This window comes from Pan paniscus, chromosome X, assembly GCF_029289425.2.
Source record: "Pan paniscus chromosome X, NHGRI_mPanPan1-v2.0_pri, whole genome shotgun sequence".
NCBI classification, from domain to species: Eukaryota; Metazoa; Chordata; class Mammalia; order Primates; family Hominidae; genus Pan; species Pan paniscus.
In genome coordinates, this window is record NC_073272.2 from 129,146,969 (window position 1) to 129,289,981 (window position 143,013).

The following is a 143,013-nucleotide window of genomic DNA, read 5'->3' on the forward strand; positions in this document are numbered from 1 at the left end:
TGGCTCCTTAAAAATAAAAATAAAACTATGGAAGGAAATAGAGTCCATGCCACAGTCAGGCATGTTGATAGGGAACCTGGCATGGACTCTTATTTCACAGAAAGAACTGACCTTTGGCTTCTAATTTGGATTGTCTTTTCCTCAAGGCCTTGCAGAGCACAAGGTTAGACGATGCTCGCCTAGCACCGGTTCCCAATTCTTTCTTGGGCACTATAAGTGGAGCCAAGGAAACAATTTTATTTTCATGCATTTAATTTAATTACCCCACCTTGTTTCCCAAAGACTTTGAGGTGGTTAATGACAATGAAAAAATAATGACAAAATAAAAACAGAGAATTAGGACCAGGGAAAATATTAATAGAAAGTTTTAAATCAAGAGTTAAAGACCTGAAAGGTCATATAAAGTTGCACTACAGGTTTCTAAAAAGAGGCACAGTTGGGATTCAAACCAGCTCAGTCCAATGGACCACCTTCGGAAGGAGCACAGGATCCCCAGATGGACCTATCTATAAGTGTGATCTTGGGCTAGATACACAACTTCCCTGAGCCAATTTCCTCATCTGAATGGTGGACCTAATCAATATTATCTATTTCACAAGCTGTTATGAGGACTCAACGAAATGGTTTCTTTAAGCCATTGAGCTCCACTGGCTAGCAGAGAACATGTGCTTAATAAATGGTAGCTATGAGAATGGATATGAAGTCTCCCATGATGCAATACAAAGAATTTGCCCATAATGGCATGTCATTTAATCCTCGCACCAGCTCAGGCCTTGGGCCCAGGATCACAGAGAAGGGAGAGCAGAGGAAGGAGGGAGTCCTTGGGGAGGCTTCCTACAGAAGGTGGTACCCCAGTCAGAGCTTCTGTAGGATAGGTAGGATATGAGGAGATGGAACTAAAGGTGAAGAATGAGCTGGAAGTGTATGAGGACAGTAAGAAAACCTACTAAAGCAGATGGCCAGGTAGGAAATGAGGTTATAGAGAAGAGGATAGGGCAGGATGGGCTCATGAACTTGCTTGAATCAGGCCAGATGGTGAAGGAATGTGGATGTCATTTGACAGGAAATGGGGAGTCATTGAAGGATTTTGAGCAGGTTGAGCAGGGGAAGGATGTGACATGTTTGAAGGGATGTTTTCAAAGGTGGAGTCTGTCTGCTGCTCTCTGCTGTGTGCAGGCTGTGGTGGGGGTTGGGAGAAACAGGGACTGGCAGACCAGCTGCAGTGATCCAAGGAAGGGACATGATGAGAGCTCAAGCTAAGGCAATGGTGACGGAGAAGATGGGCGGTTCCCAATTTCAGTTAGAGGCACCTGAGAGGGATGATTTGACTTTCTTTCTAGACTCAAAATTCCATGAGGACAGGGACCATGCTCTCCTGGTTCATCACTGTACCCCTAGGACCTAGCAAAGTGCTTGGCACATAGCAGGCGCCCAGCAAGTGTTTTATGAATGAATGAATAAATGAATGAATGCCTCTATGAAGACAGACACTGAATAAGAATGGTTGCTTGCTCAATAACAAGCAATAGTACAAGGAAAACAAAATAGAGATTTTTTTTAAAGAAAACATCACTTTAACTGACTTTCTTTCACCATCCCTGGACTACAGTAACAATGTGGTATAGGAATGCAACTCAGGAGAAATCTAGAGCTGACTGGGAAAGAAGCCCTTTAAAGCAGAACCTGTATCAGCAGTGACGCTCTATAGGAAGCATGCCAACCATATGTCCCCTGGACAGTTCGCACAGTGTAGAAACATCACAATGCAGGTAAATTATAGATAGGAGAAGAAAAATGGCAGTATTTACCTCACAAAAGGATTAACTGAGCTTCCATTTAAGGTAGCAAACTGCCTTTCTAGTGTACTTAATTTGAGACCAGGACTTGACGTACTGAAACTGGGTTCCATCCAAGACAATATAGAGTAATTGTCTATACTGGTAAGAGCCTTGATTTGGGAGTACAGAAACCTAACCTTTGACCTAGGCAAGTAGCAGAATGTGGTGGTTACATTCACAGGCCGTGGAATTGTGCTGCCTGGATTTGCATCCTGGTGCAACACTGACTGGCTGTTTGGCCTTGGGCAAATGGCTTAGCCTTTCTGTGCTTCAGTTTCTTCTTCTGTAAAATGTGATGATACAACACCTGATCCTGCTTCATGAGGTTATTGTGAGGATTAAGTGAGGTAATGCATGGAATGTGTTCAGCAATAGCTAGAAGGTTTCAGTAAATATTGGCTTTCACTCTTAATCCTAACTATATGACCTTAGGCAAGTCACTTCCCCTCTCTGGGCCTTGGTTTCCTCATGAGCCTGAAGCTTCTTTTATTCATACCTTAGGGATGTGGCCCCTACCTGTACTACAAACTCATCATCTATCACACGTAAAAGCATCTCCACCCTCTGGGGTCCCCAGTTGATAACTCTGCCCATAGAAGGACCATTGGGATTCCTAGAAATGAGCAAAGGCCCAAATAGACAAGACTAGGATAGATTCACTTTTCTTAGTATACTTTGTAAAAGTTCCAACTCACTCACTCAGCTCCCACTTCTAAATCTTAGCCTCCTCTTTTCCTCCCAAGCAGCCTTACTTCCTTAATCATCTTCATCCCAGGCCCTAAGGGAAAGGATGCTCAAGAGCACTGCTATCCTCTGGACAGCTCCCCTAGCCAAACCCCCATTTGGATCCCAAGTTTTTCCTTTAGGTTTCTCTTCCCCAACCCCAACTCCAACCCAGGGAACTGCAATCGCACCAACCTCTGCTGCCCTCTGCTGTCTGGTTCCAGATGTGCTGGCTCCAGTTGGGCCAGTTATGTCAGCTTCCAAGGACCTGTCAGTTTTTCCAGGCCCTAGCTGCCACTGTGACCTCAGGAATACAACTCAGATGCCCTCTGCAATATCTGTGCTCTCCCTTAATCTGGACAAATGCACAGTCTTTCCTATTCAGGCTCGACAGCCAAGCCACATCTGGTGTAGTCCATGAGTTCAGAACTGTTATTTTCAGCAAAGAAAGGAAGCTGCTAGAGCCATCCATACTCTCATCTAAGCCCCCTTCTCAAACATTCTGAAATCATTTATTATGCATTTGCTGTGTGCCAGGCACTGTGCAAAATGCTGAGTATGCATTCTTATTGAATCCTGGCATCAACCTTCCCAGTAGGTAAAATTATTATTATTACTTCCATTTTAAAGATGAAGAATCTGAGACTCAGAAAAGTGAATGTCTTACGCAAGGTCACAGAGCCAATGAATGGCAGAGATGGGGCACAAAAACAGATCTACCTAGCCCCAAAGCTGGTGTTCTTAACCACTGGCCATAGTGTGGAGGGTAGCTTGGAGAGGAAGAGAGTGAAAGCAGACTAATCATTTAGGATCTATGGCAATAGTCCAGGGCAGAAAGCAGAGGAAGTGATGATCTTTAGATACATGTAGGAGGTAGACTTGACAAGACATGGTGTCAAGGCAAGGGGGAGGGAGAGGTCTGCAATGACCCTCAGAATTCTGGCTTGGGCAACTGGGTGGACAGGGACATGTTGGGGCATGGGGGAAATGAAGAGATCCATTTTGCACATATGGAGAAAGAGACATCCAGGTAGGGAAGGTCAGTAGGCAATTTTTTTTTTTTTTAATCTTGCTGTGTCGCCAGTCTGGAGTGCAGTGGCGCGATCTCGGCTCACTGCAATCTCCGCCTCCCAGGTTCAAGCAATTATCCTGCCTCAGCCTCCCGAGTAGCTGGGACTACAGGCACACACCACCATGCCCAGCTAATTTTTTGCATTTTTGTAGAGACGGAGTTTCACCATGTTGGCCAGGATGGTCTTGATCTCCTGACCTCGTGATCCGCCTGCCTTGGCCTCCCAAAGTGCTAGGATTACAGGCATGAGCCACTGCGCCCAGCCAGCAATTGGTTTTATGAGTCTAGAGCTCAGGAAAGAGACCTGGGCCAGCACCGACTTGGAGATGGGTGAGAGTGGAGTGTAATTCATCAGAAGAGAAGAGGGCTGAGGCCAGGACATCAATATTTAAGGGGAAGGGAGAATAAAAGAAGTGTAGGAAAAAGACTAAGAAAAAGTAGCCACAGATGTAGGAGAACCAGGAACAATTGTCAAGGAAGTCAAAGAAAAGGAGAGGTTCAATGAGGGAACAGTTCTGCTAAGTCGACTACCACAGAGAAGTCATTAGCCTTAAAATGGCCCTTTAGATTTGGGAAGTAGAAGGCTGTTCTCGTTATCTATTGCCATGTAAAAACAAAACAAAAAACAAACAAACAAACAAAAAACCTTAGTGGCTTAAAGCAACACAAATCATGGTATTATCCTATCATCTCTTATGGTTTCTGTGGGTGAGAAATTTGGGGTGGGCAAGGAATCTGGCTCAGGGTCTCACCTATTGTTGCAGCCAGAGAGGGGCTGGAAGCTAGAACATTGGGTGGCGGGGAGCTGGGGGCTGGCCTGGGGGCTGGCTGGCCTTCTCTCTCTCTCTTCCTGTGGTCTCAGGGCCTCTCCATGCCACTTCTCTGCAGGGGCTACTCTGAGCTTCCTCACAGCCTGGAGGTCTCCGGGGAGTAGACCTGCTTGTATGGCAACTGAAGACCAAGAGAAAGAGTCCCATGTGCTACAGACAGAATGCTCGTGTGCCTCCGAATTCATATGTTGAAACCCTAACCCCCAATGTGATGGTATTTGAAGATGGGGAAGTTTGGGAGGTGATTAGAGGTCATGAGGGTCGAGCCCACCTGGTGGGATTTGTGCACTTATAAGAAGAGACCAGAGAGCCCCGTCTCTGTCTACCCCCTCCCTCCCTCTCTCTCCACCTGTCATATCAGGACATAGCAAGAAGATGGCCATCTGCAAACCAGGAAGAGTGTTCTCACCAGACACCTGATCTGCCAGCACCTTGATCTTGGACTCCTCAGCCTCCAGAACTGTGAAACATAAATGTTCATTGTTCAGGCCACCCCATCTATGGCAATGTGTAACAGCAGCCCAAACTAACTAATACACCATGTTTCTGTACATCAGCAATGAAAAATCCAAAAGGAAATGAAGAAAATAATTCAATTTACAGTAGTACATAAAAGAATAAAATATCTATCAATAAATTTAACCCAGGAAGTGAAAGACTTGTATACAGAAAACTACAAAACATTGCATATAGAAATTAAAGAAGACCTAAATAAATGGAAAGTTCACTTTCACCACCTGCCATTGGTCAAAATACTCATAAAATCCTGCCCAGTTTCAAGGGGAGTGGACAAAGACATCCCCATAACCTGCCATCTCTCAGTAGCGAACACCACAAAGGTCATTAATGCCTCTAGCAAGAGCTCCTTTAGTGGAGTGGTCGGGGCTCAGATCAGACCACTATGGGCGAGGATAGGCATAGACAACTTTACAGAAGGGCATACAATACCTGAATCAATGAAAAGATAAGGTATATTCCAGGATGTTTTTAAAAACTCAGACATTTTCCCCAGATTAATCCAAACATCTAATGCAATATCAATTTGAATCATAACAGGAATTTTTATAGGACTTGATGTGCTGATCCTGAGATCATCTAGAGAAGGAAATATGCAATATGACAGAGAAGTGTTTAAAAAATGGGCAGGAAGTCTTCCACTGCCAGCTATCAAAGCACAACACAAGCTATAGTAATTAAAGCAGTGTAATGTTGGCACCGCGACACAGATCAATGGAACAAAAGAGTCTAGTACAACCCCACGTATATGTGAGACTAAAATATGCACTACATAAGGCATTGAAAATCAATGAAGAAAAGATATACTCGTCAATAAATGGTGTCGGGACAATTAGTTGTCAAATTGGGGGTGGGGGGTTAGGGCACAATATTCTTAAATCTGTACCTCATGTCATATCCAAATACAATTCCCAAATGGATTAATGAGCTAAATACATGTGCACTCACAAAAAAAATATATGAAACTGTGAGAATATATAGGACAGTATTTCCTTGTTAAGTAAGTCACAAGTCCCAGAAATTATAAGAGTATCTTGATAGGTTTTTGGCTACACAAAAAAATTTCAGTCTCTAAAATTAAAAACAAAGTTAAAAGGGAGAAAATACTTGAGGTATATAAATATTTGTCAAACAGATAAATGAAGAATGCACAAAATATATAAAGATCTCATTTTTAAGTTAATAAGAAAAAAACAAACAACCCAATGAGAACATGGGCTAATGAAAGGAACGGGTACTCAAAGATGAAGAAAAAAATAAAAGGCAAATAAAACATAAGGAAGCATAGTCAACCTTTACCAGCCAGCAGGTAAACACAAAGCAGCAAGAGACCAATTTTCACCCATAAAATTGGTAAAACCTTAAACCATTGATGTTATCCAGTGTTGAAGACATTGTGGAAACAGCTATTTTATTGGTAGAAGTGTGATTTGCTACAGCTTTTCTTGGAGGGCAGTTTGGCAGAATCTATTGACATGACAAAATTGTATGCTTTTCTACTTCTAGATATGGATCCTAGAGCAATGCTTCATGTGCATGGATTTTCATGGCCCCTGTTTGTAACAATGCAAAGTCAGAAACAACCTGAAGGTCCATCAGTCATGAAATGCAAGCGGGTAGGGATTTGAGGACAAGGATAAAGGTCTGGAATCTCCCACAAGGGCAACAGAAAATACAGCTGACTCAGGACAGGGAAAAGGATTGCCAAGCAGCACCAAGAGGCCTGCCGAGGTTGGACACCAAAAATTTGGAGTGATCCCAACCAACAGGGTTGGGATATATTCTCCTGTAGAGAAGACAGATGGTTCAAATGCCCTGGGGTTTACTTATTTATTCAACAAAAAGTTATGAATGCCTACTAAGCTCCAGGTAGTGTTCTAGGCCCTGAGATATAACAGTGGACAAAAATAAACAAATAGGTACACAATATAATGTCAGGAAAATACTCTGAAGAGGTAATAATACAGAATAGGAAATAAAGAGTGACAGAGGCACTGTTAAAATAATGAGATCAGGGAAGTCCTCTCTGAAAAGGGGACATCTGAACAGAGGACTGAATGAAGCGAAGGAATGAGCCATGTTGGCATCTGAAAAAAAGAGCATTCCTGTTAGTGGGAATGGTATATGCAATGACCCTGGGATGGGAGCATGCTTTACTTGGGGATGGACATTGGCAGGATACATGGAGTGGAAGCACAAAGGAACAGGAGAGTTAAATGTGCTAGTAAAAGCGAGGTTGGAGTGATGGGTTATGTAGTTTGAGCCAAATAGAGAGGGAAGGGAAACCAAGGGTTGCTGATAAGTGGAGAGGAAGAGCATAGGGCAAGGAACAGGATGTTTTGGTGAAGTCAAAAATCAGGTGCAGTAAGAGTGAAGGAGAGAAGCACAGGAGGGTGTGTTCGGAGAATGGGGGGTTGGAGTTCAGTATGTCAAAGGACAGTGATCCCAAGCAGTGGCAAGACCCAAGATGCTACTTTGGTTGTGGGAGGCTGAGGAGGAGTGGAGGAGAAAGGGCCTTGAGCTGAGGAGCTTTGGACTTGAAGAAGGAGGACATTAGATGGGTCATTGACAGGAACCTTGATATGACTCATGGTAATGGCAGACATGCTGCAGAGAGGCAGCCATGAGCTAGTTGCTGTGGTCCTTTCCACGACTGAGGAAGTGTTGAAAGGCAGATGACAGGACCTGTGACAAAGGCAGTAACAGAACTAATAGGGGAAGTCAACCTCGCCAGGAGGTCAAGGAAAGCTTCCAGACCAAATGACATTTGAGGCAAGACTGGAAGGAAGAGGAGTTCACAGAGCAAAGAGAGGAAGGAAGGGTGGGTATTCTGGGTGAAGAGAAATGAACAAAGACCCTGTTGCTAGAGGAGACACTGTAAGAGGGACTCAAAGAATGGCATATGGCTAGAGTGGATATGGCAAGGAGAGGGGCATAAGATGGCTGAGAAGTAAAGAGATCAGGCTCCTGAAGAGGACAGAAGGTTGGGAGAGTGCCCAAAGACCACCAAATGAAGGGTTGAGTGAAATCAACTAGAACCTTGGTGAGCCCCAGTGGTGCTATCGCCATGCATCCTCATGCAGTGCAAGGCCCCTGAGAGGGCAGCATAGGTTTGTGACATGCCTGGCTGGGCTTTGGACTCAGCCAGGGCTCAGGATCTGACTTAGTCTGTGACCACTGAAGTGAACCAAACTAACTGGCCTACACGGGGCTCTAGCCAGATCCACTGGGTCTCACTAGCAAAGTTCCTGAACCATAATCACTGATAATGTTTGAATATATGTCTCTTTCAAATCTGATGCTGAAATGTAATCCCCAGTGTTGGAGATGGGGCCTGGGTGGAGGTGTTTGGGTCACGGGGCAGATCCCTCATGGTTTAGTGCTGTCCTCATGATAGTCAGTGAGTTCTCAAGTGATCAGGTTGTTTAAAAGTGTGTGGCATCTCCTTCTCCACTCTCTCTGTTGCTCCTGCTCCTGCCATGTGAGATGCCTATTCCCTCTTTGCCTTCTGCCATGACTGTAAGTTTCCTGAGGCCCTCCCAGAAGCAGATGCCAGCACTATGCTTTCCTGTACAGCCCACAGAACTGTAAGCCAATCAAACCTCTTTTCACTATAAATTATTCAGTCTCAGGTATTTATTTATAGCAATCCAAGATTGGCCTAATACAGAAAATTGATACCAAAGAAGTGCAGCATTGCTATAAAGATACCTGAAAATCTGGAAGTGGCTTTGGAACTGGGTAATGGGCAGAAGTTAGAAGAGTTTGGAGGCCTCCAAAAAAAGATAGGAAGATGAGGGAAAGTTTGGAACTTCTTAGACACTAGTGAAATGGTTGTGACCCAAATGCTGTTTGTGATGTAGACGGTGAAGTCCAGGCTGCTGAGGTCTCAGATGGAAATGAGGAACTTATTGGGAACTGGAACAAAGGTCACCTGTATTATACCTTAGCAAAGAACTTGGCTGTATCACATCCATGACCTAGGGATCTGTGGAGTTTTGAACTTCAGATTGATGATTTAGGGTATCTTGTGGAAGAAATTTCTAAGCAGCAAAACATTCAAGAGGTACTAGGCTGATTCTAACAATCTATGCTCAGGTGTGGGAGTAAAGGAATGACTTAATGTTGGAATTTTTATTTAAATGGGAAGCAGAGTGTAAAAGTTTGGAAAATTTGCACCCTCACTATATGATAGAAAAGAAAAGCCCAATTTCAGGGGATGAATTCAAGCAGACTGTGGGGTAACCACTTGCTAGAGATATTTGCATAACTAAAAAAGACATTTCAGAGATCTAAGAAGCAGCCCCTCCCATCACAGGCTCTGAGGCCAAGGAGGTTTCATGGTCCAGGCCTAGGGCCCTGCTGCCCTGAGCAGCCTCTGGACACTGCTTCTCGCATCCTGGCCACTCCAGCTCCAGCCTTGGCTCAAAGGTCCCCAGATACAGCTCAGGTTGCTGCTTCAGAAAGTGTAAGCTGTACCCCTTGGCAGCTTCTGTCTGGCATTAAGCCCGTAGGTGTGCAGAGTGCAAGAGTGAAGGAGGCTTGGCAGCCTCTGCCTAGATTTCAGAAGATGTATAGGAAATCTGGGTGCCCAGGCAGAGCCTGCTACAGGGGCAGAGCCCTCATGGAAAACCTCTGCTAGGACAGTGCAGAGGGGAAACGTGGGGTTGGAGCCCCCATGTACAGTCTCCACTGAGGGCACTGCCTAGTGGGGCTGTGGGAAGGGGGCCCCAGTCCTCCAAACCTCAGAATGGTAGATCCACCAACAGCTCGCACCCTGCACCTGGAAAAGCCACAGGCACTCAACAACTGTGAGAGCAGCTACAGGTGCCGAACCCAGAAAAGCTACAGGGGCAGAACTGCCCAAGGCCTTGGGAGCCCACCCCTTGTGTCAGTGTGGCCTGGATGTGAGACCTGGAGTTGAAGGAGATTATTTTGGAGCTTTGACATTTAAAGACTACCCTGCTGGGTTTCAAACTTGCATGGGGCCTGTAGCCCTTTATTTTGCCCAATTTCTCCCTTTTGGAATGAAAATGTTTACTCAATGCCTATCCCCCCCATAGCATCTTGGAAGTAAATAACTTGTTTTTTATTTTACAGGCTCATAGGTTGAAGGAACTCATTTCCAGATGAGACTTTGGACTTTGGAGTTAATGCTGAAATGAGTTAAGACTTTGGGGGACTATTGAGAAGAGAGGATTATATTTTGCAATGTGAAAAGGACATGAGATTTGAGGGACCAAGGTGGAATGACATGCCCCTGCCAAATCTCATGTTGAATTGTAATCCTCAGTGTTGGAATTGGGGTCTGCGGGGGGATGTTTGAGTCATGGGGGTGGATCTCTCATGGTTTGGTGCTGTCTTTGCATTATCAAGTGAGTTCTCACAAGATCTGGTTGTTAGCCTGACCAACATGGTGAAACCCTATCTCAACTAAAAATACAAAAATTAGCCGGGCATGGTGGCATGCGCCTATAATCCCAGCTACTCAGGAGGCTGAGGCAGGAGAATCGCTTGAACCAGGGAGGCAGAGGTTGCAGTGAGCCAAGATCACGCCATTGCACTCCAGCTTGGGTGACAGAGCGAAACTCCGTCTCAAAAAAAAAAAAAGTGTATGGCACCTTCCTTTCACTCTCTCTCTTGCTCCCAGTCCTGCCATATGAGATGCCTGTTCCCTCTTTGCCTTCTTCCATGATTGTAAGCTTCCTAAGGCCTCCCCAAAAGCAGATGCCAGCACTATGCTTCCTGTACAGCCTGAAGAACTGTGAACCAATTAAACCTCTTTTCTTTATAAATTACTCAATCTCAAGTATTTCTTTATAGCAATGCAAAACGGTCTAACACAATCACCAACAGATTTCACAAGAAGAAGGAGGAGCCATGGGCAGCTGTGAGCTGCTGAAAAGGAGCTGACCACTGGATCCACCAACCACAGCGAAGGACGTCCAACCCTCGCCCTGAGGACAGAAACTCCCTTCTCTGATGCCTGGCTGTCTGGGTGAGGTCTTGGGCCTCATAGCACCAAAGATCAAATGCCATGAAATGAGCTCTTTCCCCCTGCTGTGTGACCACACCCTACACACACACACACACACACACACACACACACACACAGAGGCAGGGTAGCTTTGTGTCAAAGCAGGGCAGATGTGATGGATGAGGCACGCAACAGCACCACAGCAGCCTTCTGGGGCTGGAAAATTGCCCTCCATTCAGAGTATTCCTTTCAGGTTAAGGATGGGGAGGCTAGGCCACACAATGGTGGGGTTTAGCATCAACTCCACAAACTCGTGCTGAGCCCACTCTTTGCTGGGCTCTGTCCTGGATAGGACCTGTTCCAGATCTAAACATTTATAAAAAGCAAGCTCCTGCCCTTGGGGATGGGTGACCTAAGACAGAAGAGTTGTTGAGAAAGAAAAAGGTCAATGTCAGGCTTTGAAAATAGAAGCTCCCATAAAATGTTATGGGAGTCTCCAAGATGAATTTGAGGTGATGAGGGCTTGGTAGACAAGATGAATTTTGAGCTGGACTTTGATGGATGGAGAGAATGTGGACAAGAAGAGATGAATAATGTTAGAGAGGAAGGCCTTGGCCACTAAGCTGAAGAGATTGAATTCTGCCCTGAGGGCAGTGGGAGCCATGGAGGATCTTCAGATTGGGGTGACTGTGAGGTCCAAGGGACAGAGCATGGGCTTTTAAGTTCTCCAGACCCAGGTTTGAGTCCCAGCTCTGCCACAGGTCAGCTTGGACCTGGGCAAAGCCACTTTTTTTCTCCAAGCCTGTCTTCTCTTCTGCTTCTGAGAACCCTGCCTATCTCCCAGCATGAGATGCTGGAACCTGATGGGAGGGTATAACGGGAATTCGGAAGCAGCGATCACATGCTGTGCCCACAAGGCCAAGAGTCCCCAGTCCCTCAGCCTGTGAGGTCACATGAAGAGTTAGATTGGGCATGTGCTAGCTCAAAAGCCTCCTTCCCACCTGCAGAACTGCAGAACCTCAGGTATCATTTCATGATTTCATCCTCAGTAACTTGGGACATCCCCAGGGGATGCTCTGCAGTGCTCATAGCCCCCTTGGGTCTCTGACTTTCCTATTGCCACCGGCTATTCCAGTCCATGGCGCTGTCCACCTGTGCTTCCTCAGGCTGCTTTTCACATTATTGCCGCCAGTCTGCCCCTAGACTGCTGTCCTTCCCTGTGACCACCTCCTGCAATGCCATCTCTGCACCTCTACTGCCAAGATTCACTCCACCTCTCTGATTCCTGGCCTTCCTCCAGGTTCTACCCTTCCCCGGGGCTCCCACAGCAGAGCTGTTTGTATCCCTGGTGCTAGAGTTCCTTGCTTGCTCGTCACTTTATATGCATTTTCTCATTCACACTCATGACATTAGTTGTTATTGTGACCTCAGCTGCGATTCAGGACACCTAGTGGTTGTCACCTGGTGGGAGAACACGTAAGTCAGGAAGGTGTATTCTGATGGAAGTCAAGGAGGCATTGGTGCCCAGAGAGGGCAGGCTCAGGTTGGAAGCCTGGGGTGGCATGAGGGTGCAAAATAAGAGGCACAGACAGGAGGTACTCTAGAGAAGATCACCTCTGATTTCAGAATTTGGCCTTTAGGCTAGCTTTGGACCAAAAAGTAAAACAAGCAGAAGTCCACTGCCTGAGTAGGCCAGAGCGAGACTCCAGTGATGCATGCATCTTCCAAACAACTTTGATGCAAAGACTCGGCCATTCAACCCTCCCCACGTTGAATCATTTCTTTCCACTTCAAGCCTGTTGCCAACTTGGGTTGAAGTCTCTCAACTGATAAGAGTAAAGACAGTGGTTTCGAGATAGGGAGATAAGGAAGGAGCTGATGAAGGCAAGTGAAGTTATCTTTGCCACGAGGGCTAAGGCTGGGACCCAGAGGTATGAAACCAGAGGGCTGAGTATTATGTGGGGACCATCCCTGGGCAGAGTCCAGAAGATGGGGGTGGAATCCCCGTTTAGTTTGTTTGCTTCGGGGGTTGGCCCTTCAGCTCAGCTGATCTTTGCTATAACAACTGCTATTTCAGCAGTGCTGGATGCCAGGGAGAGAAAGAACAAAGTACAGATGAGACTGGCTTTATTTAGTTCTAGTATGTGAATTAACAAACATTTGTAGAACATTTACTCTTGTCTCTGCGAGGCATGTTCTGAGAGCATCACCAACATTAGCCCATTGAATCCTCATAACAACCTTAGAAGCTAGTACTATTATTATGCCAACTCACAGGTGAGGACACTGGGGACTCAGGGAGATAAAGTCACTTGCCCAAGATCACACAGCTAGTGGGTGCCAGAGCTGGGATTGAAACTCAGGCTGATTGGCTCCCAAGTCAGTGTTTCGAGGCTCAGTTCACTGACAGAAAGACAGGACCATGTTTGTCCTCAAAGGCTATCTTCAGGGGTCTTCCCCTGCAAAATCCCATCAGCTCTATCTGCTTGCTTGCCCGCCCTTCAGGATGGCTACTGCAGCAAACAGAGGAGGCAGGAGCCTTTGAGGGGGCATTTTCCAGTGCTCTGGTCTCTGGGAATAATTTCATTACCAGCCCTGGAAGGGGTGGGAGAGAGGAGCCCGGGGAAAAGGCTGCGGGAGCTTCAGCAGTTATTGAATGACAGCATTCTCATGTTCTCCTTGTCCCTGGTCTGTCCTCTGAGGCTGTGGGCTCCTGCCCTCTGCTTTTATTCCTGAGAATGAAGTTCACTGAGCCACCTCACTCATTTTGACTCTGCCCCTTCAGAGACTCCCATGAAGGTCCGTTTTCCCTCTTCAAAATGGCCTATTTTGTCATTCTTGAATGGATTGTTGAAAGTTGCTTTACACTTGATGTGGACATAAGCAGACTGTAAATCCATTAAAAATAGAAACAAAGGGAATGGTGGCCAGGCATGGTGACACGCACCTGTGGTCTCAGCTACTCGGAAGGCTGAGGCTGGAGAATCACTTGAGCCCGGGAGGCTGAGGTTGCAGTGAACCGAGAACATGCCACTGCACTCCACCCTGGGCAACAGAATAAGACCCTGTTTCAAAAATAAAAATAGAAACAAAAGGAATGGGCAGTTTGCCTCTGGGGCCCTCCAGGCTAGGTGAGCATCCATCCTCATTGGGTCTGTTTATCTCTCTAAAGCATTCCTCTCTGGGAAATCGCCTTCCTCGAACCCAAAGAGCAAGGGTTCTGTAGAGCATTTACTAGGAGCTGCCTTGAAGCTGCCCTCTGATTCAGCTGGGTGTGAAGACAAGGCAGGCCTCAGCTTCTCCATTTCCCTCATTGGGAGTTGTGTTGTTTACGAGTGACTCACACTTCAGGGTAACCAAATCCCTGTTCTAGAAGCTACAGCAGAAACAGCATTTCCAGTTCACCAAATTAGTCTTCTCAGAGCGCCCAAACTCCCCTTTCTGTGTCTTCTTCCCTATTCAGTGGCATCCCCCGAACCCTCCAGATAGGGGCATCTTTGGGCTTTCATTTCCTCCCAGGTGTGAGTGGCTCTAACAGCCTCGGTTCCCCAGAGTGCAGGTTCAGAAAATGCAGGGGAATGGGACTCCCCAGATCCCAAGGGAAGAGCTGGCATCACTTCTTCAGAGTGGGCACTCCTGGGGGGACTCATCCCAGCTCAAGAAAGTAACTCTCCAGTCACAACCAACTTTCCCAAGGGGTACAGTGGGACTTGCCAAGCACTACAAGAAGAGAGGACACTGGCTTTTCCAGTCAGCTTGGAGGAAGAGAGGGAGGAAAAAAGGAGGGGGAGGAAGAGGAAAAAGGAGGAGGAGGAGGAAATGGACAAGGAGGAAAAAAGAAAAGGAGGAGGATGAGGAGGGAAAGGGAGGAAGAAGAAGAGGAAGTGGAGGAGCCCAGAAAGGGAGGGGAAGGAGGAAAAAGGAGGAGGAGAAGGAAAACGAGGAGGAAGAAGAGGTGGGGAGGAAAAGGAGCAGCAGCAGGAGGCAAATCTCCATCCCCACAGCAAAAGCAGTGCTGGAGCCAGAGCCCAGAGTGTGGGAGCTAATGGGAATCAGCTTGCTGGAGGGAAGGGGACCGAATTAAGGAATGGCTGGGGCTCTGCCGCTGAGAGGGGGCTGGGAAAAGCAGGCTGATTGAGACCAGCTGTTGTGCCTCTGTCTCTGAGATCTTTGGACTCTGCCCAGGATAGCCTCACACCCTATCCTACACGACTAGGAACTTGCACAGTCCGCCTCGGGCAGCCCAAAGCTCCTCTGCCCACCCTGGCTCCCAGAGCCCTCCAAAACAACAGACCAGAGAAGCACTCTCCACCCAGCAGCCAGACGCCTCCTTCTTGACGCCAGCCCCCACCCTCTGTCTGCTCGAGCCCAGGAAAGGCCTGAAGGAAGAGGCCGGGGAAAGAGCCCTCCCTCTCTCCCTTGTCCCTCCATCCACCCAGCGGCGGCATCTGGAGACCCTATGGCCCGGGCTCACTGGGGCTGCTGCCCCTGGCTGGTCCTCCTCTGTGGTATGTGCACCCTAGCTTCCACTGGAAGGCAGCTCTGACCTCTCCCCTCTGAGCTCAGAAAGGGTTGGAGTGAGGGTTGGGGCCCGAGTCTCTTTTTCTGTTGCTTCCTCTCTCTGACTTGAGGAAGAGACACCTCAGGGCCAGTGTTGGGGGCCCTCATAACTTGGATCGAGTCTGGTTTGGCACCTTTCCATTCCCCCCATTATAGAAAAAAAATATTCTGACACTCGTTAAAACGGTAAGGAAAACTTAATTTAAGACTACCGCATTGCAATAGAGGAGGGAAATGGGGCTCAACTCTGATTACAGAAAAGACTTCCAGGGATCTGTAGCCAAGGAGCAGAGTGAGGGGGTCAGTGGATGGAAAAGTATTAAGAGGAGATAGCAAGGGTAGGGGGATTCTTGCTAAACCGACTGAACAGGATTCTTGCTGACGGCAGGCCAGAGTGATCAGATATCAAGGGTGTCTAAACTGACTTAGCAAGATTCTTGCTAAGACTGGGTGATGCAGGCCTGGCAAGGGCAGGACAGACACAGAAGGCCAAGGTCAAGGCCAAGTGGAGAAGAGGCTTTGGGGGAGCCTAACTAAACTTTGGTCAGGAAGAGAGTCTTTCCTCTTTGTCATTCCTGCGGCACCCTCTCTGTCCTCAACTAGGTGCCCAGCCCAGCGCTCCCACCCTAGCCTTCCTTTCTTTGTTGTCTGTCAGCAGGGCCTGATCAGTCACTCAGTGTCCAGTTCCTGAGCACCTACCCAGTGCCAGGCCTTGTGCCAGGGACCACAGAGTCATTCAGCTGCAGAGCCTGCTCTTGGGAGCCACAGCCCTGGCCTCAGAGAACAGCATATTCTGGTGTCCAGAGAGACATAAGTTGGCTGTGTCCTGATTCTTATGTTAGCATATCAGTGCCAACATTTTGCCAGGGATCTGTTTCTACAGAAATGGGTGTTTGTTTTCTTAAATGAACAGTATGGGTCGCATCTGATCCTTGAGTTTATGAGACCAAGATAAAATCACACAGGACGTTCATGGTGTTGAACCCCAGCCACCCTCCTTGCATCTGTAGCTCAGCCCACTCAAAAGTGTGGCTGGGCGTGGTGGCTCATGCCTGTAATCCCAGCTCTTTGGGAGGCCATGGCAGGTGGATCACTTGAGGTCAGGAGTTCGAGACCAGCCTGGCCAACATGGTGAAACACTGTCTCTACTAAAATTACAAAAATTAGCCAGGCATGGTGGCGCACGCTTGTAATCCCAGTTCCTCGGGGGGCTGAGGCAGGAGAATCGCTTGAACTCAGGAGGCAGAGATTGCAGTGAGCCAAGATTGTGCCACTGCACTCCAGCCTGGGCAAAAGAAGGAGACTCCATCTCAAAAAAAAAAAAAAAAAATGCGGGGGCGGGGGGCGTTGGGCGCAGTGGCTCACGCCTGTAATCCCAACACTTTGGGAGGCCGGGGCGGGTGGATCACCTGAGGTCAGGAGTTCGAGACCAGCCTGGCCAATATAGTGAAACCCCCATCTCTACTAAAAATACAAAAATTAGCTGGGTGTGGTGGGTGCATGCCTGTAGTCCCAGCTACTTGGGAGGCTGAGGCAGGAGAATCGCTTGAACCCGGGAGGCAGAGATTGCAGTGAGCTGAGATCGCCCCACTGCACTCCAGCCTGGGTGACAGAGAGACTCTGTCTCAAAAAAAAAAAAAAAAAAAAAGGAGGGGGGGCGGGGGAGTGTAATGTCTCCCCACACTCAGGGCCCCATTACCATCTAGGGAAATCCCTCCCTAAAAGACAGGGGGGTTAGAGGCAAGGACTATCAGAGACCACTGGGCTTTCAGGGCAGGAAGGGGCTTTGTCTAATTCAAGCCCCTCCTTTCCAGAGGTCCAGAGCCTGGAGAACTTAGTCCAGTGCCTGGCACACAGTAGGCGCTTAGGAGATGGTTGCTCAATGAATATTGGGGGCGGGAGTCACTCTGGAGTCACTCTAAATTGGGGGCAGAGCCCAAACTAGAAACTAGATCTCCATATATTCTGTCCCTTCTGTGGCATCACCTTTTTCAGGCCCACCTCTCATACTTGGCAGAGTGGGAGGACTGAAAGTGCACTCACCTCTTTTGTATTAAGATGGCCTGGGTTCAAATCCCTGTTCTACCACTGACTCCTGGTGGCATAAGTTAGACAAGTTACCAAATCTATCTGGGCCTTGACTTCCTCCTCTGCAGAAAGTGAACAATAATTTCCACCTCATAGTGATGTCACAAATATCAAATGAGATACTGTAGATGAATTGCTGCGTTCAGTATCTGGCACATAATAGGGTGTCTTTAAATACTAATTAATCCGTCTTTCCCCACCATGGCAGACTAGGATTTCTGTCTAATATATTGAAAATGAGCCTGGAATGATAGGCAAAGATTTGGACTGTAAGAAACAGTGCAAGCAGGCCTTGAATTGAAGTCAACCCAATGTATCATACAATTAGATTTATAAAAGGCTAAAATGAAGGTGGGGTGATTATTTAGCGTGATCTTCTAGAGCATTTCAAAGAAAATTTGATAACAAAAATTTAATTTACACACAACTTTTCTACTTCACTAAACCCTGAAAAGACCCAATTAGATTAGAAGAAAAATTGATTTAATGAGCACTAAAACCCATCCAAAAGTGGCAATCACTTGTCTATGAAACAGATTTCTTTGATTGTGACCCAGGGTGCTATCCAATTCAGCCTGATTTCCTATGAAATGTGATTATTTTTATCCTCAAGTAGAGCTGGCCAGCTTCGTGCGTTTCAAAGGATGGAGGCCCCGTGGGGCGGGCTGAGAGGATACTCCTTCCCTCTCTAGGAACTAGCTGGTCCCCAAATGACCCTGGATTTTTCTCCCGGCTTCTAGCTTGTGCCTGGGGCCACCCAAAGCCAGTGGACCTTGGAGGGCAGGATGTGAGAAACTGTTCCACCAACCCCCCTGTGAGTGCCCCCTGCCCCCCGCGCACGGCCCCCCTGGCCCCACGCACCCCCCAAACCCTGCCCCACACACCCCTGCACCGCAGCACCCCCGCCCTGCTCTATCATCTTCTCTATCCCTCATTGGGTCAGTTGGTAGCCCCTCCTCCTACCAGGCTTTCTCCTGATTTCCGGACTCTTGGGCCCCTCCCCCCTCCACTCCCTCCCCTCCACATCAGTGCCCTCCCCTCCCTCCCACTCATTCCCGCAGCAGGTTATCTGCTTCCGTCCTGATCTGGGCCTGGGAAACCCCTCTAGGAGGAGGGAGGAGGGCAGGAGGCCCCTAGCTGGCCTTTGGCTGAGGCCAGGCAGAGGAAAGAAAAGACAAATTCTAGAGTGACAGCAAAAAGAGAAGCACAGAAGGGAAGAGGGAGGAAGACAGAGGTTAGAAGAGCCAACGGAGGCCGAGCACGGTGGCTGACGCCTGTAATCCCAGCACTTTGGGAGACCGAGCCGGTTGGATCACCTGAGGTCAGGAGTTCGAGACCAGCCTGGGCAACATGGTGAAACCCCGTCTCTACTAAAAATAAAAAAATTAGCCAGGCATGGTGGCGGGTGCCTGTAATCCCCGCTACTGAGGAGGCTAAGGCAGAAGAATTGCTTGAACCCAGGAAGCAGAGGTTGCAGTGAGCCAAGATTGTGCCACTGCACTCCAGTCTGGGCGACAGAGCAAGACTCTGTCTCAAAAACAAAACAAAACAAAACAAAAACCAAATAAGAGCCAACGGAAGGGCAAGAGAGGGAGGCCTAGGGTGTGCAGACGAGGAAAAGGCCCAGCAGAAGGGGCTTGGGTAGTCAGCTTCCTAGCTGGAGACCAGAGTGATTCTTTCTACAATCAGAGTAGGGCTAAGGGGTAGGCATGCCAGCAGCACTGTAAGCCATGGGAAAAACGCAGTACATCTGCTAGCAATATTAACTTTATGGGACCCCTGGGGCAGGCAGGTGGGTGGGCAAACCACATTACTTTTATATTAAAACAAACATGGATATATCGTGGAGTAGAAAGCAAAACAGCACAAACGGAAACATGCTTTTCGTTTTAAAGCTAAAATGACCTGTAAAGAAATAGAGAACTGGTCTGGAAAGGGTCTTTCTGGGCAATATCTCAAACTGCTGGGGGCATTCATTCACTCTCCTCTGCCATTTGGGACCAGTGGGTGGCAACCTGAAAAACCCTGCCAAGGGAAGGTTGCCAGATAAAATACAGGACACCCAGTTACATTTGAATTTTAGATAACAAATAAGAATTTAGTACAAGTATGCCCCAAATTGTGCATGTTTTAATATAATACTTACATTAAAACATTACACATTGTTTATTTGAAATGCAAACATAACTAGGTGAGTGTCCTGTATTTTTATTTGCTAATCTGGCAACCCTACCCCCAGGTAGCCAAAGAAGGACTGTCTGCATGGCCTGGCCCAATGCCAGAGCTCAGACCCCTGCAGTTCTCACCCACACCCATATCCCAGACTCAGGTCCCATTACTGTCACAAGGGGTCCCTTTCCAAACTCTCCAACACCTCCATCTCCACCCAGCCCAGGCATCTTAATCTAGACTAAGCAGTAACATCAGTTGCCACCCCATCCCTTCCCAAGCCAGGCCAGCCTAACTTCCCCCAACCCCTGCTTCAGGAGAGGCTGGGGGCTCTTCTGGAGGCCAGGGGCCCAGATGTCATTTTCTCTAAGCAACGTGTGTATCTGTTTGTTTGTGTCTCAATGTCTTCTTGTCATCTGTCAGTACCTTCCAGTTACTGTGGTCAATACCACAATGTCACTCACAGCCCTCCGCCAGCAGATGCAGACCCAGAATCTCTCAGCCTACATCATCCCAGACACAGATGCTCACATGGTAAGAGACAGCTTCTCTCCCCCTTGCCCTCTCTGCTACCCTGGGTCAGAGACCACAAACAGGAGCTGTTAAAACTCAGAAGATGAAGACAGAGAAAGGATCTGATGGGCAAAGGGAGGGAAGTAGAGAGCATGGACACGGTAGTTTTAGGGCAACTGAAAGAATGTATCCCTCTACATAGGCGGGCAGACATTGCCAAACCTCCTTAACCTCAAGAAATTAAACTATAAACAACTTCAGAATCAATTTTCATCAATTCCTAGAAGGCAGATCCAGAATGAATGTTTAGGGTATCCCTGCCCTAGGAGGTTAGAAGGTGGGCTGGAAATTGGGCTGGAAGAACTCCAAGCTACCTTCTGGCCCAGGCCTTCCCATACTCTGTGGAATGGAGTAGCAAAATAATCCAAAATCCTGGGTTAAGGGAGCGCGGGGTTGGTTGTGGAGGGGGGCACCCATCCCACCGTTTCCCCTCACTAGCTCTACCCTCCACACCATCCACCTTTCCAACACCAGCCCATTTGGAAGAGAGGGCATTTTTAGTGTCAATGAGCTTGTTTAAATTAATTTTCCCACATGCTGGGAAGGGCTAAGAACGTTGGGTAAGTATCTGAACTTCCCTGAGCCTCAGTTTCCTCTTCTGCAAAGAGAAATGGGTCTGTAATGAGATCTATCTCCAAGGATTATGAGGATCAAAATATGATAACGTGTAAAGCCCTTTGCAGAAGTTATGATGTTCCCAGTCTACTGTGCTTGACTCAGGAGGGAGAAGGATTAGCTGGAGGGGAAAACCCAAACGAGCCAAAAGACAGGACCCTAGACTGCATAGAATTTGCAGGGCAGGGCAACAAGTCTCCTTTGCAGAACAGTCCAGTGTTACACTGAGTGCAGTGTGAACAGTGGGGGGGCGGGGGAGTTGAACTGCAAAAGATACGGTTGCTCAAAGGAAGGGAAGATATTGAAGGCTGGGAGAGTTACAGAGGGCTTCCTGGAAGAGGCACTTGGTGTGCTTGGGCTTGTAGCTGACAAGGGGTTGGAGCCGACAGACAGAAATAACTGGGATGTGGTTGGGGGCCTTTCATGTGGGATCTGATACCACGAAAAAGGCTAATGATGGTGTTGTTGATTTCCTAGAACGAGTACATCGGCCAACATGACGAGAGGCGTGCGTGGATTACAGGCTTTACAGGGTCTGCAGGTAACAATCATTACCCAGCCCCATTGCTTTTGTTGGTAGATCCAGAGGTGGTCACAGAGGACCTAATGTGGCTAGTGTCTCAGCATCTGGGACCCCAGAACCTACTGTAGAGAAAACCCTTCTACTCTCTCTGTCTCCCTCCACCACCCCAAAACCATCAGATTCCCCAGGGCACATATCTCATAGCCCACCAGCCACTTTCTGTGTAGAAATGAGGCAGAGGCTGCCTTCCTATGCTCATTACCTCTGCTGCAACCAGGCCCAGTCCAGCACTCCCAGGCTCCGTTTCTAAATAGTTGCTACTTCTACCTCTAACCGCTGAGAACCCGCTGATTCCTTTCACATGAGGGCTCATTTGGGGACAAAGTTTTCCTTTGCCAGTTGTTTTACAGACAACATCACTTCACATGGCCGAATGAGACACAAACATAGAAGCCCTTGATGAGATCACAGTGTCTGAAGGGGCCTCGCACCGTGATCCTGGCCCATTGAATGAAATCCAAGCTTCCTTTCCTGATCCTCAAACATTCCTCCTTGGGCTTCAAACTACCCTGCCTCGTGCCTCGTAGGCTCTTTTTCCCTTTGCCAAAGTCTCTGGATTATTCTTGCCCAGCAGTCCTCAGCTGAGCCTCTGGTTTAGCCTCCCTATCAGCCACCGAGTCTTTACGCTGAGCCCCATCTTTCCTGAGAGCGCCTACATGCAGCCAAAAGTTGACCTCACTTCTGCTGAAAGTCCACAAGCAGCCCTCAACACAAAGCAGAGGTGCCTGATTCAGGACACCTTTCTGCCAGCTCCCCCCACAGCTCTTTTTAAGATCTCCTTCCTCACTTCTTTCCAATGGAGGAGAGAATCTCTTTCCAGAGGCCCCTTGTGGCATTCTCAGAGCCAGCACTGCATGGCACATCCATCAGCTAATGCCACGTTCCTCCCCTTCACCCTTACCTGCAAGTTTCTCTGTTCTGCCCCAGGAACTGCAGTGGTGACTATGAAGAAAGCAGCTGTCTGGACCGACAGTCGCTACTGGACTCAGGCTGAGCGGCAGATGGACTGCAACTGGGAGCTCCATAAGGAAGGTAGAAGGGCCGCATGGATTTGTTCCCCAAGTCTTGGGACCTGGACTAGGTTCAGGAAGGTATAGGTGAGAGCGTGCATGTAAGACCATGCTGGGCCTCTATGGGGAGCTTAGGAAATTTGAGGCCATCACTGACTTTCAAGGCTGATCTCAAGGAAGACACACATGGTAGGACCATCAGACAGAACCCCTGGCTGGAGAGCCTGGGGCTGGCCCTGAAGGTGACCTCTGCATTGCTTCCTATCTTTCTTTCAGTTGGCACCACTCCTATTGTCACCTGGCTCCTCACCGAGATTCCCGCTGGAGGGCGTGTGGGTTTTGACCCCTTCCTCTTGTCCATTGGTATGCTCTTCCTTCAGTCCCTGAATTTGTCCATGCTAACGAGGGTGACTCAGCTTCCCTAGGATATAAAGAAATGGACCTTGGTAGAAGGAGGGGCGGTGGGACTATAAAGATAGAGCATTTGAAATTGTAGTTGCAGAATGTTTTGCAATGAGGATGTATTCATGGATTGTGTAATTAAAATACATTTAAAAGAATCAGTACAAATATTTTAAAATTCATGAGTGCAGAGACCCAACCTAGAAGACTCAGTGAATCATTAAAGAGCTAGTGGATGAATAGGCCAGGATGTGCTTGAACCCAGAACCATCCTCTGTGCCCTGGAACCCTGCCAATGATGATGCTGGAATCACATGGTAACCCTCTTCTGGAAGGTAGCTTAGAAGGGTCAAAAGAGTTGGGAGGGCTTCTGAGTTTAAAAAAAAAAAAGGCCCCTGAGAATACAAGTCCCTGAGTTCTGGGGCCTCAGACAGCTGGCAAGCCCATTCCCCCAAAGGGGAGTCCTCATGAATATGTACTGAAAGGCTTGTGCTTTAGAACTGGCTTCTCTGCCAGCCTGTCCAATGGCCTGAACATCACCATTCCTTTTGACTGTGACACTGAAGCCCTGATAAAATAATTAGTGCCCAAGAGAAGGACCACCCACAGCCACTGGCAATGAAAAAGACAAGCTTAGCCAATTTGTGGCAGTCAGTGTTAGAGTAGGCTCAGGGCATTAGGCTTGGAAAGCAGAAAGAGGATGAGAAACATACCCCAGCGTGGGCATACATGCCGGGGGTGGGGGGTGGGCAGGCTGCTGGGGCAGGCTCCGGGCAGCTGGGCTGCAAAGGGAGGCAAAGGGAACCAGGACTAACTTTGCTTGAATCACAATTTTTTCCTGAGGTGTAAATGGGCAAGGGACAAGTGACTCCTTCTTGTCTCTGCAGACACCTGGGAGAGTTATGATCTGGCCCTCCAAGGCTCTAACAGACAGCTGGTGTCCATCACAACCAATCTTGTGGACCTGGTATGGGGATCAGAGAGGCCACCGGTTCCAAATCAACCCATTTATGCCCTGCAGGAGGCATTCACAGGTGATTCAGTAAGCCCAGTTTCCTTCCCAACTTGTAGCAACGCAGGTCCCGGCTGCTATTCCGTAGGTGGCAAACTTCATCATCAGAGGTACCAAAGCAGTGGTTTGCAAACCTTAGCATGCACCTAAGTCACCTGGGATGCTTGTTTAAAATGCAGATTTCAGGGCCCCCTCCCCTTGAGGAGTCTGAATCAAAATGTCCTCCGGCCATATTTAGAAAATGTTGGATTAAAGAATGTTAGGATTTGAAACAAGATGGAGCAGGAAGGGAGGAAAGAAGGGAAACAGAGAAAGATGAGAGAAAATATCCAACCCCTTTCAAGAGAGAAAAAAACATGATATGATTTGCTTGCCTGGTGGCAGAGACTGATCCATAATGAATCATTCAGACCTTTACTTCTGACCCTCTTGTGATGAAGAATTTAGATTTGTGAGATGGCTGGGGTCAGGTGGGCCAGGAGTGGACAGAGGAAGTAAATAACTAAGTTCAGAGTCATTCTGTAGCACAGATTACAGTTCAGGTTTTGCTGGACCAATCAGGAAGGTTAGAAAAATATAACATCAATAACCTTGACCCCGTTGACACTATCTAAATACATCACAAAAGAACAGTATGTTGTAAGATTCCTGTAAGTCGTAACTAAAGTCCTGACCAGGACCAGCCTACTGATTATGAATCAGTGTCTTGGCCACCAACCACTCCTATCTCCCTGGGAATTCTGAATGAGCCAATGAACTTGGATTCCTAGTAACATTGATCAAGCCAAGAGATCCCTTTCCGCATGCAAGTCCACATAATTTCTCACTTAGAAAGGAGCCAATACAGCAGGAGGGAGATTTCAAAATAGCAGCCATGATGAAACAAGTGAAAATTGTGTCCATTTTTCTTTATCTGTTCTGATGTAACTTCCAGAATCATTCTTTCTGCATCTTGACACCATTTTTAAAGAAATTTGTTATCCAAGACTGTTAAATCATAAATAAAACTCATCTTATTCAGATAAAGAAAGTCAAAGTTATGTCGGGAAGGGGAAGGGAAAAAAGAAAAACCTTCCTGGGGCTGGAAGGGTTTTGTCACTTCCCAAAAGTGAGGGGATGCCGAGTCATCACCCGCTGCCAGTCTTCAAGAAAAAGGCACCTGGAGCTTGAGTTTGGAAGCCGAAGAACAGAGTTCAGCTTCAATAAGCTTATAAAGACGAGAGAGACTTTCCAGCCACTTGCAGATTTTAAAGGAGAAAGGAGAGTGCAAAGGGCAGAACATGAAAAGTTCGCTACTCAAACATACCTGTACGCACCAGACCATTGAAATTTGGGTTCATTTGGTTTGTCAGAAAGGTATCATATTCCTGAACCTTGAAAACATAATTGCAAGTGAAAGAAGCCAGTCAGAGAAGGCCACATATTGTACAATTCCATTTGTATGAAATATCCAGCACTGGCAAATCCATAGAGACAGAAAATAGATTAGGGATTTCCTGGGGCTCAGGGGAGGGGGGATAGGGAGTGACTCCTTAGTGAGTACAGGGTTTCCTTTGGGGATGAAGAAAATGTTCTAGAATTAGATCGTGGCGATGGTTGCACAACATTGTGAGTATGCTGAAAGCCACTGAATTGTGCACTTTAAAAAGATTAAAATGATACGTTTTATGTTATGTGTAAAATACACATAACATAAATTATGTGTAAAATATGTAGTAAAATAAACCTACAAAATGTATTGTACCCAAAGCTTTGGTCATTGTTGAATAGTTTTACCTGTTTACATGAAATATTTTTCACGACATTAAGTTATTTATGCTCATATCTGAACCCAACTAGGACCCTTAATGTTTATGGCCTTCAGCCAGCAAATTCCTAGTCCTGCCTAGGGGTAGACTCTTTGAATATCTTGCAGGGGGCAGGGATAGAAGATGAAAGCTAAAGTCATAGAACCCAGATATAAGCATCTGAGAAAGGACGGTGCTGTGACACAGAGTTTAAGGACAGATTTGGAGACTGACAATGTTATCAAGACAGTACGGTGTCTGTACAGATTAAGAGCGTGGGCCATGCAGTCAGACAGACCAGAGTTCAAATCCCAGCTCCACCTCTTGCATCCATGAAACCCTAGACAAGTCACTTTACCTCTCTGAAGCCTCAGTTTCCTTATCTGTAAAATGGGATGGGTAAGAATTAGAACAATGCACATGGAGTGTTTAGCCCAGTACCCGTGGCTTAGTAAATACTGGGGTTACTGCAGAGAAAGTTGAACATGGCCCCAGCCCTACCCCTTTGTCCTTCATCTAGGACTGCTCTCTTGATCTCAGTCTGCATGATTATTTATTAATCAGAAAGATACAAGAGTTACTACATCTCAAGATACCATTCTGTGTGCTTTACAAATATTAATTCATTCCATCCTCATAGCAGCCCTATTGAGGCAGATACTTATTATACTCCATCCCCATTTTACAAATGTGCAAAATGGGACACAGAGGGGTTAGGTAATTTGCCCAAGGTCACCCATCCAGTAATGGCAAAGCCAGGATTTGAGCCCCATCTGGGTCCAGGGCCCATGTCATTAATGAGTACACAAGTAAGAGTTTGTTTGAGGAAAGGGTTTCGCTGCTTTTTAACAGGATGCAAAACTGTTACCCTAAGGCTGACCTTCCAGGAACCGAGTGCCAAAGGCAAGGTCTGTCACTTACACTTTTTTGGGGCTCCTTTGCTTCTAGGGAGCACTTGGCAGGAGAAAGTATCTGGCGTCCGAAGCCAGATGCAGAAGCATCAAAAGGCCCCGACTGCCGTCCTTCTGTCGGCGCTTGAGGAGACGGCCTGTGAGTGTGGATTTGCAGACATGGGTGGGCGCCTGGGTCTCCCCAATGCCCCAAGCCTCCCGGGCCCTGCAGCACAGAGCTAGCTCTTCCCCAAATAACCATGTGCCCACCAATTCTTGAGAACTCCATGGCCACAGCCCGTGGGAACCAAGAAGGGTAAGGGGGCAGGAGCTCATGGCTTCAGAAAAAGGACAAAAGGTAGCCCTGAGCAAGCTGGGACCAGCCCACAGGCCACCAGAGGAACGAACTGACCATGGCAGCAAAATGCTTCTGTCCCACTAAGGGGAGGAGGACCAGGAAATGCCTCCCAACAACTTAGCCACTATCCCAGGGCACTCACACTCCCAGCTTTAGCACCCAGTGGGACTCTACTCTTTCCGACATGGCTCAGGACTTCTTGTCTGATCCCTATGGCTGGGCTTCAGATATTCCAGGGACCCACTGGAACTGTGTGCTGACTGCTAAGTATCTGCATTTTTCTGGGGGGAAAAGATCCATAACTCTCAACAGCATCTCAAAGACGCCCACTCCCCCACCCCCCTCCAAAAAGACTGAGTAACATGCAGAGGTAGATGATGCAAGCATGCTGTTGGTAATCTTTGGGGGCCAAAGGAAACAGTGGGGCAAAAGTGTCAGAAATGCTTGCCTCTGGCCGGGTGCGGTGACTCACGCCTGTAATCCCAGCACTTTGGGAGGCCAAGGTGGGCGGATCACCTGAAGTCAGGAGTTCAAGACCAGCCTGACCAACATGGTGAAACGCTGTCTCTACTAAAAATACAAAAATTAGCTGGGCATGGTGGCAGGCATCTGCAAACCCAGCTACTTGGGAGGCTGAGGCAGGAGACTTGCTTGAACCTGTGAGGTGGAGATTGCAGTGAGATCTTGCCACTGCACTCCAGCCTGGGTGACAGAGCAAGATACTGTCAAAAAAGAAAGAAAAGAAAGAAAGAAAGAAAGAAAGGAAGGAAGGAAGGAAGGAAGGAAGGAAGGAAGGAAGGAAGGAAGGAAAGAAGGAAGGAAAGGAAAATAAAGAGGAAAAGAAAAGCTTGCCTCAGGCAGATCAGCATTAAATATTCCTTGTCAATTCTCTTCCCAGGGCTCTTCAACCTTCGAGCCAGTGACATCCCCTATAACCCCTTCTTCTATTCCTACACGCTGCTCACAGACTCTTCTATTAGGTATGGCTTTTCCTGAGCTTGCTGTTGTGGACTTTCTCCAACTTCCACCCTCTTGATGCCCCACCACTGATCCCGCCTTAATATACAGCCCTCTGGCTGCCCATCAGCTCCGCGCCTGCTGCAGCACGACCCTTTAGAAAACCCCCTGTTGGCTTTTCCTGACTCTTTAAACCTCTGTCCCTGTTGAATCCCAAATCTGGCCTGCTTGGCTCCCTGGGGCTGGCTTCCTTTGACCTCCAGGAACAGAGGGACTGTGACTGCCTCTGGTCCTTTGCATCCTTAGCAGATGCTCAGGACCCTCCTTGTCTTCCCACCCCACCCAGGTTGTTTGCAAACAAGAGTCGCTTTAGCTCCGAAACCTTGAGCTATCTGAACTCCAGTTGCACAGGCCCCATGTGTGTGCAAATCGAGGATTACAGCCAAGTTCGTGACAGCATCCAGGCCTACGCATTGGGAGATGTGAGGATCTGGATCGGGACCAGCTATACCATGTATGGGATCTATGAAGTGATACCCAAGGTGGGTTTGCCAGGCCCCAGCCCAAGCCAGGCACCAATCCCCACTCTAGGCCTGAGAAGTCTTAACCTAAAGTGGGGTGAAGCCCCTCAGCCATTCAGTCACCTAGTCAGCCAACAACTGTGCAGTGAGTTCCCTTCTTGGCCTAACTGGGAAGAGCCAGAAGAGGAAACAGGGATGGCCATCCAGAGAGCTCATAAAATTGTCAGGAGGCTGGAGAGTATACGGCCTGATCTAGCAGAGACTTTGGAGTCAGCCAAACTTGAAAATGAATTCCAGCTCTGTCCCTAACTAGCTGTGCAGTGACTTTGGACAAGCAACTTAGCCAATCTGGGTCTTTTTCTTCACCTATAAAATGGCAATAAGAGTCCTGACCTCGCAGGAGTCGCTCAGTGGAGATTTAAAGGAGATAGTGTATATGACTGACACATGGTAGTGTCCAATAAATGGTAGCTGTCATGATATGTACAGGAAACTTACACTGTCAGGACAGCCTGTCGAGTGACTCAGGCCAGACTCTGATCCATCCCAGAGTGCTGGTGGGATCCGAAGACAGGGAGTTCACTGCCAAGCAAGGCAGTGTCAATCAAGGAAGCCTTCCTGGAAGGAGAGAGGGTTCAGCTGGACGTGGAAAACTAGGAAAGACAGAAAGCACACACAGAGTAGAGAGCATTGCCACGAAACGGTGGCAAATCTCACGTCTGCTGGGTCCTCCTGCCAGTCCTCTGAAAACACCCCTGTGCCATGGAGACCTCCTTTACTGTGCCCCCAGACCTGTGCCCCCAGACCTCCTTTTCTCCTCCCTGCCCCCAACAGGAGAAACTCGTGACAGACACCTACTCCCCAGTGATGATGACCAAGGCAGTGAAGAACAGCAAGGAGCAGACCCTCCTCAAGGCCAGCCACGTAAGTCCACGTTCAGGCAGACATGGCCTTTTGGGAGTATCCAGCCTAATGAGTTAGAAAGGAGAGGCCTCCAGAAGAGCCTGAAGAAGACCCTCAATGAAACAAAGAAGCAAGCTGGGCGCGGTGGCTCACGCCTGTAATCCTAGCACTGTGGGAGGCCAAGGTGAGAGGATTGCTTGAGCTCAGGAGTCCGAGAGCAGCCTGGCCAACATGGTGAAGCCCTGTCTCTACTAAAAATACAAAAATTAGCCAGGCATGGTGGCGATCACCTGTAGTCCCAGCTACTCAGGAGGCTGAGGCACGAGAATCGCTTGAACCTGGGAAGTAGAGGTTGCAATGAGCTGAGATCATGCCACTGCACTCCAGCCTGGGTGAGACTAGGTCAAAAAAAAAAAAAGAAAGAAAGAAAAAGAAATAAAGAAGCAGACACCAAATTATTCCTGGGCGCCCACATGCACCTCATATCCTTGCCCCCAATATAGTACAGTGGTTTAGAGCACAGGCCCTGGAGCTAGGGTGCCTTGAGTTCAAACCACAGCTCTACCCAATTCCTAACTGGGTGACCTTGACCAAGTCATTTTACCTCTCTGGGCCTCAGTTACCCCATCTGTAAAATGAGGATCATAACAGTAATCTTACAGCATATGGTTGTTGTGAGAATTCAATGAATATGTATATTGCTCTGAGCACCACCTAGCACATTCTAAGTGTTAAATAAGTGTTAGCTATAATGATTTCCTCACACTGGCAAGAGGATGGCTCAATTTTTAAAAAAGAATTCTTGTTAAAATTAAGATAAACCACCTCATTTAAAAAAAACTTTGTCTTATAGGAAATTTTAAACACACACAAAGATAGAGAAAATAGCATCATAATCTCCAGTGTCCCTTCATCCAGCTTCAACAATCCTTGACTCATGGCCATTCTTGTCTTGTCTATAACCCCATGTTCATTACCACCACAACCACCCCCTCTGCTGCTGGATTCTTTTAAAAGTAAATCCTAGATAGCGTGTCATTTCTGCCGTCAACACAGAACTCTTTCAAAAACAGGAACACACTATGATCATATATAAACACTAACAAGAATTCTTTGACATCAAATAGCCAGTGTTTTCAAAGCTCCACATCCTGGAGCCGCTATCTGATCTCCATCATCTTGGAGCCTGTGGCTGCAACCAGACCTCACCCGGCTCCTCTGTTTCCCTGCTTCCCCAACTCCAGGTGCGGGACGCTGTGGCTGTGATCCGGTACTTGGTCTGGCTGGAGAAGAACGTGCCCAAAGGCACAGTGGATGAGTTCTCGGGGGCAGAGCTCGTGGACAAGTTCCGAGGGTGAAGAGCCACGGCCGTCCTTTTTGGCTGACTGTCTTTTAGTGTGGCAGTGGGGGCAGGGAGGGGGAATTTGTCCCCTTACTTAGCAGAAAGGAAGATCCTCCTCATATGCGTGCTGGGTGGGGGAGGGCTCTGGAGAACAAGGAGTGACAGGTTCTTGGGTGGTCGGGGAGTTGAGCAGGGGGCGTTGGATGATATTTCCCGCCCCGCTGAAAGCAGGACAACTCGAAGGGCCACAACCCAATAGCGTCCCCTAGTGTCTGCTTCAGGCACGGTCTGAATCTCCCTGGGGGGTGCTGTGGCTCAGACCAGGTCAGCCCCTGGACCACTTGAGAATACCAGGTAGGGAGGAGGATTCCCGAAGGCATGCTTGGCCCAGGTCAGGGCCGGATTGTAGGTTTGAGGTACAGGATGCTCTCCCAGGACTGGGGGAGTTTTCAGATACAGAGAGCTGGGTTTCTTCACTCCTATCCGTAAAATGGAGGTGGAGAGGAAATAATGGGTGTCTACAGTGTGTCCTCTGATCTTCCTCTATAAATGACAGGTCAGGGCTTGAGGAGATGGAACCAGGAGGTGAGGGCTGGGAGAGCCAAATGGTATCCAGTTGAGAGGTAGAGGCAGCCATGACCTTCATTGGATTTGATTAGATATCCTGGGCCCAGCCTAGTCCAGGGGCCCATTCATTGATCATGCCTTGCCTTGTACTTTCCAGAGAAGAACAGTTCTCCTCCGGACCCAGTTTTGAAACCATCTCTGCTAGTGGTCTGAATGCTGCCCTGGCCCACTACAGGTACTTGAGGAAAAAGAATTTTCTAGGGCCCTGTTGGGGGATCCTGTTGTGTGTGTAGAGGAACAGGGTGAGGGGAGGGGGATGTTCTGGGACCTGAGTCCACGTTGAAGGTCCGAGGCCCCTAGCCCTGTGGGGGCTGGGAGAGGAGCTCAGTGTGGAGTAGGGAGTTGCCTTGTAATGAAAAGGCCTGAGCGCTGGAGGCTGGGGGACCTGGAAGGAAGACACCGATGCCATTGGATGCTTTTCCCTGGCTTCCCGTGTGTTGCTTATGTTAGCTAATGCTTAAAGCTCACGAGTTCACATGGAGAGAGGTCTGTTCACTCAGCCTGAACCAGCCAAGGTGGGCCCAAGATACAGGCTAGCCAGGTGTTTGGCCCTATAGAAAACAAACCCCTGCAGGCCTGCCTGATGAAAAGCTGACCAGCTGCCTCCGCCTGGCATGGGCACAGCAGGGAGAGGTCAATGCCCTCCAAGGGAGTGCCTGACATGTCCCAGAATTCCCTCCCCTGGTGTCCCCTGGTGTCTCCCACGCCTTCGGCTGCCTTGCCCCAGCCCCTCCTACCCACTCGGGCTAGAGTGGCAGGGTGGGTGCTCCTCGGCTTTACCACCTCTTGCTCAGCAGCCCCACCCTGGAGGTATCCTCCCTTCCTGTGCTCTGCTTCTTCTCAGGGCCCTCTGCTCTCGGAGGCAGCAGGAAGTTAGAGACAAAGGGCCGGAGGGAGCATCTGGGTAGAGGCCCAGCTCTTTGCCGCTTTACCGCGCATCCTCGTGCAAGCCCCTTGGCCTCCATAGGCCTGCTTCTCCTTATGGAAAAGGAGACAGCTGAGCTGGGGGGTCTCTAGGGCTCTCCCAGCTCTCATATTCTGGGCTTTACCCTCTCTCTCCTCCCTGGGGACCAGGGCCTGGCTCAGCCAGGTGCAGGATTAACAGACGTGTGCTGAGGACAGCAGCAACGGAAGCTGAGTTCTCTTCCAGGGCCCTTTGGGATAGAATGACTTCCTCCAGAGGGACTGGCCTGGAAGCCCAGGCCCCAGAGGTCCTCCCACCAAGGCCTCCCACGTGACCCAGTGCAGGGTTAGGCTGCCCTTCTCAACATTCTCTCCCCTTCTCAGCCCGACCAAGGAGCTGAACCGCAAGCTGTCCTCAGATGAGATGTACCTGCTGGACTCTGGGGGGCAGTACTGGTATGTACCCCTGACCTCACCCTAGCCTGGATGTCTCTGCTCAGATCTCCTGAGCCTGCCAAGAGTCAGCCAAAGCTTTCCCTTCCTGGGCCACGGATTCTTCGTCTGAAAAAGGAGAGATCTGGAATGAGCCCCGAACATCCTTCCCATTTTCACACATGGGGGTCCCTGCACAGTAGGAAATACACAGAGGCTGGAATAGTGGCAGGACCCAGGCAGCACCTCTGTGGGAATTAGGAAAAGACTCCCTTTGCTTAAGTTGCTGTTTTTTGTGGGTTGTTTGTTTGTTTGTTTGTTTCTTGACAGAGTCTCACTCTGTCGCCCAGGTTTGGAGTGCAGTGGCACGATCTTGGCTCACTGCAACCTCTGCATCCCGGGTTCAAGTGATTCTCCTGCCTCAGCCTCCCAAGTAGCTTGGATTACAGGTGTCCACCACCATGCCCAGCTATATATATATATACACACACACACACATATATATACACACACATATATATACACACACATACACACATACACACACACACACACACACACACACACATATATATATATATATATATATATATATATATATATATATGTATTAGTAGAGATGGAGTTTCACCATGTTGGCCAGGCTGGTCTCAAACTCCTGACCTCAGGTGATCCACCTGCCCCAGCCTCCCAAAGTGCTGGGATTACAGACATGAGCCACCATGCCCAGCCTCAAGTAAAATGTTTTCTAAGTCCACGTATTATTACACAGTCTGAGCAACTATACTCAATGTCCCTGCCTGGCTACACAAACACATATACCCTACTCTCATCCACTCGTGCACACCCTGGACACCCCCGCACCACCAACATCATGCAGACTCCTCAGCCCCCTCTTCCCCATGGCACTGTTCAGGGTGGAGGTGGGGGCAGATGAGAGAAGCAACCCTTTAGATGGGCTACCTTTGTACAGTGTACAACCTGAATGCTCAGACCTGACAGCCATGCAGAATAGGCTAACCTGGCCAGGCGTGGTGGCTCACACCTGTAATCCCAGCACTTTGGGAGGCTGAGGCGGGCAGATCACCTGAGGTCAGGAGCTTGAGACCAGCCTGGGCAACATGGTGAAACCCCATCTCTACTAAAAATACAAAAATTTTCCGGGTGTGGTGGAGCATGCTTCCCAAGGGAAGCTGAGGCAGGAGAATTGCTTGAACCCGGGAGGCGGAGGTTGCAGTGAGCCGAGATCGTGACACTGCACTCCAGTCTGAGCAATAAGAGCAAGACTATAAAAGGAAGAAAGAAAGAAAGAAAGAAAAAGAAAGAAAGAAAGAAAGAAAGAAAGAAAGAAAGAAAGAAAGGAAGAAAGAAAGAAAGAAAGAAAGAGGGAGAGAGAGAGAGAGAGAGAAAGAAAGAAAGAAAGAAAGAAAGAAAGAAAGAAAGAAAGAAAGAAAGAAAGAGAGAGAATAGGCTAACCCCATTCCTTCCAAACGTGTGACCAATCATTCACACCAGAGTTGAGCTGAGCTGAGCTGACCTGAAAGATTTTCCCTCCTCATTGAGGAAGGAAGTGTGGGAAGCGTGGGGTGGGACAAAAGAAGGGCCGTACTGAACTGATGGAGGAGCAAGGAGTCCTGTGGAAATGGCGAATGTGCTAACGACAGAGGCTCTTTGCTTGTTCTTAGCACAGCTCTAGGGGATCCAGAGTAGCAGGCGCTCAGCTTAGCAGCCTTTGCTGGTCAGGAGTTTGATGCTGTGTGTACTTGAGATGGCCAATGAGCAAAGGGGAAGTGAATTTGTGGGGGCGTTGCTGGAATGGGGTGTGCTCAGAGTAGGGTGAGGCCGGGGAAATAGTCACCTCACTTCCTCTTCTTTCCTTCTGAAGAAGAAGGTCACCACACCCCATGACCCAAGGAGAAGCCCCAGGGCCCTGGGACCATTTCTCCCCTCTCCCTCACCAAGGCATGATCACAGGGGCCATCTGTGGCAACTGCTGCAGCTGGGAGTTGGGAGTCAGACCTTGGGACTGAGGCTTCACCTAACTGGAACTCAGCAAGTCACTGGGTCAGATCCGTGTTTGCCATGGAGAGGACTGTGTGGAGAGGCAGTGCTTGCTCTAGGCCTGGCTTCACTGAAGTTCAGAGAGGGAAACAGCCGCATGGCCTCAATGGCCTCATCTGTGAACTGGGGATAATGAGGCCTCCTCTGCCATTCTTCCCAGGGAGCAGCAAAAGTGTCCTATAAATGGTCGACAACTATCTGAATATGAGAGTGTTATGATAACATAATCTCTCTGGACCTCAGTTTCCCCAGCTGTAAAAAGGGGACAGTCCCCTTTCTGCCTCCCAGGAAGCCTGGAAGAAGCCTTGCTTTCATAACCAGCTGGACCCAAGGAAACCCAGACCTACAGAACATCCAAAATGAGTGGGATGGGGGAGGAGTGTGTAGGGTGGGGAGTCACACTTGTCAGACAACTTAGTAACTTTTAACTTGATAGGTTTGCAGAGGCCTTTCACACATAGGTGCTGAAGAGGGGATTTTGATTATGGTAGCTGTCTTCTTCCTTTCGCTGTCCACCCATCCCATCCCAGCCCTGCCACTTGTGGAAAGCACACAGAAAGCACATGGCCCCAGTCCCTAGCCCCAGGCATTTGGCATGTTGGTTTTCCTTCTCCATAGGGACGGGACCACAGACATCACCAGAACAGTCCACTGGGGCACCCCCTCTGCCTTCCAGAAGGTAAGCATGGGCCCAGATTTCCCCTCACCACCCTCCTCCAAGGGGGCACCCAAGCAGTCAAGATCCCTTCCATTTCAGAGGCTAAAACTGAAGCTCAGAGAGGTTAAGTAGTTTGCCCAAGGTGACACCATTGGTGCCGGAAAACCCAGTGCTCCCTGCTGCTTCCCCGGGGATATTTCAGGCCACTGACAAGGCCTCAGCCCAAGCTGAGCCTCATCCTATTCTGGTAAATCAGTGCACAAATATTTTTTTGTTGTTGCCTGTGTGCCTGGCCCTGTACTCAGCAGAAAGGAGAAAAAAAGGCATCCCAAGTGGATGAAAACGGCACAAATGAAGCCTCCGCGGTGGAAAGGAGCCAGAGGTGTTCAGGAAACAGCGAGGGCTGGCCAGCTGGGGCAGAGGCGAGGGCATTGTCTCTGTGCACCAGAGGGCCCTGGGGGTGGAGCAGCGAGCTGCCATCATGCTGCATGCAGCAGGCCGACTATGGGGCAGACATTGTGCTGGAAACACAGAGAGGGGAACAAAATGCTGTCCAGGTCTCCAGGAGCTCACAGTTTAGCGGCGGAGTCTGCTGCCTCTGGCTGTCCTGCCCAAAGTGACAAGCCTGTGAACCTGTGTGGTGATGGAGATTGACCACATCGCCTCTGGAAGTGACCAGAAGAGGCCACTGTCAGGCCACCTCCCTCCACTGACAGAGGAAGCCTAAGCTGCCAAGTCAGCAAACCTCAACCCTCATGAAAGGCCTTAAGAAAACTCAGCAGCCGTCACAACCACAGGAATGAGTGTGCTAAACTTCCATGAAGCATGCACGCTGTTGGCAGCACCTTCTGTACATTAGTCTGCCTGCCTCTCCCAACAACCTTAGGAGCTAGGTCCTGTTATCTTCCCATCGCAGATAAGGAAACTGAGGCACACAGCAGTTAAAGTCGCCTGCCCAAAGTCTCAGAGTGAGTGGCTGAGTCAGGATTCAGCCCAGGGAGTCACAGCCTCAGTTCACCGCCACCAAGTGTCTCCTGCAGATATTGTAATGATCCTCATAGACCAGCCAGAGGGAAGCACGTGATGGAGCCCCAGCTTTGGGAAGGCCCTCCTCAGCCTCTGCTGGCCATCTTCCAGAACCCGGGCAGCCACACATAACGATGAGACTCCCCCCACCCTGCCTACACACACCCAGGCCTGGGCCCTGCACCGTGTATCCATAGGCCAAGCAGCTGGAAACTCCTCTGGCTCCTCCTCCCGTCCTCCACATCACCTCTTCCTCTCCCCATCAGGAGGCATACACCCGTGTGCTGATAGGAAATATTGACCTGTCCAGGCTCATCTTTCCCGCTGCTACATCAGGTGGGTTTCAGAAACCAGGCTGGACACAGCCTCAGGCCCTGATTTCACAGGACTCAGACCATCACCCTGGGAGGCTGGTGGGGCAAGGATTTTGTCATCATCCCATCCCTTATGTAGATGAGAAAATCCAGCCTAGAGAGAGAAAGTGACTTGCCCAAGGTCACACAGAAGGTTAGCGGGAGACCCAGGCCTTGAACCTGAGTTTCCTGCCTCTTAATCTAACACTGTTGCTCAGAGGTGGGAGAGATCAGTGGGCCACAGCAATTATGGGAGGATTCTTAGAGGAATTAGGTGTCAAAGTGCAAAGCCCTGACAGATGGGGAGAAATTACAGTAGAGGCATCAATCCAGGTAATGGATACAATGTATGGTAAGCTGGAGATAGTGATGGGCTGGTCTGGCGAGGGAACCACTAACTCCATCCATCAGCCCTTCTCCATCCCAACCCAACATCATTGCATCAGTGCATGCTTAGCGGCCTCTCAGGGGCCCCTCTTCTTAGGCACCACTCTGATAGTGAAGCAAGAAGGGGCAAGGTGGACAGTCTTCAGTAAAGCCATCTGACTGGGGTCAATCTCTCTTCCCTTCCAGGGCGAATGGTGGAGGCCTTTGCCCGCAGAGCCTTGTGGGATGCTGGTCTCAATTATGGTCACGGGACAGGCCACGGCATTGGCAACTTCCTGTGTGTGCATGAGTGTAGGTGTCTCCTCAGCACTCCCCAGGCCACCCCCCTTTTATTATACCCTCTATGAAGGTAGAGAATTTCACAGGTATGGAAATGACAAAGACCCACAAAGATGCCATGATCTACCCAAGGTTACCCAGCCCCACAGGATAAGTGAGGAATGCCAGCAGCAGGCCAGTCCTGCTGGCTGCTTGGCATTCAAGAGGGCACCAGAAAGAGGGTCAAGCCCTAGTGACTAACTTGTATAGACCCCAGAGAAATAAAAGCCAGAGCCAGCTGCATGTGGTGACTCACACCCATAGTCCCACTGCTTTGGGAGGCCAAGGTGGGAGGATCACTTGAGGCCAGGAGTTTGAGATCAGCCTGGGAAACACAGCAAGACCCCGTCTCTACAAAAGAAATGTTTTAAGTATCCAGGTATGGTGGCATGTGCCTGTAGTCCTGGCTACTCGGGAGGCTGAGGTGGGAGGATCCCAGGAGGTCAAGGCTGCAGTGAGCCATGATGGCGCCACTGCACTCCAGCCTGGGCAGCACAGCAAGACCCCTCTCAATACCTAAATAAATAATAAAAGCCAGAGCCAATCTGGTGTGTGCCAGGCCCAGGTAGACAATGATGTGATGGACCTGTGCTCATAGAGATGCTCTGGGATCCTCACTTATCTGCTCTTCCTCGGAAGCTGCTCACTTCCAAGCTGGTGAGTATAGGAGAACTGATACCATGTTTATGTTTTCCTTTCTAGGGCCAGTGGGATTCCAGTCCAACAACATCGCTATGGCCAAGGGCATGTTCACTTCCATTGGTATGGCCCTCAGGCCCCTCTACCTCACCACCCCATCCCAGAGCAGGACTAGCCCAGGACTGCAGTCTAGAGTGTACCAGACTTCAGAGGAGCACAGCAGGCACTAGTACAGCTCGGGACTCACCTCCCCATTCCCACCGCTACGCCCAGCCCCAAATGGCTTGTCCCACCCTAATTCCAGCTCCCCTCAGCCCAGACCCTCTTTTTGCTCTTGGGAGTTGTTTCCCAGCTGTATATTCAGACGAGATCAGGTGCGTTCAGGGTGGTATGGCCGTAGACCCAGCTGTATATTCAGACTCTGGAGTTGCCAAATGCTGGAGTAACAAGACAGTGGCATCCAGGGAGATGGGAGTACCTTCAGGACCCAAGTGGGTTTTTAGGGCTTCCCTGCTGGGCTACAGGGAAGAGAGGGTGAGTCAGAGATGCCCCTGTGGGGGATCTGAGGCCTGACAGGGATGAGTTGCCTCTGCTTAGCCAACAAACATCTAACCAGTTGTGGGGCTGCCAGAGTCAACAGCCAGGGGACAGCCAGGCAGCCAGTCCCTCCAGCCACTCATCAGTAGGTACAGGAAGCCTGGGCTTGGGCCCTCTCCCAGCTTAATGCCACCAGCATCTCTGTGTCTCCCAGAACCTGGTTACTATAAGGATGGAGAATTTGGGATCCGTCTCGAAGACGTGGCTCTCGTGGTAGAAGCAAAGACCAAGGTAAACTGCCACCAGGATGGGCCGGAGGTGTGGGCAGCATGTCAGTGACTTTGGGCTGCATGGGAGGAAAGCGGGGAGGAAGATCAAAGGAGAAGGGCATTTAGTGTGCAGGCATGAATTTATCTGGAGTCTTCCTTAGGAATTCCATAAGTCAGACTTTTCAAACTCGCTTGCACATTTGAATCACCCAGAGAGCTTTCTGGTGCTTTAAATGCCCATGCCCAGGCCCCATTCCAGACCAAGTGAATCAGTATCCCTGCCCTATATCATTGGTTCTCAATGCACATAATAATCACCAGGGGAGCTTGTTAGAAATAAAGATTCTGTATAATAGCAGCCAACAAGATAAAATACCTAGATGTAAACTTAAAAAGGCTAACATGGAGAAACTCTCTACTAAGGGACATAAAAAAGATTTAAGTAAATGGTGCTCTCTGGAGAGAAGCCTCAATATTATGAAGATATCATTACTCTCTAAATTAATCTATAAATTCAAGATAACCTCAATTCCAGTGCTAACTGGATACTTTTGTAACTTCACAAAATGATAGTAAAGTTTATTTGTAAAAATAAACATGCGAAGATAGCTAGGAAAATTCTGAAAAAGAAGAGCAGGGCCAGGTGCAGTGCCTCATGCCTGTAATCCCAGCACTCTGGGAGGCCAAGGCAGGAGGATCGCTTGAGCTCAGGAGTTTGAGAGCAGCCTGGGCAACATGGCAAGACCCCATCTCAACAAAAAATACAAAAAAAAATTAGCTGGGTGTGGTGTCATGCACCTGCAGTCCCAGCTACTCGGGAGGCTGAAGTGGGAGGATGGTCTAAGCCTAGGGAGGTTGAGGCTGCAGTGAGCTGTGACCACGCCACTGCACTCTAGCCTCAGTGACAGAGCAAAACCCAATCTAAAAAAAAAGCAATAAGAAAAGCCAGTCCTCTCAAATTTGAACACAAACTACCATAACTAAAACAGTATGACACTGGAGATGAAATAGATAGCTGTAACAACGAAACAGAACAATCAGTCCAGAAATAAACCCTCTTATTCCCATAAACAACATGGGAATTTAGTTTACAAGAAAGCTGATTTTGCAAAAGAGTAAGAAAAAAATGATTATTCAGCAAATGGACAGGGGGAACAAATGGCTAATCATTTGGGAGGATTAAACTGAATAACCTCCAAAATAAAATTCCAGATGGACCAAAGTTTTAAGGTGAGCAATGAGACCACAAAAGATGTAGAGGAAAACCTATATCAATTCATTTATAATCTCAGGGTGGAAAAGAGTCTTTCTGTGCAAGACCAGAAGCCATGAAGGAAAAGATTAATAACTCTGACTAAATAGAAAATGGAAACAATGTTTATGGAAACAATGCCATAAACAAAGCCAAGAGATGTGTGACAAATATCTCTTGGCTTTGTTTATGGCATTGTGAGAGGGTGAGTTTTCTTATTTTACCATGAGCTTTTTACAAATCCATAAGACAAAAATAGACAAAACAGGAAAAAATAGGGCAAAGGACATGAAAAGGCAATTCACTAAAATTAACACCAAATGGTCCACATGCATGTGGAAAGATGCTCAAGTTCATCCTTAAAGAAATACAAGACCGGGCGTGGTGGCTTACGCCTGTAATCCCAGCACTTTGGAAGGCCGAGGCTGGTGGATCACCTGAGGTCAGGAGTTCGAGACCAGCCTGACCAACATGGAGAAACCCCATATCTACTAAAAATACAAAATTAGCCGGGTGCGGTGGTGCATGCCTGTAATCCCAGCTACTCATGGGGCTGAGGCAGGAGAATCACTTGAACCTGGGAGGCGGAGGCTGCGGTGAGCCAAGATCATGCCATTGTACTCCAACCTGGGCAACAAGAGCAAAACTCTGTCTCAAAAAAAAAAAAAAATACAAATCAGGGCCAGGCATGGTGGCTCACACCTGTAATCCCAACACTTTGGGAGGCAGAAGTCAGCGGATCACTTGAGGTCAGGAGTTCAAGACCAGCCTGGCCAACGTGGTGAAGCCCCATTTCTACTAAAAATACAAAAATTAGCCAGGCGTGGTAGTGTGTGCCTGTAATCTCAGCTACTCAGGAGGCTGAGGCAAGAGAATTGCTTGAACCCGGGAGGTGGAGGTTGCAGTGAGCCAAGATCACACCACTGCACTCCAGCCTGGGCGACAGAGTGAGAATCTGTCTCTAAAAAAAGAAGAAGAAAAAGAAAGAAAAGAGAAGGGAAAAAAAAGTCTCTTTCTTGCTCAGTTTCCTTCCTGAGAACATTTCAGGCACACACAGCGTATGTATCTATCTATGTATATATTTTGAAAATACAAACAAAATGGATTCTACCGTACATACTTTTCTGCACCTTCCTTCCCTGCCCCGCTGCCCCTTACTTAATAGTAAACCTAGGAGAGTGGTCTGCAATAGCGCAGGGAGATCTACCTCATTCTTTTGAAGGGTTGTGGAAGAGCCTATAGTATGTGGATGTCCCATGATTTATTTAACCAACCGTGGATATTGAGGCTGTTTCCAAATTTTTACTATATTTGCCATCAATGCTACAAATCACTGTATAAACATCTTGGTGAGCTTTTGGGACTATATCCAGAAGGTGCATATCTGGCGTAGGGATTTCCAAGACAAAAAGTACAAGCATTTTTAATAGGTAATTTGATAGATATTGTCAAACTGCCCTCCAGAAAGGTTGCACCGATTGTACTTTCTCCAACAGTGTGTGAGAGTGCCCATTTCCTCACATACTCACTAGCACTGAGAATCATCGAAGTCACTAATTTTTCCAATCTGATAGGTGAAACATGGTATTCTATTGTTGTTTTGACTTGTATTTCTTTTTTTCTCTCTTTTTTTTTTTTTTTTTTTTTTGATGGAGTCTCCCTCTTTCTCCCAGGCTGGAGTGCAGTGGCGAGATCTTGGCTCACCGCAACCTCCGCCTCCCAGGTTCAAGTGATTCTCTTGCCTTAGCCTCTTGAGTAGCTGGAATTACAGGCGCACACCACCACGACTGGCTAATTTTTGTATTTTTAGTAGAAACAGGGTTTCACCGTGTTGGCCAGGCTGGTCTTGAACTCCTGACCTCAGGTGACGCACCTGCCTTGGCCTCCCAAAGTTCTGGATTACAGGCATGAGCCACCACACCCAGCCTTGAATTTCTTTAAGGATGAACTTGAGCATCTTTCCACATGTATGTGAACCATTTGGTGTTAATTTTAGTGAATTGCTTTTTCATGTCCTTTGCCTTATTTTTTCCTGTTTTGCCTATTTTTGTCTTATGGATTTGTAAAAGCTCATGGTAAATATGAAAATTCACCCTCTCTCTGTGATATGTGCTATATTTGTCACACAACTCTTGGCTTTGTTTATGGCATTGTTTCCATAAACATTGTTTCCATTTTCTATTTAGTTTAGTCAGAGTTATTAATCTTTTCCTTCATAGCTTCTGGTCTTGCACAGAAAGACTCTTTTCCACCCTGAGATTATAAATGAATTGATATAGGTTTTCCTCTACATCTTTTGTGGTTTCAGCCTCCCGAGTAGCTGGGACTACAGGCACCCACCACCATGCCCAACTAATTTTTGTGTTTTTAGTAGAGAGTAGAGACGGGGTTTCACCATGTTGGTAATGCTGGTCTTGAACTCCTGACCTCAAATGATCCACCCACCTCAGCCTCCCAAAGTGCTGGGATTACAGGCGTAAGCCATCCATTGCACCTGGCCTCTTTTTTTTTTTTTAGAGACAGGGTCTCACTCTGTTGCTGAGGCTGGAGTGCAGTGGCACGATCACAGCCCGCTGCAGCTTCAACCTCCTGGGCTCAGGTGATGCTCCCACCCTTCCACCTCAGCCTCCCAAATAACTAGGACTATAGATGGACACCACCATGCTCAGCTAATTTTTGTGTTTTTTTGTAGAGACTGGTGTATTAGTCTGTTCTCACATTGCTATAAAGATACTACCCAAGACTGGGTAATTTTTAAAGGAAAGAGGTTTAATTGGCTCACAGTTCCCACATGCCTGGGGAGGCCTTGGGAAACTTATAATCATGGCAGAAGGCGAAGGGGAAGCAAGGATCTCGACATGGTGGCAGGAAAGAGAGAGCTAACAAGAGCAGGGAAAACTGTCTTATAAAACCATCAGATCAGCCAGGCGTAGTGGGTCATGCCTGTAATCCCAGCACTTTGGGAAGCTGAGGTGGGTGGTTCACCTGAGCTTAGGAGTTCGAGACCAGCCTAGCCAACATGGTGAAACCTCATCTCTACAAAAAATACAAAAAGTATCTGGGTGTGGTGGTGCCCATCAATAATCCCAGCTACTTGGAAGGCTGAGGTAGAAGGATCACCTGAGCCCAGGAGGTAGAGGCTGCAGAGGGCCGTCATCGCGTCACTGCTCTCCAGCTTGGGTAACAGAGGGAGATCCTATCTCAAAAAAAATAAAATAAAATAATTGAAATTTAGATTTCTGGGCCCTGCCCTAAGGATTCTGCCTCCAGTAGGTTTGGGAGGTGGGCCCTGGAATCTGCATATTTATCATGCTCCCTAAGTGCTGTTGATGTGCGTACTTTGAAAAACACAAACCTAAGTCTAAATTTCCAGAATCAGGAGGGAAGCACCAAAGGTGGAGCACTAAGTGGCAGACAAGGGGGCTGGCCAAGAGAAGGGACTCTAGAAGGCTCAGGCCTAGCCAGGGTGTCCAGGGTTGATGAGGCCCAGCTCCTTGTGTCCTCCGGGTGGAGTGCTCCTTCCTTCCCTTCAGCCCAGTTCCTCCTCCTCCCTCACTGTCCTGCTTACCCGGCTTCTCTTCTGGGCTCCCAGTACCCAGGGAGCTACCTGACCTTTGAAGTGGTATCATTTGTGCCCTATGACCGGAACCTCATCGATGTCAGCCTGCTGTCTCCCGAGCATGTGAGTGCCCCTCAGCATTGCCTTCTCCCTGACCCTGGGCCTTTCCTGCCTCTGCTACCTGCCACCACATCCTCTGTCCCTGCCCCTCCTCCAGGAGGGTCCGCACTGGTGGCACCTGCAGACACACACTGGGGCATTCCTCCCCAGCTCATCAGAGACCCCAGAGCTTCTAGAACTTTCCAGTCAGACCAGCCTGCCCAACCCCAGGTAGTGAATAACTGGAGGAATCTGAGATTGGGCCTCTGAGCTCGGCCACTACAAGGCCTGGAAATATAAGTGATCCCTTCTATTCTTTTGCCTCAGTCTCCTCTTTTGTAAGCTGAGGATAAGAATGCCTGCCCAGCTTACTCCCATTCCCGGGCCTGAAATCTACCCACCCCACCGCCCATGAATATCACCATGACATGAAACAGCCAGCCAGGGGAACTGCCTCTGAAAAGCCCCAGAGAATTCCTGAAGCCTGATGATGGTGGGGGACCTGTGGCCATCTGGACTATGGTGACTGCTGGAGTACCACAACAGGGGACTGGGCGTCACCAAGACTTCACCTCTTGGCAGCTTGGCTTGGAGAGGCTGTCACCCCTTCTATCCTTCACAGCTCCAGTACCTGAATCGCTACTACCAGACCATCCGGGAGAAGGTGGGTCCAGAGCTGCAGAGGCGCCAGCTACTAGAGGAGTTTGAGTGGCTTCAACAGCACACAGAGCCCCTGGCCGCCAGGGCCCCAGACACCGCCTCCTGGGCCTCTGTGTTAGTGGTCTCCACCCTTGCCATCCTTGGCTGGAGTGTCTAGAGGCTCCAGACTCTCCTGTTAACCCTCCATCTAGATGGGGGGCTCCCTTGCTCAGCTCCCCTCACCCTGCACTGAACATACCCCAAGAGCCCCTGCTGGCCCATTGCCTGGAAACCTTTGCATTCATCCTCCTTCTCCAAGACCAGGCCCCAGGAACACAGGGCTTCTTGGCCCCAGACGGCACCTCCCTGCACCCCAGGGTTGTATACCACACCCTGGGCCCCTAATCCCAGGCTCCGAGATAGGAAAGCCAGCTAGTCTCTTCTCTTCTGTGATCTCAGTAGGCCTAACCTATAACCTAGCACAGACTGCTACAGCTGCTCCCCTCCCGCCAAACAAAACCCCAAGAGAGCAATGCCCCTACCACCCAAGGGTGCCATGGTCCCAGGAGAGCCCAAACCTATCACCACCTGTTGGGCATAGCCAGAGCTGTTCCCACCCAGCCAGGGCATGAAACATCAACCCCCCACATGTGAACCCATCATTCCTAAACCCTGGGTAGGCTCCATGCCAAGTAACAGCAGAGGGAGTTAAGCCATAGGAATTTGGCTGTGGAGTAAGAGGGAATGCGGTGAGGCACTCTAGAATATGACCCTACCAGAGGTTGGAGAACAAACTTGGGCAGCCGGAACCCGTCACTATTCTAGACTTCCCTGGCATTCGAGGAGCCCTTTGAACTTTCCAAAGTGCAGCCACAGCTACAATGCTGTTAAATCCTCCCGCATTCTTGGATGCCCCTTCACCTTGTGTGGACAGTGTCTGGTTTCTCCATTTTACAGACAGGAAAACTGAGCTTCAGACAGGGGGTGGGCTTTGCCTAAGGACACACGAATTTGGTTGGGAGTTGATGGGGCCAGATGAGCCAGCATTCCAGCTCTTTCACCCTTCAGCAACATGCAGAGTCCCTGAGCCCACCTCCCAGCCCTCTCCTCATTCTCTGAGCCCACTGTGGTGAGAAGAATTTGCTCCGGCCAAATTGGCCGTTAGCCACCTGGGTCCACATCCTGCTAAGACGTTTAAAACAGCCTAACAAAGACACTTGCCTCTGGGTTTTGCATTGTGTCTGCTGTGTTGCCGGAGACTGCTGTCACCTGTGGCTTTTGTGGTGGGGGAGGAAGAAGAGAGGGTGAGGTAGGGGTGGGGACATGAGGCTCCTAGAAGCTCAGTGGGGGAGCACGTGGGCTTGAGAGTGTGTGTGTGAGCATGCATATGAATATGTGTGCGCATGTGCACAGATGCACGTGCACACCACGCCCAACCAGCCAACCTCCAGCCTGTCTAAAAAGGTATTGTAACCTTGTGGAAGGGACAGAAAGGAGCCCTACACTGGGGAACTTGTCAAATGTAATCCAGAAAAGTTGGGGCTGGCACCTTTGCCAAGCAGCGCACAGTTAGTGGAAGGAAAGAACCAAGGTGCAGGGTGCCAGGCAAAGGCACCAGGCAGAGAAGTCTCCTGGCCTGAAACCATCAGGCCTAGTCTGCTGAGTGTGAGGGTGACCTGTGATGGTTACCATCACCAATGCTTGCATCCAGAGGCTCCAGCCCTGACCAAGCCTTACTGAGTATCCAAAGATGGGCCTCTGTTTGCTAAATAATTTGCTCCCTCACCTGCTCACCCCACAAAGACAGGTACTACTAATAAAATTAAAGTCATCATCACCCTCATCATCATCACCATCATCATCATCATGGCTGCCATTTACTGAGTGTTTATGTGCCACCGTGCAAGAAGCTTTACATGCATTTTCTCATTTAATCCTCACAACCTCTGAGAAGGCCCTTTTCTTATTCCCATTTTACAAGTGCAGGAACTCAGTGAGGCCCATAGAGATTTATCAAGTGGCACAAAGTCACTTTTTTCATTGGGTTAATGAAAAAAAGCCAGATTTAAACCAGTCAGAGGACTCTAGAATCCACTCTCAAGAAAGGGCAAGTCCTGGCCGGGTGTGGTGGCTCACCCCTGTAATCACAGCACTTTGGGAGGCCGAGGTGGGAGGATCACATGAGGCCAGGATTTCGAGAGCAGCCTGGGCAACATGGTGAAACCCCATCTCTACTAAAAATACAAAAATTAGCTGGGTGTGGTGGCGCACACCTATAGTCCCAGCTACTCGGGAGGCTGATGCAGGAGAATCGTTTGAACCCAGGAGGCGGAGGTTGCAGTGAGCTGAGATCGTGCCTCTGCACTCCAGCCTGGGCAACAGAGCGAGACTCCATCTCAAAAAATAATAATAATAATAAAATAAAGAAAAATAAAGGGCAAGTGGTATGGCTTTCATCATTTTACTGACAAGAAAACTGAGGCTCAAGCAGGAGAAGCAGATCCACACCATAATGCCTCCCCAGACCCTGCCAGACCTTTGCCTTTGCACCCTGACACTTGCTCCTGGGGTTCTAGCAGGTCATGGGTGGCAAGACCAGGCACCTGACCAACACCCTCACACAGGCCTTTCGGACCGAGGCAGCTCGTGCTTTTTTCCTCAGTGTGAGACCCAGGACTCCACCTCATCTCTGAATCCCCTTAACTGCCCCTTCCAGCCTACCATTCTGGGAGGAAGAACCCAGCCCTGGAACGTGGCTGGAACGAGGGCTCACAGTCACCCCAGCTCTTCCCTCCCCTGGGACCCAGATGGCCAGACTTGACCATTCCTGCTTTAAGGGATTAACTCTGGGTCAGGCAGGGAAACAGTCAGGGCACATACACCAGGGCTGATACACAGGGACTCTTGTGACATCGTTAGGAATGAAAGATTGTTAGGAACTGTCCCCTTGGGCTCTAGTACTTTGTTTTAATGTTGGAGGATGGGGCTTAGCAAACCTCTCCTCGCCTGCTGATTGCCTGGGGAGCCGGCCATGTGGAAAAGCCCCTTTTCCTAGGAGTTAAGATTCTGGGGTTTGAGTCCCATTTGTGCCAGCTGTGTGGCCTTGGGCAAGTCACTTCTCTCTGGTCTTCAGTTATCCTTTCTGGAATCTCCCATGCTGCCTTCTTGGTGAGGTTACAGCGAGAGGCTCATGAGACCCGGATGTGGCAGCACTCTAAACCAGGAAGCCACACAGACAAGAAATGATATTGCTGTTATTTGCCCAGCACAAGTTCAATTCAGCTTCACCTTTGCAGGTAGGTAAGAAAAAGGTCTGGAACCCAAGTTTTATATATAAATAGCCAAAATTAGAAAGGCTCTAGAGCAAACATCTAATTTACGTCTTTCCAACTATGCTCCCGGGAGCCTGAGATGCCTCAGAAACACCACAGGGGCTGTCGAGGAAAACAGAGCTGCTGCACGAAGTAGCCCTGACGGGCTTCCCGTAAAATTGTACTTGAAGTAGTTGCAGGGCCAGCTTCACGGGTGTAGGACCTGCGCAGTCCCTCAAGACTTTGTGCTTACAAGGGCCCCATGCTTGGTTTAATGCTCGCCTGTCACTGTCTCAAAATTCTTGATAATTTTTAAGCAAGAGGCACCGGGCATTTTCATTTTGCACAAGGCCCGCAAAATTCAAGAGCCAATCCTGAATAGGAGCTCCATGACCAAACACACACACACACACACACACACACACACACACACACACACACACACACAAAACCTGGTGCAGTCCTTTCAGTGTACAGATGGGAAAACTTCAACAGCAACCCAGGAAGAGGAAGGGACTTGTCCAAGGTCACACAGTCCAGTGGGGCCAGAGCAAGGACTAAATCCGCAGCATACTGACTCAGCTCCACAATGGCTCCGCTCTCGCTTTCAGTGTGTGCTTCTGTCACTCCCTTACTGCCTCTAATGACCCACTGAGGCCCAAGGAGATCTGTTGGAGGTCACACAGCTGTGACAACAATGGTGATGGCGGTGTTGAGCCACGTTCCTTCAAGCTTCAAATCTGAATAGAAAAGGGCATAGGTAAGATGATAGGTAGATAGGTACATACACAAATCATCTAAATAGCTCCTTTTGTTTTTTTTGTTTTTTTTTTAGAGAGAGGGTCTTGCTCTGTCACCCAGGCTGGAGAGCAATGGCACCATCATAGCTCACTGTAACCTTGAAATCCTGGGCTCAAGTGCTTCTCCCGCCTCAGCCTCCTGATTAGCTAGGACTACAGGCATGCACCGCCATGCCCGATTAATTTTTTTTTTATTTTTATTTTATAGAGATGATGTCTATGTTGCCTAGGCTGGTCTCAAATTTCTGGCCTCAAGCAATCCTCCTGCCTTGGCCTCCCAAAGTGCTGGGATTACAGGTGTGAGACAATAGTTCATTTTTTAAAATGATAACTAACTCAGCCTTTGCTGGTTTGCCAGTCAGCTGGTTCCAGCTGTGTGTGAGTTGGGACCTCAGAAGGGGCTGGGCTGGCTACTCTTCAGCCAGCTAAACCACGTCAGCAGTGAATTTTACCAACTCACTGGGTGCTTCCTCAAATCAGTGGTTGGGCACTCTTGGCACCAAAAAATATATATATATAGAAATGCGAAAGATTCAGTAGCAACCGTTTCCTCCCTGTCCGTCCCTGCTCCTCATGGCTCGTCACAGCCAGGAGGGGGAGGTGCTCCCCAAACCCCAACCCAGCTAGCCTTTGCCCAGAGGCCAGCCCATCTCTTCACTTCCTTGTTTCTTTGTGAAACAGGAACTGAGCAAGCAGCTTAAGTCGGGTAGGATGGGTGGTTGAGAAAGCCCCAGTGGTCCGTGGCAAGTCCACGAAGCTGAAAAGCTGGTTTCTCTCCCAGCGGGTCCCAGGCAGCTTCAGGCCCTCTTGTTTGTCACATCTCTTGTGTTCTAGAACAACTTGGGGTGAGGGATGCACTCTTGACAAGGTGGAGACATAGGATATGGGCCACAGGGTCACGTAGCAGAGATTCAGATGCGGACCTCAAGAGACATAGAAGCAGGTGCCAGGCCGGGCATGGTGGCTCACGCCTATAATCCCAGCTCTTTAGGAGGCCAAGGTGGGTGGATCACCTGAGGTCAGGGGTTCGAGACCAGCCTGGTTTGGCAACATGGTCGGCAACATGGTGAAACCCTGTCTCTACTAAAAATACAAAAAATTAGCTGGGTGTGGTGGCAGGCGCCTTTAATCCCAGCTACTCGGGAGGCTGAGACAGGAGAATCTGGGAGGCGAAGGTTGCAGTGAGCCGAGATCTTGCCACTGCACTCCAGCCTGGGCCACAGAGTGAGACTCTGTCTCAAAAAAAGAAGAAGAAGAAGAGGAAGATTCCAAGGGGACACTAAGGGAGAAAGCGGCAGCTCCTGACGGTCACCAAGGCCTTCCTGGATTTAGCAAGGGGAGAAACTCCAGGTGGAGTCTGAAGTGAACTGATGTGGAGTCACTCACCAGGTACCCAGCACTTTCCACTAGCTGGGGCACTGGGCTGAGAGCACTCCCTCTATGCATGTCACTTGAGTAGTAACCCTAGTCACACACACCCACAAGAAAGGCCCACATTATCACTGTTACCATCTTCACTAAGGCTCATTGCAGGTGAGGTCACTTGCCCAAGGTTATGCAGCCAGTAGGTGACCATACAACAATCTGAATCCAATCAGGACAACCTGACTCCATTTCTGAGAGGTGTTCTGTTCCTCCTCTTCCCTGGAGCCCTGGACAATTGTCCCCATGGGGGAGGGGCCCACTGATCAGAGAGGTTTGTCCTTGTAACCTTGGGACAGAGATTTATGCAGAGTAGCCCAGCCCCTACTTGTCCCCCATAGAAAGTGCACCCCCCCACCAGTGAGTCATGAGTGTGTTTTAATCTGAGCACCAAAGTCCAGCCTCCTCTTCTGATGGTAATTGACAGAGCTACCAGCAGGTGTTTTTTGTTTTGTTTTGTTTTAAAACCAAGACCTTATCACGAGTTCAGAGTTCCAAAGATCACTGTCTTTCCCTCCCCTCCCATCAGCCCCTGCCACCAGCTGCCCACTCTGTGTGTGTTGTATGTGGGCATGAGGAATGGGCGCAAGAGTCACCTGCCCTTGTCTCCTTGCTTTCCTCTGCCCGCCTTCTCCCTCCTGCAATTTTGCTCTTTCTGCCCTCCCTGCCTAAAATGACCACCATTAAATTTGCTAATGGGCCGGGCTACTAAAGTGGGCTTCACCTTGGAAATGTCCAGGTATTTTCAAGAAACTATGTGGCCTCTGCTTGGATATTTCTTTTTCTTTTCTTTTTTTCTTTTTTTTTTTTTTTTGGTTGTTTTGTTTTGTTTTGTTTTGTTTGAGACGGAGTTTCACTCTTGTTGCCCAGGCTGGAGTGCAGTGGCGTGATCTTGGCTCACAGCAACCTCCACCTCTCAGATTCAAGCGATTCTCCTGCCTCAGCCTCCCAAGTAGCTGGGATTACAGGCATGTGCCACCATGCCCGCCTAATTTTTGTATTTTTAGTAGAGACGGGTTTCACCATGTTAGTCAGGCGGGTCTCAAACTCCTGACCTCTGGTGATCCACTCACCTGGGCTTCCCAAAGTGCTGAGATTACAGGTGTCAGCCACCGTGCCCGGCCTACTTGGATATTTCAAGAGATGGGGAGATCATTACTTACCAGAGCTGAACTAGTGCCATCTGAATAGCCAAAATTTGTTCCTTGGAATATACTAAAACCTTCCATTTATCTGTTCCCCATCATTCATACCACTTGCTTCCCCACCCCAATCACCTAGGCTAAATGTGACAGGAGTTTAGTACTTCACAAGTTGACGACTTCCCTATACTTCACCCCCGCTTAATCGACCCTAGCTATTGCAGCTTTGCACATGTGATGCGACTTCCAGATGTCCTCCCCATCCTGTTCACTCCCCTCTGGGCCTGCTTCAAGGTGGCTCTGTGGCACCTAGTGTGGCACCCAAACCAGCATCAGGTGCCAAGAGAAGGCTGCAAGCCGAGGGCTCCATAATTCTCTCACCTCCCCGTTCAGGAACTCCGCATCGGAGGCACTTCAGCTGAGTGGTTAGTAGTGTGGGCCCTGGCCAAGACCAGACCTGCATTTAACGCTGGGCTCCACTGCTTACTAGCTGTGTGGGCAATTCACTTAACTCCTCTGGGCCTCAGCTTCCTCCCTGGAAAATGGGGATAACAATAGTGCCTGACTTACCAGGTTGTTGTAAAGCCCACTGCCTGCCATGAAGTATAATAATTTTCAGCTAGATGTGGGGATGGGGGGGAATGGAAATAAGAATCTTTGGGGGCCGGGTGCAGTGGCTTACACCTGTAATTGCAGCACTTTGGGAGGTAGAGGCAGGAGGATCACTTGAGGCCAGGAGTTCAAGATCAGCCTGGACAACATAGGCAAAAAAAAAAAAAAAAAAAAATTAGCCAAGAATGGTGGCATGTGCCTGTAGTCCCAACTACCCGGGAGGCTGAGGTGGGAGGATCATGAGCCCCAGGAGTTTGAAGCTGCAGCGAGCTGTGACCACGCCACTGCATTCCAGCCTGGGCAACAGAGGGAGACCCTGTCTCAAATTAATTAATTAATTAATTAAAACTTAAAGAATCTTTTGGGAGGTTTTTCCAGATAGAAGTATCTCTCACTATCCAAACTCTTACTATCTCAAATTAGAAATATATCCATTCAGAGAGTGAGAGATGCTTTTGTACATGGTCTGGATCTCACCTGCCCCAAATATCCCACTCATGATCATCTACTAAATAAGAATTTCTTGGCTGAGTGCAGTGGCTCACACCTGTAATCCCAGCACTTTGGGAGGCCAAGGTGGGCAGATCACGAGGTCAGGAGATCAAGACCATCCTGGCTAACATGGTGAAACCCCGTCTCTACTAAAAATACAAAAAATAAGCCAGGCATGGTGGCATGCGCCTGTAGTCCCAGCTACCCAGGAGGCTGAGGCAGGAGAATAGCTTGAACCCAGGAGGTGAAGGTTGCAGTGAGCCGAGATCGCGTCACTGCACTCCAGCCTAGGCAACAGAGTAAGACTCTCAAAAAAAAATTAAATTAAATTAAATTAAAAAAAATACTTGGAGTGTGCTGGTGTGGGAGCTGCTTTATCTGAATGTGGCCTACGATGATCTTTGTGTCTTTGGTAGTCCTACATCCACCCTCTGAGGGTTCAGGTTGATTTCACTATCAGTGGAACCCCAAAACACACACACACACATACACACCCTGCAATCCTGCAGTATTGGCGCTAAATCAAGGTTCTTCTGCCCCAAATCTATACTTCTGGATACATCTTTATATTAAACTACTCGCCTCCAGGGGTTGTGGTGGGATTAAACATCGTCAAGTGCTTAATGTAGTGCTTGGTAAAGAACAAGTGCTGGGTAAATGTAAGCTTGCCACTCCACCTAGGATGTCAGCTCCCAGGTACAAGGGGCCCTGATGGCTATTTATTTTGTACCTCCTCCCGAGGCCTAGCACAAGGCTGTGCCCACAGCAAGTTCCTAGGTTCTGCCTGCCGGCCCATTATCAAGTTTAAGGTGACCTTGTTCCCTGAACTACTGACTCGTATCACTTCCTTAGCTGAGAGCTCTGCGTACCTCAAACAACATAACCTGTAAAATGCAAATATGTTACCCAGAAGGGAAAATCTATTAAACACATGTTTAAGGGTCATTAGCCAGCAAGGACCTGGCCTATTGGGATTCAGCCAGGCCAATCTGTTGGAAGAGAAAAGCTGGGGGAAGGCAAGTCCCGATGGGGGATCCTGGACACCCCGCCTCCACTGGCCCCGGTCCCCAGGTGGCGGGGAGGAGGTGTTGCTGAACAGAGGAGACAGATCTGAAAAGGAGAACGAAGGAAGCCGTTGAAAACACTTGCTCCCTTCTGTCCTGGGAGCTGGTCACCTCTCCATATTTCTCTCCAAGGCACCCTCACCTCCCCCTCGCTGCCTTTTCCCAAGCCTCGCCAGCCCTGTGCCCTGGTTTGCTGGCCGCCTTTGAAGGTTCTGCGGTTAGTGTGTGATCTTCGGTCGCTGCCGGCGCTGAGCAAACAGGAAGCGGGCACATCCTGCGAGGCGGCCAGGGACGCAGCCGCTGCGCAGGCCCGGAAGATTCTGCGACCTGCTTCCTCCCTCACGGCTCTGGCTCCAGGTGCCCCAGGCCACTACAGCGGCGTCCCCAATCCCAGAACCCTCTGGGGCTGCCCTCCTGCCCCTGGTCACGCAGAGCCCCAAAGGCCCGATGGGTCCCCTACACGGCTGCCAGGCTACTGTATATGCCGAAAAGCCTTAACCAGTTACCGCGCTTGCTAGTGACCCTGGGCCGCCTGGGAGGGACTTTCAGGGTGGAAAACACAGGCCAGTGGGAAGGAGATCTGGGGTGTGGAATCTTTTCATGAGTCTGCCTGGCCGACTGAGTAGGCCAAAGAATGTATGGTTTCAGCTTAGGGAAGAAAGATCTTATCTTCCCTGAGCTCACCCTGAAGGTTGGATGGTCAGAGGGCATAAAGCAGAATCGGAGAGGAAGTCACGAGAACATCTTGGGAACAGGGGTGGACAAGCCTAGTATTTCACAAGTACCACAGAATTGAAAGCCTTAAAAATGCGCATACCTTTGACCCCAGCAATTCCTCTTCTGGATATTTCCCCTACAGAAAAAAAACTATGGATGTGAATATTTGCCATAAGTATGTTCAATGAATAATTTAAAAATTTAAGCCAACCCAAGTTCATCAGCAAGGGCTTGGTGAAATAAGCATGGCACATCCACACAATGGGATGTTCCACAGCCATTATAAATTACGTAGTTGAAGACTATTTCATAGCATGAGACAATCTTGATACTGTGTTCAGCTGGACGTAGTGGCTCACGCCTGTAATCCCAGCACTTTGGGAGGATGAGGCAAAGAGGTCACTTGAGACCAGGAGTTCAAGACCAGCTTGGGCAACATGGTGAAACCCTCTCTCTACAAAAAATACAAAAATTAACCAGGGTGGTGGTACGCACCTACAGTCCCAGCTACTTGGGAGGCAGAGGCACAAGAATTGCTTGAACTCAGGAGGTGGAGGTTGCAGTGAGCCGAGATCACGCCACTGCACTCCAGCCTGGGAGACAGAGTGAGAGACTCCATCTCGAAAAAAAAAAAAAAAAAGATACTGTGTTTAGTGTGAAAAGCAGACACCAATAGTGTGAATTATGACCTTTTTTAATTAAAAAATTTTAAACAGCTTTATTGAGGTATAATGGAGCTACAATAAACTGCACATATTTGAAGTATACAATTTGATACGTTTTGACATATGTATTCCCCCATGAAATCATCACCACAGTCAAGATAGTGAACATATTCATCACTCCTAAAAGCTTCCTGTTACCCTGTGTGATGTCTCCCTTCCCTTCCCTCCCCTCCCCTTCTCCCCAAACCAATTATCTGTTTTCTGAGCAGTATGATTTTTGTAAAAAGAAAAAAAATGTGTATAGACAGAGAGTAGATAGATGCTTAAAACAGTGTAGAGGACAATGATGGGAAATTTTGAAATTTTTTTTGTTTATGTGTTTGTGAAATTGTATGACAAATACAAGTTGCTTTTGTAATACCAAGAAGTTATTAAAGTTATTAAAATCTGCCACAGACAACCCACAAATTGAATATACTGCATAGGTGTTTGATAAATGCCTGTTGGATACTTGCTAGAGGTGTGGAGTTGGCTGTAAGTGCTTTTCAGCTGTGGTGGTGATAAATATACTCATGATGGCTGAGGGGTACTGACTGGAGGGGTGACTGCTCTAATGATGATGGCTTTAGGTGTACTGATGGCTGTAGGAGTGATGGCTGCAGGGCTGATGGCTGCACGGATGTGATGATGGTTGTAGGAGAGATGACTGTAGGGACGATGGTTATAGGGGTGAGAGGGTCATGGGTGCGGTTGGCTGTAATGTCCAGAAGGGTGACAGCTGTAAGGATGATGGCTGGAAGGGTGATAGCAGCAATGGTGATGACTGTAGAGGTGATGGCTGAAGGATGTCAACTGTAGAGGTGATTACCATAGTGACAATGGCTATAGGTGTGCTGATGGCAGCGGGGATGGCTGCAGGCCTGATGGCTGTAGGGGTGATGGCTGTATGGTGATGGCTATTGATAGGAGTGATGGTAGCAGTGGTGATGGTCACAGGGGTGATGGTAATGGTAGTGATGGCAGTGACGACCTTGAAGACGTGAGTTGACCGGGAGCATTGATCCAACAGGCAGCCAGATGGTCCAACTTCTGGTTTCCGGATTCTGGTCAGTGAGATAAAGGGCTTGGGTACGCCATATAATGTAGAGCTGATTGTCCACCTCTAGGAAGATGGAGCAGAAGGACTGATGATGATCGACATGAGACAACAAGGTAGGGACTTTCTCTGACTGTTCAACCCAAGAGCCGTCTGCATCAGAATCTCTGGAGACTGAAGCTTGGACTTCCTTCCTCCCTAGGGGCCGGCAGGGGCTGCAATTGCTGTAAGAGTAGGTCACGTGGCAGGGCTTCCTGTATGCTGCTGCTGCCGGGTGTCCATGGCCCGCACCCCCAAGCTGCCACTGCAGCAGTCAGAGTGGCAGCTGAAGGCTCGGTTCATGCCGTGCCCCCGGGCAGTTCTGGTGAGGCTAAGCAAGAGGCCTCTGCATCTTGACACCTAGGAGAGCAGGGACGGAGTCTCCCAGGGTGGAGGACCATGCTGCGCCGCAAGCCCTCCAATGCCAGTGAGAAGGAGCCCACTCAGAAGAAAAAGGTGAGGAGCATTTTGGGAACTCACATCTTCCTTTCCTCTGCTTGCTCGACCCATCCCTTCCAAGACTCTTGGAAGTGGGAAGAGCCAAAGGCCATATGTTGAGTCTGTAGGTGAGGGCCACTCACCTAGAAGGCAACGGGACAGGGACCCAAAGGTTAACAGAAGTACAGAAGAGATGTTTAAAATTCTGGAGCAACAGAGTTACAGAATAGATCCTTAGAAATCTAGAGTCATGCAATTCAACCCTAGAAGAATGGGAAAAAAGATCTAAAATTAGGGGCCAGAATCTTAGACTAGAATTTGAGAATAACAAAATACAATGCTTAAGCTGAACCCTAAGCCTGTACTTAATTATCTCTCCTCTACGTTGGTCCTGCCGCCACTTCTGCCCCGGCCACGGCCTCTCAGGAGCCATCTCACTCAAAGGGCCCCGCTGGGCCGCCCAGCTTGGAGCCATGATGCTCACAGGACTGCCACCCCCTCCTCCACTTTGGCCATGGCCCAGACCCTGCCCACTTGGCTCAGCTCTGTGGTAGCTCCCAGGCCCTACCCGAGATGGAGCCAACCTGGAGATGGGGGCCTGAGGCCATTCCAGTCTTGGGGGAAAAGGCATCCGGAAGTGCAGTGGGATGCAGGGGGCATACAGGTTCTTCCTGTGTGGGGAATGAGAAATTAAGTTGAGGTGGTGAGTAGGAGTGAAGGCTGAGGAGGGAGGATTTTAAAGGCCAGGAGGAAAAACAGCTGTCATGGATGGCTGAGGTGTTCATCCTCCTGGGGCAGAGACTGGACTGGAAGATTCCTTGAAGGCTGTGCCAGATCTAGGATTTTGTGGTTGAATTTGAGGATTTCCAGATTTCTTTGGTTGGGTTTGAGGATTTCTAGACCTAATTCTTTAATTCAATTGAAGGATTCTCCCAGACAATCAGCAAGTATATCCTACACATCCAATGGGATGCTAGGACAGTCCCAAAGCAGGCCTGAACTAGGTCCAAGAGGCCCAGGCTATCCCCCGCCAATTTTCCCTGGAACTCAGCCCAGGTGCCCTATGGTGGATCCCCCTTGTCAGGGGAGTAGCTCAGAGATGGAGGCCAAGGCAGCTGAAAGACTGAGACTCGGGGCAGTGGGGTGTGCATCCTGCCCCAGCTCTCAGGTCCTGGGGTGGCTGCCACTTCCGGCTGTATTCTCCCCACCCCAGCTGCTTCTCTAAGGTTGCAGTGGTGGTGGGCGGGGGAGGGGGGAGGTTCATGAATCTTCACACGGGCTCTGTCATCCCCGTCCAAACCCTGCAGGGCGCTAGGCCCAGCAGTCCTGCCATTGGCTGCCACTCCTAAGAGAGCAGGGCCACTTCCCCTTGCTCTCTGGCTGGTGGGGGTGGGAAACAGAGATTGCTCTATAGACACTGCTAGGCCTCAAACCACAGGGGCGCTGAGCTGGAGGAAAGTGTGAGAAAGAGCTGACACTTTGACACTGGGACCCTGTGCCACATCAGGAAGACGTACCTAGGGGCACACAGAAGCCAGAAGTCCCCTTTTTCTTTCCCAGCTTCAATTACCCAGATTCTGTGTTCGGCAGGCAAGTGGGCCCCTGGGATTTCCCCAGGTCTCTCCCAGGAGAAGGGGTCCTTTCGGGGAGAGTAGTCCAGGCAAACCCCACCCCAACCCCTGCCAGAGCCGGTGCCAGCCTCCAGAGCTGGGATGAGCTTGCCTCCACACACTCTGCTAGCCCCAGACTATGGAAATGTCCCCCAAAGCCAAGCTTCCAGAAGGTACACAGCATCTTCCCCAGGCCCAGAGGCAGCGGGCTGGCTGAATCACTGCTAGTCCCTTCTTCTCAGAGGCTGAGATGACGTGGTGGAGAGGAAAGCACAAAGGCAAGAGAGGCCTCTTTCTCCTGCCCCTGCTTCTCCTCTTGGGCCTGCCAATGGAGAATGTGCCAGACAGGGGGCAAGAAAGCTGAGCTGGAATCCTACCACGCTCTAGCTGTAGGACCTTGGACAGCTCATTGACTTTCTTTGGGCCTCAGTTTCCTCGCCTCTGAAAAGGGGGATAACTCCTAATCTGCCCCCCTCAAGAGGTTGTACAGATCACCCAAAAGAATAGATGTGAGAGTACCCTGTCACAAGTGTGCACGTGCACACCACACAAGGGGGTGCCTGCTGCAGGCATGGGTGGGGATAGGGAGACACTGCAAAGAAGAATGAGCCATGCCCCCAGTGCTGGCACAGAGAACACAAGACTTAATAGTACTAAGAGCCACCACAGAGTGAGAGTTCATGGGATGCCAGGCACGGTGCTGTGCATCTCTTACCTTGTTCACTCCCCACGACAACCTGGTGAGGTAGGGGCAGATATTGTCATTATCCCTATTTGACACTTGAGGCTCACAGAGGTGAAGCAACTTGCTGAAGGTCACACAGCTGGGAAGCTGCCGAGCAGGGATCCAAGCCAAGATTTGTCTGACTCCAGAGTCTTGACCCCTTCTCTCTCCACTCTCTTGTCCCCTTGTTGATCTCAAAGGCGCTAGAAGAGCCTGATGAGCATAAAAGATTCAACCCATCAGCAGGAGAGCTCCGTGGGGCAGACCCAGATAGCTGTGGAATGAGTGACCTTCCAGCCAGCAGAGCAGAGGAGGGTGCGGGCCCTCTAGAATGGTAGGGCTAGGACATGGCGCCTCCCATGGATCATGAAGGATTGGAGAGGCCCCAGGGTTGGGAGACAGACCTCTTAGCTGCCCTTTGGAGACTTTCACTTCCTTCAAGTTCTTGCTCTGCAAGCCCTTTGATCTGATTTCACCCAAAGGCCAGTGTTGGGGTATAGGAAGTGGAGAGGGATTTTTCCTGGACTTGGTTCCCCTAAGGATGCTCCTACTCTACCACATCCCCACTTTCTCCATGGCTCCCTTCCTACAGCACACCTCTAGTATGACCCCCGCACCCTGCCAGCATGCACTTTGTATTTTCAGTGGCTCCTCACTGCCCACAGGATACATGCCCTTGGCCTGGCGGGCAAGAGCCTTCCATAGCCTTTTCTACTCCCCCACCCACCATCCCATCATCAGGCTCTCAACGTCTCTAACTTTCATTCTTGTTCAAACCCTTCCGAGCTCCACCTGGAGAAATCCTGCCTCCCCTGCACGGCCCAGCTCAGATATACCTCCTCCACAAAGCCCCGCCAGAGCCCTTCCCCCTCTGCACTTCCACCTGCTTTCCTAGGAGCTCTGTTCAAAAACCACCTGCATGCCATCACCACTACACTCAATCCACTGCTAACTTCTACACTGGTGGGGCGGGGCAACAGCATGAGCTCTGAGGTAGCACGAGCACAGCAACATACTTGGGTTTCCAGAGTCATAGACCTGGGTTTGGAGGCTTGCTCTTCCTAAGACCAGCTGCGCCACCCTGCCTAGGGCACTTCATTTCGCATCTTGGTCTCCTCTGCTTCGAGGTGCGAATATGATGAGGGGCTGCGATGAGGCTGGAGTGAGCTGGCACACATGAAGTTCTTGGCAGGACACGGGCATGCGGGAGGAGTTTAGACCCTCATTGCTGGATTCTCACACACACAGAGGTAGGGCCTAGAGCTCACAGGGTGCTCAGTATATGCCTGGTACCCTGAAGGAGCAGAGGGGGTAGCTCAGGAGACCACTGGGGAAAGCCAAGTTTGCTCAGGAAGTAAGGGAAGAGGATGCTGGCTGGGGCAGTGTGGACCTCTGAGAGATTGATCAGGGCATGGTTTCTGCTTGGATGCTGCCTTTTAAGCTGGAATTGAAAAATCTTTCTATAGAAGTATAATATCCATACAGAGAAGTGGATAAATCATAATTGCGCCACCGAATGAGTTTCTATAATGTGAACATCCCCATGTAGACAGCACTTAGATCAAGAAACAACACTCTCAGAAGTCTAGAAGCTTCCCTCATGCCCCTGCCAGTTACTACACGCCCCCTTCCCCCAGGGCAACCGCTATCCTGACTTCCAACAGCACAGGTGAGCTCTGCCAGGCTTTGAACTTACAGGGGGAACCATATCGTGTATATATACTCTTTGGTGGCCAGCCCCTTTACTCAACCATATGTTTGTGACACTCATCCATACTGTTGGGAACAGTTGTACTGTCTCCTACCTGGGTACTATTCTTTTGTGTGACTCTGCCACAATTAATTTATCCATTCTACAGATGATGGGCATTTGCGGGTTTCCCACTTAAATTGGAAGGGGGAGAAACTACGGCTGACAGAGAGAAGGGCAGAGCATTCCAGGTGGGGAAATACCCAGGGTAAGAGGCTGGAGGTGGGGTGTAGGAAAGAGTAAGCATAAACCTACATTCCACAAGGGACTGCCGTGTCAGACAATGTTCCAAGCACTGTAGGCGTACTCGCTCATTTCATCCTCACAACAGCCAGATGAGGTCGGTGCTTTTGTCTTCATTCCACTAACGAGGAAACAGAAACCTAGAGAAGTTAAGAAACATACCCAGTTTACACAATCAGTGGCAGAACCAAGATGGGAACACTTGCCCTGATGTGAAGTGGGCTTCAGAGAGGTTCGATAACTTGCCAGAGGTCACAAATCCAGAGTTGAACTTCTGAGAAAGCTTCCCTCATGCCCCTGCCAGTCACTACATGCCCCCTTTCTCCGACAGTAACCACTATCCTGACTTACAATAGCATAGGTGAGTTCTGCCAGGCTTTGAACTATAATTATACAGGGGGAACCATATGGTGTATATATACTCTTTGGTGGCCCTACATTTCAAATGTATTGTATATTACATTTGAAATATATATTGAAATATATATTGTTGAGTATACTCAATGTATATTTCAAATGTAATATACAATACAATACATATATACAATACAATACATATATACTCAACAATATATATTTCAATATATATTTCAAATGTAATATACAATACATATATACTCAACAATATATTTAGTATATTTCAAATGTAATATACATTTGAAATGTAGCTCTTTCCAAGAGGCCCACACATTCCTCTGAGCCATGAAGTGAAAAGGGGGCCAACAGTGTATGGTACCACCTCCCCCGTCAGGCACGACTCCCAGGAAGTCCTCACTCCAAAGGGAAGCCAGCAGAAAAGCCAGCCAGGCTCAAGAATTTCAACTCAACCCTGAATGGGGGTCACCTCTCTCTGAAAGGCGGTCAAGATACTTGGGGCTGTCCCTGAGGTTGGAGGTAGGCTTGGCAAAATGCCACCCTGGCGGGCCCTGAAACTCGATCACCCAAAGAACATGTGTTTGTCCTTTCCATCTCCCTGGGCTGAGAGTAGCCAACTGGGCCCAAGACCCAGCACCATCTCTATAGTCCTTTGTGATTATCTCCTCCCACTTTGGACTAAAACTGAGACAGAGGGACCCTCGCACAAGGGTCTGGGAGCCAAAGGCCTTTCCTCCCAGCCCCCAGACTGCAGATTAATGACAGGAAAAGGCCTTGGGAAAGAGCTGCAATTAGAGGGCAGGCAGGCAGTGAATTTACTCTTCCCCAACAAAGCCGACTTCCGGCCCCATGCCTGCCCTCCTGCTTGCTTTCCAGCCTCACCAGTCCCTAGGGTTTCAGGGGCGACTCTTAGCCTCCTGGTCTGCAGATCAGGCTGAGGGTTGGTGGAGAGAAGGCCACAATAGGCCCCATCGGCCTATAAATAGCAGCCCAGCCTGCCCTCCTTGGGCCCAGGCCAGCCCGATGCCCACCCTCTCTCCGTTCCCTCTTTTCCATGCAATAAGAGGAGGAAGTTATCCAGGCAGCTGCATCCTAGCCATACAAGAGGAGGAAATAAATGGAAGGTGGAGGAGAGAAGGGGAAAGAAAGGGAGAAAAAGAGGAAGAATAGTGGGAGGGGACAACCAAGAAAGGAAGATGGAGGAGAGGCAGGTGAACCAGAGTGGTCACCCTGTGGTCATGCTTCTCCTCCCCCACACCCACCTATGGCCCCCTTTTCAGCTCCCCAGGGCAACACAGAGGAGGCTTTCTGACAGAGGCTGCAGGCACCCCACCCATCAGGCCCCAATCGTGCTAGCGTCTGCTTGGCCTGACCACTGACCGAGTTTCTCATCAACTACCTTGCTGTGACTTTTAGGAATGTGTGACCCCAACCCCCAATTGCTGACTTGGCTTTGGTCAAGACCCATCAAGAGTACTAAACTGCTACACTGCAGTCCCCAGGAGTTGGGGCCAATTATTTGTGTGTGTGTTGGTGGGGGACAGGTGATATTGCCCCTGCCCTGGGAGTTTGTCACTGGACACACACAACCCCTTTAGTAGGAAAGAGGATGTGAAACCTTCAACGTTGTGTGGGTTTGGGGCTTCAGTTCCTCAAGCCCTTATCTCGGGTATCTGCAGTCTATCCCACTCTATCTGTCTGGCCATCTGTGAACCCTGGTTCCTGTGTGTATCTTCTGGTCTTGACTGTTTATCTTGATACAGGCTCAGCCTTAACTTCTTGTGTCGAGGGCCTGTCCCCCTTACCTGCCTTGCCCTGGTTTCTGGCTGCTACCTTGCATGTGCATGCATATATATTTAAGAAAGCTCACTAGACTGGGCTCGGTGGCTCACGCCTGTAATCCCAGCACTTTGGGAGGCTGAGGCGGCAGATCGCGAGGTCAGGAGATCAAGGCCATCCTGGCTAACATGGTGAAGCCTCGTCTCTACTGAAAATACAAAAAATTAGCCGGGCCTGGTGGCGGGCACCTGTAGTCCCAGCTACTCAGGAGGCTGAGGCAGAAGAATGGCATGAACCTGGGAGGCAGAGCTTGCAGTGAGCAGAGATCTCGCCACTGCACTCCAGCCTGGGTGACAGAGCGAGACTCCATCTCAGAAAAAAAAAAAAAAAAAAAGGCAAGCTCAGCCGGGCATGGTGGCTCACACCTGTAATCCCAGCACTTTGGGAGGCCTAGGTGGGCAGATCACCTGAGGTCAGGAGTTCGAGACCAGCCTGACCAACATGGTGAAACCCCGTCTCCACTAAAAATACAAATAATAATAATAATAATAAAATAAAGCTCATATCCTGAAAAACATCTCATCAACACAGACCACAAACAATAATAGGTCATGCCTAAAAGTCCAAACACTGGCAAACGTCACTATTGCCAGCTCATCACATTAGTGGCTAAGATTAAAAGCTGAGAAGAAAAAGAAAATGGTGTCTTTCTTCTACCAAATTAGCCCCAATCACGTATGTCCTAAATCTGTGGGCCCCTTCTGTGAATAAGCCTCTACTGTGCTTTTCCAGAAAGTGTCATGCCAGGTCTTGCTGGCTTCTAGTCAGATTGTCTTGCTCTTCTTGGGACACAAATTCATCAGGCTGGAGACCCCAGTGTGTTTGTTCCTATCACTGTGACTGGGGACCTGGCTCAGAGTACACCCAGGACATGGAGGCCAGAGCCACGGGTTTTGGGAGGGATTTGCTCAGTTACACACCGGGCGATGTGCTCATGGATGCTGAGGTATGTCTCTAGTAGTAGATACACATTTACTCTGACTCATGTAGTCTTTCACTCCAGGATTCTGGGGACCAAACTTGAGGAACTGGTGGAATTTCAGGCTAAGTCTGAGGCCCGATTGAGGTGTGAAGCTCTTGAGGTCAGGAACTTGGTCTGTGGCCAGGGCTGGGGTGAAGAATGGAATGAAACCAGGTAGCCCCAAGAACATCGAGGTGCTTCACCCATTAGCCTGGGGCTCCCATGGCCATGTGGCTCTGTCAGCTCTGGGCTGTGGGTATTGTGTGGTGGGGGGAGGCGAGTATGTGGGCCCTCGGGCAGCCATTTAGCCCACTGATTGCAACACCCACCCTTTTTCCAGCTCTCCCTTCAGCGCTCCAGCAGCTTCAAGGATTTTGCCAAATCCAAACCCAGCTCCCCCGTGGTGAGCGAGAAGGAGTTTAATCTGGATGATAACGTGAGTTTCAGGGCATCCTTGTGGGATCTGGCTGCAGGCCCTGGGCAGGGGGGTGGGGGTGGGAGGGAGGAGGGTGAAGAGGAGATAGAATTGTTGGGGCGAAGCCCCCTTTAACACAGAGGGTCCACCTCTCCCCACACCAAGCACTCCCCTGCATTCCTTTCAATTACACATTAAATAGCAAACTATTTATAAATTTATAGGGCTAAGGACATGGCTGGGGTTAAGAGGGGAGGGGATGGGGGCCTCTCAGTTCCACCCCCTCCAGCTTCTGCTGTGACCCCAAGGCCTCTTTTGCCTCAAGTCCCGGACCCAGGCAGGACCACCAGGGTCCCTGGATCGCCTCTTTTGTTGTCACAGATTCCAGAAGATGACTCAGGTGTCCCCACCCCAGAAGATGCTGGGAAGAGTGGCAAAAAGCTGGGGAAGAAGTGGAGGGCAGTGATTTCCCGAACCATGAACAGGAAGATGGGCAAGATGATGGTGAAGGCCCTGTCAGAAGAGATGGTGAGGCCTGTGGATATAGGGGAGGGGGTGTCCAGGGGGCCTGGGGACCGCTCTGGCAGAATGTGAGCATGACCACCTCAATAGCCACTACTCAGGCTGGAAGGCCCTATTTGATGCAAGAAGGAAGGTCACATGGGAGAGGAAACTCACTTGCAGCCACGGACAGGCAGCCAGGCAATCTTGACGGGGCAGGAGGCTGGCGGGGGAAGGGGTGGAGTTTGAGAAGGGATGAAAGTCTGGGCAACAGGGCTGGACATGGTGGCTCCTGCCTATAATCCCAGCACTTTGGGAGGCTGGGGCCGATCACTTGAGGTCAGGAGTTTGAGACCAGCCTGGCCAACATGGCAAAACCCCGTCTCTACTAAAAATACAAAAATTAGCCAGGCGTGGTGGCACATGCCTGTAATTCCAGCTACTCAGAGACTGAGGCAGGAGAATTGCTTGAACTTAGGAGACAGAGGTTACAGTGTGCCAAGATCGTGCCACTGCACTCCAGCCTGGGCAACAGAGCAAGACTCTGTCTCAAAAAAAAAAAAAAAAAAAAAGAAAGAAAGAAGAAAGAAAGAAAGAGAAAGAAAGAAAAAAAAGAAAAGTCTGGGCAAGGGATGCTTCTTGAGGAGGCGGGCCTGGAACAGGGGCAGCTTGAGAAAGATGAAATGGCCTGAGGCAATCCATCCACCTCAAAGCTTTGCTTTGGAACTTCCCCGGGATTGGGAAGGCCTATTTTCTCTCATAGAATCCCTATGAGAGAAAACAGATTGGGCACGGTGGCTCACACCTGTAATCCCAGCACTTTGAGAGGCCAAGGCAGGTGGATCACCTGAGGTCAGGAGTTCGAGACCAGCCTGGCCAACATGGCAAAACCCCGTCTCTACTAAAAATACCAAAACAAATTAGCCAGGCGTGGTGGCAGGTGCCTGTAATCCCAGATACTCGGGAGGCCAAGGCAGGAGAATTGCTTGAACCCGGGAGGTGGAGGTTTCAGTGAGCCAAGATCACACCATTGCACTCTGGTCTGGGTGACAAGAGCAAAACTCCGTCTCAAAAAAAAGAAAAAAAAAGAGAGAAAACAGAGAAGGCTGGCTTCAGCCCAGGGAGGAAAGTTGGCACAGACAGCTGTGGGGCAGGCATGACCCAAGAAGCTTAAATCACACAGTGGGTTTGGGTTGCCATGGCTCTAAAAGGAGCCACTGAGGCAGTGGTGTGCTGGAGTTGGCTCGTACTGGGCTTATACCAGCTCACAAGAGCAGTTGGTCAAACTGTCAAAAATTGTGCAAGCCAGTTGTTAAACACAACCATTATTAAAAATCAAATTAAAGAAACTTACAATTCAGTTAATTATATTTTTTTAAAAAGGTAAACTGGGCGTGGTGGTGTACACCTATAATCCCAGCTACTCAGGAGGACGAGGCAAGATGATTGCTTGAGCCCAGTAAGAGTCCAGCCTGGGCAACATAGGGAGACTCTGTCTCTAAATAAATAAATTTAAAAAAATAAAATTTTGTAAAAACGAACAAAGGTAATACAGTAAATCTTCAAAACTCATCACTTCCTAATTCTTGTACTACCTTTTACTCTTATCAATGCTGCTGAGGTTACGTGCATCCATAGCATCTTCATGGTGGCAATAGCCTCGCCCTCATTTCAGACAACACGTCCAGTGATGTCAAAATGGTAGCTTGACATTGGCCGTGGAGGGGAGTGTTTACAACACAGGAATTGGCAACTCATCAGGGCCAGCTGTTAAACAGTTATCACCTCACTGAGGTGTGGTGAGGTAGGGGGAGCTCTGGAGTCTGGCTTGGTTGTGGGTTGCCTTGGGACTTGAACCTGAATTCCCTTGGCCTGAGTTTACAGATGAGGAGTAAGTAACCCTTGGGCCTTACTCCTCATTTGTAAACTCAGGCCAACAATACCACTTACCTTCAAGTGTCACTGTAAGGATTCAGTGAAATGGCAGGCAGGCCTGGCACACAGAAACACAGGCAAAAGTAGTTTCCTCTCTAGCGACATTGTCTGCCCAGTTGTGCGGTAGCAATGGTTGAGTCCAGGTTGTGCCACCGTGGTCTTTTCTGTATGTACATCGGCACTTGAGGCTGACAAAAGCACATCCACGTGGCACCCTGGTTGAACCTGTTTCTGTGAGGTAACCAGGGCAAGGACTGTCACTCTCATTTTTACAAAAGGGGAAGAAACTAGGGCTCAGAGAGTGCCATTCAGCCTATAAGTGGTAGAGTTGGGGTTTGAGCCAGCCCCCAGCTCTTCACCAAGCCCAGGCCCATTTCTTCAGCTTCATGCACACCCCAGCAAGGCTCCTTAAAGCTTCCCGCCTACCCTCCCTGCAGGCAGACACTCTGGAGGAGGGCTCTGCCTCCCCGACATCTCCAGACTACAGCCTGGACAGCCCTGGCCCTGAGAAGATGGCGCTGGCCTTTTCTGAGCAAGAGGAGCATGAACTTCCGGTGCTCAGCCGCCAGGCATCAACAGGTGAGTAGGGGATGCGGGGGACACCTGCCGAATCTGGAGGAAAGGACTGGGTTACAGCCATGCTGGTGGCACGCTGTCTGGGAGGGGGGTAAGAGAAATGAATGCTTACTCTTTGCCTGCTGGGAACATTCTCAGTCCTCTTCACATTAAATCTTCTCAACAACCTCATGGGGCCAGTACTGTTATCCTTGCTTTATTGATGTGGAAACAGGGTCTTAGGGAGGTTAAGTGACTTGCCCAAGATGACCCAGTCTTGAACTCAGATGTACCGTAGAGGAACTTCCACTTGCTATCCTCAGGCCCCGGAGAGGCCCACGGGCAGAGGAAGAGTCTCAGTCACCCTCTTGGACCAGCCCGTCCCCACCCTTCCAAGGGGAGCTAGAGGCTACAGATCCCTGGGCCTCTGATGCCCCAGTCGGGGGTGGGCGTATGAGGTCTCCAGCTGTGAAGAGTCAGCCTCTTGACCCTAGACCATAGTTGCTGGGCTCAGGGCATCACTTGGCATCTTCTAGAAGTCCATGGGACGGGACAAGAGGTGCCAGCAGGGAACTCGTCCAGGCAGGGGCTTTGGGTTCTGCAGCCCCATTCAGCACCACCTTTCTTGCCCCTCAAGTCCACTCCAAGTTTCCTGCTTTCTCTGCCTCCACAGACACTTCCCTGCCCCCGACTGAAAATCATTCAAAATGCCCACTACTCTGTACTTCCCAGGGAGAAAGAGCCCAACTGAGTTTCTATGTGACATTGTAACTAAACATTGAGTTAAGCAGGGAAAGTCAAATATGAATGCAGGGCATAGCTTCCTGGGTGGAGGGAGCGTTGGAGTGGGTATCAGGGAACATGGAGTCTAATGGACTGACTCAGTGCTGCCAGTTATAAAATGAGAAGCCTTGAGCAGTTCACTTGGTCTGTGTGACCTCAGATTTCCGCATCTGTTCATTGGAGTGTTGGCCCAGTTGTTCTCTAGAGGCCCTCCTAATTTGCCCATTCTTTGGTCAGTGAGCCATTTCTCCTCCCATTGCCAACTCTTTTCATGTCCAAGGGTCCAGAGGTGAAGCTGTGCTCCTGGTCGGTAGCCAAGGGGGTGGTTCAGAATCCCTTCTGCAGTGTAAAGCTTGCCAGAGCCCAGCTGCCTTCCCGGTGTATACCCTTGGGATTTCTAGGCAGGTCCCCTGGAAGGCACCTGCTAGGCACTGTCTCAGCTGTTCTAGGACAAAGGTGAGCCTCCTCCCTGCCCCATCTCCTGCAGGCAGTGAGCTCTGCAGCCCCAGCCCAGGTTCTGGCAGCTTCGGGGAGGAACCACCTGCCCCCCAGTACACAGGGCCTTTCTGTGGCCGGGCACGAGTCCACACCGACTTCACTCCCAGCCCCTATGACCACGACTCGCTGAAACTGCAGGTAAGATCAGCATCTGGGCTTCTCTGGAGCCTGGCAGGCTGTGCCCAAAAGGGAAGCTGGACTGAACCAGGCTATGACAGTGTCAGTGGAGGCCAAGGCCCCCCATATCCTCTCTCCCTTGCTCCCTTCTCCTCTCCTCTCCCCCAACAGAAAGGAGATGTGATCCAGATCATTGAAAAGCCACCTGTGGGCACGTGGCTGGGCCTACTCAATGGCAAGGTGGGCTCTTTCAAATTCATCTATGTGGATGTGCTGCCCGAGGAGGCCGTGGGGCATGCCCGCCCCAGCCGCCGACAGAGCAAGGGCAAGAGGCCCAAGCCTAAGACCCTGCATGAGCTGCTGGAGCGCATCGGCCTGGAGGTTTGAGCTTGGACCTCACTAGTATCTAGTATCAGGGAGGCACAACTGCCCCAGGGATGGGGACCAGGAAATGACAGCTATGCGTAGTTGGGGAGGACCTAGGCAGGGGTGGCTGGTAAGCAGCTGTGCCGATGGCCTGCCTCTGCCTACAGGAGCACACGTCCACCCTCCTGCTCAATGGCTACCAGACACTGGAAGACTTCAAAGAGCTGCGAGAAACACACCTCAATGAGCTGAACATCATGGATCCACAGCACCGGGCCAAGCTGCTCACGGCCGCCGAGCTGCTGCTGGACTATGACAGTGAGTGGCTTTAGGAGCGGCCTGGTGAGGGTGTGTGCCCACCGGCATTCCAGGGAGGGGAGGCTTGCCCTGGCCTTGCCTTCTGTCCACGCTCTGCCCTAGGACTGCTCTGCAGTGGAAAGGTACTTTCCACTTGAATTAGAATTTCAGGGAAAGTGTACGGGAGAAAGGAGTTGTAGGGATGATTGGGCCCAACCTCCTTTGGATCAAAGGGGACCCTTAAGGCCAAAGAAGGCAAAGCCTTACTTGAGGCCTCAAAGCTGAGTAATAACAGAGCCAGGATTCAAGCCCACTGCCTGGCTCCAGCTTAGTGCTAAAGAAGTGTGAGCTCCTGGACTGCAGAGCTGGCCTGGAAACAACTCCTACCGGCTTCTAAGCTGGAAGCAGTGAGGAGAGGGGCAGGGCGGTGGCAGGTGCCCAGAAGGAGAGACTGCCTATGGTGTATTTCCCAAGGTCCCTACCTCCACCCCCATATTCTGTCTCCCTCTCTCGTCCCTGGCAGCTGGCAGTGAGGAGGCTGAAGAGGGCGCCGAGAGCAGCCAGGAGCCAGTGGCACACACAGTGTCGGAACCCAAGGTGGACATCCCGCGCGACTCAGGCTGCTTTGAGGGCTCGGAGAGCGGGCGCGATGAGGCAGAGCTGGCAGGCACTGAGGAGCAGCTGCAAGGCCTCTCCCTGGCCGGGGCACCTTGAGGTGGCGGTGGCAATAGGCCAAGGCTGGGACCCAGCTGCAAAGGCTGTAGGAGTGGGCCCAGCCTCCCGTGGTGGCCCAGGCCCTGAGGACTGGCACTGAGCCTGGCCCTGCTTCCCCAGGGACACTTAGGGCCACAGAGGCCAGGCCAGGGCCCTACAGGTTCCAGGCTCAGCTGGAGTGGTTGGGGAGTCGCCCAAGGGCACATCCCACCTGCCTGAGCCCCGCCCTCCACCAGCGACTGACAGCGCAGCCCCTCCTGGCACCAACTGCTCCCCTGCCATGGCCACGGCCACAGCAAGCGGGGCACTGGGAAACCCTGCCCATGTCCCTCACCAACAAGGCCTCCAAATCCTCCTCACCCCCACACCACCTACCCCTGTCGCACTGCTCCTGAAAAGGGGGCCAAGTCAATGTTTCAGGTCAGTCTAAAAACCCTAGGGAAGCTGGCCATTTAAAAGAACCCAAACTGACCATGGGTAAATCCAGTTCCCCTAAATAAGGCCTGAAGAAATCCACAGGTACCATTCCCACTTTCCTTCTCCCTAGCTTTCTTAGAGGTTTGGCCACTAAATCTTATGAGACTTGAACCAAGTGGCTTCCTCTTTCTAGGCTTAGGACGGGTTGGGGTTAGAAAGGGTGATCACTGAAGGCCTTGCCTGCTCTGACATTCTGTGACATTAAATGTCTATTCTCCTGTTACCTGTGGCCTGGGACACCAGTGGGGTTTATCGAGGGGACCAGAGGGGCCTCAGGCTTTCAGATGAAATGGCTCCTCCTACTCACCCACTTTATTCCTCTCCATGTAATTCAGGACAAGCTGCAACTTCCCCCAGCTTAACACAATGCCCATACCTCATACGATATGCGCCCTCCCGTTCCATCCCTGGCCCCCTCAAACGAGACTTCTCACAAGGCTGATTACAGATGGTCAAACCTGGCTTCCAAGGACAGAATTGCCTCTCGGAAGCCAGCTGTGGATCTGAGTCCAGAGTTGGCCACTTGTGTGGGTCCTCACAAGCAAAGAGAGCACTAAACTTGATATTGGGGGTCCACCACTCCAACTTTGCTTTCTGAAGGTTTTGGTGTACATTGAGCCCCAGAAGGAAAGGAGAGTATCTGTGAGTGGGGGCCTCCCTTGACCCCAGAACGAAGTCTATGCCCTGAATCCCCAGAGTAGCCCTTCCCTGGTGCCCAACTGGCCTGGGGACAAACAGCGTCCACTACATCTAGGACTGCCGGCTAAGTGGACACACTTCTTGACCTCCTACCAGGAACTTTGGTAAAAGCTAGCTTTGGGGAAGGGGTTGGGTGTAAATATGAGAGGGTGGAGGGAGACCAGCTGGTAGCAATAAACATGGGTAGAACTAAATTACCGTCTCCAGTTATCTTTTCTATGGAGAGAGTGTTGTGGGGAGGGGCAGACCGGTCTCCTTCAAAGCTGGCCTCAGAAAAGTGTCCCTCACTGTCCTTTCAGGTCCATCTTTCCCTTCCCTTAAATGTTCAGTGCCCTTGACTCTGCTGACCTAAAGCTCCAGTCTGAAGCCCTAGCTGGCTCTGCCCTCCCCTCTAACCAGCCCTCCTCAGAACAAGGCTCAAGCTCCCATGACCACGGGCTTTGCTGGGGTCCAAGAGGTGTAGGGGGGAATGGCTATTTCCCTCATCCAATAACTGTTCATTTTAACAGGGCCCTTAAAGACCTTCACCCGTGTGAAGAAAGGCCTGCACTGAGGAGCTGTCCAGGATCTAAGAGGGGGAGATTTGGGGTCAGCATGGCCTTTCCTCTGAAGTCACCTTTTCCTGGCCCCCACCCTGTACCCACTAAAGCAGTGCCATCTCCTGGGAGGTAGGATGGAGATGAAGACCCCTAGCTTCCTTTCTGTTTCTGCCAGAATTAACTGCATTGGGCATTGGGAAGGGGGTTACTGGAGAGAGAGCTGCCACCAGAGTGAGGACGAGGCCACTTGACTTCCAGGCCTTGTTCTCAGTTGCATTCATCCCACCGCCCTTAGTGACTGGGGGTGCCAGGAAACTGCAAGCATGATCCTCACCAAAGATATAAGAGCCCTAACAGCCTCAAAGCCCCAAGGGTACTGAATAATTGCAGTCATTTAAGGACCACCTCCACTTGTGCCAGGCACTGAGCACTTTACATATAGCATCTCCTGTAATCCTCACAGTGTCCCCCTGAGGTGGGTGCCCTCATCATCCCAGTTTACAGAGGAGGAAACTGAGGGTTGGGGAGGTTGAAGAAGTTGACTAGAAAGTAACAGAGCAGGAGTCTTCCTGACTGCAGAACCCATGTTCTTAACTCCTATGCTACAATGCTTCTCCAAAGGCCTCATCCAACAAGCATTCAAAAGTCCTGGGCACTTTGGAGGGCAAGCTGACTCTCTGACCCAGCCATTTCCCTTCTAGAATTTAATCAGCCACATAAGTGCAGAAACAGCCACATAAGTGCACAAATACCCATGGACAAAGATATCTACAACAGCTCTGTCTGTAATAGTAAAAAATTGAAAACAATGCAAATGGGGAATTAAATGCTTTATGGTTTGTTCATATACCACGCAGCCATGACACATGATGTTGTAGAAAAATATTTAATAACATGAGGAAAATCTTTGTGTTTTTTTATTCTTTGATTCTATTTATTTTTCTAGAGACAGGGTTTCGCTCTGTTGCCCAGGCTGGAGTGCTGTGGCACAATCATAGCTCACTGCAGCCTCGAATTCCCAGGTTCAGGTGATCCTCCCACCTCAGTTTCCTGAGTTAGCTGGGACTAGAGGCATGCGCCACCACACCCAGCTAATTTTTGTTTAGTTTTTGTAGAGATGAAGTGTAGTTATGTTGCCCAGTTGCCCAGGCTGGTCTCAAACTCCTGGGCTCAAGCGATCTTGCTACCTCAGCCTCCCAAAGTGCTGGGATTACAGGCGTGAGCTACCACACCCAGCCTTCAATTTCAAATTTGAAAATTACACAAATAATGTATAAACATTTTAGTTGTAAAATAAATTTGTGTTATAGCAAGGGGAAAAGCAAATCCTAAAACATTATTAATAGGATGATTCCATTTTTATTTTAGAAAAGGAGAACATATACATAGAATAAAGACTATGAAGATCTGCACCAAATGACTACTACTGGTGATCTTGTGAGGCGTGTGGGGTGGGACTAGGGGAGTGAGGGAGAAAAATGCTCACTTTCTACATTCTTCTTTTATTTGCACTTCAAAAGTATTATTTTTATATCTATGAAGAAAAGGAAACTGCATTTCAATTTTTGAAAAAAAAAATAAAACTAAATTAACAAATAAATAGGGCCCACGCCTCTGGCCTCCAATACGGGACAGTAGCAGCAAAATCATTATCCTGCTGCCTTTTGGTACACGGTTCTGGAAAGATGAGAGGTGAATAATGGCCAAAGTGCTTAAAATCCATGCATACCAGGGTGCACCTATCAGAGGAGATTCCTAAACCTTTTAAAACCCCTGTGTAATAGGTATTGCTCTAAGCTGGGGAAAGGAAAAGATCAGAAAGAGATGAATGCCTGGGAACATGATGTTTGGAAATCCTCTCCTACTCTGGGGAGGCAGCTCAGGGGTGGTGTGTCTCAGATATCAGGCCCAGTTTGGCATATAGGATGATTACAGGCTGGAGGTAGGTAGCTGTGCAAGGACCCCAAGGATCACAGGAGTTTGGGAGGGGCAGGTAAGGTGGGGCATCAAGGGAATGTAGAACAGGCCAGGGCCCAAGGGGCAAGAAAGGCAGTGCTGAGCAGGGCCACAGGGCCCAAAGCTCCTCCTCCAGGCAGGGCTGCTGACACCTATTGTCCTGCCCCATGCACTTCTAGAAGATGCCAAGTGGTGCCCTGAATCCAGCAACCAAGGTCTAGGGTGCAAAGAGCTGATTCTTCACAGCTGGAGACCTTACACGCCCACCCCAGCCTGGGACGTCAGCAGCCCAGAGAGCTGTAGCCTCTAGCTGACTCCCCTTGGAAGGGTGGGGACAGGCTGGTCTAAAAGGGTGATGAGGCAAGCTCTTCTTCTGCCCGTGGGCCTCTCCAGGGCCTGGGGAGAGCAAGCAGAAGCTTCTCTAGGGTAGTTGAGGCCTAGCACTTAGGAGCTCAGGCCCACCTGAGTTCAAGTCTTGGCTGTGTCACTTCCTAGCTGGGTCACCTTAGACAAGTCATTTAACCTCCTTGAGCCTCCGTTTCCACGACAATAATGTAGGAATACTAGCACTAGCCCCATGGGGCTGTTATGAAGATTTAATGTACTAGCATAACGTCCTTTGCACAGTGTCCAGCACAAAATAAATGCTCAAGGAGTGATAGTGTGTCTGGCTGCCTCGATTTGCTCCATCCTGCTACCTCCATTTCACTCCTTTCAAGGCCCATCTGACCTTTGACTCCCAGTTAGTATAGTGAAGTGACCAAAAGCAAAAGGCCTTGGAGTTCAAATAAAGTGTTTTCAAACTCTTGCTACACCACTTACTAGTTATATGACATTGGGTAAAGTACATACATATACATTTCTTTTCTGTGGAACAGGAATAATGATCTAATAATACCTACCTCTTGGGGGTCATGAGAGAAATCAATCAGATAACTCGTACAAAGTTCCTGGCACATAGGACATTAAATGGCGGCTATTCGACTTTTTTGTAACCTCCAAGGCACTGAGCTCAAGACTGGGCACAAAGGCCATGTCGGTACATGCTTGTCTGAGGACTGACTGATGTTCAGACCTGTCATATCCCAGACACCACTGATGTCCAGGTCCCCAGGAGGTGTTGGGATTCAGGGGTAAAGGGTGCCAACTCTGGTACCCAGAGAGGCTGGTGATGAAAGAAAACCCACTTGAGGAGCCTGGGGCAGCCCTGGCTCTGCCCAGTCCACAGCAATTTGATCAGCCCTGGGCATTAGACTTACTTTAGGCAACTCTCTTGGACTTCCAGGGGCTGCTAGAAAGAAGAGAACAAAGACCAGATTTCAGAAGAAAGAGTTGAGTCTAGCCAGCTCCTCACCAGTTCAGAGTTAGAGCCACCTTCTGTGTCTCCTTCCTATCAGGAGAAGCAGCTGGAGGCACCAGCACAGCCCAACTGAACCATGTCCTCTCTCACTTGCTTCCTCTGTATCTCACAACCTGACCTTAGACTACCCCAGCAGGTTCTGATCCGCCCCCCAAAGGCCTCTGCAAATTCCCTCTCCTAAACCCCAAACCCTATGGCACTGTGATCTGATACATGGCACTGAGGCCCCAGCCCCTATGAGTCAGTTTCTCATTTCCTACTCACAGAGCTCCCCGCCCACAGTTGGGCCATGAGAGACCTAGGCATTAAAACAAAGGCTAAACGAGGTTTTTTACGGGAAAAATAGGCACTGATCACCATCGTCTCAACAAGGCCCAACAAGGCCCTTCCCCCCTCCCAAGTCAGGAAATTCAGGATGAGGTATGAGGTTTGCCACTGGGGAAAAGAAGTGGCTCTCCCACCTCTCCTTCACAATAGAGGCTACCATAGCTTCTCACACAACATTGGCCATATTACATATTATTCAGCCAACAACACAATCAAGTGGGAAGGAACTGCCTCCCCTCTAGACTCAGCCAAGACTCCTCCTCCAGGAAGGACCTAAATAAATGGAATTCTATAGCACTTGATATGTAGGCTTCACCTTTTCCTATAACTTCACAGTGACCAATATAGCATTTGTATACCATTGCCTCTGGGACCTGCCAGGGATAGCGTCAGAAAGAGCCCAGAGCAATGGCCCTCACAAAGGGACAGCCAACTTGACTGTGGGAACTTAGCAAGGCAATTTCCTGACTTTCTGTGCTAAAGAAACCACATCATCAGTTCAACCTAAATGCAGGGGTCTGGAGAGAGACTTAAGAGAGTTAAGTTGAAAACAAAAATCCAACAACCAGCCTCATATCAGCCCGACTATATATAGTCAGTCCTCTGTATGCCTAAAATGGAGAGCTTATCAGTAATATTCATCCCAAATGGCAATGATTTTAATCCTAAAAATCATTGCTGTTTCTCAACTTACGAGGGTTGGTACTGCAATTTCTCCTAAAGTTAACCCTAGCATGCAGTCAATCTTCAACAAGTATTTATTGAATGTTAAATAAATGAAAGCTTCATTTCATTCAAGTGTCATTTGCAGTTATTCTAACTCTTTTATCCATCTACACCTGCTTGACAGAGGACCAGTCGGTTATGCCAGAAAGCTCTCTAGACTGGGAGCCAGTACATCTGGGTTCTGGTCTTGGCTCTGACAGTAACTCTCTATGTGACCCTAAGTTACAGTATTTAATTTGAGGGAGAAAGAGAGAGAGAGAAGCATAGACTACATGATCAATATGTTCCTTTAAGCTATGTCGTTCAACAGAATCTGTGTTTTATGACAAATAATCATCATGTCTCGTATTTGGGCAGAAAACCCCAACCCTTTTAACCAAGTTGGAACAGCTAAACAGCTGGAGATGGGCAGGGGCTGGCAGAAAAAGCAGTGAGAAGGCAAGTGGGGGAGTGAAGAAAGTGAAGGGCTTGGAATGTCAGGGAGGTAATTCTACTCTAGATTCTAAAGTTGTAAAGCCACTTCTAAATCAAGGGCCCCTTCATTTCCTGGCCCGTGGTGAAGTGTGAGCTCTAAGTTCTAATTTATTAATCAATCAGAAAACCCCTTAATGCCTGAAGAAAAATAGACAAAAGATTAGGACAGACAATTTACAGAAGAAATACAAATGGTAATAAACATAAGGCAGAGGAGAGGTGCAGAAAGTGTTTAACTTACTATTAATCAAATAAATATAAACTAAATAACACTGAGATATAAGTTTACAACTATCAAATTACCATAGGTTTAGGTCGGGCACGGTGGCTCACGCCTGTAATCCCAGCACTTTGGGAGGCCGAGGCGGGCAGATCACTTGAAGTCAGGAGTTGGAGACCAGCCTGGCTGACATGGCAAAACCCCGTCTCCAATAAAAATATAAAAATTAGCCAGGTGTGGTGGCGCACACCTGTAGTCCCAGCTAATGAGGAGGCTGAGGCAGGAGAATCACTTGAACCCGGGAGGCAGAGAATGCAGTGAGCCAAGATCGTGCCACTGCACTCCAGCCTGGGTGGCAAAGCGAGACTCTGTCTCAAAAAAGCTAAAATAAAAATTCGAAAGGTTTAAATGACATGGGTTGATTAGAGTCTTCTCTGATACACTGCTGGCAAAACAAACAGGGACAGCCTTTCAATAAAGCAATTTGGCCACATTTATCAAGAGCCTTTAAGAGAGCATTCCCTTTGACTCAATAGTTCCACTTCTAGGAATCTATCCTAAAGAAATACTCACAGACACACCCATATTTAAGGAAGTTCATCACAGCATTATTTGTAATAATGAAAAATTAGAAACTCTTAAATGCCTGACATGTACACGTTACAAAGTCATTAAGAAGTATTTTTGAGCCAGGCGCGGTGGCTCACGCCTGTAATCCCAGCACTTTGGGAGGCCGAGGCAGGTGGATCATGAGGTCAGGAGATCGAGACCATCCTGGCTAACACAGTGAAACCCCATCTCTACTAAAAATACAAAAAATTAGCTGGGCGTGGTGGCAGGCGCCTGTAGTCCCAGCTACTTGGGAGGCTGAGGCAGGAGAATGGCATAAACCCGGGAGGCGGAGCTTGCAGTGAGCCGAGATCGCACCACTGCACTCCAGCCTGGGCGACAGAGCAAGACTCCGTCTCAAAAAAAAAAAAAAAAAAAGAAGTATTTTCGGCTCGGAGTAGTGGCTCATGCCTGTAATCCCAACACTTTGGGATGCCGAGGCAAGTGGATTGCTTGAAGTGAGGAGTTTGAGACCAGCCTGGCAAAATGGCGAAACCCAGTCCCTACAAAAAAATACAAAAAATTAGCCAACTTTGGTGGCATGTGCCTGTAGACCCAGCTACTTGGGAGGCTGAGGCGGGAGGACTGCTTGAGCCTGGGAGGCGGATGTTGCAGTGGGCTGAAATCACGCCACTGCACTTCAGCATGGGTGACAGAGTGAAACCCTGTCTCCAAATTAAAAAAAAAAAAAAAAAAAAAAGTATTTTCAAATAATTTCTAATGATATGGAAAATACTAAGTTAAAAAAGCAGGTTTACAAAACTACATTTATAGTCTAATTCCAATTATGTTTAAAAAAAACATGTGCACAGAAAAAATGACTACCAAGAAATGCACCAAAACATTAATGGTGATTATTACGTCTTGGTGATGAGGTTATGGGTGATTTTTTCAAATCTTACTATTCTGTACTTCTCCAATTTTCAAAAATGAGCTTTAAATTTTTAAAAAAGCACATTAAGGGTGTGAGGGGAGGAGGATGTTTATTTCCTCTCCAAGCTTTCCAAATATTAAGGGTTAGAAAGGGACCCTTGAGATAATCTAGTCCAGTGGTCCTCAAAACTAGCAGCCCTAGCACTCCCTTGGTATATGTCATATTTTGAATGCATCTTTTGCCACCCTGAAATGAACTTTATAGTTAATATGACCTGCTTATGTACATAATTTCAAGAATAGTAATATAATATAGTAATTAGACTATAAAGAAGAAAAAAGTAATTTATAATAGGATATGTATTTCAATATACAGATACCTAAGGCAAGACTATACTAAAGCATATAATAGAGTATGAGGTGCTTCTACCTATATGTAAAATCACTGTGCAAGCAATCTCTATAAATGAAGACTCATACAAGTATGTTATATTGGCAACTTAAATACCCATGAATGGCACTGTCGTCAGTGACATGATTTTCAAAAGTTGTGAGCAACTCTTAGTAAAGTTTTGAACAAAATAAAATATCCTCTTCCCCCAATGTACACAGTTGTTGCATTCCTGGAAATTCAGTGTATATATTAAAACTGTAAAAACATTTTGTGTTCATTTGTAAAATAATTAGGTCTAGCTAATTATACCAGGTTTTTCCACCTACATTAACGTACAGAACATTGAAAGTTTTACTGATGTAGATTTGCAGTTCCCATTGCCCTTTCATATTAATCCCAAATATAAAGTTTATAATGATTCTTTTTTCTGTGAGCTGGGCTTGCATCCTTTAAAACAAATGATATTCAGAGTTGTAGCCTTTGACAGTTTCTAAAGCCTATCACCAAGAACAGCAAGAGATTCCTAGAATGTAGTCTCCAAACTGACACAAATGCTTTTTGAATTATTGGGAACATGACTCTTCTTTAGTAGCACCAAGGCATGAGAACGAATTATCATTTTTTTAAAACCATTTACTGTGCTCCCTTGGTGATTTCCCCTGGCCTGGCCCCAACTCAGGAGTATAAAATGAACTGAGCTGAAAGAAAAGGACTAACAGGGCCAGGCCATAGGGAGAGGGGAGGGGGCTGGGTTGCTAGGTTACTACTAGAGCCAATCCAAGTGGTCCCAGAGGGGTACCAGATACAGGACAGGTCCTTCTCTCTGCCCCCACTAAGTTGAGGGCCCTCTCAGAGGAAGGGGGTCAAAAGGTGGGGGAGGGAGGCCAATCACTCACACTAGGCACAAGTAAAAAAATGAGGCAGAAGCACAAAGAAACAGACAGCCCTGTATTTCTAAAACCATTCAAGGCTCCTTCATTAATTGGCTTCCCCCCAAAAGAAAGATTTCTTTATTAAGAAATACCAGAGAGTGAAAAACCCCCAACACATACACATTTGTAGGCTCACACAAAAGTGCAGAGATTTACATATTAAATTGCATTTAAGTTAGAAAATAGATTTAAAAACAAAATACTTTTTTTCTCCAACAAAGTAAAGAGATTTGGTCAGTAGGAACGGGTGCTTTATGGGTAAAGGCAGGATGGTCAGGACAGGGAGAATGGAATTTAGCTGCTACGGAATCAGAATCCACCTCTAACCCAACCTCACTCCTGGGGTAAAAGCAAAGGAGGAGATGATGATCTCAGCTAGGGCCAGGAAGGCCTCAGAGCTGAATGGACATGAAGAAATGGCTCACCACAGCCAATTTCCACCTGCCCCCAGAGGTTTGGGATCAGTGCCAACCATCCTGGCCTGGGAAAGTAGGGTGCATAGGAAGCTTGAGGAAGAAGGAGGAAGGGGAGAGTTGGAGACAGTGTCAGCCATTGAAAAGACCAAACAATTTAAGGCCCTTTTCCCCTGGGAACATTGATTCTTTAATCTCCCCTCTGATCAGATAGGGACAGTCCCAGCTGGTGCATGGTATGAATGGGACAGATCTTCAGGCCAACATCTTAAACACGGAAGATTTATTAAGGAAAAGAAAGAGGGCAGGGAGTATGAAAAAGCAGAAACTTAAAAAAAATCATTTCACACTAGAGATAAGACATTTCCACTTTGACCCTTCCCATCAGAAAGAGAAAGCTTCTCTGTCTGACCTAAGGGTCCTCAGGAGAACACTTGAGGTAAGGTGAGGGAGGAGAGAGAGCCATCTGAGCCCAGGAGAGGAGATGGGCTGAGTATTTATTAAAATGGGGTTCATATGAGTGCCAAGTTACCTGGGAAAACCTAACAACTTACAAATTCTCCAGGTTTGGCTTTATAACTTCAAGAAAAAAAACAGAGAGAACCAGAAAAAGAAGCAGACAGGAGAGGGATCTGAGTCAGTCTCTCCCCATCTCTCTTCCAATCTCTCTCTTTCTCTCTCTCTCTCTCTCTCTCAAGAATGCTCAACTTAAATCCTGTTAAAAGGAAAATAGGAAGACATGGAAAAAGGTCTGGGAGCAGCCAAATTTCATTAATTCCAATTAACTGGGAAGTATGAGATGGGAATTGATAGGGAGTCTTGATTATACACCACCTAGAAAGAAATATATACCATCACTTGTAAAAGACCACTGATCAAATATTTCCAAGGGGGGGCCCTGATGAGCCTGCGTTAATAACTAAGACTTATTAGCAATTAACGGCATCCATCTGCTTCAAAACAATATCCTAATATAGAGCTTGTTCTCTTAAGTAAATATAATCCCTCTACCTTCCCGATCCTGCTCACACTATATCTCCTTGAAAGTCCTTTCTTCATAGTCCAGAATAAGAAAACCTTCAGCCCAGAATGTAGTATAGATCAATGGAGAGTTTGGAACTACCTCTCCAACCCAAGGGTGCCCTGGTTAATGGAAGTTTGGGGAGTAACAAGCAACCCCTTCCAACCCCCACCCCCACCCTACACACAAACATATTCTTGAAATGGAAGGGGGAAGGAGGAGGCAGGAAGTTTGCATTAGACACAGTTTAATCGCCTTCGAATAGATGAAAAGTTCTGGTTTACACTCCCCCACCGCATAAGTCATCCAGACAGGACCCTGGCTTAGAAAGAGGAAAACACAGGTGCTCTAGGAAATATAGCCACATATAATACATAAATCTTCTTCCCTGAAATAGAGCAGGTCCTGAGCAGAGCTGACTGGGGGCCACAGCCCACCCCCAGGGTGAAGTGGCTCTGGGACTCTGCCGGTGGAAGTGCTGGAAGAGCGGGGCTTGGAGGAAGCCCCCAGTGTGGTTACCATAGCCAGAGGTGGGCCGAGGCCTTAGGGTGAGTTACCCGAGAGGGCAGCAGTGCTGGGCTTTCCCTCACTCAGCCGAGGCTTAATGGAAGAACTGGTTGGCATTTTTTTTTGAGGGTACATCGGGGGAGAGGAGAGGAGAGGAGAGCCTCTCTGTGCCTTGGTTTCCCATTTGTGCATTCAGGGCCTCTGCAGGCCTCACACAGGGAGTCTGAGGGGATAGTGTTTAAGTGAGCACTCAGGCTTCCTCTAAGGAAAAGAAATGACCAAAGTGCAGACTTTTATTACTGCCATTCCTGCTCCTAATGGGAGCAGGAGTCAAAAGGAAAAACAAATTAAAAGGGGCTAATGAGAAAGGAGGAGAGATGAGACAGAGAGTGTGAAGGGCTATGCCGTTGGCATCTCATAAATTCTTATTGAGAATGGCACAGGTATTAAAAAAGTTTCTGGGTAGTCTACGAGAAATGTCAATTATTATCTCTACTACAACTACTTACATATATCTAATGGAAAAAGAGTGGGGCTTAGGTGTCAGAGTGGATGGGAGACAAAGGAGAAGCTACACTAATAAATACAACAAGTGGAAGGTACCTGTCCCATTCCTAAAAGGATTTGTGGGCAATGCTGGCACTTGGTGGCCAGGAGAATCTTCTGACCCCACTCTCCCTCCTCTTCAGTCCTGAAGACCCCAAGAACCCAGTTAGGATCCCCTGGCCAGAGGTCTCTGTGACTGCCTCTGGACTCGGCACGTGCAGCAGCTTGGGAGGATTTGAGCCAGTCTCAAAAACTTTTAGCCCCAGAATGAGACCAGTGACCCCAAGCAGGAGGGCTGGGATCTGGAGGGAAGAGAGGGGGTCCAAGGGGACCCTGTGGCTGAGGCCATGGAGAACCAGTGCCAGGGCCCAAGAGACCCATTTGTCCAGTTATCAGAGGTGACTGACATCTTCTGCCACTGCCTTGAGTTCAGAAATTTAAAAAAGCTTGCAGCAAGAAAATGCCAGTGTGCAACTGGGTGACTAAAGACCAAAGAAAAACAGTTAAAAGGGACAGCTTACTTGCTCTCTGTCTCAGGTTTAACTTCTCACCTGAAATCTCTCATAGCCCTAATTAAACACAAACAAAAGTCTCTTCCATAGATAGGCTACTTCTCAGCTTCAGCTGCCTCCTGTGGTGGCTCTGGGGGCTCTGGAGGTGGCATCTCTTCGGGAGTGCTGCTGTCCTCCGGCATCTCATTTGAGTTCAGGTGTTCTGTGGGGGCCTGAGAAGGAAAAGATATGAGATTCAACACAAAGCTGTCCCTCAAAATCCAAATGCAGATAAACCTTAGACACTGAACTCTTCCTCTCAGCCCCCGATCACACTGATGCTACAGATATGCAGCCACCGACACCAAACTCGGAACCAACACCAAGCTATCGTCTTCTCGGCAGAACACAACTGAAGTTTATTTGAGTTTGATCCTTAACTGTTGGTTGGGGACAGATTTTTCTATTATTATTAATAGTCATAATAATAGGAATCACAAATAATTACACAGGTCCTCCCCACTTCAGAACAAGTGTCATAACATACTTATGTAACAAGGCCTGACCCAATGGTCCTCAATCGTGTTTCTGCCCGAACACACAGCTCACTAGAATAGTGATTCTGAACCAAAGAAGGCCAAGTGTCCAAATTTTCAGCTGGTCATATGTGGTTTGAAAATGTCCCCAAGTGATTCTAAAATACCACCCTTCTCCACTTTGAACCAAGAATAACTAACCTAGATTGTTACAATTTGAGTCCAGACTCATTTAAAAAATAATATTAAAAATGACAACAATAATATATAAACACGGGTTGCTGTACTTTAAAAGGAAATTCAAAATTTAGGAAAGGCAAAGCAGAGAACAATTATCTACCTTATAAAAAGAATTCACTTAAAAGTATGATTCTATTTTAAAACAAAGTTCAAACTACTAAAAATCTATTAGAACTAATGAACAAGGGCCGAGTACGGTGGCTCATGCCTATAATTCCAGCACTTTGGGAGGCCGAGGAGGGTAGATCACTTGAGGTCAGGAGTTTGAGACCAGTAGCTGGCCAACATGGCAAAACCCGGTCTCTACTAAAAACACAAAAATTAGCCAGTGTGGTGGTGGGCACCTGTAATCCCAGCTACTTGGGAGGCTGAGGCAGAAGAATCACTTGAACCCAGGAGGTGGAGGTTGCAGTGAGCCAAGATGGCGCTGCCGCACTCCAGCCTGGGCAACAGAGCGAAACTCCATCTCATAAAATAAAAACAAAAACAAACAAAAAAGAACTAATGAACAAGCTTGGCAAGGTTTTAGGGTATAAGATCCATATATAAAAATCAATTGTCTTTCAATACACTCCAAGTGAAAAATCCAAAAATGAAATTAGTAAAACAATTTCACTTACAATAACATGAAAAATAATCAAATATTTATGAATAAATGTAACAAAAGTGTAAAACTTATACTCTGAAAACTACAAAATGTTGTTGAAAGAAATCAAATCATACCTAAATATGTGAAAATACAGTCCATGTAAATGGCTCAGAATATTTAATCTTGTTAGGATGGCAATATTTCCCCAAATTGATCTATAGATTCAATGAAATCCCCATCAAAATTCCAGCTGGCTTCTTTTCATAAATGACAAGTTGATCCTAAGATTCATACGGAAATTTAAGGCACCCAGAAGAGCCAAAACAATCATGAAAAAGAAGTATAAAGTTGGAGGACTCACATTTCCTGATTTCAAAACTTACTACAATGCTAAGGTAATCAAGACAGCGTGGTACTAGCATAAGAACAGACATATTGAGCAATACAATAGAACTGAAAGTCCAGAAATGAACTCTCACATTTATAGATTTTCAACAAGGGTGCCAAGACAAGTCTATGGGAGAAGAATAGTCCTTTCAACAAATGGTGCAGAGACAACTGGATAGCTACAGGCAAAAGAAAGAATGTGGACCCTCTACCTCACACCATATATAAAAATTAACTCAAAATGGATCAAAAATCTAAATGTAAGAGCCAAAACTGTACAGCTCTTACAAGAAAACAAGGGCATAAATCTTCATGACTTTGGATTAGGCAACAGTTTCTCAGATATGACACCAAAAAGTACAAACAACAAAAGAAAAAAATAGACAAACTGGACTACATCAAAATTTAAAAACCAAAGGACACTATCAAGAAAATTAAAAGATAACCCATGGAATAGGAGAAAATATTTTCAAATTGTATATCTGGTAAGAGACTTGCATACAGATTACATAAAGAACTCTTACAACTCAACAATAAAAAAGACAAACAATCCAATTAAAAAATAGACAAAAGCTCTGAACAGACACTTCTCCAATGAGCACATAAAAATGGCCAATAAGCACATGAAAAGATATTCGACATCATTAGTCATCAGGGAAATGCAAATCAAAACCACAATGAGATACCACTTCACATTCACTAAGATGGCTAGACTCAAAATGTCAGATAATAAGTGTTGCAGAGGATGTAGAGAAACTGGAACCCTCAGGCACTGCTAGTGGGGGTATAAAATGGTGCAGCCACTTTGGAAAACAGTTCAGCAGTACCTTAAAGGTTAAACATAGAGCTACCATGTGACCTAGCTATTTTACTCCCAGGTATATAGCCAAGAGAAATGAAAATATATGGCCATGCAAAAATTGGTACACAAATGTTCATAGCAGCATCACTCATAATAATCAAACGGTGGAAACAATCCAAATGTCCATCAACTGATGAATGGATAAATGAAACGTGGTATATCCATATAATGGAATATCATTTGGCCATATAAAGGAATGAAGTACTGCTACATAGTACAACATGGACAAACCTCGAAAACATGCTAAGTAAAAGAAGCCAGTCACAAAAGACCACATATTGTATGATTTCATTTACATGAAATACCCAGAAGAGAGAAATCTGTACTAAAAGGAAGTAGATTAGTGGTTGCCTAGGGGTGTGGCTGGGGAAGTTGAGGGGAAAGGGAGAGTGACTGCTAATGGGTACAGGGTTTCTTAGGGTGGAAGGGTAACGAAAATGCTCTAAAATTGATTGTTATAATGATTGTACAACTCTGTGAATATTCTAGACCAGTGAATCATACATTTTAAATAGGGATCAGCTGGGCGCAGTGGCTCACGCCTGTAATCCTCCACTTTGGGAGGCTGAGGTGGGCAGATCATCTGAGGTCAGAAGTTCGAGACCAGCCTGACCAACATGGAGAAACCCCGTCTCTACTAAAAAATACAAAATTAGCTGGGTGTGGTGGCACATGCCTGTAATCCCAGCTACTCAGGAGGCTGAGGCAGGAGAACCCGGGAGGCGGAGGTTGCAGTGAGCTGAGATTGCACCACCACACTCCAGCCTGGGTGACAGAGCGAGACTCCGTCTCAAAAAAAAAAAAAAAAAAAATTGGGACCTATGGTATGTGAATCATATATCTCAATAAAGTTCTTATTAAAAAAAGAAAGCTCAGCTGGGCACGGTGGCTCACGCCTGTAATCCCAACACTTTGGGAGGCTGAGGCGGGAGGATCACGAGGTCAGGAGATGCAGACCATCCTGGCCAGGATGGTGAAACCCTGTCTCTACTGAAAATACAAAAATTAGCCAGGCATGGTGGCGGGCGCCTGTAATCCCAGCTACTCGGAGGCTGAGGCAGAGAATTGCTTGAACCTGGGAGGTGGAGTTGCAATGAGCCGAGATCACACCACTGCACTCCAGCCCGGGTGACAGAGCAAAACTCCATCTCAAAAAAAAAAGCTCAAGTAATATTTTTTTTAGGAAAGTACTTTATATACTTTAAAGATATACTTTATATATCTTAAATAGGACAGCTGGGAGAGTTTCCACAACTTTTGCATATTCCAGTTAGGAAGCCCCCTTCTACCACGGTAACCACATCACTAACTCTAATACAATCCCCTGACCTCTGTCTTTCCCCCTATAGCATTTTATGCTTTCCTCATCAAGGCACTTTTCACAATGTTGAGCAATGGCCTGTTTACTTGTTTCTTGCCCCCACTAGACAATGAGCTCCTTGAGAGCAGGGACATCGTTTGCCTCATTCATTGGTATATCCCTGGCAGCTAGTACAGTGGCTGGCACAGAGTCACTCAATATACACCAAAGAAATGACTAAATCTTAATCTACATCAAGGACACAAAGATCTGAAGGCAACATCAGGGCAGGTGTAGAGGCAGGGAAGCTGGGGTGATTAGAATACAATATTGCCTAATTATATTTCCAAGCTGTAAATTAGCCTCCGCCCTCTCTATATCGACCCAGCCTTAAGTCAGGAACACTTACTGGGCTCTGTGGCAAGAGGCTGCTACTGGTCTCTTGAGTACTGGGAGGTCGACTTCCACTTTCCTCCAGTGGCAAAATACCCCTTCGATCCAGCACACTGAAGGAGATAAGAGAGTTAACAAAGAACTGGGCATTCACCCCTCCACCCACCTGGCCTACGGAATTTTGCTGCATAGACTGGAAAATATAAACCTGTCCTTTGGCAATCTAGCCTGAACACAGCACATGCCTCTTATCTCCCATTCACTTTTTCTTCCACAAACCAGGAAATGTCACGTTAACCAGGGAACAAACAAATGAAATTAAGAATGAAAGATCATCCCTCCAAAACAACCAGCCCATGGTCTATGGTCCATGTAGACATGGTACCAAGTGGCAAGCCCTGGAAAGACCTATTTGACACCAAGAGGCCACACTCAGAAAAACACATCAGACAAGGTAACAGGATCAGGTTGAGCTGCTCATCCCAACAGTCCCAGGACTTTTGAGTGCCCTGAGCACCTGGGGGGCAAGGGGCCACACAGCACTTCACAGCAGTTCTTCACAATATTGCCATGGCTATAGGGATTCTGGACGCGATTCTTCCCTGTCCATGATCCTTTGATCTGCAAGATAAAAACCAAGGCTGACATTAAAAATAATGTTAAAATGAACAAATAATAATAATAAAATTAAAAACACACACACAAAAGAAAAATAATAATAATAATGTTGAAGAAACACATGCAGCATGAGATAATAAAAAAGTTCTGGAAATGGATGGTGGCAATGGTTGCACAACAATGTGATGCCACTGAACTGTACATTTAGGATGTGAGGGCGATCTGGCTGCAACAACTGTCACCCCATTGATCGCCAGGGTTGAAAGACATTTAATATAGCACACTTTATATTATGTATATTTTATCACAACAAAAAAGAAATACATACACAGCCATGAAAAATACTCACAATAGAGTGAAAAAAGCAGATAACTGAATGATATATACTATTTTTATTTAAAAGTACATAATATAAACAAATAAATAAACATGGAAAAAAGTCTAGACAAGTCTAGAATATATAAATCATACTACTAACAAAGGTGATGTCTAAGAAGTAAAGTAAGAGGAACTTACTTTTTCTTTTTGCTCATCTGTATTTTCTGATTTTCTACAGTGAATGTAGATTAATTGCTAACTTTTTTTTTTTTTTCCAGACAGAGTCTCATTCTGTTGTCCAGGCTGGAGTGCAGTGGCATGATCTTTGCTCGCTGCAACCTCCACCTCCCGGGTTCAAGTGATTTTCCTGCCTCAGCCTCCCGAGTAGCTGGGACTACAGGTGCATACTAACACATCCGGCTAATTTTTGTATTTTTAGTAGAGACAGGGTTTTGCCATGTTGGCCAGGCTGGTCTTGAACTCTTGACTTCAGGTGATCCGCCCGCCTCAGCCTCCCAAAGTGCTGAGATTACAGGCGTGAGCCACCACACCCAGCCTAATTGGTAACTTTTTATATAGCAAGGATTCATCCAGTGCAACTGTCCCTCTCCATGCCAAACAGAGGCACCAGCTAGCCTTTAAGGACCCGTGAACAGTTAAAGGCTGTATACCCACCCAACTTTTCAACCTCTTCTTCCTAATGCTCCACAAGCATTCAACAAAGCCCTCTCCTTTCTTTTCCACACATCTGACTTAACAATCTCGCATACCACGTTTCTGCCTGCCTCAACCTCCCAGGCCCTGGAGACTCGGTAGTTCTCTAGCAGGTGGCAAGAGGATAGGCTTTGGGAAGAAGAATATGTGGTGAGGAGAAGAGAAAGTTGACTCACGTCTTCATTGGTTGTCTGGTTGAGAGCCACGAGGAAAGTATGAAATCCAGTCAGTCCCACGACGGACCAGAGTGTAAAGAAGCAAATGAGGACTTCTAGAACAGTGAGGTGTGGTTAAGGAGTATTGAAGAACTCAGCATTAGGAGACTTGATGCCTCCGCCCATATTCAGAGCACCAGTCATACCATCTTTACCTCCTGGAACGTATATCACAAAAAGCCATGTTTCCATATATAACAATAGATGAATTCTGAACTTACTGGATAGATCCCTTATGAAAGAATTTCTAGCGTATCTAGGGTATTTAAGGGTGTGCCTATTTACCCATCATTGGCTCTTGGAAGGGGATGCGTGGGAGGGGCCAAAGCTAAACAATGTTGGCCATCACTGCCAATGGAAATTCTGTCAAAAAACAAAATTCATGTAATCCCGGCACTTTGGGAGGCCAAGGTGGGCGGATCACAAGGTCAGGAGTTCGAGAACAGCCTGGCCAACATGGTGAAACCCCCGTCTCTATTAAAAATACAAAAAATTAGCTGGGCGTGGTGGCGGGCATCTGTAGTCCAAGCTACTCGGGAGGCTGAGGCAGGAGAATCATTTGAACCCAGGAGGCGAGCTGGGGCAACAGTACAAGACTCTGTCTCAAAAAAAGAAAATTCATAAATGAAGAACTGGTGGGGGAAAAAAAAGAGGATGTGATTTATAGAAATCTCATCTGAACCCCCTTTGCAGAAATGCAGCCACTGTCCTGAGCAGGGGGTGAAGGAAAGACCTCCCTTTTAGTCCTGGTCATCTTCCATTCTGGTTGCTACCACTAAGACTATATATTTTTTAATTATTTTAGACCTTGGCACGCTCTGATGTCTGAAAAACTAGATAGTGGGAGAACTGTGGGGAAAAAGCATGCTGGAAAGTAGCTTAAGAAGGCTTCACAGGGACATACTGCCAGCAGAGGATATGTTCCAGGAGTTTCTTTCAATGTCTCCAAGAAGCCAATTTTCAAAGATTCTGTGAAATTGGATGGAAGAGTAGAGAGAAAAATTAGTGACTTCAGTCAAAACTACACACTATCCTAGTGCCTACTCACTTCCTTCCCTCCCTCTCCCGTGTTACACACTGGCAAGAGCTAAGCTCTCACTCGGGCAAGGGTGAAGAGCCTCATCTCCTAGCTGGTAGTCTCATGACTAAAGAGTTCACATTTCCAGTGCAGGACCAGGCCCTGGACTAGACAGCGGGCAGAAGAGCAGCAGGCTCCCTTCCCTTTTCCCTAGCCCCCAACTATGGACATGTTAGGGGGATATTAACAGATAAAAGAAATCAGAAATACCCAAGAAAAATCCTCTCTCCTTGCCAATACATGTCCCTCCCTTGTTCAAAATCCAGCTCAGAACTCTTCTCCTTCCAGAAAGCTGTCTTAAGACCACTCCCTTAACTCCACATCACATCTGCTCTTAGATTGGCGTGTGTGTGGGTGTGTATGTTTGTGCACATGTACACATGTGGGTGTGCTTTCTATCTCCCAAACTAGACCATGAGCTACCAAAAGACATTTCTCAGGCAAAACCCTTACCCTTTTCTACCCCTTAGCACAAGGCAAGTTTTACAAGGCAGAAGAAGAGAGGATGCTCCGAGACAAAATACATCCCCAACCTTTGGGATTACCTCAGAAATGCCCCAGTACTCTGGATACAGACCAGTAATTATGGCCCCAGTGCCCAGCAGTTGGCCAAAGAGAAGGCCAACACACTGATTAATACTCATTGATGTGCACTGAGGTTTGCAACCCTGCTCAAGAGCAGATAACTGTGCTCATTTCTAACCTGTCCTAAAGTACCTTTCACAATGGTACCACCAGGAAACCCAACCACCCTCTAAGCTGCCCTTAACTCTTCCCCCACCCCACCCCACTCCAACAACGGACACTGCCCTGTATACTCACTGAGGGCCACATAGACGATGTTGAAGGCGAAGACATAGATTGTGAGGAGGGAGAGAGAAAGGATGAAGAGGTAGAAGTAGCGGTAGTTCCTCTTTCCAACACAATTCCCCACCCAGGGGCAGTGATGGTCGAAGCGCTCTGTGGGAGAAAGAGAGAGTCCAAAGCCAAAAGCCTCCAGAACAAAAATCAACCCCACCATCCCTATAATACCTAATTCAAAGACCTCCAGGATCATTGTCTATTTCAGTTGTAAAAAATACAGGGTTTTTTTTTTTTTTTACTTTTTCAAAATGTTTTCATAACCATCTCATTTGATCCTCACAATTTCCCTGGAACTTGGGGAAAAGGAGATACTCTTTTCCCCACTTTACAGATGAAGAAACAAAGGCATGGAGAGGTTAAGTGATTTGCCTCACTCAGCTCATTAAAAGCAGAGACACTGCTTTTCCAAATAAAATCTTAATCGGTGGGCCTACTAAGTTCAAGAAGAATAAACAGGTCAAAATAGCCAAGGAAAAATGTAAAACTACAATATTTAAAATGGTATGGCATAGCTCAATGGAATGGAAAGAGCCCAGAAACAGATCTTAGAATATAGAAGATTTTGTTGTCTAATAAACTCAGCATTACAAAATCAGAGGTAAAAGGAAGTATTATTCCATAAACAATTACGTGACAATTGGCTATTTGGTGCAAAATAAGGATCGATTTTTTTGTCTTCATACTACTTGTCATAGTAAATTCCAGATGAATTAAAGAACTAAATGTAAAAACAAAGTGAATCCATAAAATAACTATAAAGAATAAATGTTTATTTGTCCTCTATATGCAGAAGGACTTTCTAAGCATAAAAGTACTGGAAGAAAACAGATGACAAGGAAAAATAGATTTGACTCCATAAACTTTAAAAAAGTATTTTGTGGTTTTGATTTGCATTTCCTTGGTGATCAATGATGTGATTATTACACATTGCATGCCTGTATCAAAACTTCTCATGTACACCATAAATATATATACCTACTATATACCAACAAAAAATTAAAAATTTAAAAAATATTTTGTGTATGTTAAAATTACCATAAAGAAGACTAAAGAAAAAAAAAACAATGGCAATCTATGTAAAGTTGTACCTGACTATATGAAAAGTTCTTAGAAATCAATAGGAAAATACAAATACTTCGTCAAGAAAATAATAGTCAAAAGTTACTTGAAATTTGCTAAGAGAGTAATCTTAAGTGTCCTCACCACACACACACATGCACACACAATGTTAACTATGTGTGGTGATGAATATGTTCATTTGATTGTGGTAAGCATTACAGGCAGACACCAAAATCCACCCATACTCAAGTCATTCAGCAGCCCTGCAGAACCCACGGATAAGAAAAGTTGCCCCTCATGTACACAGGTTTTGCATCTTGTGAATACTGTACATTTGAACCTTGAACAACTCAGGTTAGAACTGCGTGCGTCCACTTGTACATGGATTTGTTTCAATAAACACAGTTGGCCCTCCGTATCAACAGGTTCTGCATCCACAACTAAACCTAGATCAAAAATACGGTATTCACAAAATATGAAACTCCTGGAGACGGATACAGAGGGCTGACTTCATATCCATGGGTTCCACAGGGCCACTGCAGGACTTGAGAATGCATGGGGTTTGGTATTCAAGGGCAATCCCTGAAACCAATCCCCCAAGGATACTTAGGGACGACTGTATTTTGGATCCGCGTTTGGTTGCAGATGAGGAACACACTGATACTGTATTTATTGGAAAAAAAAAACCCTCATTATTAAGTGGGCCCATGCAGTTCAAAACTGCATTGTTCAAGAGTCGACTGTACATAAAACAAAAACAAAAAACAAACAAAAAGGAAATAGGGCAAAAACTAATAAATACCATAAAACCTATATTTAATATTTTTCCTAGTCACCAATAATTCAGTGTAATACTAGTAAAATAATAGCATATTTTATGCCTATCAAAATATGAATATAAATAATAAAATCCAGTGCTAGTGAGAATAGGGTAAAATGGACACTCTAACATACTGCTTGTGGGAGCATAAAATGAAAGAACCTTCCCAGAAAGCAATTTGGCAGTACGTATCAAGAGCCTTCATAAAGCTTGTACCCCTTTGGCAGAATAAGTCCATTTTCAGCAATTTCTCATAAGAAAATAGAAATGTACACAGAAATTTTAAGTTCAAATTTTTATTTTTATTTATTTATTTATTTTTGAGACACAGTTTCACACTTGTCACCCAGGCTGGAGTGCAATGGTGCGATCTCGGCTCACTGCAACCTCCACCTCCCAGGTTCAAGCCTCATCAGCCACCCGAGTAGCTGGGATTACAGGCATCCACCACCATGCACAGCTAATTTTTGTATTTTTAGCAGAGACGGGGTTTTGCCATGTTAGCCAGGCTGATCTCGAACTCCTGACCTCAGGTGAAATGCCCGCCTCAGCCTCCCAAAGTACTGGGATTACAGGCATGAGCCACTGCGCCCGGCCGAAGTTCAAACTTTTAAATTAAATTTTGTATTGTTTGGAAGGCCCAGGCAGGGGAATCACGAGGTCAGGAGTTTGAGACCAGCCTGGCCAACATGGTGAAACCCCATCTCTACCAAAAAATGCAAAAATTCGTGGGTCGTGGTGGTGCACACCTGTAATCCCAGCCAATCACGAGGCTGAGGTGGGGGGATCACTTGAGCTCGGGAGGCGGAGGTTGCAGTGAGCTGAGATCACGCCACTGCACTCCAGCCTGGGTGACAGAGTGAGACCCTGTCTTAAAAAAAAAATCTATTATGGTAAAATATACATAATATACAATTTGCCATTTTAACCATTTTAAGTGTGCAATTCAGTGGCATTAATTACATTCGTAATGTGGAACCATCACCATTATCTATTTCCAAAACCCTTTCATTACTCCAAACAGAAACTCTGCACCCATTAAGCAGTAACTCTCCATTTCCCCCTTCCCCATCCCCTAGCAATCTCTAATCTTCTGTCTCTATGAATTTTCCCATTCTAGATATCTCATATAAGCGGAATCACACAATATTTGTCTTTTTGTGTCTTTTTTTTTTCACATAGCATGTTTTCAAGGTTCATCCACATTGTATCAGTACTGTATTCCTTTTTATGACTGGATAATATTCCACCATATGTACATACCACATTTTGTTTAACCATTCATCTGTTGATAGACACTTGGGTTGGTTACACCTTTTGGCTACTGTGAATAATGATGCTACGAACACTGGCGTACAAGTAGGTTTTGAGTCCTTGTTGTCAATTCTTTTGGCTATTGTTATGGAATGAACTGTACCCCCACTCCCCAGTTCCATATGTTGAAGCCCTAACCCCCAGTGTAGCTGCACTTGGAGGCAGAACCTTTAAGGAGGTAGCTAAAGTTAAATGAGGTCATCTGGATGGGGCCCTAATCCGATGGGACTGGTGTCCTTGTAAGGAGAGGATGAGACACCAGTAGTGTGTGAGCACAGAGAAAAGGTCACGTGAGGACACAGCAAGAAGGCAGCCATCTGCAAGCCAGGGGGAGAGGCCTCACCAGAAACCATCCCTTCTCGCACCTCTATCTTGGACTTCCAGCCTCCAGAATTGTGAGAGAAAAATTCCCATTGTTTGAGCCAGCCAGTCTGAGGTATTTTGTTATGGTAACCCAAGCAGACTAATATAGGTATACACCCAGGAGTGGAATTGCTGGGTCATGTGGTAATCCTATGTTTAACTTTTTGAGGAACCACCAAACTTTTCCACAGCAGCTGCATGATTTTACATTCTCACCAGAAATGTATGAAGGTTCCAATTGTTCCACATCCTAAAGTTTAATAATTATGATTGCAGTGTTACAACAATGAATAAAATAGAAGAATGAATAATGTCTAATGACAGAAGACTGCCTGAATAAACTTGAATAGAACCATATGATGGATTATGCAGTCATTAAAATAATATATTAAAGAAACATTTATTAAAGATGTAGAAAAACGCTCAGGATAGAATGTTAAATGACAAAAGCAGGATTAAAAACTCTATCATGTTACAGTCCAATTTTGCAGAAACACTAGTAGGAAATATAGCAAAATGGAGAGTGAATTTAGGATTAAGTTTTATTTATACTTTCTGCACTTCCCATATTTTCCACAATGAACATGTGTTATTTTGATGAATAAAAGACTACAAAAGAATAAAATACATCAATTTGGGCCAGGCGTGGTGGCTCACACCAGTAATCCCAGCACTTTGGGAGGCCGAGGCGGGTGGATCACAAGGTCAGGAGATAGAGACCATCCTGGCTAACACGGTGAAATCCCGTCTCTACTAAAAATACAAAAAAATTAGCCAGGCATGGTGGCGGGAGCCTATAGTCCCAGCTACTCGGGAGGCTGAGGCAGAAGAATGGCGTGAACCCGGGAGGCGGAGCTTGCAGTGAGCTGAGATCGCGCCACTGCACTCCAGCCTGGGAGAGAGAGACAGCCTCCATCTCAAAAAAAAAAAAAAGAATAAAATATATCAATTTGAAAGAAAAGTGAGCTGTGTACTGGTGAAAAAATAAGGCTGTAAAAATGGTCTATCTCCTGCTGAGGAAGCTACATCTTTTCAGGAAAGGGAAGAAAGGTATAGAGAAGAATGGTTATACAGATATATATTTTTTACAGTATTTTAAATCACATCTTTTCTGATAATACAAGTAATACATGCTCATTGTAGAAAACTTGAAAAAAATAAAAGGAAAAATGAAGAAATCACAGTAGTGGAGGATGGCATATGAAAAAATGAAGGAAACAAAATCACTCATAATCCCACAACCTATAGATAATAAACTATAAAAGTTGTGGCATATTTCCTGTATTTCCTTGCATATTTCTTTAAACATCATTAGATTTTTTTAAAATAGGTAACTGACTTCACACTGTAAATGTAGCCTATCTCCCATTTTGTCATTTAGCTTTCTGGTATGAACTCTTTCCATCAGTCTAATGTACGAATGTCCTATTATTTATTTATTTATTTATTTAGAGACAGAGTCTTACTCTGTCGCCCAGGCTGGAGTGCAGTGGCACAATCTCGGTTCAATGCAGCCTCCACCTCATGGGTTTTTTATTCTCATGCCTCAGCCAGGGTCTCAGCTGGGATTACAGGCACATGTCACCACGTCCAGCTAATTTTTGTATGTTTTAGTAGAGACGAGGTTTCACCATGTTGCTCAGGCCGGTCTCAAACTTCTGGCCTCAAGTGATCTGCCCACCTCGGCCTCCCAAAGTGCTGGGATTACAGGAGTGAGCCACCACACCCGGCTCTATAATTTATTTGGCTACTCATCTATTGGTAGACAATTAGGTTCTTTTCAACTTTTAATTGTCATAATAATCCTGAGTTAAACATTTCCACCCCGAAATATTTTCCCACATCTCTGATTTCATGGGACAGACTCCCTAGAAAGTGAACCACTGGCACCAAAAGGTATAGATGTTTTAAGGCTTTCGATTAATCTTATTAGATTGCCTTCCAAAAAGTTTGTTCCAATTTACTAGTGGAAGAATAAACATCAGGTTTTCCTTGCTAATTTTCTAGATTTAAAAAAGCATATTGGGCTGGGGGTATTGGCTCACACCTGTAATCACAACACTTTGGGAGGCTGCAGCAGGTGGGCTGCTTGAGCCCAGGAGTTTGAGACCAGCCTGGGCAACATGGGGAAAACCCATCTCTACAAAAAATACAAAAAAAAAAAAAAAAAAAAAATAGCCAGGCATGGTAGTGCATGCCTGTAGTCTCAGCAACTTGGGAGGCTGAGGTGGGAGGATCACCTGAACCCAGGAGGTTGAGTCTGCAGTGAGCTGTGATCGTGCCACTGCCCTCCAGCCTGGGAAAAAGAGTGAGATCCTATCTCAAAACAAAAGCATCCTGAAATCATTTATTTGACTATTAGTCATGATAACTAGCCAATTATATTGTTACGAACTGTTTATATTTCTCCTGGAATATCAGTGCTTTTTAAAAAAATTGATTTGTATGAGTTCCTTATAGTTAAGAATATTAATAAGGAAAGGAAATACTACCTCACATCAGACCTTTTTATTTTACTTAAGTTCTGGGGTACATGTGCAGGATGTGCAGGTTTGTTACATAGGTAAATGTGTGCCATGGTGGTTTGCTGCACCTATAAAGCCATCACCTAGGTATTAAGCCCAGCATGCATTAGCTATTTTTCCTAATGATCTCCCTCCCTTCCCCACCCCTCAACAGGCCCCGGTGTGTGTTGTTCCCCTCCCTGTGTCCATGTGTTCTCATTGTTCTCGAAAGAAGACATTCATGCAGCCAACAAATATATGAAAAAATGCTCAACATCACTGATCATTAGAGAAATGCAAATCAAAAACCACACTGAGATACCATCTCATGCCAGTCAGAATGGCGATTATTAAAAAGTCAAAAAACAACAGATGCTGGCAAGGTTGCGGGGAAATAGGAACGCTATTGTTGTTGGGAATGTAAATTAGTTCAACCATTGTGGAAGATGTGGCAATTCCTCAAAGATCTAGAACCAGAAATACCATTTGACCCAGCAATCCCATTACTGGGTATAGACCTTCTTCTTTTTTTTTTTTTTGAGATGGAGTCTTGCTCTGTCGCCCAGGCTGGAGTGCAGTGGCGCGATCTTGGCTCACTACAACCTCCGCCTCCTGGGTTCACGCCATTCTCCTGCCTTAGCCTCCCGAGTAGCTGGGACTACAGGCGCCCACCACCACGCCCGGCTAATTTTTTGTATTTTTAGTAGAGATGGGGTTTCACCATGTTAGCCAGAGTGGTCTCGATCTCCTGACCTCGTGATCCTCCCGCTTTGGCCTCCCAAAGTGCTGGGATTACAGGTGTGAGCCACCACGCCCGGCCAGACCTTCTTTAAATATCAAGTTTCCTGCTTCATTTAAAATGGGTTTCGACAGCCGGGTGTGGTGGCTCATGCCTGTAATCTCAGCACTTTGGGAGGCCTAGGTGGGTGGATCACAAGGTCAGGAGTTCCAGACCAGCCTGACCAACATGGTGAAACTCCATCTCTACTAAAAATACAAAAATTAGCCGGGCGTGGTGGTGTGCACCTGTAATACCAGCTACTCAGGAGGCTGAGGCAGAAGAATCGCTTGAACCCAGGAGGTGGAGGTTGCAGTGAGCCGAGATCATGCCACTGCACTCCAGCCTGGGCGACACAGTGAGACTCCATCTCAAAAAATAAATAAATAAAATGGGCTTTGACAATAGATGCTGATGAGGCTGTGGAGAAATAGGAACACTTTTACACTGTTGGTGGGAGTGTAAATTAGTTCAACCATTGTGGAAGACAGTGTGGCAATTCCTCAAGGATCCAGTACCAGAAATACCATTTGACCCAGCAATCCCATTACTGGGTATATACCCAAAGCATTATAAATCATTCTACCATAAAGACACATGCACACATATGTTTATTGCAGCACTATTTACAATACCAAAGACTTGGAACCAACCCAAATGCTCACCCATGATAGACCGGATAAAGAAAATGTGGCACATATACACCATGGAATACTATGCACCCATAAAAAAGGATGAGTTCATGTCCTTTGTAGGGACATGGATGAAGCTGGAAGCCATCATTCTCAGCAAACTAACAGAGGAACAGAAAACCAAACACCGCATGTTCTCACTCATAAGTGGGAGTTGAACAATGAGAACACATGGACACAGGGAGGGGAACAACACATACTGGGGTCTGTCGGGGGGTGGGGTGAGGAGGGAGGGCATTAGGACAAATACCTAATGCATGCAGGGCTTAAAACGTAGATGACAGGTTGATAGGTGCAGCAAACCACCATGGCACATGTATACCTATGTAACAAACCTGCACATTCTGCACACGTATCCCAGAACTTAAAGTAAAATAATAAAAAATAATAATAATAAAATGGGTTTTGATTTATAAAAATCTTATATACATATAGTAGCTTTTTAGTATACACGCTGCCGAAGAGAGCACCATATAGCTTTTACCATATAAAGCAATATATATCTCCCAACCTTTGCCTAAAGAAATGGCTAGTAAGAGGAAAGCAATGCCCTTAGGATGCCACATGGTATACAGAAAAAACATTTATCCAATCATGGGAACTCAAGAAAAAGTAATTTTAAAAAGAACGTTAGAAGTATGCCTAGTGATGATATAAGCAATTTCACATATAGGCCTATCAACAGGAATCTTTATGGCCCATTTCTCATCTTGGCCAGGGTTTAGCACACAGTAGGCAGTGATTACAACAAAGCCACATATATGTGGATGGAAGCACAGACCACTGTATTAGACACACATATACCTGACCCTCTTGCAGCAGCAGCAAAGAGAAGAAATAAGCAGTTTGGAATCAGACCTGCTCTAGCCTAATCTCATACTAATTATGTGAACTTACATACTGGTGCTTCACCTATTTCCTCATCCGTAAAATGGGGATAATACCAATCTCATGGGGCTGTTACAAGTCTTAAATGAGAGAAAGGTAAATCACTTAGCACAGTGCCCAATATGTAGTAGAAACTCAATAAATGCTAGCAACTTTCCTCTTCTTGGGTTGCGTCTTAGACAGACCTTCCTTCCTCAATGCTGCCCTCCAGTGGACTAGGTGTCTCCTCCCACTATGTAAGGTGGGTCCCACATGAAAATCCAGTACAGGAAAATCTAAATTTCAAAAATAGGTAAAGTTTATTTTTCTCATTTACTAAAGAGGTTTTTGTAAAGTTTAGGCTAGAGGATATTTAAATTTTGATTTGATCTACACAAGTACAGCTGATTTGCAGTTTTTCAGGAGCTTGTTGCCTATCTAAATTTCCCTATCTAAATCTAGCTCATTTCTCATCTAAATCTATCTTCCCTCCTCCCAAAATTGGTGACCACCCTGACTTTCTAGTTCAACTCAGCCTTTTCCCTAGGCAATGTCCCCGTAGTTTTACTCACCCACACAGTTGTCACAGATGCTGCAATGGGAGGCCCGGGGAGGCCGGAAGATCTTGCATGTGTAACAGTATTTCAGTTTCACAATCTGGTTGTTTATCTGGAAATTCTTGATACGAGGCGGTGGTCGCTGGCCCTGGGGCACCGCACCATTGGTAGCTTCTGTAAATCAGTAAAGACAGTTAATATCACAGCTAGCCATTACTTGAGCCCAAAAGTCTCACCACCTCTCCAAAACCAATGGGGGCATTCAAAGGTTCCCTAAGCCCCCTGTCTTTTATAGACTAGACACTCAACATCACAGAATATGCCCATAAAACTCCACTAAGTGCGTGCAGTTCTGTTGTATACATAAGAAAAAGTGTTTCTTCGAGGCTTTTTTTTCTGATTACAAAGAAAAACATTCATTTAAAAAAATAGCTAAAAATACATTAAATGAAAACATCCAATTTCACTAATAATCAGAGAAATAAAAATTAAAGCACAAAGATACCATTTTTACCTATCATATTAAAAAACTTTACAAAGAATAAAAATACCCCATGTTAGCAAGGGTGGGGAAAGGTCATTCTTAGATCTTATCAGTGAGCAATATGGCAGCTGCTACTAAACTTTTTTTTCTTTTAAGATAAAGTCTCGCTCTGTCGCCCAGGCTGGAGTGCAGTGGTGGGATCTCAGTCTTGGCTCACTGCAACTTCTGCCTCCTGGGTTCAAGTGATTCTCCTGTCTCAGCCTCCTGAGTAGCTGGGATTACAGGGGCCCACCACCATGCCTGGCTGATTTTTGTATTTTTAATAGAGATGGGGTTTTATCATGTTTGTCAGGCTGGTCTCAAACTCCAGACCTCAAGTGATCCACCCGCCTCAGCCTCCCAAAGTGCTGGGATTACAGGTGTGAGCCACCGTGCCCAGCCAGCTACCAAAGTTTTAAACGTGTATATTCATTTACTGATCAAGTCTACTTCGAGAAACTTATCAAAATTATAATGAGATATACGAAAGATGTTTATATAAGGATATTTGTCACAGAGTTCCTTTTAATAGTGAAAAACTAAAAATAACTTCAATGTCACAATAGAAGGGTGGTTAAGTAAATTATGTTATGTGCATAGAATGGAATATTATGCAGCCGTTAAAAATGACATAGACGAAAGAATGGTGAAAACAGGAAAATACAATATATGGCAAAATGAAAATGTATGTTAAAAAGCAATACGCATAAAACAATACTATCTTGCAAACAAAATATATGCATGTGAAAAGAAAAGACTGGTAACACAAAAACAGTTACTGAAATAAAAGTAATGCTTGCTTATTGTAAAAATTTTGGAAAAAAACAGAATAGGGCCAGGCATGGTGGCTCACGCCTGTAATCCCAGCACTTTGGGAGGCTGAGGCAGGCGGGGCACCTGAGATCAGGAGTTTGAGACCAGTCTGGCCAACATGGCAAAACCCCGTGTCTACTAAAAATACAAAAATTAGCCATGCATGGTGGCACGCATCTGTAATCCCAGCTACTCTGGAGGCTGAGGCAGGAGAATCGCTTGAACCTGGGAGGCAGCCTGGGTGACAGAGCGAGCAAGACTCCAACTCAAAAAAAAATTTTTTTTTGGAAAAAAACAAAGTATAAATAAGAAAACATAAAAATCACTGACAGTCAGTCTCTCAGCTCAGAGATATTTATATTTTTTGGCGTATTTCCTTCTAATCTTCTATTAACAGGTAAACATTCATAATTTTTAAAAAATTGAGATCGTATTATAAATGCAGATTTGTACCATGAAGTATTTACTTAATATTATATGCTGTGAACATTTTCTCATTGTTAATTTTTTTCTAAAACATAACTACTGGTAATATTCCATCATATACGTGTACTATGATTTATTTAAATATTCCATATTGTTGGGATTTTTTACTATTTAGGTGATGTTTCATGTAAAAATTTAAAACATTACAGAGAAAAGCTTAAATCTCCTTCGATCACCACCTCAATCCTAGTCCCCTCCTCCCTTCCAAGAACATACTCATGTGTTAAAATTAATTTCTAAAACAGAAAGAATAAAGAAAAGAATGGTGAAGTATAAGCAGTAATACATGAAGTTGCCGGCATTAAAATAGCTACTCATGTTTAAAAGAAAAGAAAAAATGATGCACCAAAAATCCTTCTACAGTAATTTGTAAAAATCTGTTTATCTCCTTTAGCTAAACCCTCAGAGAAGTAGAACTACTGGGTCAAAGGGTATGACCCTTTAAAGTCCATATTACTTGTTGCCAAACTGCTTCCCAGACAGACCGTATGAATTTGCATGCCTGCCCATCCGCAGCATATGAGAGTGCCTGTCTCATTGCACTCTCACCATGCAGTATAATTCTAAAAACAGAATATTTTTCAATTCACTTTGATTTTAAAAATATCTGCCATATGGAACATTTTTCCTTTTTTTGTGGAGTGGGGTAGATGCTGTGAAATCAAACAATAACAATGTGTCACAAGTCTTAAAAGGATGAGGACAGCTATTCATTAGAGGATAAGTACCAGCATGCCACCTTAATATTCTATGCATATGCTTTCCATGAGGGCACCTGGGAGACAGGGTTCACGGTTCACCTTTCTCAGGAGGCCGTATCAGGCAAGGGCATCACATGACTTCCTCTCTCCCCATCCCCCACCCACAGCATACCCAGTACAGGACTGAATATAAGATGACAAAAACTTGCTAACATAAACATACCTATGAACTGAAAAATGTACTCTTCTAGTGAGAGAAACATGCTAAATGCAGAGGCCACAATGTGACTGCTTGAGTCTGAGCCCCAGGCCCAGTGATCAGGCAGAAAAGAGCTAACTTTGTTAACAACCTGCTGTGAGAGGCAGGAGACAAGTCAAGGTACTGCCTTGACCCTCAGTTTCTCCATATGTGAATGGGAAGGGAACTGGAAAAGAATAATCCAGATGGAGAAAAAACAGCACTCACAACTCTTCCTCACCATCTTGCTCCTAACTACTCCTAGTTCTATCGGGTCTCCCCAGAACTCCAGCTGTGCCAGCACATGTCGCCTCTGCTCTCTTCCCACTATCCCCACCCTCACCCCACCCCCAAATAGTTATAGCTCACATGTGCACAAACCCATTTCTCCTTAGCTCAACTAAAACAGGCTGGAATTTTTCAAAATGAAATCCATTAAGAAGCCTAAGGGAAAACACAGCTAAAATAAACAAAAGAAATACATGGGCTGAGCACAGTGGCTTACGCCTGTAATCCCAGAACTTTGGAAGGCCAAGGTGAGAGGATAACTTGAGGTCGGGAGTTCAAGACTAGCCTGGCCAATATGGTGAAACACCGTCTCTACTAAAAATACAAAAATTAGCTGGGAGTGGTGGCGGGTGCCCATAATCCCAGCTACTCTGGAGGCTGAGGCACGAGAATCACTTGAACCTGGGAGGTGGGGGTTGCATTGAGCTGAGATCACGCCACTGCACTCCAGCGTGGGGGACAGAGTGAAACTGTGAAAAATAAAAAAGAAGAAAGGAAGGAAAAATAAAAAAGAAAGGAAGGAAAGGAAGGAAAAAGGAAGGAAGGAAGGAAGGGAGGGAGGGAGGGAGGGAAGGAGGGAAGGAGGGAGGGAAAGAAAAAGAAAAAAGAAATACATGGAAGCCTTCAAAGCACTGTCAAAGAACTAAAGGCTAGCCACAGATTGGTGCTCTACTGGCACAGCTTCTTAGTCTTACAAGTCCTGGGTCCCTTTTTCTTACTCTGTCTAGCTTGGATGCTGACTCAAGCTACCTGGGTACCAAACCTGAGAACCATTTAGGTAGGCACTGCTGTTGATCTGGTGGGCTCCCACTCCCTCCTAGTACTTGCATCATAGTCTTCTTTCTCACTGTGAGATCCCAGGATATCTCCTCCTCTGGCCCTGGGATGGTTCTGCTTCAAATCATGAAGCCACCCTGGCTCCTAGATAATGTAGCACTTCATCTCTGTACCAAAGATCCTTATCCTGAGCTGCAGTCTGCACTCTACTGAGCCTGCAATTGCTTCTTTTACCCCTCCTAGAATTCTCAGTGGTTCCTGGCACCACAGCTGCCCCCTTTCACATTGCATGTTCCCCTAAAGCAGCGTTTTTTGTTTGTTTGTTTTGGTTTGGTTTTTTGAGATGGAGTCTCGCTCTGTTGCCCAGGCTGGAGTGCAGTGGCGCAATCTAGACTCACTGCAACCTCCGCCTCCCAGGTTCAAGCAATTCTCGTGCCTCAGCCTCCCGAGTAGCTGGGATTACAGGCACATGCCACCACACCCGGCTAATTTTTGTATTTTAAGTAGAGACAGGGCTTCACCATGTTGGCCAGGCTAGTCTTGAACTCCTGACCTCAAGTGATCTGCCCGCCTCAGCCTCCCCAAGTGCTGGGATTACAGGCGTGAGCCACAGCGCCCGGCCTAAAGCAGGAATTCTTGGTTGGGGGGGACATGAATGAACTTCAGAAGATCTATGAATCCCTGAAATTACATACAAAATTGTGTACATGTACATGCATATAAGAGCATTTTTATGGGGAGAAGGTTTACAGCTTTCATCAAAAAACCAAAAAGTGGCTCTTGAGCCACTTGCTCGAGCCCCCTCCCACTCTGTGGAGTGTACTTTTGTTTCAATAAATTTGTGCTGGCCAGGTGTGGTGGCTCACGCCTGTAATCCCAGCAATTTGGGAGATCAAGGCGGGCGGATCACAAGGTCAGGAGATCGAGACCATCCTGGCCAACATGGTGAAATCCCCGTCTCTACTAAAAATACAAAAATTAGCTGGGTGTGGTGGCGTGTGACTGTAATCCCAGCTACTCGGGAGGCTGAGGCAGGAGAATCACTTAAACCTGGGAGTCAGAGGTTGCAGTGAGCCAAGATCACGCCACTGCACTTCAGCCTGGTAACAGAGCCAGGCTCTGTCTCTAAATAAATAAATAAATAAATAATAAATCTGTGCTTTCATTGCTTCAGAAAAAAATGTGTTGGTGACCACCTCCCCCAAAAAAGTAAAAAATCATCCTCCTGGGAACAATACAGCAGGACCTTGGTAACAAATCCTTCCTGAAATGTGACCAAATGCAGTGAAGGACAAAGTCTATGACTTTAGACTGTTGCTAGACCTGCATTACTAAATTCACAGGGTAGTCATGATCTCAGATTCAGGATCTCAGAGAGAAAAGGCTAGAAGTGATTATTAATTTGCAACTACTATTATGATTCCATTCTCTTACTGATTAGGGCCACCCACTACACAGCAGCTTGCCAGCTGGTTGGAAGACTCACCTATCTCCATTTCTATGAAAGCTGCTTCATCTGGTAGCGCCCGAGGAATCACTCCAGGGTCACTGAAGCTGGTCCTCAACAGTGTAGCCATGGAGAATAGGAAGAGCATGGCAGCAAATACAGGGATGGCAGGAGACAGCTGAACAGCCAGGTAGCGGCACCTGAAGAAAGCAGGCAATTCAGCATTTAATGATACCTACCCTATATTGATCTCCAATTGTTACCAGTATGTCAATCTGGCCCCCACAACAGAATCAGCAGCACCTCAAGGGCAGGGACCATGTTTCTTCTCTTGAATTACCCCAAACCCCTAACATATGGCTTTACCCATAGTAGGAGCTCAACAAATAATTGACTGCTGCCACCTATAACATACAGAAGACACGCTTGAGGACACTCTCTTACCCCCAAGTCCAGTCTATCCTATCAACCCACTGGGAGCTACATTTCCTCTACCTCAGGAAAGGTTCACACCTGCTAAGAATAGGGAAGCAACTGAACCTGGATTTCTAAGCAACACAGGTTGATCTCACTCTGGGAATGTCCAGGGCTTCTCATAACCACTGATCTGGCATTCAAGCTGAGCTTGATGAAGAGGGAGAAAAGATGAGGACCAACCAGAAAGCAGGTTCACAGTGTCAGACAGAGAGTATCTCAGCATGCTTCAAGACCAGTGAAAACCTTCAGGGCTGTTGACTGACTCTGCAGCATCCATTCCTCTGGTCTCCTCAATTAGCTCAGCTAATAAGTGACTAACGACCATCAGCAAGAAAATAAGAAAATCGTTTATCCTTAGTACCCCTTCCCAACATCATGTTCACTCCCCTCTTTCCTCATAATGCATCTGGCAAGCTATTTCTCTTCCTCTCTGAATATCCCAACTCTACTCATCTTTCAGGTGCCAGAGACATCAATATCATTGTCATCATTGCAACTATAATTTATTGAGGGCTCTCCATAAGACAGGCACTGCACTAAGCTCTTCATCTACATTATCCCATCCAATTCTCACACTAAATCTATGAAATAGATCCTACTATACCCATTTGATAGATGAAGAATCTGAGACTTAGAGAATTCTTACCTCCTCCAAAAGGCTTATGCTAAGCTGCACTAATCTCTCTCTTCTCTACTCCCTGTGGTCCTCACTTCCAGAGCCTTGCATTATTTCCTAGCTATTTCTCAGTATGTTGATGGCATCTCCCTCAACTGGACTTCCTAAGAGCAAGGACCTAGTCTTATTGGACTGGGAATGCTCGGGTTTGAATTCTGGCTCTACCAGCTCCTAGTTGGGTGACTTAGTTAACTTCAGTCTCCTTATCGATAAAATGAGGATAATAACAGTGCTTGATGCGGTCATTGTGTGGATCAAACGCACTAGTATAAATAAAGTGCTTAGAACTGCACTTGACACACAGTAAATACTAAACACTAAGTAAAATGTTAGCTATTAACATTATCACCATGATTCTGTATCTCCCAGAGCTTTAATACAAATAAGGGAACAAAGAAGCTATCAATAAATACTTGTTGATCTGAACTGAATTTCAAACAAAATAAATAGGAATATGTGAGGAGAGTTATCGCTGACCTATTTTTATCCTCCTCCTCCTGAGGCACATTTCTCCTTGAAAACAGAGTTTTCACTTGGAGGCAGACTATAAGTGGATGAGCAAGGAGCAGAGAGAGAGCAGAGAAAGTAAGCTAAGAAAAACGCTTACCTCATCAGCATGGGGAGTAAGCAAGCTACTGGCCATTCAAAGCAAACGTTTAACCCCTGGTTATATATTCTCTGCAGTTTCAGAACAACCCCCATGAGGTCTTCCCCTAGCTCCCTGCCACACACACAACTTCATGGGGGGACACAAGCCAAGTTTTATATTAGACTAAGCAGTTTTTGATGAAGGTGAACATATGTACTGAACCTGAAGGATGATTTTCGTGACTTTTGTGTTTGCTTGCTTGCTTATTTTTAACAAAATCCTTCATCTTAAGTTGCTTTTTTAATGATTTACTTCCTTCTCCTAAAAGCCAAGGGTTGGGGGAAAACTGGAGAACTGAAGGATCTGGCAGCTGAGTTCAGGGTAATTAAGGTTCTTACATATCACTAGCTTGTGGATTACCCTATTTTCCACTACTCCTTTTCACTGGTACAGATTAACCAAAAAGGGAATTCAGAAGCAAAAATCACCTCCACTTATCAGGAACCCAAAGGATGCAGGAAAAGCATGAGGCTTCATTTCATGAACAAGCCAAGTGAAATTACCACACTAACAGCAAATAGGAATCTTCCTGGCCACTGCCCATCACTAAGATCATTCTTGAAAACAAAGAAGTAATGTCTCCAGGACGCAAACTGCCCTGGATGTATAGTCTCCAATGAAAAGCCTTAAAAAATCAGATGTATCTGATTGGCCACCAAAGAGAGCTTAATTTTTTTATTAAAGGGAAAACATACAGAGTGAGTAGAGCAACAGCAAAAAATTCTAAATTAATGCTGCCCCGCTGCACAGAAGGACCCGAGCTTAACTAAGTCCAGTTCCAACACCTGCTTGTAGGCCAGACAAAGGACAACTTAGATTTGAATTACGCTATGCCATCAAGGATAAAGGTCTCTGTAATCTCCACACAGAGCATCTTCTGCACCTGCTAAAACAATCCACTCTGTATGTCAACAAGTACACAACAGGCCTATTGTATTGTTCTCCTCCAGAGATGAGGCTATTGGCAGCCAGTCGTCTCTAGTGAGTGGGTGTGGCTGGGAAGCCAGATGTGGGACTAGCAGGCCTTTCTACTCTGAGTAAGGGGAAACTTCGAGCGCCAGCCACTAAGACTATTGTGAACTACAACCCATAGTGTTTGTCTTCAAAAGTTATGATAAAAAATACCCCCACCGGGGGTATTGGGAAGGGAGGATTGGGAAGATGTTTGTCAAAGGACATAAAATTTCAGTAAGGAAGAATAAGTTCATGAGATCTATTGCCCAACATGCGGACTATGGTTAATAACACTATATTGTATACCAGAAAATTGCTAGGAGAGTAGATTTTAAGCGTTCTCACCATTAAAAAAATAAGTATGTAAGGTAATACATATGTTAATTAGCTTGATTTAACTATTCCAAATGTATACATGTATCAAAACATCATATTGTATACCAGATACATATATATCTTTGTATATATATCTTTATATATATATATAAAAATATTTGTCAATTTAAAAAATACTTCAAAAATATCACCCTAGACTAATCCCATAATTGCTATAAGCTGGAAGTCTGTCTCTGACAAGAATAAGCTACGTGAAAGTTTGGTGGTAATTCCCAATATAGACCTCCAAAGTCAGGAGTATCCTCAAACATCACTAATTTGTCTTAGATAAAGATTAGATCAGCCAGGCGCAGTCGCTCACACCTGTAATCCCAGCACTTTGGGAGGCCAAGGCAGGTGGATCATCTGAGGTCAGGAGTTCAAGACCATCCTGGCCAACATGGCAAAACCCCGTCTCTACTAAAAACACAAAAATAAGGCCGGGTGCAGTGGCTCACGCCTGTAATCCCAGCACTTTGGGAGGCTGAGGTGGGTGGATCACAAGGTCAGGAGATCAAGACCATCCTGGCTAACACAGTGAAACCCCGTCTCTACTAAAAATACAAAAAATTAGCCAGGCGTGGTGGTGGGTGCCTGTAGTCCCAGCTACTTGGGAGGCTGAGGCAGGAGAATGGTGTGAACCCGGGAGGTGGAGCTTGCAGTGAGCGGAGATTGTGCCACTGCACTCCAGCCTGGGTGACAGTGCAAGACTCCGTCTCAAAAATAAATAAATAAATAAATAAATAAATAAATAAATAAATAAGCCGGACGTGGTGGCATGCACCTGTAATCCCAGCTTACTCGGGAAGCTGAGACAGGAGAATCACTTGAACCCATGAGGCGGAGGTTGCAGTGAGCTGAGATTGCACCACTGCACTCCAGCCTGGTGACAGAGCAAGACTCCACCTCAAAAAAAAAAAAAAAAAAAAAGACTAGATCAGATCCGTCATCCACAAATATAAGCTAATTGTTTTTGAAACTCCCTATATCACTCCATGGAATAATAATATCCATATACTTCTTAAAACAGAACTCTCCTGTATTCAAAGTACCAAGAGGCCTTTCTCCTTCCTGGGGATTAGAGTTCCTTTTCTCCCTTGTGAATTTTATAAATGCAACCATGTCCCAACTAAGTCTTCATTTCTGCCACCTGAAGAGACATCATCATTTTAAACCATCCTCTACTGACTTCTTGACTGTCCTCAGGCTACCATAGCTGGACTAGACAACTGGACTCCCACATGTCCCCTCAGGCGGCACAGTGGTACTGACCAGCAGTAACCATCAGTGCCAGGCTGGGCTCATGTGTCGTGTCCCATCCCCCATCCCTAGCATGCTAGTTCACTGGAGGGATGATGATAATGACACAGACTTCAATTCACATGAAAACACTCAGAAGAGATTCATGAGTAGAATGGGTAAGAATCTAGACAGAGAGCTATGCCTTACGGATTGACAGCTTGGATTGGTGTTCTGTACAATACACTGCTTCTAAGTCTCCCTAACAGCTTTCTTGCTATGTTTTTTGGTTTGTTTGTTCTTTTATCAATGTAATCAGTCAGCCAACAAGTACTTGTTGGTCTAACAAATGAAGAACAAGGGAAATAGGAGTTAATTTTGTTGGGGAAAACGTAACTGAAATATGAAACAGCTAAAGAATAAGATGACCGATAATCAAGTGTTAGAATGGTGACTCAGCCTCTAAGGGCTGTAAGTGGTCAGGGAAGAGCTCTGTAGGGGAGCTGCTGGCTGCTTGAAACTGCTCCAGTAGCAGCTGGTAAGTATGGCTTTAAGGAAGAAGGCCCAAGGATCAGAGCCCCATGATACTCTTTGGTCACACATGGGAGAAATAAGCCTTTGCTATAATACCTCCCTGATATGGATGGCCATCTGTCCTCTTACTACCTACCTGCTACTGACTGAATGTCTGTATCCCTGCAAAATTCATATGTTGAAATCTTAACATCCAATGTGATGGATTTTGGAGGTGGGGCCTTTGGGGGGTGATTAGGTCACCTAAGGCTCCACCCTCATGAATGGGATTAGCATCCTTATAAAAGAAATCCTGGCAAGCTCCCTTGCCCCTTTGGCAAGGGAGAGAAGACAGCCATCTATGAACCAGAAAGCAGGCCTTCATCAGTCACCAAACCTGCAGGCATCTTGATCTTGTACTTGCCAGCCTCCAGAACTATGAGACACAAATTTCTGTTGTTTATAAGCCACCCAGTCAATGGTGGTTTCTTACAGCAGCCAGAACAGACTAAGACACTACCTCTAGAACACAATAAACATGTAGAACCACCCATAAGACTGTTTCAAGATTCTTCTGATGACCCTCAGAGTCTGCTGAGAGGGGAAGTTTCCCTTAACACTAAAAACATAATTTACAATCAGCCTCCAGATTTACTTCTATGTGAAGGTCAGAGAAAAATGCACAACCCTCTTTTGCTCCAGTAGCAATAAAGAAAATTAACCAAACAGGGACACTTTCAATTCTGAAGTGAGAAGCCATCCTCTCATCAAAATCTCTATCCAGGTAAACCCGCTCAGTAGTTTCCAAATTTCAGTTATAATAACAAAGTTCAAATTTCAGTTACAATATACCCCTGCTCGAGAACTTAGAACCATTCACTGCTGCCTATTATATTATGCCCCAAACTCCACAGGTCAGTATTCCAAGGCTCTCCATTAACTGGCCTTATCTAATCATCATCATAGGGGCCCTGTCTTCCCCACTCCATTCCAGAAACATCCCACTAATTAATCACCCTGAATTAGCTAGCTTCTTGCTACTGCAAATAGCCTAAGGTACCTCCTTTGTTCTTAAGCACAATACTAGCACCAGCATCTCTGAGGAGAAAGATTTAGGAGTCTCTTCTTTCCCTCAATAACATCTCAACTGATGTCAGCATGTTGGGGAACATCCCTGTTCTCTGGGCTTGCTTTTCCCAAAACAGAGGATCACTATATTTAATTAAGACTCATCCTCAAAAGATGGGAGAGGCATTCAGTGGAGACTGACAATGTGAAACTCATTACCACAGAAGGAAATAGAGGCTGAAAATGTAGAGAAATTCTGAATGACAGAACCATAAAGAATTATTAAAGGAGCCAGGCATGGTGGCTTACACCTGTAATCCCAGCACTTTGGGAGGCCAAGGCTGTTGGATCACTTGAGCTCAGGAGTTCAAGACCAGCCTGGGCAAGATGGTGAGATCCTGTCTCTACAAAAAATACAAAACTTAGTCAGGCATAGTGGCTCACTCCTGTAGTCCCAGATACTTGGGAGGCTGAGGTGGGAGGACTGTTTAAGCCCAGGAGGCAGAGGATGCAGTGAGCCAAGATCACACCACTGCACTCCAGCCTAGGCAAGAGAGGGAGACCCTATCTCAAAAAAAAAAAAAAAGAGGAAAAAAAAAGAATTATTAAAAGAAAGCAAACTGCCGCCAGGTGCAGTAGCTCACGCCTGTAATCCCAGCACTTTGGGAGGCAGAGGCGGGCGGATCACCTGAGGTCAGGAGTTCGAGACCAGCCTGGCCAACACGGAGAAACCCTGTCTCTACTAAAAAATACAAAATTAGCAAGGCGTGGTGGCGCATGCCTGTAATCCCAGCTACTCAGGAGGCTGAGGCAGGAGAATCGCTTGAACCCGGGAGGCGGAGGTTGCAGTGAGCCGAGATTGTGCCATTGCACTCCAGCCTGGGCAACAAGAATGAAACTCCGTCTCAAAGAAAAAAAAGAAAAAGAAAGCAAACTGTTCAGGAGATACAACCCAAGGAACTCTTGGGAAGAACTCTCTCTCAAGGAACATACTTCATCAGGAAGTTAAGTTTAGCTAAGTACTGTAACAGATTGATACCAAAGAGGCAACTATGCCTTTCTAAAACTCATTTGGTTAGTCAAGTCACAGACAGAATCCGAAGCTAGATAAAGCCAAGACTGACCTCCATAGAGTCATTCCCCAGAGAATGCACTCTTGGTTACAGAGCACAATATAGTCACTTTTTCCTCTTCCCAATCTCACATAAGGATGCTCTTCAGGAACCTGGACCTTGTCACTGTGGGCACTAACATTCTGGTATGTCAAAGTTTGGCTTTGGTCTACATAGTCTTGTGTCTCCTCAAACCTAGTAAGTTCATATTATCAGGTCTGCTTTTTCTATTTCACCTGTCTGCCAGACACACCTCCTCTTTCTTTTTTTTATTTTATTTATTTATTTATTTATTTATTTATTTAGATGGAGTTTTGTTCTTGTTTTGTTGCCCAGGCTGGAGTGCAATGGCACAATCTCGGCTCACTGCAACCTCCGCCTCCCAAGTTCAAGTGATTCTCCTGCCTCAGCCTCCCAAGTAGCTGGGAATACAGGTGTGCACCACCAAGCCCAGCTGACTTTTTGTACTTTTAGTAGAGACAGGGTTTCACCATGTTGGCCCGGCTGGTCTCGAACTCCTGACCTCAAGTGATCCACCTGCCTCAGCATCCTAAAGTGCTGGGATTACAGGCATGAGCCACTGCGCCCAGCCCACACTGCCCCTTTCATCAGGATAAGTCACTAAGTAACAATGTACAGAGCACACATTGCTTGATTTTTCTCCAAGCCATCCTCATCTTGGCAGCAGGGACCAGGAGTGGCCACAGCAGTGATGATCCCTCGTTAACTCACAAAGCTCCTGATAGGCTTCCCTGTTCCTGCAAGGCTACCAGAAATGCCATGCTGCAATACCATCAGTTCTCTGCAAAGATGCCTTCATTTTCTAGGAGCATAAGCTTGGGAGACCCAAAGAGCCTAGATACCACTGGGTAACACACACACTAGCTCGCAAGAATCTGGAATATGCTGGCCTAGTATTTGGTACTATGTACACTTTACTAAAGCATGTGTGTTTGAATATCTTCAGGATTCCATAGCCAAAGGGTAACAATGAACAATGGGATAAAATGTCGAAATTAGAAGAAAAAGCCCTGAGTCAGTATAGAGACGTTGGCTGGTCAACTCATCTTGATAAAGGAACCTCACTTCTGTGGGCCTGGTTTCCTCACCCCACACAAGGATGGAGATAGTCTCCAAAGCCCTTTCCAGATCTACCATTCTATGATTCTGTGGGTCAAGATTGTTAAATTTTAAGTACATCTAGAATGTTTTAATTCAGCAACACTTATTGGCCATCTACTCTATGTAAGGCATGGTAGAGAGCACTGTGGGGGCTACACAGCCATTGAACATAGTCTCTGACCTTGAAAGAGACTAGCTGCGGGGGACAACAACAGTGAGAAGTGTAATCACCACATAGCTCCAAACTATAAGAAATGTCATGTGATTATCTGTTGAATGAGCGGTGTGTACAATTAGCCCAATGAATGCAGAAATTACTGGAAAGTTTTCATGAAGAAAGACTCAAGAAAGAATTTGAAAGAGGGGTAGAATTTGGATAGGCTAGAAAAGTATTGTTTGTATTGATTACTATTGATTACTAAGCAGTGTTACAAAGCTGTTTTCAGTTCATCCAATTCAATGACTCTTCTGCCAATATATACATCAAAAGCTCTAATGGGGACCAATCTGACAGAACCTGGTCTGACAGTGCCTTGGTAAGATTTCCTTCATATGCAGAGGACACAGTGAGACCATAAGCACTGATTATAGCAGCAAACTGCTTCTGCTTCAGGGGTCAAGAGTCTCATAGTCATTCTTGCCACAAGAGAAGTCTGAGGACCTTGACGCCACTAGTGGCCAGGTCAGAAAGCTAAAAGAGAAAGCTGGAAGCCAATTCCAGGAGACAGTGCACTTGTTCCTTTCTCCAGGATCACACTTTATCAGGAAGTTGAATTTGACTGAATACCACGATAGCCTTTCAGTAGCTGGATGTCTCCTAGGTTGTCAGTGGCATTCTGCTACAGTGTCCTAACACTTCAGGCCAAGCTGGTAGCTATGTGTTCATCGCACAAGCTGGATAGAGCTTAAGCAGAAAGAACTGAAAATTGTTCATGTGCTCAAAGCTGAAACTGGCAATACACACTCACATTTCTTAAATACCTCACCCTAAGAATTAATTAGAAAATCCTTTTTCTTTAAGCATTATACCATTTTTCACTCTGCTTTTAAACTTAAATACGTTTACCATGAATACAATTATATTTAAATATAGCAACCTACTGGTAATCTATAATCTCCTTTTGTGTGTATTTGAGTCTTCCAGACAGACACAGAGTTATACAGAATTTCAGGTTCTTGGAGTTGCAAGAGGCTTAGTGAATATTTGGCCAAATTTCTACTCGGTGACAGCGGCCCTGAGAGAGACCCCCCGGCTTCTTCAGAAACACCTCTAACAGGCCGGGCACAGTGGCTCATGCCTGTAATCCCAGCACTTGGGGAGGCTGAGGCAGGTGGATAACTTGAGGTCAGGAGTTCGAGACAAGCCTGGACAACATGGTGAAACCCTGTCTCTACTGAAAACACAAAAATTATTTGTATTTGGCAGATGTCTGTAATCCCAGCTACTCGGGAGGCTGAGACAGGAGAAGTGCTTGAACCTGGGAGGCAGAGGTTGCAAAAGCAGAGATCATGCCACTGCACTCCACCCTGGGTGATGGGGCAAGGCCCTGTCTCAAAAAATAAATAAAAAATAAAAAATAATTAAAAAAAAAAAGAAACACTCTAACAATACAGAGCTAACTGGCCCCAGGATGGACAACTTTTTTTTGTTTTATGTATTCAATCTACTATGTGTCCACTGAAAATTACAGGTCACTCATTTGAAAAGTCTTCTAGAAGGTATGTAAAGGCATAATCCAAAAATAAAAGGACATCTGCCAGCACTGCTAACATTATGCGTTTTTCATTAAGGGGCACCCACATGCCTGACCAGACTTCTCAAGCCATCTGGCTGGCCCAGAGCTGTGCTGCAGGCAGCTATAAATCAACTCACACTTGTTCCTAAGCACCTGCTGCAAGCAGGACCCTGCTACTAAAATGCAGCTCCAGATGTGCCTCAAGATTTGGACTATCTTCCCACAAGGCAAAAATACAGCAGCCAGAGGATGTGGAGTCTCTACTCCTAGACAATGTAAGAATGAAAATAGATCACCATTTGTCTATTCAGACACCCTCACCTGCCTGAAGGCAGGGGGCTAGATCAACTGATTTCCTGAGGCCTCACTAAGTTCTTTTTTTTTTTTTTTTTTTTTTAAGACAGAGTCTCACTCTGTCATCCAGGCTAAGATCTCAGCTCACTGCAACCTCCGCCTCCCAGGTGCAAGGGATTCTCCTGCCTCAGCCTTCCGAGTAGCTGGGACTACAGGCGCACAACATCCACACGGGGCTAATTTTTGTATTTTTAGTAGAGACGGGGGTTTCACCACGTTGGCCAGGCTGGTCTCGAACTCCTGACCTCAAGTGATCTGCCTGCCTCGGCCTCCCCAAGTGCTGGGATTACAGGCATGAGCCACTGCGCTAAGTCCTAATACTAACAAAGCAGCCCACATTCTGCTCCCCAAACCCTGCCCCCACTATGTGGTGGACAGGAAATTATAGATGCCAAAGAAAAAGGCCGACCAGAAGGAGATTTCATTCCTCAGAGGCATGCTGGTGTACCTTGTACAACCTGTCACTGGCTAGGCGCAAGGCAGCCACCACCTAAAGTGTCTATGTGTCTGTATATGACAGACACACACACACATACACAAGCACACACATGCACACATGTACAAAGTATTCATCACCAGGGTCCTCTCCTCTGTGGTCACATTTCCACCTTCCCCCTCCACTCCTCTGCTAACACATTTACTTCCTTCTCCCCTCTTCTTCCCACTACTCCCTCCTCCAGCCCTATCTTCAAAAATATTTAGTCTTTCACACAGACAGCTGGTACTCAAGTAAGTTTTACAAATAACCTCACCCTTCAAAATGCAAGAAATAACCTGGGGCGGGGGGAAGTCATCATGGTAGAAAACTCAACCTGCCTCTGTCAAATGGTAACTTGGCTAATTAGAAGCTTCATCCCACCAGCGGTTTTCTTCAGAGGCCTGCAGGGGCCTCAGTGGAACAGATTCCAGTCAGATTCTTCTGCTGGCTCCCAGATACAAAAGGGGACAAATGGCAATACCTCCAAATTTCAAGTACCCCTGGCCAGTCAAACCAGAGGTTTCCTGGGCCCAGAACTACCAACTAACTCAAAGCCTGGGAACAAGGCTCATCTCTGTTTGGAATAGTTGTAATAAAAATTTAACCTGGAGGTGGGGGTGGGGACAAAAAGAGAAAAAGAGAGGAAGAATGATAAAGAACAGATGTCAGCTTTGCACTTCCAAGAAGAAGCAGGGCAGGAATGAGGCAAGGAATACTTGGAGAGAAGGGTGAGGAGAAGGAAAAACAATTTTTAATGCTAGGGGCTTATGCCTGCCTGACTACACATGCTCACTGGTACCACACACAAGCACGTGCGTGCACATATGCACACACACACACTCATTCAGGAAACTCAAACTGGAAAGCAAATAAGAAGCCTTCAGCAACCTGCCTGACTTCGCTAAACACTTCACAAAGTCAGCAGTAGCGGCGGCAGCAGCAAAAGGACCTTTAACAAAGAGTTCCTCTGACCTTACTTTCCCAGCCCCGTTATAAACTGGATCCCCCTCCCCCTGCTGTTACTCAAGCCAGCTGCAACCACCCAAAAGTCTGGCAAAGCAGCCCAAAAATCACTCTGGGTGCACTGGGAAAGCCTGAAGCCCTCACAGAAGGACAAAAATGAGCCCCAAGGGACCAGAGCTCATTTTACTTCCCCAGTAGGCTGGCCAAGGTGCCCCCTCCTACCTCCCATGGCCACACCCCAGCATAAGCCCTCCATTTCCAGGTCACCCATGTACATACACCATAGCATGCTCACCTCAGGTGTGGCTTACAGTCCACACACACACCTCTTGGCTCTCAAAGGCCTCCTCACAGTAATCCCAAAACAATTAGCAATGCTCCCATCCCTAGAGTGTAGAGCATTCTCAGCACACCCAGGAGACACGCCACAGTGCCCTAGAATCCAGCCGGCCACCTCCCCTAGAGACGAGACCTACACAGACTTCAAACAGTGGCTCGAGTACGAGGTATTACACCACAGAAAAAAAATCACTCCAAGGCTGGTACCAGACATACACAGAATATAGAGCTGTTTACGTTGAGTGATTTTGAGGGAAAGAGCAACTCACTTCTAATAAGCACGTATGTGCCACGCACACAACTAGTATGTGGTCCAGCTGAGGCTGGAACTAATCTGTAGGTTCCCAACTCAGTTGGCTTTTCACTGTACCAGCTAGCTGAGAGCTGAGCCTTAAGGAAACAGGACCCAGAATAACAAAATAGGTGAGGATTGCTGAGTAATGTAACAATGAGGGGTGCCCTCAGGTTTGTGTGCAGGGGAGGCCATATGTCATTTAGCTTCTAAGGAGACCACTAAAAGGGAGAGGTGAGTAATTAAGACAAACTTTCTTATTTCCCAAGTCTATCAAGGACAGCCCCAAATCAGTACTACAAAATTGGTATCAAAGGTATTGGTCTCTTTAGGAAGTACATACTCTGTGATGACCACGAAGCAATGAATTCAGCTGGCATCTCTACAGACATCGCTCAAGAGGACGTTAAAGTCATCCAAGGACCAGCCCCAAACTCCCCAGAAAGCAGGTTCTTCCCCTGGACCCAAAGTAACCATAATCAGGTAACTCTACTCAACCGAAACTCACTCAAAGGCGAAGAAGAGTGTACATGTCCCCAGGATGAGGAAAAGGGTCAGGTAGAAAATGCCCTTTTGCCGGGCCATCATGACGCGGCCATCACAGCAAAAGGTGTTCCTGCCTGGGAGTTTCTCCCATTTCCGTGTCACCTTCTTTCTCACCACCATCACAGACATGATTGGAATTCCTGCTCCAAAATGGGTTTTGCGATTACACGAGAGAAGAAACAGAGGCTGAGCCCAGCTTTGAAATCACGTTGCCTGCTATTCCTGCCGCTGGGTCAAACATCATCAAAAGTCCAATTGCTAGCCCTAAGAAAAAGCAGAAAAAGAAAAAAAAATGAGGCAATAATAAGAAAATACAGTTCAACCCTCCTTTCCCAGAGACAGAAAGTTGAAAACTGACTGAAGGGGTGGGGACGGGGAAGTGGGAAAAGTTTATTTCCAATTCGTGTTTGTTCTCTAAAAGAAGGTATGATAAAAGGTTCTTAAAAAAGGAAAGGGGCCAGTATTTCTTCTTAAATAAGCCTCTATGCTTCCAATCTAATGCTGATGATCTGATCATCACAGAACCTTGGAACTAGAGAGGATTTTATAGGTGATCGTGCCAATTATTAATACTTTGTTTTGTAAATGAGTAAACTGAGGACCAGAGAGAAGAAATAACTTATCCAGGACCACACAGCAGCAATGCTGATACTGCTAACTTCCAGTCAAGGGCACGTTCCACTATGCCACAATGTTCTTTCAACATCATTAAAAGGACTCTAAAAATAATAGTAGAGTTTCTGTCCTTATAAAACCTCCCTCCCTTCCTCCACTTCACCTTCTTTCTTCAATTAGCCACTCGAATATGAATCACAGCAGGGAACAAGTCACCCTCTGGCAGGGCCAGGAGGTTCTGGACGCTCTGTGCACATACGTGCATTGTATTTACACAAAACAGATTTCCCCTCATCAAACCCTCTGCAACTTCCTGAGTCCGGGAAATGAAACAATCTGGCTGGTCTAGCCTAACATTTGTGAGAATCTTAATGAAACCACATCAGAGACCTGTAGGTGAAAGGCTGACTTAAGCAGGAGAGATTCTGGAATGGTTGGTGACTGCTGATGGCTGGTTGGGGGGTGGGGAATGGCAGCAGCTAAGAAAAGTCACAAGGGCGCTTTCTGGGACATGTCCTAAGTACCATCTCTACTCAGCATCCTGAATTCCCAGGCCCAGAGTTTCTCAGCCTCTGCTACCCTTCTCCTCCGCTCAGGTGTGGTGTTGTGGCCTCTATTTACCGACACCACATGCCCCACGCTGGCAGGACTGAGGCGGAAGCCTGCAGCCCGACGGACGGAGGGAGAAACAGCCAACTCGAGATCATTCCTGGGCTGGAGAGGGCAAAGGTCCAAAAACAGCCTAGGAGCGGAGCAGGGAAACGAGAAGGTAGAAGGTTCGGGGAAGGGGAGGGGGGCCCAGAGGTGCAGAGAACCCGTCCTTTGTGTAAAACTAACCTGGAAGACAATCTCCTCCCGATAAACCGGCCCAGCAGGAGAAGGGAGACCAGGAAGGGGGAGCTGGCCTGGAAGAACAAAGATCAAAATCCGTCGGGAAGCAGCGACCGGCTCCCCAGCGGGGGGCCGGAGGCCGGGGCCGAGCCGCGGGCGCGGCCTCTCGAGGCCCGCCCTGACTCCGCCACGCCGCGGACCACCGCCCCAGGCAGGTTGGGACGCGCGCCACATCCACACGCACACGCAGCCACACGCTCGTACACACTCACACACGCCCCGCCACGTGTAGTCACCCCGGGCCAGGGGCTCGGCGGCTGCCGAGCTGAGAAGGGCGGTGCCGACGTCCCCGCCTCCAGGCGCCGCGGAAGGGGAGGCAGCCCACCCTGCAGCCGAGCCCGGGAGACCCCCGCCCCCACCCCTCGTTACCTGAACCACGGAGACCCAACTCGGCCGGCAGCTGACGGCAGGAAACGGACCGTCCCAGGGAATCACGTCGGCAGCCAAAGGTGGCAGCGACTTCTCCTCCCCGGGCCGGGAGGCTGTCTCCTCCTGACAAGGGGCCCCAGTGGTCGGGGCCCTAAACCAGCTGTGGCAACCGCCCACCACTGGCCAAATGGAACGCTCCTCACGTCACCAGGTCGCTCCAGTAGTTGCTCGCCCTCTATTGGCCGATCGGCCTCGGCGCCTCCGCCCCGGCCGCCCCTATCCCGAACTGCCATTGGTTTTGCCTAACGCCACTCGACGATGCCTCCGCCCACTCCTCCACCCATCTCCCTGCTGCATGCCCACCTGCCAAGCCACTGCCAGCCTCTCTTTGGGGTCTGAGCGCCAGTATGTGAAGTGTTGCCTTCTATTAATATAGTTACGCAGAGACGGAGGTTAAGGGTAGTGCCGATGGGACAGCAAAGGGTGGAACCAGGCTACACACGCGCGCGCGCGCACACACACACGCGCGCGCGCGCGCGCACACACACACAGTGAGATGCTGAAGCAACACTAGCTCACAGATCCGGGTGCTCACCCCAAACTAGGTCTGCCATGGGCCTCTCCAGCCCTGCTTGCATTTTAAAATCAACCGCAACTTGAGATTTTACTCTTTATCGGCATAAAAACAAGTCCTCTGCCTCCCAAGTCTCATTCAGTAGCCAGGGACCCCATATCTGTCCCAGTCACCCTAGCCTACATCTCTAAGTCTTTCAAATCAAAACACACAAACAAGCATAAAAAGCATGTTGTAAAGGATAAATGTCCCCAAGAACGTATTATCATTTTGCGGCACCTAAAACAACTAATTGACATTAATGGAGTTAAAGAAACTCCACTGAGGACATAAATTCTTCCAGGTAGGTAATGAAGTAAAGATTGCCAAAAAGGTTGTAAATTTTTATTCGGTTTGGAAAGCTTGTGATAATTAAGGGGAGAATCCAAGGCAGAATTCCCACCCACCAACCAGATTGATTCTTTCCTTCTGCCACCCAGCTCTGCATTACTGCCACCATGAGCCACTGCTACTGATCCGAGTGAGTTGCATGCATTAAAAGTTTGAGATTGGGCTGGGCGCGGTGGCTCACGCCTGTAATCCCAGCACTTTGGGAGGCCGAGGCAGGTGGATCACCTGAGGTCAGGAGTTCAAGACCAGCCTGGCCAACATGGCAAAACCCGTCTCTACTAGAAAGACAAAAGTTAGCGGGGAGTGGTGGGACTCGCCTGTAGTCCCAGCTACCAAGGAGGCTGAGGCAGGAGGATCGCTTGAACCCAGGAGGTGAAGGTTGCAGTGAGCCAAGATCATGCCACTGCACTCCAGCCTGGGCGACAGAGACCCTGTCTTAAAAAAAAAAAAAAAAAAAAAAAGTTTGAGATTGAAGGGGGAAACAATTGAGAACCACAGTATTATACTATAGGGTGACTTTAAAAGACACTAGGTCTGTTTTCACCAGTATGGCTCCTGCCTTCCAAATATAAGAGGAAATATGAGAAAAGGTTAAAGGTGGCATCTCCTTTCCAAGTGTAAGAGGAGATAAGAGAAAAGGTTGAAGATTGGAGGAGAATGCCTACATTACCAGCCTAGGTTTTCCTAAGCGTGATAAAAATTTCAAAGTTTTAGAGATTTGGTATTTGGAATTAGTACAGAAGAGACTGCCAAAGCTCTTCCTAAGGCAGTTGTATGGTAGTTGAAGGACCACATACATGGTCAAGAACTATTTTTCCTTTACAGTATATGTGTCCCACACAATATGAAATAAAAAGCTACATAATAATTACATTTGACACTTTCATGGCACCCTTCAAAATTCTTAAAGGATTTAAAAAACACTAGGTAATTCTGAGATGTGTTGTAATTAACTTGCAAAGGAAGGTTTGTCTTTATAAAGCTTCCATTGTTCCTTAGCACTCATGCTGATGATGATCATCAGTTTATTCCTCATGAAGTGTACGATCAGTATCATTGCCTCCAATTCTCCCACTTTGAATTCTGGAGGGTGCTGGTATTGCACACACTTGGTATGGGAGGGAGAAGAACTTCCCTAAACCTCATCAGCCCTGTGGATTTCCAAGCCTATGTATATCAGATGCCCTTAGGAATAGTATGGTCACCCCAGCTGCCATCCTTCTGACTATGGAGCAGTGAAAAATAAGCCTCTGTAGCACTCAAACATATTTTGTCCATAGCTCAGGTGCAGGTGAAGCCTGAGGAGTCCTGGAATCGATGTGTCATGGTGACACATTCCTGAGCTCTGTCCCTCCCTGCTCTGGGTCACATTCCCTCTCGGATTAAGTGGCTATGTGAGTCAGGCTTGTTTTATTACAATCTGTTATTATTTATGCTCAACACTCAAAGAAAAATAAGGAAAATTTATGTGGACAAACATCCCATAGTACTTCCTCCTATGTAGTTACATCATTTTATATAATCCTTAAAGTCTTAATACACACACACAACTAAATTGTGACTATAAACTGAGACTGTTTTTTCCTATTCTTTTCTCTTCTCTTTTCAACAGACTTCCCACTTTTTACATCCAAGTCAGTGTTGGCTCTTTTGAAAAGAGGTTACAGGCCGGGCACAGTGGCTCACGTCTGTAATCCCAGCACTATGGGAGGCCAAGGCGGGCAGATCACTTGAGGACAGGAGTTTGAGACCAGCCTGGCCAACATTGTGAAACCCTGTCTCTAGCCAGGCATGGTGGCAGGTGCCTGTAATCCCAGCTACTCAGGAGGCTGAGCATGAGAATCACTTGAATCTGGGAGGCGGAGGTTGCAATGAGCCCAGATCGCTCCACTGCACTCCAGCCTGGACAACAGAGCAAGATTCCATCTAAGAGAGAGAGAGAGAGGGAGAGAAAGAAAGAAAGAAAGAAAGAAAGAAAGAAAGAAAGAAAGAAAGAAAGAAAGAAAGAAAGAAAGAAAGAAAGAGAAGAAAAGGGGTTATAGTCATGTGATGAGCACTAGAAACACCACAAAAATCAAGGTATAGCCTTCCAGTTTATAAGACAGCTCCTTGTGTTATCATGTATGTTCTGGAGTATTTGTTTAAAAATACCTGTCTCCACATTTATTCTTCGTGTGTGTGTTTGTGTGTGTGTGTGTGTGTGTGTGTAGGCGTGTGTAGGTGTAGGTGTAATGTGCTGTTTGATCCTGAGTGCCACCACTGGGTTGAAGCTTTCCTGTTAGTGCTGCTTCAAAGACTCTTCTGTAACCACCCGGAGACCCATTCAGTACTACATCCAGGAGCAGACATAAAGCATCAGCCCCCATCCTGCTTTTGAGCTCATGATAGCTCCTTTATTCTCTATTTTCTGTAGCCTCAAACTTGTCATGTCACTTTGCCCTCCTCCCCACACACACAGCCCTTTCCACCCCACCTCTCTGACTTGCACATCTCTTTCTGCTTTCTGGCTATAAATGCATGTGTGTGTAGAACGAATTGATGAACAAAAGAATGAACCACGGAATGCCCTACCCACGCATGATGAGCTAGTATTCTTAAGCAACATCTGTTTCTCTGAGGCCTGGGCTGCTATCACTGACATAGAAGATCCAGGATGGTAGGTAGCTCAGAAAGCACATAAGCCTTACGGCCAGACAGGCCTCGGTTCAAATCCTGGCTCTGCTACGTAATAGCTTGTATAACCTGTGGCAAGTAATTTATCCTTTCTGAGACTATTTCTTCATCTGTAAAATAAAGCTAATACCTATATCATGGGGTTATAAAGGGAATTGTGTGCTAACTGTCTGGCATGGAAGAGAGACACAGTCAATGCTGTATGTTATAATGACGTCTCCATTACTGCCCCCTCCCATCTCCCTCCCTTAGCCATCCTGCTGACTGGGGTAGAGAGGTAGAAAAAATGAGACCCATTCTTCACTGTATAGAGTCCTTGTCATCCATGTACCACCACGTTTTCATAACCTCTAAATTCATCACTGAATTGAATCCTTATCTGACTGGGTTTCCCAGTCCCCTACCCCACCCGGGACTGGGGAAAGCCTGGATAGTAATCTTGTTCTAGTAGAATGGCTGATCCTTAGCCTCCTCTTCTCAAGTAAGTCATTGACATTCCTGCCACATTATCTGTTTCAACAGGCAAAAGGTAAATGGGATTGCTTTCACTGAGCACCTCCTATGTTCACAGCCCTGTGCTGAGATTGTTGGCTTCTCTTGGGAACTAAGCAGCACCTTAAAGATGTCCTCGCATGGCCAGGTGCGGTGGCTCACGCTTGTAATCCCAGAACTTTGGGGGGCTGAGGCGGGTGGATCACCTGAGGTCAGCAGTTCAAGACCAGCCTGACCAACACGGCGAAACCCCGACTCTAACAAAAACACAAAAATTGGCTGGGCTTGGTGGCAGGTGCCTATAATCCCAGCTACTTGGGAGGCTGAGGCACAACAATCGCTTCAACCCGGGAGACAAAGGTTGCAGTGGGCTGAGATTGCGCCACTGCACTCCAGCCTGGGCGACAGAGCAAGACTCCGTCTCAAAAACAAACAAAAAAGATACTTTTGCATGAAAGCCAAACATGCAGAAAGCCCCCCAAAAAACAGCCTGGGATGGCCAGGAAAGTGTTCATCACAATGCAAGTGAACTGCCCAAACCCAGGTCTCTGTTTCTGCCTCAGATGCCTGGCTGCTCCCACTGGTTCCCAATTTGACTTCATCTCTGGACTGTGGATTTCTGACTCTGCCTGGGATGGCTTTAGGTCCTATGCTTGAACCCTCAACAGTAGCCCTAAGACAATCCTCTCATTAAAAGAGAATCATAACAGCAATAGAAATCATTTATTGGGGACCTCCTCTGAGCCAGGGATTGTAGTAGGTGCTTTATACATTTAGATTCTCAGATTACGGTCTAAACTTGATGTGCAAGTGACAGCATCTGATACTGACCCGGCACAGCCCTAGTCTCTGACTCTGCCCAGCTCTCTCATTCCAAGAGCTCACCTCAATCACTGTGCAGCCCAAAAATAGAACCAGTTTATCAATCAATCATGAAGTATGTATTAAGCAACAGCCATAGTTTGCTCAGCCTGTACTAGGCAATATGGGAAATACCAAGGAAGTATATGACATGATCCCAGCCTCCAAGGAACTTAAAATATTCTAGGGGCAAAAAGACTAGCACCTATGAAGTCATTAAAGATAAATACAAAACAGTGCAGAGTCAAATTCTCAACTATGCATAGCAGAGTCTCCAACTTCTTAAGGAGATCTTGCCTCAAAGGGTTGTAGCTTCTCAAATACTATTGGTAGAGGAGTAAACTGGTAAAAATCTTTCAGCAGGGCTATTTGGCGGTATCTTTTAACATTTTTGCATTACACAACCACTGACCCAACAATCCTACTTCTATCTAGAAATACTCGCACAAATGTTCAAAGATATATGTTCAAAGATGTTCACTACACACATTGCAATTGTTTGTGAATGTGCATAATTGTGTATGTGTAATTGCAAAAATTAGCAAACAAAAAAGGCCATTAACTATTGGAAATCCACATAGTACAGTACTATGCAACTATTAAAAATAATGGTATATAACATTCATACAGAAAAGAGCAGACCACTGCCTTCCTATATGTGGGAATATTTCAATGGAAATTTTACATTAAAATATTTTCTTGAGGCCGGGCACACTAGCTCACGCCTGTAATCCCAGCACTTTGGGAGGCCGAGGCGCGTGGATTGCTTGGGGCCAGGAGTTTGAGACCAGCCTGGCCAACATGGTGAAACCCCGTCTCTACTAAAAATACAAAAATTAGCCAGGTGTGGTGGTGCGCACCTGTAGTCCCAGCTACTCGGGAGGCTGAGGCAGGGGAATCACTTGAACCTAGGAGGCGGAGGTTGCAGTGAGCCGAGATTGCGCCACTGCACTCCAGCCTGGTGACAGAGTGAGACTCCGTCTCAGAAAAAATAAAAAATAAAAAAAATTTTTAAAAAAAAGAAGCTCTGGACGCATATAGGCAAGAGCAGAAAGGCAAGAAGGGGGCCTCAGAGCAAAAGAAGAAGGACAAAGACAAAAAAACAGACTCGGAAGAGCAAGAAAAGAGCAGAGATGAGAACAATGATGAAGATGAAGAAAGGCTGGAAGAAGAACAGAACGAAGAGGAAGAAGTAGACAACTGAATAGGGCAGGAGACTGTGGCATCTTGGAAGGTACCACTTGAGATGAGATGTGCTACATGTTTCTGTGAAGCTTTTTCATGCTGGGCAGAGTAGTCTCAGGCAGAAGTGCCTGAAAAGATCAGAATAAAAACTGACTAGAAATACCATCAAAACCAGCACTTCCTAAACTCAAATCATCTGAGTAGCAGAATCCTGTTTTACTTCATCAACCTCAAGGTTATGACTTTTTGGCAAAAGGGATTCTGAACGGCTAAATTAGTCAGTTTGATCACTTTTGGTTACTTATTTGTATGGTTAGGTGGTTTTTGATCCGCAGTCTTTCCTATTCCCCCAAATAAGTAATAATAACTTCCATGCTGCCTGATGTGTTCCAGATCACAGAGGCAGCCAAGGCTCAGGAAAATTGGGGCTTTGCTTATGGTCAGCCTATGTTTGATTGCACAGTCTTTGACAATAGTAGCTTACTAAGACTGGTCAGAATGAGTAAGCTTTAGGAAACTACTAAAATGCTGTGGGATAATAACAAAATCTGTTCTGTCTCTTCACTTGACAGAAGCATTAACTGAATTTTGTTTTTCATAGACCCACTTGGCTCAAAACCTTTCTAAATTGCCTGTAGATATTCGACCTGCTGGGGTGGGGGTAATCTGGTCACAAATGTTCTTAAATCAGCAGTTTAAAATGGTATTCGTCAAGCAAGGGTGCCAGTGTCTTACTTTTACAAAAACAGATGGCATAGTGTCACATGTACCTTACTCTCTGCTACTGTACAGCTTTGGGATTTGTCATCACCTGCTGGAAGGTGTAAAACCCCAGGCTTCCTCTTCTTGAAGTCCATCTCCCAGACTTGTGACTATGGCTTTTCATTCTTCAATTCATGATGAGTTCCAAACTTTATTTCCTCTAGGCACAGCTTCCTCCCTCTGCGCCTCTTACTTCCTTTCTCTCTTCTGCCTCTCCTCTGCTCCCCATCCCACTTTCTGCTCTCCCTCCTTTTCTCACTTATGTCAGTCTAGGAGCTTTGATTACCTGCTTAGTACTCCAAAGTGTGAGTTCCTCTGATCTCTTGATTCCTTGGTTCTAATCTCATCATGCTTTTTGTTGTTGTTGTTGTTGCTGTTTGTTTGTTTGTTTGTTTGTTTGTTTTTGAGATGGAGTCTTGCTCTGTCGCCAGGCTGGAGTGCAGTGGCATGATCTCAGCTCACTGTAACCTCCACCTCCTGGGTTCAAGTGATTCCCCTACCTCAGCCTCTCAAGTAGCTGGGACTACAGGTGCGCACCAGCATGTCCAGCTAATGTTTTGCATTTTAGTAGAGACAGGGTTTCACCATGTTGGCCAGGATGGTCTCAATCTCCTGACCTCATGATCCACCCGCCTCGGCCTCCCAAAGTGCTGGGATTACAGGCGTAAGCCACCATGCCCGGCCTTGTTTATTTATTTATTTATTTAATTATACTTTAAGTTCTAGGGTACATGTGCACAACATGCAGGTTTGTTACAAATGTATACATGTGCCATGTTGGTGTGCTGCACCCATTAACTTGTCATTTATATTAGGTATATCCCTTAATGCCATCCCTCCCCCCTCCCCCCACCCCACGACAGGCCCTGGTGTGTGATGTTCCCCTTCCTGTGTCCAAGTGTTCTCATTGGTCAGTTCCCACCTATGAGGGAGAACATGCAGTGTTTCGTTTTCTGTCCTTGCGATAGTTTGCTGAGAATGAAGGTTTCCAGCTTCATCCATGTCCCTACAACGGACATGAACTCATCCTTTTTATGGCTGCATAGTATTCCATGGTGTATATGTGCCACATTTTCTTAATCCAGTCTATCATTGATGGACATTTGGGTTGGTTCCAAGTCTTTGCTATTGTGAATAGTGCTGCAATAAACATACGTGTGCATGGGTCTTTATAGCAGCATGATTTATAATCCTTTGGGTATATACCCAGTAATGGGATGGCTGGGTCAAATGGTATTTTAGTTCTAGATCCTTGAGGAATCACCACACTGTCTTCCACAATGGTTGAACTAGTTTACAGTCCCACCAACAGTGTAAAAGTGTTCCTATTTCTCCACATCCTCTCCAGCATCTGTTGTTTCCTGACTTTTTAATGATCGCCATTCTAACTGGTGTGAGATGGTATCTCATTGTGGTTTTGATTTGCATTTCTCTGATGGCCAGTGATGATGAGCTTTTTTTCATGTGTCTGTTGCCTGCATAAATGTCTTCTTTTGAGAAGAGTCTGTTCGCATCCTTCGCCCACTTTTTGATGGGGTTGTTTGATTTTTTTTCTTGTACATTTGTTTAAGTTCTTTGTAGATTCTGGATATTAGCCCTTTGTCAGATGGGTAGATTGCAAAAATTTTCTCCCATTCTGTAGGTTGCCTACTCACTCTGATGGTAGTTTCTTTTGCTGTGCAGAAGCTGTTTAGTTTAATTAGATCCCATTTGTCAATTTTGGCTTTTGTTGCCATTGATTTTGGTGTTTTAGATATGAAGTCCTTGCCCATGCCTATGTCCTGAATGGTATTCCTAGGTTTTCTTCTAGGGTTTTTATGGTTTTAGGTCTAACATTTAAGTCTTTAATCCATGTTGAATTAATTTTTGTATAAGGTGTAAGGAAGGGATCCAGTTTCAGCTTTCTACATATGGCTAGCCAGCTTTCCCAGCACCATTTATTAAATAGGGAATCCTTTCCCCATTTCTTGTTTTTTTCAGGTTTGTCAAAAATCAGATGGTTGTAGATGTGTGGTGTTATTTCTGAGGCCTCTGTTCTGTTCCACTGGTCTATATCTCTGTTTTGGAACCAGTACCATGCTGTTTTGGTTACTGTAGCCTTGTAGTATAGTTTGAAGTCAGGTAGCGTGATGCCTCCAGCTATGTTCTTTTTGCTTAGGATTGTCTTGGCAATGTGCGCTCTTTTTTGGTTCCGTATGAACTTTAAAGTAATTTTTTCCAATTCTGTGAAGAAAGTCCTTGGTAGCTTGATGGGGATGGCATTGAATCCATAAATTACCTTGGGCAGTATGGCCATTTTCATGATATTGATTCTTCCTATCCATGAGCATGGAATGTTCTTCCATTTGTTTGTGTCCTCTTTTATTTCGTTGAGCAGTGGTTTGTACTTCTCCTTGAAGAGGTCCTTCACATCCCTTGTAAGTTGGATTCCTAGATATTTTATTCTCTTTGAAGCAATTGTGAATGGGAGTTCACTCATGATTTGGCTCTCTGGTTGTTATTGGTGTATAGGAATGCTTGTGATTTTTGCACATTGATTTTGTATCCTGAGACTTTGCTGAAGTTGCTTATCAGCTTAAGGAGATTTTGGGCTGAGATGATGGGGTTTTCTAAATATCCAATCATGTCATCTGCAAACAGGGACAATTTGACTTCCTCTTTTCCTAATTGAATACCCTTTATTTCCTTCTCCTGCCTGATTGCCCTGGCCAGATCTTCCAACACTATGTTGAATAGGAGTGGTGAGAGGGCATCCCTGTCTTGTGCCAGTTTTCAAAGGGAATGCTTCCAGTTTTTGCCCATTCAGTATGATATTGGTTGTGGGTTTGTCATAAATAGCTCTTATTATTTTGAGATACATCCCATCAATACCTAATTTGTTGAGAGTTTTTAGCATGAAGGGCTGTTGAATTTTGTCAAAGGCCTTTTCTGCATCTATTGAGATAATCATGTGGTTTTTGTCTTTGGTTCTGTTTATATGATGGATTAAGTTTATTGATTTGCATATGTTGAACCAGCCTTGCATCCCAGGGATGAAGCCCACTTGATCATGGTGGATAAGCTTTTTGATGTGTTGCTGGAATCGGTTTGCCAGTATTTTATTGAGGATATTTGCGTCGCTATTCATCAGGGATATTGGTCTAAAATTCCCTTTTTTTGTTGTGTCTCTGTCAGGCTTTGGTATCAGGATGACGCTGGCCTCAGAAAATGAGTTAGGGAGGATTCCCTCTTTTTCTATTGATTGGAATAGTTTCAGAAGGAATGGTACCTGTTCCTCCTTGTACCTCTGGTAGAATTCGGCTGTGAATCCATCTGGTCCTGGACGTTTTTTGGTTGGTAAGCTATTAATTATTGCCTCAATTTCAGAGCCTGTTACTGGTCTATTCGGAGATTCAACTTCTTCCTGGTTTAGTCTTGGGAGGGCGTATGTGTCCAGGAATTTATCTGTATCTTCTAGATTTGCTAGTTTATTTGCATAGAGGTGTTTATGGTATTCTCTGATGGTAGTTTGTATTTCTGTGGGATTGGTGGTGATAACCCCTTTAGCATTTTTATTGCATCTATTTGATTCTTCTCTCTTTTCTTCTTTATTAGTCTTTCTAGCAGTCTATCAATTTTGGTGATCTTTTCAAAAAACCAGCTCCTGGATTCATTGATTTTTTGAAGGGTTTTTTTGTGTCTCTATCTCCTTCAGTTCTGCTCTGATCTTAGTTATTTCTTGCCTTCTGCTAGCTTTTGAATGTGTTTGCTCTTGCTTCTCTAGTTCTTTTAATTGTGATGTTAGGGTGTCAATTTTAGATCTTTCCTGCTTTCTCTTGTGGGCATTTAGTGCCATAAATGTCCCTCTACACACTGCTTTAAATGTGTCCCAGAGATTCTGGTATGTTGTGTCTTTGTTCTCGTTGGTTTCAAAGAACATCTTTATTTCTGCCTTCATTTTGTTATGTATCCAGTAGTCATTCAGGAGCAGGTTGTTCAGTTTCCATGTAGTTGAGTGATTTCGAGTGAGTTTCTTAATCCTGAGTTCTAGTTTGATTGCACTGTGGTCTGAGAGACAGTTTGTTATAATTTCTGTTCTTTTACATTTGCTGAGGAGAGCTTTACTTCCAACTATGTGGTCAGTTTTGGAATAAGTGCGATGTGGTGCTGAGAAGAATGTATATTCTGTTGATTTAGGCTGGAGAGTTCGGTAGATGTCTATTAGGTCCACTTGGTACAGAGCTGAGTTCAATTCCTGGATATCCTTGTTAACTTTCTGTCTCGTTGATCTGTCTAATGTTGACAGTGGGGTGTTAAAGTCTCCCATTATTATTGTGTGGGAATCTAAGTCTCTTTGTAGGCCTCTAAGGACTTGCTTTATGAATCTGGGTGCTCCTGTATTGGATGCATATATATTTAGGATAGTTAGCTCTTCTTGTTGAATTGATCCCTTTACCATTATGCAATGGCCTTCTTTGTCTCTTCTGATCTTTGTTGGTTGAAAGTCTGTTTTATCAGACACTAGGATTGCAACCCCTCCTTTTTTTTTGTTTTGCATTTGCTTGGTAGATCTTCCTCCATCCCTTTATTTTGAGCCTATGTGTGTCTCTGCACGTGAGATGGGTTTCCTGAATACAGCACACTGATGGGTCTTGACTCTTTATCCAATTTGCCAGTCTGTGTCTTTTAATTGGAGCATTTAGTCCATTTACATTTAAGATTAATATTGTTATGTGTGATTTTGATCCTGTCATTATGATGTTATCTGGTTATTTTGCTCGTTAGTTGATGCAGTTTCTTCCTAGCCTCGATGGTCTTTACAATTTGGCATGTTTTTGCAGTGGCTGGTACCGGTTTTTCCTTTCCATGTTTAGTGCTTCCTTCAGGAGCTCTTTTAGGGCAGGCCTGGTGGTGACAAAATCTCTCAGCATTTGCTTGTCTGTAAAGTATTTTATTTCTCCTTCACTTATGAAGCTGAGTTTGGCTGGATATGAAATTCTGGGTTGAAAATACTTTTCTTTAAGAATGTTGAATATTGGCCCCCACTCTCTTCTGGCTTGTAGAGTTTCTGCCGAGAGATCAGCTGTTAGTCTGATGGGCTTCCCTTTGTGGGTAACCTGAAATTTCTCTCTGGCTGCCCTTAACATTTTTTCCTTCATTTCATCTTTGGTGAATCTGACAATTACTTGTCTTGGAGTTGCTCTTCTTGAGGAGTATCTTTGTGGCGTTCTCTGTATTTCCTGAATTTGAATTTTGGCCTGCCTTGCTAGTTTGTGGAAATTCTCCTGTATTATATCCTGCAGAGTGTTCTCCAACTTGGTTCCGTTCCCCGTCTCTTTCAGGTACACCAATCAGATGTAGATTTGGTCTTTTCACATATTCCCATATTTCTTGGAGGCTTTGTTCATTTGTTTTTACTCTTTTTTCTCTAAACTTCTCTTCTTGCTTCATTTCATTCATTTCATCTTCTATCACTGATACCCTTTCTTCCAGTTGATTGAATCGGCTCCTGAAGCTTGTGCACGCATCATGTAGTTCTCATGCCATGGTTTTCAGCTCCACCAGGTCATTTAAGGACTTCTCTACACTGATTATTCTAGTTAGCCATTTGCCTAATCTTTTTTCCGGGTTTTTAGCTTCTTTGCGATGGGTTCGAACATCCTCCTTTAGCTCAGAGATGTTTGATTGTCTGAAGCCTTCTTCTCTCAACTTGTCAAAGTCATTCTCCATCCAGCTTTGTTCCATTGCTGGTGAGGAGCTGCATTCCTTTGGAGGAGAAGAGGCACTCTGATTTTTAGAATTTTCAGCTTTTCTGCTCTGGCTTCCCCCCATCTTTGTGGTTTTATCCACCTTTGGTCTTTGATGATGGTGACGTACAGATGGGGTTTTGGTGTGGTTGTCCTTTCTGTTAGTTAGTTTTCCTTCTAACAGTCAGGATCCTTAGCTGCAGGTCTGTTGGAGTTTGCTGGAGGTCCACTCCAGACCCTGTTTGCCTGGGTATCACCAGTGGAGCCTGCAGAACAGCAAATATTGCAGAATAGCAAATGTTGCTGCCTGATCATTCCTCTGGAAGCTTCGTCTCAGAGGGGCACCCGGCCGTGTGAGGTGTCAGTCGGCCCCTACTGGGAGGTGCCTCCCAGTTAGGCTACTCGGGGGTCAGGGACCCACTTGAGGAGGCAGTCTGTCTGTTCTCAGATCTTAAACTCCATGCTGGGAGAACCACTACTCTCTTCAAAGCTGTCAGACAGGGACATTTAAGTCTGCAGAAGTTTCTGCTGCCTTTTGTTCAGCTATGCCCTGCCCCTAGAGGTGGAGTCTACAGAAGCAGGCAGGCCTCCTTGAGCTGCGGTGGGCTCCACCCAGTTCGAGCTTTCTGGACGCTTTGTTTACCTACTCAAGCCTCAGCAATGGCTGGCGCCCCTCCGCCATATTTATTTATTTTTTTAAGAGATGGGGTCTCTCTCTCACTCTGGCCCAGGGTGGAGTACAGTGGCATGATCATAGCTCACTGCCTGCTTGAACTCCTGGGCTCAAGTCATCCTCCTGCCTGAGCCTCGCGAGTATCTGGGACTACAGATGCATGCCACCAAGCCCAGCTAATTTTGTCTCATGTCTACTAAAAATTATTTTGTGAAGCCCCTCTGAACCTTAAGGGAAATCTGATGTTGCTCAGGAATCTAACTCTCCCCAAACCATCCTCTTTGACTGCTTCTAAAATATCTCTGTTGGCCTTTCTTAGCCTTTTTCTGTTTCCATTCAGTGCTCCAAGCACTTTTTGTTTGTCTCTAAGTTGAACGCTTGGGGCTTGACAGGTAGTAACATGTAGTTTGGCACTGTTAACTTGTTAAATAAATATAGTGAAAAGTTTGTGAATAAAGAATGCTGAGAAGATTGTAATGCTTTGTACAAATAAAGAACACTCTTGTTAAAAATATATATATATTTTCTCAATAATTAACTATCTATGTGCTGACAGGCAAGTGTCCCCTAAATATTAAGTGTAAACATTTATATTAATAAAATACAACTTTTAGGCCAGGTGCAGTGGCTTGCACCTGTAATCCCAGTACTTTGGGAGGCCGAGGTGAGCAGATCACCTCTTGACAAGAGTTTGGGACCACCCTGGCCAACATGGTGAAACCCCGCCTCTACTAGAAATACAAAAATTAGCCAGGCGTGGTTGTGCATGCCTGTAATCCCAGCTACTCGGGAGGCTGAGGCAGGAGAATCACTTGAACCCAGGAGGTGGAGGCTGCAATGGGCCCAGTTCATGCACTCCAGCCTGGGCGACAGAGCAAGATTCCATCTTCATAAAAAAGAAAAAAAAAAGAAAAACAACAACAACAACAACGACAACAACAACAAAAGAACTAACACAGGAAGTGGGCTTTTAGAAGAATGGACTTTATTCTAAGCAATAGACAAAATAAGGAAGAAGCTGGAAGATAGCAGAGATATGGTAAAGAAGGCATATATCTAGCTTAACTACAAAAAAAGGCAATCAAGAATGCCATTTTCTAATAATAAAGGCAGCTAGAATATGGAATGATATAGAGTTATTGATGGAGGTTGTGACATTGGAACTATAAAGAAGAAAATGCAATCAAGGCACATCCCTTGGCTTTACACTGAAAAATATTTATATAATTATAACAATGTAAATACTATCTTTATTGGTTTTCAACTTTTGGAGTCTAACCTAGAGACAAATCACAGGAAATTTAACTATGATTACAAAGTATAAAGGAAATGTTAACAAACTTAATGTAAAAGCATAGCTTACAGAAGTTGGAAAATAGAATGAGGGGAGGTGGAAGGATGTGTAGCGGCACTAATACTCTAATTTTAGAAAGTGTACAATTAAGAGATATTATCTATAGATGAACAAGAAATAGAGGTTTATGTACCTTATATAAAGGCACAAAGAGACCAGGCACAGTGGCTCATGCCTGTAATCACAGGGCTTTTGGAGCCTGAGGTGGTGGATTGCTGGAGCCCAGGAGCTCAAGACTAGCCTGGGCAACATGGCGACACTTGTCTCTACAAAAAAGTCAAAAAATTAGCTGGGCATGGTGATGCAAGTCTGTCACCCCAGCTACTCAGAAGGCTGAGATGGGAGGATCACTTGAGCCCAGGAAGTCGAGGCTGCAGTGAGCTGTGATCACATAACTGCACTCCAGCCTGGGCAACAGAGCAAGACTTTGTCTCAAAAAAAAAAAAAAAAGGCACAAAGATAACCAAAAAGGCATGCAAACAAAAAGATACCATTAGAATGATTGCCTCTGGGGAAAGGACCTAAACAGAGAAACTAAAACTAGTGATGTATTAGCAGGAAGAAAAAGGCAGTGCTGCAGCAGAAGTGAGCTAAATCCCCACCTATCAGAGCAGGTCAATAGAGGATGTCTAGAGCTGGTAAACCAAGGAAGGATTCAGAAAAAATGGATTATTGCAACATTCCCCTTACTGGTCTCCCTGCTTCCTCCCTAACCCCCTTTTAGTCTGTTATTCACAGAGCAGCTAGAGAGATTCTTCTGAAACCTGCCTCCACCCATGACTTGTCCAATGGCTTGCTATCTCACTCAGAACAAAAGCCAAAGCCATGACAATGGTTTACTAGGCCTTATGCCATCATCTGCCTCACCATCCCCCGACCCCTGCAGCTCCTGCTACTCCCCCTTGCTCATTTCACACCAGCCCCAGGAGCCTCCTTGCTGTTCCTTGAACAAACTGGACATGTTCCCACCTCAGGACCTTGGCACCAGCTGTTCTTTCTGCCTAGAATTATCCTTCCCCAGACATTTGCATGACTTTCTCTATCACCTTCTTCAGGTCCTTACTCAAATGTCGACTTCTCAGAGAGGTTTTCCCTGGCTACTCTATTTGTTTTTGTTTTTGAGACAGAGTCTCACTCTGTCACCCAGGCTGGAGTGCAGTGCTGCAATCTTGGCTCACTGCAACTTCCACCTCCCAGGTTCAAGCGATTCTCCTGCCTCAGCCTCCCAAGTAACTGGGATTACAGGCACCTGCCACCATGCCCGGCTATTTTTTGTACTTTTAGTAGAGATGGGGTTTCGCCATGTTGGCCAGGCTGGTCTCAAACTCCCGACCTCAGGTGATCCACCTGCCTCGGCCTCCCAAAGTGCTGGGATTACAGGCTTGAGCCACCACGCCAGCCAAGAGCAGAGATTTTCATCCGTTTTGTTGGCTGTTCCATGCCCAGTGTTTAGAACGGTGACTGGCACACGGTAGGTACTTGCTATAGGTTGAATAGTGTCCCCCAAAATTCATGTACTGAAATGCCAGTACCTCAGTATGAAACTATGTTTGGAGATAAGGTCTTCACTAAGGTGATTAAATTAAACTGAGGCCATTGGGGTATGGCCCTGCTCCAATATGACTAGTGTCCTTAGAAGAGGAAGAGATACCAGGGACACACATGCATAGAGGGACAACCAGGTTCGGAGGCAGCAAGACAGCAACCATCTGCAAGCCAAGGAGAGAGGCCTGGAACAGATCCTTCCCTGGTGGCCCTCAAAGGAAACCAGCCCTGCCAGCACCTTGATCTTGAACTTGCAGCCTCCAGAATGGTGAGAAAATTAATTTCTATTGTTTAAGCCACCCAGTGGTATTTTGTGATGGCAGCCTGAGCAAACAAACACAGTGCTCAACTAATATATTGTTTAAGTAAATGGATAAACAGGTGAATGTATATGGCAGAAATCATTAGAAAAACCCAAACCAGAAACAGTTAAGTGGCAGTTCTTAGGGAATGGGACTACAGGTAGGCAGGGGCAAGGCAGGAGATAGTTGCTTTCTATTATGAGTGATTTTTATTTACATAAATGCATTATTATCATGATTATTATTATTATTATTTTCGAGATGGGTCTTGCTGTGTCACCCAGGCTGGAGTGCAATGGTGCAATCATGGCTCACTGCAACCTCAACCTCCCAGGTTCAAGCCATCGTCCCACCTCAGCTTCCTGAGTAACTGGGACTACAGATGCATGCCACCATGCCCAGCTAATTTTTTTAAATTTTTTTGTAGAGATGGGGGTCTTGCTATGTTGCCCAAGCTGGTATTGAACTCCTGGGCTCAAGCAATCCACCCTCCTCAGCCTCCCAAAGTGCTAGAATTATAGGCGGGAGCCACCTTACCCAGCCCAATGCATTATTTTGATAAAGATTTTTAAATGTTAATTTTTTGAGACAGGGTCTTGCTGTGTTCCCCAGGCTGGAATGCAGTGACTATTCACAGGCTCAATCATGGCGCACTACAGCCTTTAATTCCTGGGCTTGAGATCCTCCCACCCCAGCCTCTGGAGTACCTGGGACTACAGATGAGCACCACCACATCCAGTTTAGATGTTAATTTTTTTAAAGGAGTTTTTTGGGAGGCCGAGGCAGGCGGATCACCTGAGGTCGGGAGTTCGAGACCAGCCTGACCAACATGGAGAAACCCCATCTCTACTGAAAATACAAAAATAGCTGGGCAAGAGCAAAATTCCGTCTCCAAAAAAAAAAAAAAATGTGGGGGGAATTTACAATTTCCAGAACAAAACATAGGTTTGTGAGGTTTTATATTAGTGGTTCCCCATGAGGGTGATTTTGCCCCCTTCCGAAGGGATATTTGCCAATGTCTAGAGACATTTTTGGGGCAGTGTTACTGGCATCAAAGATGCTGCTAAGCATCTTACAATGCACAGGACAGCTTGCCGCAACAAGGAATTATTCAAACCAGAATGCCAATAGGGGCAAGGCTAAGGAACCCTGCTTTAAATAAATGTGTGGATCATAGATGCATAACAAGTTATTACGGAGCGTTATGACTGTTTAGTAAATAGAGTCAACCTGTGAGAAGAACATGATGTAGGAAACCCACCATACTATCCCACAATCCATTCTTTTTTTTTTTTTTTTTGAGACAGAGTCTTACTCTGTCACCCAGGCTGGAGTGCAATGGCAAGATCTCGGCTCACTGCTACCTCCACCTCCCAGGTTCAAGTGATTCTCCTGCCTCAGCCTCCCGAGTAGCTGGAATTACAGGCACATGCCACCATGCCTGGCTAATTTTTGTATTTTTAGTAGAGACGGGGTTTCACCATGTTGGCCAGGCTGGTCTCGAACTCCTGGCCTCAAGTGATCCACCCACCTCGACCTCCCAAAGTGCTGGGATTATAGGCGTGAGCCACCGCGCCCAGACCCACAATCCATTCTTTAGTGCCTCAGAGAAAAATTCTAGACCAAGTGATAGTTCCAACAGCAGTGCTAGGAATATAGGAAGCATAGTAAATACAGAGTTCTTTACTGACTTCTGTCCACAGGTCCTATATAAGCCTTCATTATCTACAAATGCAAATCCCATATTACCTCACTCTCCCTTCACTGCCTCCTCCTGTCAATCTAATGCCTCCCCTTGCTCTTCACGAGTCAACACTCAACACTACTGTCTTTCTTTTATCCCAAACCCCAATTCCAACATTTCTCCCAGACCACAACTCATGCTGTAATACCTTCTCTGCATCTCCTTTCTGTCATTTACACAGCACCTCTTTGATGAAATCCTCTCCAACTTCTTGGAAAAGAGTGAATAATTTCTCCCTGATTCCATCTTGCATAAAACCACAACCCCCTCCTTGCTCAACAACCTACCAAAAGCACCTACTTTTTTACACATATGCACTAAATAAATATTAAACGTCTGGATGTGTTAGGTGTTTGGGTTCTTGTACACTCATGATAAAGGTGTCTGTGTTCATGTTATGTCCAGCTAGAAGTGGTTTAGACAAATGTCTGCTGATCCGGTCTGGGAATATGGTTTCTAAGGAGGAGTTTGAGAAGGAACAAGAGTGGTCACTGTTCCATGCTACTACTCGGAACATTAGTTTTTCACCTTGAAGAGCAACATTTTTTGCTGCCAGATACTGAGAGCTTGCTAAGGAGGGGGAAATGTCTTGTTCCAGAATCAATGCACTGTGGAATATTTGTAAAAGGAAACGTAAGAAACTTGTAATAGTGGTTACCTTCAGGGGAAGGAACTGGAGAACTTGGAGATAAGGGAGAAAGAGAGACCTAATTTTCAGTGTATGCCCTTTGATAACTTTGGAACTTTGCTCCATGTGCCTATATTAGCTATACAAAAATATTAATTTTTATATCAGTATATTGTACAAAACTATACTTGTTTTTTTGAGACAGAGTCTTGCTCTTGTTGCCCAGGCTGGGGTGCAGTGGCACGATCTCAGCTCACTGCAACCTCTGCCTGCTGAATTCAAGCAATTCTCCTGCCTCAGCCTCCCAAGTAGCTGGGATTACAGGCATGTCTCAACACACCCAGCTAATTTTTGTATTTTTAGTAGAGATGGGATTTCACCATGTTGGCCAAGCTGGTCTTGAACTCCTGACCTCAGGTGATCCACTCATCTTGGCCTCCCAAAGTGCTGGGATTACAGGCGTGAGCCACTGTGCCCGGCTGAGCTATACTATTTGGATCTTAAGCCAAACCTCTGCACAGCTACAATTGGATACAATATTATCATATTTCTTATATTTAAAACTGAGGTATTAAATATGTATTTCAGCAATCTATTAGACTCTGAATCCCACACAGTGAAAAAACTAAAAAGAAATTAGGTCAGGTGTGGTGTTTCACAACTGTAATCCCAGCAGTTTGGAAGGCCAAGGCAGGTGGATCACTTGAGCCAAGGAGTTCGGTATCAGTCTGGGCAATGTGGCGAGATCCCCATCTCTACAAAAAAGTCAAAAAATTAGCTGGGCATGGTGGTGCACACCTGTAGTCTCAGCTACTTGGGAGGCTGAACTGGGAGGATTGCTTGAGCTTGGGAGGATCGTTTGAGCCCAGGAGGTCAAGGCTGCAGTCAGCTATAATCACACCACTGTACTCCCACCCAGGAAACAGAGGGAGATTCTGTCTCAAAAAATAAATAAATAAGGATAATTGGAGGTGTGAAAAAGTTGCAGTGACAAAATTTTAAGTACATTTCAATGTACGATATATAATTGATTGATCAGGAGTTTTAAGTACTCTAATACAGATTACAAGTGAAGATCATTTTATCAAGGAATACATAGTTCCTTGTCTTGTTTTAATTTGGATGTAATAATGACAAGAGACCAAATACCTTAGGGTAAAAGAATGCTTTATTGAGGACTCCTTTTCCTCAAAATTTCTGCCTTCTCCCAGTGACTGTAAGATCAAATTTCACAAATTTTAAACACACACACACACACACACACCGAAATTTCCCTTGTCCAAACTGAGCCTCTAATATGAAGATACACTCCTTTTTCATCTGAACTCTAAGGCCTGTCTAAACTTGAGGATGTCTACCAAACCTCTGGCCATCCAAGATAAATGGTCCCCATTCTTTTTTTTCTTTTCTTTTCTTTTTTCTTTATTTCTTCTAAAAAAAAATGGGATACATGTGCAGAACGTGCAGGTTTGTGGAACCAACCCAAATGCCCATCAATTATAGACTGGATAAAGAAAATGTGGTACATATACACCATGGAATACTACGCAGCCATAAAAAGGAATGAGATCATGTCCTTGGCCGGGATATGAATGAAGCTGGAAGCCATCATCCTCAGCAAACTAACACAGGAAAAGAAAACCAAACACTGCATGTTCTCACTCATAAGTGGGAGTTGAACATTGAGAACAAATGGCCCCCGTTCTAATATACCTTCCCCAGGCAAGTCTAGGAAATTGGCTTTCATTCTCACTGATGAGCCTCACCCTACCTCCCAAAACATCTTGCTTCTAACCTCTGAATTCATTGCACAAAAGCTAAACTGAAGACTAATTTTCAAAAGGTGATATGAGTATGAAAAAAAAAAGAAGACAAAGAAGAAGAATGTGCTTTTTAACCTTTCTCTTCTAAATGGGGAAAGTATCAGGTTAAGCGGAATCCCAGCCATGCTATCTACCTTACCTGGAGCTGTTCAGTATACTTTCTGTCCCTCTACTTTCTGTGTTTCTGTTCTGGGTTAGATAGATACCCCACCAGTTATTACACTTATCTGTGGAAATTTAATCTCTTTAATTTTTTTTTTTTTTTTTTGAGACAGAGTCTCACTCTGTCATCCAGGCTGGAATGCAATAGCGTGATCTCGGCTCACTGCAACCTCCACCTCCCGGGTTCAAGCAATTCTCCTGCCTCAGCCTCCTGAGTAGCTGGGATTACAGGCACGTACCACCACACCCGGCTAATTTTTGTATTTTTAGTAGAGACAGGGTTTCACCATGTTGGTCAGGCTGGTCTCGAACTCCTGACCTCAAGTGATCCACCCACCTCGGCCTCTCAAAGTACTGGGATTACAGGCGTGAGCCACTGTGCCTGGCCTAATCTCTCTAATTCTAAAATAAAAATATTAGGCCGGGCATGGTGGCTCACACCTATAATCCCAACACTTTAGGAGGTCAAGGCAAGAGGGAGTTCAAGACCAGCCTGGGCAACATGGTGAAACCCCATCTCTACAAAGAATACAAAAATTTGCCAGGCATGGTGGCACATGCCTGTGGTCCCAGCTACTCCGGAGACTGAGGTGGGAGGATCACTTGAGCCTGGAAGGTCAAGGCTGATGTGAGCCATGATCACACCACTGCACTCCATCCTGGATGACAGAGAGACTCTGTCTCAAACAAATACATAAAATAAAAAGTCTTCTCTTCACCCTTACTAAATCTATTCCTATCTAACAATAGCTTAATCGGTTGTGCATGTACACTGACTGGTGTATAGGCTGCTCAGGCTGCCATAACAAAATACCACAGACTCACTGGCTTAAACAACGCAAATGTATTTTCTCAGAGTTCTGGAGACTGGAAGTTCCAGATCAAGGTGCCAGCCAATTTGATTACTTGAGAGTGCTCTCTTCCTGGCTTACAGAAAGCCTCCTTTTTATGAAATAGGAAAGAAGAAACAGCAGCACCCTATTCTCCCACCCTTTAACCAAGGAAGTGCTGAGATGCTAGTAAAGTCTTGTATCAAAGCAAACAAATGCCACAACACTGATTTGTCTTCTTTGAATCCCCATTCCTCCTAATATCCACTAGGTCAAAACTCTGCCGGGGAGACTGGAATACAGACATTGGCCTACCCTGTCCTATTGTGATTGCAGGTTCACAGGAAAATGGCAACTATGTCCATTTAACTCACTCTCTACAGTATTGTTGGGCAGAGAAGCATTTAAATGCTTTTGATGATGATGATTATAGAGAAAAATGAAATATAAATGGCTACTGACAAGTCTCATTGTAGCAACTTTTATAATCCCATTATTAAGGAGATGAATATTTTCATATTCCTAAACAAGAGGTAATAACATGTCTAAAGCCTCTTTGCCCCTCACTTATTTTGTTAAAATGCTATTCTCATTTATTCTCCATCTTTTCCCCCTTGGTGTGCATTAGTTACTATGGAAACATCAGGATACCATAGTTTGAGGTTATCAACATTCTCAAGTTCTATTAGAGTTTGAAGGCAATTTATATCAAGGTGTTGGAGAAGGGGGTTGTTGCTGAGGCTTAGAAATGAATGAAAGAGAAAATAAAATGTATGGTACAGCCAGACAAACACAGGTCTTATTCAGAAAGCACCAGAGAAGGGTTGGGAGGTCATCTCATCTGCCCAATTTATCTACCAGAATCCTGACTGTAGTCAATGAGGTCTATCAAGTAAAGATATTTATGTATAACAACACCACCATGGGTTCTTTCAACTGAGAGCTTTAGCGGAACAGTTTTAAAAACTAGTAGAGTGACTGAACCACACACACTACGGAATTTATTATATGCACATTACTGAGTAATTGACTTCATTATAAACAAAGACACACACACACACACACACACACACACACACCAAGTACATCGAATACGAAGTCCACATTCCAACCATCAGATTAACCAACCTACATGTATCTGTATCTGTTCTTTCTGCCGTTCATCCTATTACAATATATGAGAGTCCCAGAAGAGTTCAACCACTTTTATGATTTCAACTATCACCCATATGCTGAAGATTCCCAAATAGATATTTTGATCCCAGACCTTTGCCCACTTGCGTGTGGGTATCTAGTATATATCTCCACCACAATGCCTCACATACAATTAAAACTGAATTTATCTTGTGTATTAGTCAAGGTTCCTGAGGGTTCTCCAAGATATGTATAATGAGAGAGACAGAGATTTATTATAAGGAATTGGCTCATGCAGTGATGGAGACTGAGAAGTCCCATGATGTGCCATCTGCAAGCCAGAGATCCGAGACAGCTGGTGGTATAGTTCCAGTCCAAGTATCCTGAGAACAGGAGAAGCAAGGTGTAAGTTCCAGTTCACCTGCAAGAGAAGACCAATGTCCCAGCTCAGAAACAGTCAGGCAGAGAAAATGAATTCTCCCTTACCCTGCCTTTTGTTCTATAAAGGCCTCCAAC

At 46.5% G+C, this 143,013-nt stretch overlaps 3 protein-coding genes and 1 pseudogene across 8 annotated transcripts; 3 read left to right on the forward strand and 1 right to left on the reverse strand.

Annotated features, from left to right (window-relative positions):
- Nucleotides 1-15,102: 15,102 nt before the first annotated feature.
- Nucleotides 15,103-45,699, forward strand: XPNPEP2 (X-prolyl aminopeptidase 2). Of its 4 annotated transcripts, none has more exons than XM_063601742.1 (21): nucleotides 15,103-15,464; nucleotides 18,345-18,418; nucleotides 20,197-20,307; nucleotides 21,439-21,502; nucleotides 22,472-22,576; nucleotides 22,831-22,917; nucleotides 23,844-23,990; nucleotides 26,704-26,805; nucleotides 27,902-27,983; nucleotides 28,307-28,502; nucleotides 29,316-29,405; nucleotides 30,629-30,738; nucleotides 31,451-31,528; nucleotides 32,641-32,712; nucleotides 35,368-35,428; nucleotides 36,700-36,769; nucleotides 37,360-37,464; nucleotides 38,194-38,253; nucleotides 38,882-38,958; nucleotides 43,781-43,870; nucleotides 44,174-45,699. In XM_063601742.1, exons 1-21 carry the CDS (start codon nucleotides 15,416-15,418, stop codon nucleotides 44,186-44,188), a joined length of 1,845 nt encoding a protein of 614 aa, XP_063457812.1. In that variant the 5' UTR covers nucleotides 15,103-15,415; the 3' UTR covers nucleotides 44,189-45,699. The 4 variants fall into 4 exon arrangements, with proteins under 4 accessions (XP_063457812.1, XP_063457810.1, XP_063457811.1 ...); XM_063601740.1 differs by having other exon boundaries at nucleotides 44,469-45,699; XM_063601741.1 differs by lacking the exon at nucleotides 44,174-45,699 and adding an exon at nucleotides 43,965-44,159.
- A 10,372-nt stretch (nucleotides 45,700-56,071) lies between these two features.
- On the forward strand, nucleotides 56,072-71,343 carry SASH3 (SAM and SH3 domain containing 3). 2 transcript variants are annotated; one of them, XM_003818929.4, is made up of 8 exons: nucleotides 56,072-56,301; nucleotides 64,126-64,221; nucleotides 64,582-64,728; nucleotides 67,074-67,215; nucleotides 68,462-68,610; nucleotides 68,761-68,970; nucleotides 69,123-69,273; nucleotides 69,776-71,343. In XM_003818929.4, exons 1-8 carry the CDS (start codon nucleotides 56,245-56,247, stop codon nucleotides 69,964-69,966), a joined length of 1,143 nt encoding a protein of 380 aa, XP_003818977.1. In that variant the 5' UTR covers nucleotides 56,072-56,244; the 3' UTR covers nucleotides 69,967-71,343. The 2 variants fall into 2 exon arrangements, with proteins under 2 accessions (XP_003818977.1, XP_008970592.1); XM_008972344.4 differs by having other exon boundaries at nucleotides 56,132-56,301; nucleotides 68,462-68,970; nucleotides 69,776-71,326.
- A 9,873-nt stretch (nucleotides 71,344-81,216) lies between these two features.
- On the reverse strand, nucleotides 81,217-119,879 carry ZDHHC9 (zinc finger DHHC-type palmitoyltransferase 9). 2 transcript variants are annotated; one of them, XM_003818930.5, is made up of 11 exons: nucleotides 119,640-119,879; nucleotides 119,217-119,284; nucleotides 117,727-118,028; nucleotides 104,911-105,071; nucleotides 99,614-99,772; nucleotides 90,603-90,740; nucleotides 89,623-89,671; nucleotides 88,664-88,766; nucleotides 87,355-87,458; nucleotides 86,854-86,950; nucleotides 81,217-82,763 (listed from the first exon to the last, which is right to left on the reverse strand). In XM_003818930.5, the coding sequence occupies exons 3-11, from the start codon at nucleotides 117,891-117,893 to the stop codon at nucleotides 82,647-82,649; spliced, it is 1,095 nt and encodes a 364-aa protein (XP_003818978.1). In that variant the 5' UTR covers nucleotides 117,894-118,028; nucleotides 119,217-119,284; nucleotides 119,640-119,879; the 3' UTR covers nucleotides 81,217-82,646. The 2 variants fall into 2 exon arrangements, with proteins under 2 accessions (XP_003818978.1, XP_008970594.1); XM_008972346.4 differs by lacking the exon at nucleotides 88,664-88,766 and having other exon boundaries at nucleotides 89,607-89,671; nucleotides 119,640-119,853.
- Nucleotides 119,880-141,867: 21,988 nt separating this feature from the next.
- The window catches only part of LOC100989604 (sal-like protein 4), a 10,175-nt pseudogene continuing 9,029 nt past the window's right edge, over nucleotides 141,868-143,013 (forward strand).

Coding starts and splice junctions, on each gene's coding strand:
- SASH3 (XM_008972344.4), top strand. CDS start 56,245: ATGCTGCGCCGCAAGCCCTCCAATGCCAGTGAGAAGGAGCCCACTCAG. Junction 64,222..64,581: donor AGTTTAATCTGGATGATAAC/GTGAGTTTCAGG, acceptor TTGTTGTCACAG/ATTCCAGAAGATGACTCAGG. Junction 67,216..68,461: donor CAGCCGCCAGGCATCAACAG/GTGAGTAGGGGA, acceptor CATCTCCTGCAG/GCAGTGAGCTCTGCAGCCCC.
- ZDHHC9 (XM_003818930.5), bottom strand. CDS start 117,893: ATGTCTGTGATGGTGGTGAGAAAGAAGGTGACACGGAAATGGGAGAAA. Junction 87,459..88,663: donor ACCAGACAACCAATGAAGAC/GTGAGTCAACTT, acceptor TTTATCTTGCAG/ATCAAAGGATCATGGACAGG. Junction 82,764..86,853: donor GCCTCTTGCCACAGAGCCCA/GTAAGTGTTCCT, acceptor TTTCCTTCTCAG/GCCCCCACAGAACACCTGAA.
- XPNPEP2 (XM_063601739.1), top strand. CDS start 15,416: ATGGCCCGGGCTCACTGGGGCTGCTGCCCCTGGCTGGTCCTCCTCTGT. Junction 26,806..27,901: donor GGCGCTTGAGGAGACGGCCT/GTGAGTGTGGAT, acceptor TTCTCTTCCCAG/GGCTCTTCAACCTTCGAGCC. Junction 31,529..32,640: donor GCTGCCCTGGCCCACTACAG/GTACTTGAGGAA, acceptor TCCCCTTCTCAG/CCCGACCAAGGAGCTGAACC.